At 46.3% G+C, this 121,711-nt stretch overlaps 3 protein-coding genes across 3 annotated transcripts; all 3 read left to right on the top strand.

Moving 5' to 3' along the window:
• Nucleotides 1-52,804: 52,804 nt before the first annotated feature.
• LOC142910759 (E3 ubiquitin-protein ligase Mdm2-like) lies at nt 52,805-71,492 on the top strand. The gene is made up of 6 exons (XM_076060157.1): nt 52,805-52,861; nt 56,406-56,482; nt 61,357-61,419; nt 68,893-69,002; nt 70,494-70,568; nt 71,355-71,492. Exons 4-6 carry the CDS (start codon nt 68,901-68,903, stop codon nt 71,490-71,492), a joined length of 315 nt encoding a protein of 104 aa, XP_075916272.1. The 5' UTR covers nt 52,805-52,861; nt 56,406-56,482; nt 61,357-61,419; nt 68,893-68,900.
• A 6,608-nt stretch (nt 71,493-78,100) lies between these two features.
• LOC116937234 (cyclin-J-like) lies at nt 78,101-84,380 on the top strand. The gene is made up of 6 exons (XM_076060156.1): nt 78,101-78,124; nt 78,442-78,652; nt 78,767-78,879; nt 79,891-80,062; nt 80,620-80,779; nt 82,530-84,380. Exons 1-6 carry the CDS (start codon nt 78,101-78,103, stop codon nt 82,774-82,776), a joined length of 927 nt encoding a protein of 308 aa, XP_075916271.1. The 3' UTR covers nt 82,777-84,380.
• Nucleotides 84,381-107,128: 22,748 nt separating this feature from the next.
• Nucleotides 107,129-109,841, top strand: LOC142910760 (uncharacterized; the record flags this gene model as incomplete). The annotated part of the gene is made up of 2 exons (XM_076060158.1): nt 107,129-107,219; nt 109,074-109,841. A coding segment is annotated over exon 2 (733 nt), but the record flags the coding sequence as incomplete, so codon positions are not given.
• Nucleotides 109,842-121,711: the final 11,870 nt, after the last annotated feature.

Here is a 121,711-nt window from a genome sequence, read left to right as displayed (position 1 = left end):
GGCAGTTGGAGGCAGTCGCCCTCCAACAACAACGGAGGGCGGAGGAGCGACGCTCACAACAGCGAGCGGAGCGCCGGGTGGCTAAAGCACAGCAGGTTGGCACAGTAGGGGGCACAGGTGGTGTATCAGCCAGTCATCTCAGTCAGTCGACCCGTGGCACCTGGGTCTGCCCCGTGACCTCCTGCCAGCGGGCGTTCGACACTTCACGTGGCCTCAGGGTGCACATAGCCTGGCACAAGCGTCGTGGTGACGTCACCGCCACTTAGTGGCGAATGGCGGTTGTTGTTGTTGTTGTTGGTTGTCAGTGTGTGTGTGTGAGGTTGTCAGTGTGTGTGAGTGTGAGGTTGTCAGTGTGTGAGTGTGAGGTTGTCAGTGTGTGAGTGTGAGGTTGTCAGTGTGTAAGTGTGAGGTTGTCAGTGTGTGTGAGTGTGAGGTTGTCAGTGTGTGTGAGAGTGTGAGGTTGTCAGTGTGTGTGTGTGAGGTTGTCAGTGTGAGTGTGAGGTTGTCAGTGTTTGTGTGAGTGTGAGGTTGTCAGTGTGTGTGTGAGTGTGAGGTTGTCAGTGTGTGTGTGAGTGTGAGGTTGTCAGTGTGAGTGTGAGGTTGTCAGTGTGTGTGTGAGTGTGAGGTTGTCAGTGTGTGTGTGAGGTTGTCAGTGTGTGTGTGTGAGGTTGTCACAGTGTGTGTGAGTGTGAGGTTGTCACAGTGTGTGTGAGTGTGAGGTTGTCACAGTGTGTGAGTGTGAGGTTGTCACAGTGTGAGTGTGAGGTTGTCACTGACCCTGGTGAATCTTCGTCGTTGTCAAGGCCGCAGGCTTCACCTCCCTCACGACTCTCAAAATGGCGGCGAGCGAGGAGGGGGAGGAGCCAGAAAACTCCGCGTCACGTGGGAGAGGAGAAACTGAAACCTGATTGGCTCCAAGGCGGAGAGATTTTTATTTTTTTTTACGGGAAAACTTTATTCTTTTTAACCGTACGACGGATTTACAAAACTCACCATCAACAATAAACACTCGCGTTGGCATTGGCGCGGTCTGAATAAAAAAAAACACAAATTTTTATTGGTTATGTAAATATTTTAAAAAACGCAGTAATATCAGAAATCTCATCTTGAGTAACAAAAAAAACGACCCAAATGATATTCCGTAATCTTAGCTCTTTCGGTAAAGTCACGTTGAAGGGAAACAATAAAATAATAAAATATATATAAAACAATAAAAATTCTCATGACGTTTTGACCATAACACAAACGGTCGTCATCAGGTGTGTCGGTTTGCATAAATGTATTTATTTTTAAACGGTGTATTTATTTATTTATTTTTAAAACGTTAGCGCCACGCGCAGCGATTTGGCAGTTTATTTAGAAGGACTAGTCCATCTATGTTCTGAAAAGAGAAGGGGGGAGACGAAAAATTAATGTATGCTGTCTGAAAGCCACTGTAAGCGTGAATAATCAATTAAGACCTGAAATGGTTTATCAAATCGTTCCAATGATTGCTAAGCCAGAATCCATCTTCTCGGTTGAAATTGTCTCTGTGCTTGTATATGTGGATAGCCTCATGAACGAATCTCTCATGGTAGCCAGATGGCTTACAAAGAACCTCTGTCTTGGAAAAGTCAATTTCATGTGAGCCTCGCTAGTGAATTCACGTCACCAAGGTATTCACCCCACCCCCGTCCACCGCGCTCTTGAGCGTGACGTCACCTCCGCTTGGGTCACTGCCGATATCGTTCCAGTTGCAATCCTTATTTGGGCAAAGCTACGCCCAGTGACTGGTAGCTCATTAACATAATGTGTCCGTTAAAGCCGTCGCGAGTTTATTGCGACGGGTTCAGCGCCCACGCCCCCATCCATCGACATTTGGGCCGGCTTCATTAACATAATTTAACCAAATTTTGATTTAAAGCTTGCGTGACTGCAGTAATTCATATTCTTATAATATAAATATAAAATATATATTATTATTATTTTGTTGTTTCTCTTCAACGTGACTTTACCGAAAAAACTAAGCATATAATTTATTCAGTTAGAGAGCCGCTCGTGGGGGGGAAGTGACGTCATACTACTTCCTGCTGTCGCGAGGTAACAGGAAGCTGCCGTGTGCGCGCTTGCACTGAAATCCGAGGTGAGAAATTCTCATCGTTGTGGTGGTCGTTGTGGTGGTGGTGGTGGTTGTTGTTGTTTACCAAGGTAGAGCCTCGCTCTCTCACGTAGGGATGTCAGTTGAGTAGCAGCGAGCATGGGAATCGATGTCCAGGTTGGAACTTTACAGCGCGGTACCTAGCCACGCGGGGCCTTGCCTCCTGCCCTCGCCTGATTGCATTCACTTTAATTATCTCGCTTAAGTTTAATTTGTCTTCACCCGGCTCGCCACTTTGTAACTTAGTTTTATTGTAAATATTCACGCAGTTTTTATTTTCGTTCTTTTGTTAGCAGGCCAAGCCCGCTTGAGCTGCTATACCGCTCTTGTTATCAGAAGCGACCTGCCCACAACAACACAAGGTGAGGCTTTGTCAACGGGTGTGAATGTTTTGACTTAAAACTTTGGTGACTGCAGGAATTAATATTCTTGGTTCTTTCGGTAAAGTCACGTAGATAGAAAATAAAATAAAATAACAGATTATAAATGAAATGAAAAATAAAAAATTGAAAATAAAGCAAAAAACCCACGACGTTTCGATTGCAACACAAGTGGTCTTTATCTTATTAAATTTAATCTGTTATTTTTATTTTCTATCTACGTGACTTTACTGAAAGAACCAACAATACGTGCGTCAATGTATCTATCGGTCAAAGACGCTAAGCGCGTGCCGCTGTTGACTCTGTTGAACACGGAGGTTATATCAAAACAATAGTTTATTTTTGTTTTCCTCTGGAACTCTTACTAAGAATGGAAACAGGAGGTGAACACAGCACACACATTCAGCTGATGTCGGAACTGTTCATCCCAGCATTCAAGGACATCTGAGCCTGGATTCACACCTCTAAGTTGCGATTGAACATTAATTTATGCATTAGTACATCACACAAATAGTATTGTTTTCAACACCCTTTGCTACGTCAGCTGAATTTAGCTTTCATAAATATTCCTTTTCTAGTCAGACAGCCGAAATTGTGTGCTTAGAGTTTTGAGTTAACATTCATCTTGAAGATACGAGGGCTTCCAGGCATATTAATGACATTTCCCCTCTCATTGTGTGCCATAGCAGCCCGTGGAGAGAAACCCTTCAGGTGCACTCTGTGCGTGAAGGCGTTTGCAGATTCATCAAATCTGATTAATTTGGGAAACTTTTTCATTACATCATGAATATATTCATAAGTATAGACGTGTAAGTCACGTGTGCATTCCTCTGTGCCTGACGTGTAGATGGTGTGGATATTCTTTTTTTCTGTCTGCAGCTGACGCTTCCTCTGCAAAATTGGTCTGATGGAGCAAAGGCACTCAGCGCAGCTCGGTACGACAAGTCAACAATGCGACCAGCGTGCATACAGCACGGATCGGACTGGAAATCTGACACGGCACCAGAGAACTCACACGGGAGAGAAACCCTTCAAATGTACTGTGTGTAACAAGGCATTTGCATGGCCATCGGTTTTTCAGAACCACCAGAGAACACACACGGGAGAGAAACCCTTCAGGTGCACGATGTGCGGGATTGCGTTTACACAGTCATGTAATCTTGTAACACACCAGAGAACACACACGGGAGAGAAACCCTACAAGTGCAGTGTGTGCGTGAAGGCATTTGCACAGTCATCTGATCTTGTAAAACACCAGAGAACACACACGGGAGAGAAACCCTTCAAGTGCAGTGTTTGTGGAAAGGCATTTTCACGGTCATCTGCTCTTAAAAAACACCAGAGAACACACACGGGAGAGAAACCTTTCAGGTGCACTCTGTGCGGGAAGGCGTTTGCACGTTCATCAACTCTTGAAGTACACCAGAGAACACACACGAGAGAGAAACCCTTCAAGTGCAGTGTGTGCGTGAAGGCGTTTGCACAGTCATATGCTCTTGTAAAACACCAGAGAACACACACGGGAGAGAAACCCTTCAAGTGCACTCTGTGCGGGAAAGCGTTTGCACAGTCACCACATCTTAAAGTACACCAGAGAACACACACGGGAGAGAAACCCTTCAAGTGCAGTGTGTGTGGGAAGGCATTTGCACATTCATCAAATCTTCAAGTACACCAGAGAACACAGAAGCATCAGAAGATCCACAAGGAGTGGAGTCTGAAATCAGCTTGTGAAAGTCAAAGTGCCACAATGAGCCCATCCCTCATGAAACACGAACCGGAAGAAAATCCCAGCTTGGACACTTTTAAAGGTATGAAGGTGAAATATGAAGAGGTGATGGTGAAATGTGAAGATGAAGATTCATTTCCAGAATGGGACCTTCACATTGATGAAGGCAATGTGAAGCAGGAGGAGAATTCTGACTGTGAGTCAGAGTGAGCCAACTCCCAGCAGTTTGTGGAAGTGGAGGTGTGGGTGGACTTGCTCCTAGACAACACAAAGTCAAGTGGAGACCCGGTAGATGTGTAAGCCAGAGACGATGTCGCTACAATAGATGCACCTTTGTCACAGGCCTTTAATGACTAGAATGTGAAGTTGAACACTGTGTGGGCCCGTGGGTTGGGTAGATCTCTAACCAGGAGCAAGAGCCAATAAGCTCCCAAGCATTCACTATGTTATAATAATTTATTTTACATGGAGCTTGGTTAATCGCCTCAGCAACTCGGAGTTTCGTATCTCATCTCAAACGCTCGAAGAGCATCCCCAAGTAGCAGCTGCCCCTGTGTGGCACAAGATGGTGGCCCTGCATCGGCCTGCGTGTGGACAAGAGCCTGTTAGTAGGGGGCGATGATTGATGCGTCATCTCAGTTGTGTAGTTTGTAGGTAATGTTTAGAATTTGCTACATTTTCACTCAGATGCCAGCATGCAATGGCCTACTCGTTTTGAATGACACAATAGTATGTTTTACATACACTGTGAAGCAGACTGCAACTTTTTTGTAAAAGCTTCTTGTTAATACGATGTAACGTGATGCAGTATATTTCACTGCATTAATCCAATTTTGTTAATATGCCTGTCAATAATTTAGAATGTATACTTGTCTGGTTTTGTGCATACTTGTAACATTTGATCTGTAAGGGTCAAACATTGAATAAGTGATGTTAGGACAAAGTGTGTGTGTGTTTGAAAGTAACCTGTACAGAGAACTCAGGTGAGACCCGTTGTTCTTGTGATACAGGTCAAACGGTGTTTTTGTGTTCCACGAAGCGTCTGCCTCTGGAGCAACTCATTGTCTTTGAAATAGGTAGCACACTCGGATCATTCATCAGTTACAAGGCATACCACTTGAAAGTTACACGTATAGGAGGAGGTACATTCTCTACAACACGAATTGTAGTTTTGTCTTACGTGTTGACGTAGATTTTGTCTAACTAGGACTAGAAATGCTCCTTGCTGATTGACGTCTGGATGTTCGTAACCATCGGTTGAAGTAAACCCCACTGCTGTTGTTGAGATGCTGGGCACCAATAAGGGTCCAACACATTGACGGCCTTCAGGCCAGGAAAGTCACAACATTTGCACACGAAGGACGCATTCACGCAAGTACCCCGTGCTCCGTTTTAAAATGAAACATTTTTGAATTGTGTTGTGTTTTGAATTAGATGATTTTATTTCTTCATTAAAAGCTTGTATCAATTTTCATCTGGAAGACTTCATTGAAAAGGACATTTCATGTGAATTTTCTCTCGTCATTAAGTAGATGGCCTTGCCTGGGGTTCGGTTCAATGCGGACACAAACTGTACACACACACTGTACACACAGTGTACACACAGTGTACACACACACACAGTGTACACTGTGTGCGTGTGTACACACACAGTGTGCACACAGTGTACAGTGTACACACACAGTATACACAGAGTGTACACACATAGTGTACACACACACAGTGTACACACACACACAGTGTACACACACAGTGTACACACAGTGTATACACACAGTGTACATACAGTGTACACACACAATGTACACATTGTACACACACAGTGTACACACACTATACATACAGTATACACACAGTGTACACACACAGGGAACACACAGTGACACACAGCGACACACAGTGTATACACATAGTGTACACACACACAGTGTACACACACACAGTGTATACACAATAATGTCCACGTTGTTGTTGCTGAGCTCACACACCCAAGGGAAGGAGCAATGGAAAATGAATCTAAATCAACTTAAACTCCAACTCTGTGACGTCACCACTCTACATTACCTCAGCGTGAAACGCTAGGGGGAGGTGTACCTCGCTAGTGACGTCATGTCCCCAAGGTATTCACCCCTCCCCCGTCCCCCGTGCTCTTGAGCGTGACGTCACCTCCGCTTGGGTCACTGCCGATATCGGTCCAGTGGCAATCCTTATTTGGGCAAACCTACGCCCAGTGACTGGTGGCTCATTAACATAATGTATCCGTTAAAGCCGTCGCGAGTTTATTTCGACGGGTTCAGCGCCCAATAATGTCCACATCGGATTGGGAACATGTAGACAATATGACTGCCTCTTCAGCTGCTACTATGTCGACCAAATGTAAGGAAAACCTGATTTCCAAATTTAACCTCCTCTTCAACAAAAGACCGGACCCACACACCAAAAAGTTAGACGTTAATAAAGTCGTAATTAATCGCAGTAACAGTTCTATTTCCGATGGTCTGAAATCCGTTTTAGCTAAAGGTCTAAACTTTGCAGTCACACCTAAACACATACCAGTTAATGATATAATTGCCCAAGTAGACGTTGCTCTCAGGGGCCTGGGTCACATCGCTGCAGACGTAGCAAGATCTGAAATCGCTGCAACCCTCAAAAACGCTAAGATGCCAGCTAGCAACCTCAGCAAAGATGAGCGTTTTGAATTATATAAATTAAAAAAGAGGAATGATATTGTAGTTCTCTCAGCTGACAAAGGCAATGCTACTGTCATCATGGATAAAATAGAATACAACAACAAAATTAAAGAATTACTCGACGATGGTAGTTATACAAAAATAAAAAGAGATCCCACCAACAGCCTCGTCACACAAACCAACAAAATAATTTCTGATTCAACCGCATTAATTGATCAATCTAAACAGTTTTCGTTGAAACCTTCTGCTGCCAGGCCACCAAGATTATACGGCTTACCAAAAATACATAAAGTTGATACACCTCTTCGTCCCATAGTCTCTACTATCAGCTCCCCCACCTACAAACTAGCTCGTTTTTTGTCTGAAATCCTGCGTCCTTTTACTGGAAAGACCACCTCTGCGGTACAAAATTCTACTCACCTGGTATCAACAATCAAGGGTATTTCCCTGTCCCCAGACGACCTGCTTGTCAGTTTTGATGTAGTTTCCTTATTCACCAAGGTTCCTGTACCTGACACCATTGCAATCATTGAAGACTTGGTTCATCAAGGACTAAACACTGAGGTACCCCCCCTGGTGAGACACTGTTTAACCAATACATACTTCACTTGGAATGGAACTTTCTACAAACAAACTGAGGGCACCCCAATGGGCTCCCCCCTTTCTCCAGTTATAGCTAACATTTTCATGGAGAAATTTGAGACTGACGCCATCCAGACTGCCACTCTGCGCCCAACCTTATGGAAGAGGTACGTGGATGACACTTTTGTCATCTGGCCACATGGCCGGCCTGCTCTAGACCAATTCTTCGACCACATCAATTCCATACACCCAGCCATCAGATTTACCATGGAAGTCGAAATAGATGGCAAGATACCTTTTTTGGATGTCCTAATTAAAAAGAGACCTGATGGTTCAATGAGCCACTCTGTCTGCAGGAAAGCTACCCATACGGATGCTTATCTGAAACCGGATTCCCACCACCATCCATCACAGAAGAATTCTCTCATCAAGACTCTGTATCATAGAGCCCAATGCATATCCGACCAGGAACACATAAGCAGTGAACTCAAGCACGTACACCAAGCTCTTAGGGCTAATGGTTACTCTGACTATACAATCCGCAAAGCTATCACTCAAACCATGAAGAAGAACCCTCTTGAGGAGCCTTTCAAAACCATCACTTTACCCTACATTGCTGGGATCACAAAAAAGATCTCCAAAATCTTGAATAAACACAAGATCCAGGTCCGTTTCAACACATTACATAAAATCCGTGATCTGGTTCCGTCTGTAAAAGATGTGATTCCGGACATACAATACCCTGGTGTCTACAAACTAAGTTGCCTCTGTGGTAGTAGTTACATTGGAGAAACCAAACGCCATATCTCGGACCGCATTCGTGAACATAAAGCAGACCTTAAACACGGTAGGACCAACACCTCGGCCGTAGCAGATCATTGTTCTAATTCAGTAGGCTCACATGCCATTGACTTTTCCAAGACGGAGGTTCTTTGTAAGCCATCTGGCTTCCATGAGAGATTCGTTCATGAGGCTATCCACATATACAAGCACAGAGACAATTTCAACCGAGAAGATGGATTCTATCTTAGCAATCATTGGAAAGATTTGATAAATCATTTCAGTTCTTGATTGATTGTTCACGCTTACAGTGGCTTTCAGACAGCATACATAAAAACAAATTTCGTCTCCCCCCTCCTCTTTTCAAAAAATAGATGGACTAGTCCTGGGCAAACTGCCAATCGTTGCGCGTGACGCAAACGTAATTTTTTATATAAATAAATAAATATGCCGTTTTCAGAATAAATTTATGCAAACCGACACACCTGATGATGACCGTTTGAGTTATGGTCGAAACGTCGTGAGAATTTTTTATTGTTTTATATATATTTTGTTATTTTGTTGTTTCTCTTCAACGTGACTTTACCGAAAAAACTAAGAATATAATATAATTTATTCAGTTGGAGAGCCGCTTGAGGGAGGGAAGTGACGTCATACTACTTCCTGCTGTCGCGAGGCAACAGGAAGCTGCCGTGTGCGCGCTTGCACTGAAATCCGAGGTGAGAAATTCTCATCGTTGTGGTGGTGGTTGTGGTGGTCGTGGTAGTTGTTGTTTACCAAGGTAGAACCTCTCTCTCTCGTAGGGATGTCAGTTGAGTAGCAGCGAGCACGGGAATCGATGTCCAGGTTGGAACTTTACAACGCAGGGCCTAGCCACGCAGGGCCTTGCCTCCTGCCCTCGTCTGATTGCGTTCACTTTAATTATCTCGCTTAAGTTTAATTTGTCTTCACCCGGCTCGCCACTTTGTAACTTTGTTTTATTGTAAATATTCACGCAGTTTTTATTTTCTTTTGTTAGCAGGCCAAGCCCGCTTGATCTGCTATACCGCTCTTGTTATCAGAAGCGACCTGCCCACAACAACACAAGGTGAGGCTTTGTCAACGTGTGTGAATGTTTTGACTTAAAATTTTGGTGACTGCAGGAATTAATATTCTTGGTTCTTTCGGTGAAGTCACGTAGATAGAAAATTAAATAAAAATAACTATTAAAAAAATTGTAAATAAAGCAAAAAAACTCAAGTCGTTTTGATCGCAACACAAGTGGTCTTTATATAATGTAATTGTATTATCTGTTATTGTTATTTTCTATCTACGTAACTTTACCGAAATCAACAAGAATACGTGTGTCAATGTCTATCGGTCAAAGACGCTCAGCGGCGAGACGCGCAAACTCCAAATATACAGCAGGTGTCAGGTTCGGGATCGAACCCACGACTTCCTGTATACCAGGTGAGGTAGTTAACATCTCACCACGGAGAGAGACACGCAAACTCCAGTTAGCCTCGGATATGTTCGTTGATCCTCAATTAATTACTTGGTGGAGTGAGGAAGCATTCATGCCAGGCAGATGAAGGTGGCCAGGCGTGATTCTAGACACGCCACCGCCTGTTTACTCAGTGACAGTGTACAGTTTGTGTTTGCAGTAACGTCTATTAACTCTGTTGAACACGGAGGTTATAGCGTAACAATAGTTTACTTTTGTTTTCCTCTGGAACTCTTTATAAGAATGGAAACAGGAAGTTAACACAGCACACACATTCAGCTGAAGTCGGAACTGTTCATCCCAGCATTCACGGACATCTGAGCCTGGATTCACACCCCTAAGTTGCGATTGAACGTTGATTTATGCATTTCTGCCTAACACAAATAGTATTGTTTTCAACACCCTTTGCTATGTCAGCTGAATTTAGCTCTCATAAATATTCCTTTTGTAGCCAGACAGCTGAAATTGTGTGCTCGGAGTTTTGGGTGAACATTCATTTTGAAGATACGAGGGCTTCTAGGCATGTTTATGACCATTTGCCCTCTCATTGTGTGCCATCACAGCCCTGTGATGAATTTGGGACACTTTTTCACTACATCATGATGCTGGATGTAATTACCAGCGAAACGTCGTACTCAAACTGTAAATGTTGTAGATTCACTCTTCAACACACCGGTGGGCTAAAGTAGTGAACTATTTGTCTTTTGTCAACGTGACACTTTATTTGCTGATTGGCCATGTCGGGTGGTGGAGGGTTAAGACACATTTATAAATAACGCATATAACCCAAAAACCTTTATTATGAATAATATTGGTCGCGAAAGCCTACATGTTAAACCAAGTATAGACGTGTAAGTCACATGTGACTATATATGTATTCCTCTGTGTCTCGATACTGACGTGTAGATGGTGTGGATATAATTTTTTTCTGTCTGCCGCTGACGCTTCCTCTGACGCTTCCTCCACAGAATTGGTCTGATGGAGCAAAGGCACTCAGCGCAGCTCGGTACTCCAAGTCAACAATGCGACCGGTGTGCATACAGCACGGATCGTACTGGAAATTTGACACGGCACCAGATAACTCACACAGCAGAGAAACCCTTCAAGTGCAGTGTGTGTGGGAAGGCATTTTCACAGTCATCACATCTTCAAGTACACCAGAGAACACACACCGGAGAGAAACCCTTCAGGTGCAGTGTGTGTAGGAAGGCGTTTACACAGTCATCTGCTCTTGTAATGCACCAGAGAACACACACGGGAGAGAAACCCTTCATGTGCAGTGTGTGTAGGAAGGCGTTTACACAATCATCTACTCTTGTAGCACACCAGAGAACACACACGGGAGAGAAACCCTTCAAGTGCACTCTGTGCGGGATAGCGTTTGCACAGCAACGACATCTTCAAGTACACCAGAGAACACAAAAGCATCAGAAGATCTGCAAGGAGTGGAGTCTGAAATCAGCTTGTGAAGGTCAAAGTGCCACAATGAGCCCATCCCTCATGAAACAAGAACCGGAAGAAAATCCCAGCTTGGACACTTTTAAAGTTATCGAGGTGAAATATGAAGAGGTGATGGTGAAGAGTGAAGAAGTGATGGTGAAGAGTGAAGAAGTGAAGGTGAAATGTGAAGATGAAGATTCAACTTCTAAATGGGACCTTCACATCGATGGAGGAAACGTGAAGCAGGAGGAGAATTCTGACTGTGAGGCAGAGCGAGGCAACTCCCAGCAGTTTGTGGAAGTGGAGGTGTTGGTGGACTTCCTCCTAGACAATACAAAGTCAAGTGGAGACCCGGTAGATGTGTAAGCCAGAGACGATGTCGCTACAATAGATGCACCTTTGTCACAGGCCTTTAATGACAATAATGTGAAGTTAAACACTCAATTCCTAGGTTCAACCTGCAGAGTTAGAGCGGCCAGTCTTTGTGGACCTGTGGGTTGGGTTGATCTCTAACCAGGAGCGAGAGCCAATAAGGTCCCAAGCATTCACTATTTTATCAATTGCATTTATATGGTGCCTGCTTAATCGCCTCTACGTGACTTTACCGAAAGAACCAAGGAGTATGGGTCCCTGCAGTCACAAACTTCAAATCAAGATTGTCTCAGCAACTCGAAGTTTTGTATCTCGTTTCAGACACTCGAAGAGCATCCCCAAGTAGCAGCTTCCCTTGTGTGGCACAAGGTGGTGGCCCTGCACCGGCCTGCATGTGAACAAGAGCCTGTCAGTAGGGGGCGTTGGTTGATGAGGCATCTTAGTTGTGGAGGTTGTAGGTAATTTTTCGATTTAAAGCTTTCGTGACTGCAGGGATTCATCTTCTTGGTTCTTTCGGTAAAGTCACGTAGAAGGGAAATAATAAGATAATAAAAATAAAACATAATAAAATAAAATTCTCACGACGTTTCGGCTGCTTGCGAACGTCGTGAGAATTTTATTTTATTGGTTTATTATTTCCCTTCTACGTTACTTTGTAGGTAATGTTTAGAATTTTATCAATTTTGACCGAGATGCCAGCATGCAAATGCAATAGTACGTTGTACATACACTGTTAAGTAGACGGTGCATATATATTTTTTTAAATAGCTTTTTGTTAATACGATGTAACCTGATGCGGTCTATTTCACTGCGGTAATTCAATTTTGTTAAAATGCCTGTCAATAATTTAGAATGAATACTTGTCTGATTGTGCGTGTGCATGTAACATTTTGTCTGAGGGTAAACATTGAATAAGTGATGTTAGAACAAAGTGTGTCTGTTTGGAAGTGACCTGTACAGAGAACTCGGGTGAGACCCATTGTTCTTGTGATCGGGGTCAAAGGGTACTTTTGTATTTCACGAAGCGTCGGCCTCTGAAGCAACTCATTGTCTTTGAAATAGGGAGCACGCTTGGATCATTCATCAGTTACAAGGCATACCACTTGAAATTTACACGTATAGGAGGAGGTACATTCTCTACAACACGAATTGTAGTTTTGTCTTACGTGTTGAGGTAGATTTTGTCTAGCTAGGACTAGAAATGCACCTTGCTGATTCACGTTTGGATGTTCGTACCTATCGCTTGAAGCAAACCCCACTGCTGTTGTTGAGACGCTGTGCACCAATAAGGGTGCAACACATTGACGGCCTTCGGCCAGGAAAGTCACAACATTTGCACACAAAGGACGCATTCACGCAAGCGCCCCGTGCTCCGTTTTGAAGTTTTAAAATGAAACATCTTTGAATCGTGTTGTGTTTTGAATTAGATGATTGTTATTTCTTCATTAAAAGCTTATTTCATTTTACATCCGGAAGGCTTCGTTGAGAAGGACATTTCGTGTGAATTTTCTCTCGTCGTTAAGTAGACGGCCTTGCCGGGGGTTCGGTTCAATGCGGACTTTCACCTGGTAGGGGATCGCGGGATCGAGATAAGGCGACACGGAGCTGCTGGCCGTCTGCAGATCGATTCCAACGTAATCGAGCGTCTGTCCCTGCGCCTCCGTCGTTGGTACAGGGGGTGCGTTTCTCCGTTGTGGAGTTTCTGTGTAATGTTTGGAATTGCCCCAATTTTGACCGTGACACCAACATGCAATGTCCTGTGCGTTGTGAATGACACAACGTTATATTTTACATCTGCCGTTTAGCAGACTGCGCATATTGTGGTGAATGATACTGGGGTAGCCAGGTGTGCCTGTCGGATTTTAACCTTGAACCTCTGCAATAAATAGAGAATGTGCTACAACATTCTTGGTTCTTTCGGTAAAGTCACATAAATAGAAAATAAAAATAAAGCGTTTATTTTTATTATTTAAATCGTCAATTTATTTTTTTCTTTAATGTAACATTTTAATTTACGTGACTTGACGAAAAAAAACAAGAACGTTAATTCCTGCGGTCGCGAACGTTTTGAGTCAAAATAGAATGTGCCACCACTCGGCTCGCCTCAATCTGCATGGAGGCGTGGGGGTGGGGGTCAGCCTGAGAGAGTTTCTCACCGGCGCAGAACTTCCACGCAGAGGCTCCACGCAGCTTCGTGCGGAGCGACAGGCCAGGCAGCTCCCACACAGCGTGGTGCAGCTCGTTAACATTTATGGTCTTGCTTCTTTCGGTAAAGTCACGTAGATAGAAAATAACAAAAACAAGAAAATTGGAGAAATAATACATTGATGAAAAGATGCCCATTGGTCGACTGAGATGACTGTACCCCCCACAGTGTATACACACACACAGTGTACACACACAGTGTACACACACATTGTACACACACACAGTGTACACACATTGTGTACACACACAGTGTACACACAAACAGTGTATACACAGAGTACACACACACACAGTGTACACACAGACACAGTGTGTACACACACACAGTGTACACACACATACACACAGTGTACACACACACAGTGTACACACACACAGTGTACACACACATACACACAGTGTACACACACACAGTATATACACACACAGTGTATACACAGTGTACACACACACACAGTGTACACATACACACACAGTGTACACACACAGTGTACACACACACAGTGTACATACACAGTATATACACACACACATAGTGTACACACAGTGTATACACACACAGTGTATACACACACAGTGTATACACACACACACTGTGTACACACAGTGTACACACACAGTGTATACATACAGTGTATACACAATAATGTCCACGTTGTTGTAGCTGAGCCCACGCACCCAAGAGATGGAGCAATGTAAAATTAATCTAAATCAACTTAAACTCCAATCCCGCTCTGTGACGTCACCACTCAACATTACTTCATCGGCGTGAAACGCCAAGGGGAGGTGTACCTCGCTAGTGACGTCATGTCACCAAGGTATTCCACCGCGCTCTTGAGTGTGACGTCACCTCCGCTTGGGTCACTGCCGATTGCGGTCCAGTGCCTCATTAACATAATGTCTTCGTTAAAGCCGTCGAGAGTTTATTGCGACGGGTTCATTGCCCACCACATATGGGAGGCACATTAACATAATTTATTCATTCTCTAATTTATTTATTTACGGAGCCGCTCATTGTGGGAGGAGCGTGTCTCGTTCCCCGGAAGTGACGTCACGTCACCTGTTGCCGCGTGACGTCACGAGGTAACAGGAAGCGATAGCTTCCTGCACCGGAATCCGAGGTGAGAAATTCTCATTGCGATTGTGGTTGTTGTGGTGGTGGTTCTGGTTGTTTACCAAGGTAGAGCCTCTCTCTCGTAGGGATGTCAGTTGAGTAGCAGCGAGCATGGGAATCGATGTCCAGGTTGGAACTTTACAACGCGGGGCCTAGCCACGCGGGGCCTTGCCTCCTGCCCTCGCCTGATTGCATTCACTTTAATTATCTCGCTTAAGTTTAATTTGTCTTCACCCGGCTCGCCACTTTGTAACTTTGTTTTATTGTCAATATTCACGCAGTTTTTATTTTCTTTTGTTAGCAGGCCAAGCCCGCTTGAGCTGCTATACCGCTCTTGTTATCAGAAGCGACCTGCCCACAACAACACAAGGTGAGGCTTTGTCAACGTGTGTGAATGTTTTGACTTAAAACTTTGGTGACTGCAGGAATTAATATTCTTGGTTCTTTCGGTAAAGTCACGTAGATAGAAAATAAAATAAAAATAACAATAAAATTAAATGAAAAATTGAAAATAAAGCAAAAAACCCACGAGGTTTCGATCGCAACACAAGTGGTCTTTATCTTATTAAATTTAGTCTGTTATTTTTATTTTCTATCTACGTGACTTTACTGAAAGAACCAACAATACGTGTGTCAATGTATCTATCGGTCAAAGACGCTAAGCGCGTGCCGCTGTTGACTCTGAATGTGTGGAGGGGAACACCTTCACCACGGGGAGAGAGAGACAGAGACACGGATAGCCTCGGCTATGTTGATTGATCCTCGATTCATTACTTGGTGGAGTGAGGAAGAATTAATGCTGAGCAGATGAAGGTGGCCAGGCATGGTGCTGGTCACACCACCACCTGTTTACTCATGGCAGTGTGTGACAGTGTCAAGTTTGTGTTTGCAGTAAAGTCTATTAACTCTATTGCACACGGAGGTTATATCAAAGCAATAGTTTATTTAGTTTTCCTCTGGAACTATTTATAAGAATGGAAACAGGAGGTGAACACAGCACACACATTCAGCTGAAGTCAGAACTGTTCAACCCAGCATTCAAGGACATCTGAGCCTGGATTCACACCTCTAAGTTGCGATTGAACATTAATTAATGCTTCTTTGGTTCTTTCGGTAAAGTCACGTAGAATGATAATAAAATAATAAATTGATAAAATAAAATAACACAATAATATTCTCACGACGTTTCGGCCACAACACAAGCGGCCTTCATCAGGTGAAGGGGGCGAGACTGTCTGGTAGGACAGCGCTGGAGTGAAAGAGCCACGTTCAGATACGGCCTTTAAGCTGTGTGAGAGGAACAAAGCGCCCTCAAATTTCAGCTTTGTTCCTCTCACACAGCTTAAAGGCCGTATCTGAACGTGGCTCTTTCACTCCAGCGCTGTCCTACCAGACAGTCTCGCCCCCTTCACCTGATGAAGGCCGCTTGTGTTGTGGCCGAAACGTCGTGAGAATATTATTGTGTTATTTTATTTTATCAATTTATTATTTTATTATCATTCTACGTGACTTTACCGAAAGAACCAAAGAAGATGAATCATTGCAGTCACGAAAGCTTTAAATCGAAAATTTATTAATGCATTTCTGCATAACAGAAATAGTATTAAATTTTGATTTAAAGCTTTCGTGACTGCAGTAATTCATATTCTTAGTTTTTTCGGTAAAGTCACGTTGAAGGGAAACAACAAAATAATAAAATATATATAAAACAAAAAAATCTCACGACGTTTCGACCATAACTCAAACGACCGTTTGAGACCATAACTCAAACGACCGTTTGAGTTATGGTTACCGAAAAAACTAAGAATAGAAATAGTATTGTTTTCAACACCCTTTGCTATGTCAGCTGAATTTAGCTTTCGTAAATATTCCTTTTATAGTCAGCCGAAATTGTGTGCTTAGAGTTTTGGGTTAATATTCATTTTGAAGATACGAGGGCTTCCAGGCATATTAATGACATTTGCCCTATCATTGTGTGCCATAGCAGCCCGTGGAGAGAAACCCTTCAGGTGCACTCTGTGCGGGAAGGCGTTTGCAGATTCATCAAATCTGATTAATTTGGGAAACTTTTTCACTACATCATGCATATATTAATAAGTATAGACGTGTAAGTCACGTGTGCATTCCTCTGTACCTGACGTGTAGATGGTGTGGATATTATTTTTTTCTGTCTGCAGCTGACGCTTCCTCTGCAGAATTGTTCTGATGGAGCAAAGGCAGTCAGTGCAGCTCGGTACGACAAGTCAGCAATGCGACCAGCGTGCATACAGCACGGACCGGACTGGAAATTTGACACGGCACCAGAGAACTCGCACAGGAGAGAAACCCTTCAAATGTACTGTGTGTAACAAGGCATTTGCATGGCCATCAGTTCTTCAGACCCACCAGAGAACACACACGGGAGAGAAACCCTTCCGGTGCACTCTGTGCGGGAAGGCGTTTGCACAGTCACCACATCTTAAAGTACACCAGAGAACACACACGGGAGAGAAACCCTTCAAGTGCAATGTGTGTGGGAGGACATTTTCAGATTCATCTGCTCTTAAAACACACCAGAGAACACACACGGGAGAGAAACCCTTCAGGTGCAGTGTGTGTGGGATGGCGTTTACACAGTCATATAATCTCGTATTACACCAGAGAACGCACACGGGAGAGAAACCCTTCCAGTGCAGTGTGTGTGGGAAGGCATTTTCACGGTCATCTCTTAAAAAACACCAGAGAACACACACGGGAGAGAAACCCTTCAAGTGCAGTGTGTGTGGGAAGACATTTTCAGATTCATGTAATCTTGTAATACACCAGAGAACACACACGGGAGAGAAACCCTTCAAGTGCACTCTGTGCGGGAAAGCGTTTGCACAGTCACCACATCTTAAAGTACACCAGAGAACACACACGGGAGAGAAACCCTTCAAGTGCAGTGTGTGCGGGAAGGCATTTGCACATTCATCAAATCTTCAAGTACACCAGAGAACACAGAAGCATCAGAAGATCCACAAGGAGTTGAGTCTGAAATCAGCTTGTGAAAGTCAAAGTGCCGCAATGAGCCCATCCCTCATGAAACAAGAACCGGACGAAAATCCCAGCTTAGACACTTTTAAGGTATAAAGGTGAAATATGAAGAGGTGAAGGTGAAATATGAAGAGGTGATGGTGAAATGTGAAGAAGTGATGAGCGAAGAAGTGAAGGTAAAATGTGAAGATGAAGATTCAACTCCAAAATGGGACCTTCACATCGTGAAGCAGGAGGAGAATTCTGACTGAGGCAGAGCGAGGCAACTCCCAGCAGTTTGTGGAAGTGGAGGTGTGGGTGGACTTGCTCCTAGACAATACAAAGTCAAGTGGAGACCCGGTAGATGTGTAAGCCAAAGACGATGTCGCTACAATAGATGCACCTTTGTCACAGGCCTTTAATGATTAGAACGTGAAGTTGAACACTCATTTCTTAGGTTCATCCTGCAGAGTAAGGGCGGCCAGTCTTTGTGGGCCCGTGGGTTGGGTAGATCTCTAACCAGGAGCAAGAGCCAATAAGCTCCCAAGCATTCATGGTGCTTGCTTAACCACCTCAGCAACTCGGAGTTTTGTGTTGTACCTCGTCTGAAACACTCGAAGAGCATCCCCAAGTAGCAGCTGCCCCTGTGTGGCACAGGGTGGTGGCCCTGCACCGGCCTGCATGTGGACAGGAGCCTGTCAGTAAGGGGTGATGATTGATGTGTCATCTCAGTTGTGTACTTTGTAGGTAATGTTTAGAATTTGCTACATTTTCACTCAGACGCCAGCATGCAATGGCCTACTCGTTTTGAATGACACAATAGTATGTTTTACATACACTGTGAAGCAGACTGTGAATTTTTTTAAAAGTTTGTTAATACGATGTAACGTGATGCAGTATATTTCACTGCAGTAATCCAATTTTGTTAATATGCCTGTCAATAATTTAGAATGTATACTTGTCTGGTTTTGTGCATACTTGTAACATTTGATCTGTAAGGGTCAAACATTGAATAAGTGATGTTAGGACAAAGTGTGTGTGTGTATTTGAAAGTAACCTGTACAGAGAACTCAGGTGGGACCCGTTGTTCTTGTGATACAGGTCAAACGGTGTTTTTGTGTTCCACGAAGCATCTGGAGCAACTCATTGTCTTTGAAATAGGTAGCACGCTCGGATCATTCATCAGTTACAAGGCATACCACTTGAAAGTTACACGTATAGGAGGAGGTACATTCTCTACAACACGAATTGTAGTTTTGTCTTACGTGTTGATGTAGATTTTGTCTAACTGGGACTATAAATGCACCCTGCTGATTGACGTCTGGATGTTCGTTACCTATCGGTTGAAGCAAACCCCACTGCTGTTGTTGAGACGCTGTGCACCAATAAGGGTCCAACACATTGACGGCCTTCATGCCAGGAAAGTCACAACATTTGCACACAAAGGACGAATTCACACAAGCACCCCTTGCTCCGTTTTGAAGTTTTAAAATGAAACATCTTTGAATTGTGTTGTGTTTTGAATTAGATGATTTTATTTCTTCATTAAAAGCTTGTATCAATTTTCATCTGGAAGACTTCATTGAAAAGGACATTTCGCGTGAATTTTCTCTTGTCATTAAGTAGATGGCCTTGCCGGGGGTTCGGTTCAATGCGGACACATACAGTGTACACACACAGTGTGCACACACAGTGTACACACACAATGTACACACACTGTACACACACAGTGTATACACACTGTACACACAGTGTACATACAGTGTACACACACAATGTACACATTGTACACACACAGTGTACACACACACTATACATACAGTATACACAGTGTACACACACAGGGAACACAGTGTATATATACAGTGTACACACACACAGTGACACACACAGTGACACACAGCGACACACAGTGACATAGTGTACATACACACAGTGTACACACACACAGTGTATACTCAATAATGTCCACGTTGTTGTAGCTGAGCTCACACACCCAAGGGAAGGAGCAATGGAAAATGAATCTAAATCAACTTAAACTCCAACTCTGTGACGTCACCACTCTGCATTACCTCATCGGCGTGAAACGCCAGGGGGAGGTGTACCTCGCTACTGACGTAATGTCACCAAGGTATTCACCCCTCCGCCGTCCCCCGCGCTCTTGAGCGTGACGTCACCTCCGCTTGGGTCTGCCGATATCGGTCCAGTGGCAATCCTTATTTGGGCAAAGCTACGCCCAGTGACTGGTGGCTCATTAACATAATGTGTCCGTTAAAGCCGTCGCGAGTTTATTTCGACGGGTTCAGCGCCCACGCCCCCATCCCTCGACATATGGGCCGGCGTCATTAACATAATTTATTCAGTTGGAGAGCCGTTGGTGGGAGGGAAGTGACGTCATACTACTTCCTGCTGTCGCTAGGTAACAGGAAGCTGCCGTGTGCGCGCTTGCACTGAAATCCGAGGTGAGAAATTCTCATCGTTGTGGTGGTGGTTGTGGTGGTGGTTGTTGTTGTTTACCAAGGTAGAGCCTCTCTCTCGTAGGGATGTCAGTTGAGTAGCAGCGAGCATTGGAATCGATGTCCAGGTTGGAACTTTACAACGCGGGGCCTAGCCACGCGGGGCCTTGCCTCCTGACCTCGCCTGATTGCATTCACTTTAATTATCTCGCTTAAGTTTAATTTGTCTTCACCCGGCTCGCCACTTTGTAACTTTGTTTTATTGTCAATATTCACGCAGTTTTTATTTTCTTTTTCACCAGGCCAAGCCCGCTTGAGCTGCTATACCGCTCTTATCAGAAGCGACCTGCCCACAACAACACAAGGTGAGGCTTTGTCAACGTGTGTGAATGTTTTGACTTAAAACTTTGGTGACTGCAGGAATTAATATTCTTGGTTCTATCGGTAAAGTCACGTAGATAGAAAATAAAAATAAAAAATAGTAAATAAACCAAAAAACCGCACGTTTTGATTGCAACACAAGTGGTCTTTATTTAATTTGATTGTATTATCTGTTATTGTTATTTCCTATCTACGTAACTTTACCGAAAGAACCAAGAATGCGTGTCAATAGAAATAGGTTTTACCCTTTTAACTGGCACAAAAACCGACACCTTTATTCAAGGCATCATGTTTGCAATAACCACAACACAAGCAGTCAAAATGCAAACAAAAGAGACAACTCTGATAATAATATGCACTGTCCTTGAATTTGATTGGTCCACACCCGAGACGGCTTTTCTTAGAGCCTAGTCTCCACTGGTGTTGAACCAGAAGACGCCAAAAGGCGTACAACTCAAAAACAGCGCACTATCAGAGTATTGAGGGCTCTGGGTGAGCATTTACATTATGAGACCTCCTTTACCAGTAACAAGATATAGAAATAGGTTTTACCCTTTTGTTTGCATTTTGACTGCTTGTGTTGTGGTTATTGCAAACATGATGCCTTGAATAAAGGTGTCAGTTTTTGTGCCAGTTAAAAGGGTAAAACCTATTACTATATTTTTTTACTGGCAAAGGAGGTCTCATCAAGTACGTGTATCAATGTCTATCGGTCAAAGACGATAAACGGAGAGACTCGCAAACTCCAAATATACAGCAGGCGTCTGGGTCGGGATCGAACCCATGACTTCCTGTGTACCAGGTGAGGTAGTTAACATCTCACCACGGAGAGAGACACGCAAACTCCAGTTAGCCTCGGCTATGTTCGTTGATCCTCAATTAATTACTTGGTGGAGTGAGGAAGCATTAATGCTGAGCAGATGAAGGTGGCCAGGCATGATTCTGGACATGCCACCGCCTCTTGACCCGTGCCAGTGTGTGAGAGTGTCAAGTTTGTGTTTGCAGTAAAGTCTATGCTAAATTATCCTGTTTGATATGTAAACCCCTTTGTCAAGGTGCCTCACTTCTCTCAACCAGCTTAAAAGACGCTGCGAATCTTAGCAGTGTTCATTGTAGCTCTGTCGTCTCGACAGGTCTGTTCAACATTAATGTTGAAGATGTGAGTGCTTACAGGAATATTTATGACATTTGCCCTCTCATTGCGTGCCATGACAGTGCTGTTTGCACAGTCACACAGTCACTGTAAGATGTTTTTCTTGGTCGTGTTTTTGTTTTTTTGCTTGCTGTGGTTGCACCCGATTCAAGAGCCGAATGGCTCACGGGACTATAACCAAAATAAATCAAACTGAAAATCAAAAAACTGAAACCGCGTGATGAATTTGGGAAAGTTTTTCACTGCATCTCCAAATATATATAAAAAAGGCAAAGTTGTGATTGTGTGTGTCTGTTCAAAATGTTTAGCATACTTCCCGACATGCAACAAACTGGAAACTTGCCATGTGGGTACTTTCCAGACTGTACACCGTGCAAACAATATACAAATACACTTTTGTGTTTTATTGGGGGGGGGAGGGGAGCTCAATAATGTATAGATTTTTTGCACGGCAAGTGAGCTGTGACGTCAAATCTGTCACGTGACCCTCGCATGTGGAAGAGTAATGCATTGTAGTGTAGTGGTTAGCGTTGTGTGTGTGTGTCTGTGTGTGTCTGTGTGTGTAAGCGTAACGCATTGTAGTGTAGCGGTTAGCGCTACGCTACGCTACAAACCCAGCGACCCGAGTTCGATTCCCGGTCACAGCCACCACCGGTGACGATTGTTTGAACCGCTTCTGGGCCTCCCTAGGTCGACTCAGCCTAAAACGAGTAACTGTTGTGGTGTGAACATCACCACTGGGGAGACAAAGGCGGCCGGACGTGGTGGATCAAAGTCCCGGGCGAAGCCGGGTAGTACAGGTAGTCATGAATACATGAATGAATATAGACGTGTAAGTCACGTGTGACTATATATTAATTCCTCCATGGCTCGATACTGACGTGTAGATGGTGTGGATATTCTTATTTTCTGTCTGCAGCTGATGCTGGTCTGATGGAGCAAAGGCCCTCAGCACACCAGCTCGGTACGACAAGTCAACAATGCGACCAGCGTGCATACAGCACGGATCGGACTGGAAATTTGACACAGCACCAGAGAACTCGCACAGGAGAGAAACCCTTCAAGTGCACTGTGTGTGACAAGGCATTTACATGGCCATCAGTTCTTGAGACCCACCAGACAACACACACAGGAGAGAAACCCTTCAAGTGCACTGTGTGTGGGAAGTCATTTTCACAGTCATCTGCTCTTAAAATTCACCAGAGAAAACACACGGGAGAGAAACCTTTCAAGTGCAGTGTGTGTGGGAAGACATTTTCAGATTCATTTGCTCTTAAAACACACCAGAGAACACACACGGAAGAGAAACCCTTCAAGTGCAGTGTGGGTGGGACGGCATTTTCATGGTCATCAGCTCTTAAAACACACCAGAGAACACATACGGGAGAGAAGCCCTTCAAGTGCAGTGTGTGTGTGAAGGCATTTTCACGGTCATCTGCTCTTAAAACACACCAGAGAACACACACGGGAGAGAAACCCTTCAGATGCAGTGTGTGTGTGAAGGCATTTTCACAGTCATCTGCTCTTAAAACACACCAGAGAACACACACGGGAGAGAAACCCTTCAAGTGCACTGTGTGTGGGAAGACATTTTCAGATTCATCTACTCTTAAAAAACACCAGAGAACACACACGGGAGAGAAACCCTTCAAGTGCAGTGTTTGTGGGAAGGCATTTTCATGGTCATGTCCTCTTAAAATACACCAGAGAACACACACGGGAGAGAAACCCTTCAGGTGCAGTGTGTGTGGGAAGACATTTTCATGGTCATCTGCTCTTAAAACACACCAGAGAACACATACGGGTGAGAAACCCTTCAGGTGCAGTGTGTGTGGGAAGACATTTTCAGATTTATCTACTCTTAAAAAACACCAGAGAACACACACGGGAGAGAAACCCTTCAAGTGCAGTGTGTGTGGGAAGACATTTTCAGGTTCATTTGCTCTTAAAACACACCAGAGAACACAGACGGGAGAGAAACCCTTCAAGTGCACTGTGTGTGGGAAGGCATTTTCACGGTCATCTGCTCTTAAAAAACACCAGAGAACACACACGGGAGAGAAACCCTTCAAGTGCAGTGTGTGTGGGAATGAATTTTCACGGTCATCTCGTCTTAAAACACACCAGAGAACACACACGGGAGAGAAACCCTTCAGGTGCAGTGTGTGTGGGAAGACGTTTTCAGATTCATCTGCTCTTAAACAACACCAGAGAACACACACTAGAGACAAACCCTTCAAGTGCACTGTGTGTGGGAAGGCATTTCCAGATTCATTCAATCTTCAAAGACACCAGAGAACACACACGGGAGAGAAACCCTTCAAGTGCAGTGTTTGTAGGAAGGCATTTTCACAGTCATCTGCTCTTAAAAAACACCAGAGAACACATACGGGAGAGAAACCCTTCAAGTGCAGTGTGTGTGGGAAGGCATTTTCACAGTCATCTGCTCTTAAAACACACCAGAGAACACACACGGGAGAGAAACCCTTCAAGTGCACTGTGTGTGGGAAGGCATTTTCACGGTCATCTGCTCTTAAAAAACACCAGAGAACACACACGGGAGAGAAACCCTTCAAGTGCAGTGTGTGTGGGAAGGCATTTTCAAAGTCATCTGCTCTTAAAACACACCAGAGAACACACATGGGAGAGAAACCCTTCAAGTGCAGTGTGTGCGGGAAGGCATTTGCAAATTCATCAAATCTTCAAGTACACCAGAGAACACACACGGGAGAGAAACCCTTCAGGTGCACTCCGTGCGGTAAGGCGTTTTCACAGCAACAACATCTTCAAGTACACCAGAGAACACAAAAGCATCAGAAGATCCACAAGGAGTGGAGTCTGAAATCAGCTTGTGAAAGTCAAAGTGCCGCAATAAGCCCATCCCTCATGAAACACGAACTGGAAGAAAATCCCAGCTTGGACACTTTTAAAGGTATCGAGGTGAAATGTGAAGAGGTGATGGTAAAGAGGGAAGAAGTGATGGTGAAGAACAAAGAAGTGAAGGTGAAATGTGAAGATGAAGATTCAACTCCAAAATGGGACCTTCACATTGATGGAGACAACGTGAAGCAGGAGGAGAATTCTGACTGTGAGGCAGAGCGAGGCAACTCCCAGCAGTTTGTGGAAGTGGAGGTGTGGGTGGACTTCCTCCGAGAGAATACAAAGTCAAGTGGAGACCCGGTAGATGTGTAAGCTTGAGACGATGTCGCTACAATAGATGCACCTTTGTCACAGGCCTTTAATGACAAGAATGTGAAGTTGGACACTCAATTCCTAGGTTCAACCTGCAGAGTAAGGGCGGCCAGTCTTTGTGGGCCCGTGGGTTGAGTAGATCTTTAACCAGGAGTGAGAGACAATAAGCCCCCAAGCATTCACTATGTTATAATAATTGCATTTACACGGTGCTTGCTTAACCGCCTCAGCAACTCGGAGTTTCGTGTCGTATCTCGCTTGAAACACTCGAAGAGCATCCCCAAGTAGCAGCTGCCCCTGTGTGGCACAGGGTGGTGGCCCTGCACCGGCCTGCATGTGGACAAGAGCCTGTCAGTAGGGGGCCATGATTGATGCGTCATCTCAATTGTGTAGTTTGTAGGCAATCTTGATTCGAAGCTTTCGTGACTGCAGGAATCCACACTCTTGAGTTCTTTCGGTAAAGTCACCACGTGGGTAGAAACATAACAGGTCACGGCGTTTAGATCACAACACAAGCAATCGTCATCAGGTGGGACAACCACAGCAAGAGGAACTGCTGAAGTAGTAGGCGCCTACTCCAGCAGTTTCCTCTTATTGCTGCTGTGCTTGTCCCACCTGATGACGATTGCTTGTGTTGCCATAGAAACGCCGTGATCTATTTGTAGCGTAATGGTTTAAATTTGCTACATTTTGACCCAGACGCCAGCATGCAACGGCCTACTCGTTTTGAATGACGCAACAATAGTACGTTGTACATACACTGTTAAGTAGACGGTGCGTATTTGTAAAATAACTTCTTGTTAATACGATGTAACGTGATGCAGTCAATTTCGCTGCAGTAATTCAATGTTGTTAATATGCCCGTCAATATGCCCGTCAATAATTTAGAATTAATACTTGTCTGATTGTGCGCGTACATGTAACATTTTATCTGAGGGTCACACATTGAATAAGTGATGTTAGGACAAAGTGTGTGTGTGTGTTTGGAAGTAACCTGTACAGAGAACTCAGGTGAGACCCGTTGTTCTTGTGATACAGGTCAAAGGGTACTTTTGTGTTTCACGAAGCGTCTGCCTCTGAAGCAACTCATCGTCTTTGAAATAGGGAGCACGCTCGGATCATTCATTCTCTACAACACGAATTGTAGTTTTGTCTTATCTGTTGATGTAGATTTTGTCTAACTGGGACTAGAAATGCTCCTTGCTGATTCACGTCTGGATGTTCGTACCTATCGGTTGAAGCAAACCCCACTGCTGTTGTTGAGACGCTGTGCACCAATAAGGGTCCAACACATTGACGGCCTTCAGGCCAGGAAAGTCACAACATTTGCACATGAAGGACGCATTCACGCAAGTACCCCATGCTCCGTTTTGAAGTCTTTAAAATGAAACATCTTTGAATTGTGTTGTGTTTTGAATTAGATGATTTTATTTCTTCATTAAAAGCATGTATCAATTTACATGTGGAAGACTTCATTGAAAAGGACATTTCGTGTGAATTTTCTCTCGTCATTAAGTAGATGGCCTTGCCGGGGGTTCGGTTCAATGCGGACACAAACAGTGTACACACACAGTGTACACACACACAGTGTACACACACACAGTGTACACACACAGTGTATACACAGTGTACACACACACAGTGTACACACAGTGTATAAACAGTGTGCACACAGTGTACATACAGTGTGCACACAATGTACACACACATTGTACACACACAGTGTACACACACATTGTACATACAGTATATACACAGTGTACACACACGGTACACACACAGTGTATATATACACACACAGTGTACACACACACAGTGACACACAGTGTAGACACACAGGGTATACACAGTGTACACACACACAGTGACACACAGCGACACACAGTGACACACACATTGTATACACATAGTGTACATACACACAGTGCACACACACACAGTGTATACACAATAATGTCCACGTTGTTGTAGCTGAGCTCACACACCCAAGGGAGGGAGCAATGGAAAATGAATCTAAATCAACTTAAACTCCAACTCTGTGACGTCACCACTCTGCATTACCTCATTGGCGTGAAACGCCAGGGGGAGGTTTCCCTCCGTAGTGACGTCATGTCACCAAGGTATTCATCAGTCCACCGCATTCTTGAGCGTGACGTCACCTCCGCCTGGGTCGCTGCCGATATCGTTCCAGTGGCAATCCTTATTTGGGCAAAACTACGCCCAGTGACTGGTGGCTCATTAACATAATGTTTTCGTTAAAGCCGTCGCGAGTTTATTGCGACCGGTTCAGCGCCCACGCCCCCATCGCTCGACATATGGGCCGGCGTCATTAACATAATTTATTCAGTTACAGAGCCGCTCGTGGGTGGGAAGGGACGTCATACTACTTCCTGCTGTCGCTAGGCAACAGGAAGCTGCCGTGTGCGCGCCTGCACTGAAATCCGAGGTGAGAAATTCTCATCGTTGTGGTGGTGGTGGTCGTTGTGGTGGTGGTTGTTGTTGTTTACCAAGGTAGAGCCTCTCTCTCTCTCCTAGGGATGTCAGTTGAGTAGCAGCGAGCATGGGAATCGATGTCCAGGTTGGAACTTTACAACGCGGGGCCTAGCCACGCGGGGCCTTGCCTCCTGCCCTCGCCTGATTGCGTTTACTTTCATGATCTCACTTAAGTTTAATTTGTCTTCACCCGGCTCGCCACTTTGTAACTTTGTTTTATTGTCAATATTCACGCAGTTTTTATTTTTTTCACCAGGCCAAGCCCGCTTGAGCTGCTATACCGCTCTTGTTATCAGAAGCGACCTTCCCACAACAACACAAGGTGGGGCTTTGTCAACGTGTGTGAATGTTTTGACTTAAAACTTTGGTGACTGCAGGAATTAATATTCTTGGTTCTTTCGGTAAAGTCACGTAGATAGAAAATTTAATGAAAATAACAGATTATAAATTAAATGAAAAATAAAAAATGGGAAATAAAGCAAAAAAACCACGACGTTTCGATCGCAACACAAGTGGTCTTTATCTTATTAAATTTAATCTGTTATTTTTATTTTCTATCTACGTGACTTTACTGAAAGAACCAACAATACGTGCGTCAATGTATCTATCGGTCAAAGACGCTAAGCGCGTGCCGCTGTTGACTCTGAATGTGTGGAGGGGAACACCTTCACCACGGGGAGAGAGAGACAGAGACACGGATAGCCTCGGCTATGTTGATTGATCCTCGATTCATTACTTGGTGGAGTGAGGAAGAATTAATGCTGAGCAGATGAAGGTGGCCAGGCATGGTGCTGGTCACACCACCACCTGTTTACTCATGGCAGTGTGTGACAGTGTCAAGTTTGTATTTGCTGTAAAGTCTATTAACTCTGTTGAACACAGAAGTTATATCAAGACAATAGTTTATTTTTGTTTTCCTCTGGAACGCTTTGTAAGAATGGAAACAGGAGGCGAACACAGCACACACATGCAGCTGAATTCGGAACTGTTCATCCCAGCATTCAAGGACATCTGAGCCTGGATTCACACCTCTAAGTTGCGATTGAACATTAATTTCTGCATAACACAAATAGTATTGTTTTCAACACCCTTTGCTATGTCAGCTGAATTTAGCTCTCATAAATATTCCTTTTGTAGTCAGACAGCCGAAATTGTGTGCTTAGAGTTTTGAGTTAACATTCATCTTGAAGATATGAAGGCTTCCAGGCATATTAATGACATTTGCCCTCTCATTGTGTGCCATAGCAGCCCGTGGAGAGAAACCCTTCAGGTGCACTCTGTACGTGAAGGCGTTTGCACAGTCACCACATCTTAAAGTACACCAGAGAACACACACGGGAGATAAACCCTTCAGGTGCACTCTGTGTGGAAGGCGTTTGCAAATTCATCAAATCTGATTAATTTGGGAAACTTTTTCATTACATCATGAATATATTAATAAGTATAGACGTGTAAGTCACGTGTGCATTCCTCTGTGCCTGACGTGTAGATGGTGTGGATATTCTTTTTTTCTGTCTGCAGCTGACGCTTCCTCTGCAGATTTGGTCTGATGGAGCAAAGGCACTCAGCGCAGCTCGGTACGACAAGTCAACAATGCGACCGGTGTGCATACAGCACGGATCGGACTGGAGATTTCAGACGGCACGAGAGAACTCACACAGGAGAGAAACCCTTCAAGTGCAGTGTGTGTGAGAAGGCGTTTGCACGTTCATCTGCTCTTGTAAAACACCAGAGAACACACACAGGAGAGAAACCCTTCAGGTGCACGATGTGCGGGATGGCGTTTACACAGTCATATAATCTCGTATTACACCAGAGAACACACACGGGAGAGAAACCCTTCAAGTGCAGTGTTTGTGGGAAGGCATTTTCACAGTCATCTGCTCTTAAAACACACCAGAGAACACAGAAGCATCAGAAGATCCACAAGGAGTGCAGTCTGAAATCAGCTTGTGAAAGTCAAAGTGCCGCAATTATCCCACCCCTCATGAAACACGAACCGGAAGAAAATCCCAGCTTGGACACTTTTAAAGGTATCGAGGTGAAATATGAAGAGGTGAAGGTGAAATGTGAAGAAGTGATGAGCGAAGAAGTGATGGTAAAATGTGAAGATGAAGATTCATCTCCAGAATGGGACCTTTACATTGATGAAGGCAACGTGAAGCAGGAGGAGAATTCTGACTGAGGCAGAGAGAGGCAACTCCCAGCAGTTTGTGGAAGTGTGGGTGGACTTCCTCCTAGACAATATAAAGTCAAGTGGAGACCCGGTAGATGTGTAAGCCAGATTCGATGTCGCTACAATAGATGCACCTTTGTCACAGGCCTTTAATGACAAGAATGTGAAGCTGAACACTTTGTCGGCCCGTGGGTTGGGTCGATCTCTAACCAGGAACAAGAGACAATAAGCTCCCATGCATTCACTATGTTATCATAATAATTGCTTTTACATGGTGCTTGCTTAATCGCCTCAGCAACTCGGAGTTTTGTGTCGTACCTCGTCTGAAACACTCGAAGAGCATCCCCAAGTAGCAGCTGCCCCTGTGTGGCACAAGGTGGTGGCCCTGCACCAGCTTGCATGTGGACAAGAGCCTGTCAGTAGGGGGCGATGATTGATGCGTCATCTCAGTTGTGTAGTTTGTAGGCAATCTTGATTCTAAGCTTTCGTGACTGCAGGAATCCACACTCTTTAGTTTTTTCGGTAAAGTCACCACGTGGGTAGAAACATAACAGATCACGGCGTTTAGATCACAACACAAGCAATCGTCATCAGGTGGGACAACCACAGCAAGAGAAACTGCTGAAGTAGTAGGTGCCTACTACTCCAGCAGTTTCTTCTTCTTGCTGCTGTGCTTGTCCCACCTGATGACGATTGCTTGTGTTGCCATCGAAGTGCCGTGAACTATTATTTGTAGCGTAATCTTTAGAATTTGCTACATTTTGACCCAGGCGCCAGCATGCAACGGCCTACTCGTTTTGAATGACGCAACAATAGTATGTTGTACATACACGGTTAAGCAGACGGTGCGTATTTGTAAAATAACTTCTTGTTAATACGATGTAACGTGATGCAGTCAATTTCGCTGCAGTAATCAATGTTAATATGCCCGTCAATGATTTAGAATGAATACCGTGTCTGATTGTGCGCGTACATGTAACATTTTGTATGAGGAACAAACATTGAATAAGTGATGTTAGGACAAAGTGTGTGTCTGTGTTTTGGAAGTAACCTGTACAGAGAACTCAGGTGAGACCCGTTGTTCTTGTGATACAGGTCAAAGGGTACTTTTGTGTTTCACGAAGCGTCTACCTCGGGAGCAACTCATCGTCTTTGAAATAGGGAGCACGCTCGGATCATTCATCAGTTACAAGGCATACCACTTGAAAGTTACACGTATAGGAGGAGGTACATTCTCTACAACACGAATTGTAGTTTTGTCTTACGTGTTGACATAGATTTTGTCTAACTAGGACTAGAAATGCTCCTTGCTGATTCACGTCTGGATGTTCGTACCTATCGGTTGAAGCAAACCCCACTGCTGTTGTTGAGACGCTGTGCACCAATAAGGGTCCAACACATTGACGGCCTTCAGGCCAGGAAAGTCACAATATTTGCACACGAAGGACGCATTCACGCAAGTACCCCATGCTCTGTTTTGAAGTTTTAAAATGAAGCATCTTTGAATTGTGTTTTGAATTAGATGATTTTATTTACTCATCAAAAGCTTGTATCAATTTACATCTGGAAGACTTCATTGAAAAGGACATTTCGTGTGAATTTTCTCTCGTCATTAAGTAGATGGTCTTGCCGGGGGTTCGGTTCAATACGGACACAAACAGTGTACACACACACAGTGTACACACACACAGTGTACACACACACAGTGTATACACACAGTGTATACACACACACAGTGTATACACACTGTACACACACTGTACACACAGTGTGCGTATACACACAGTGTGCGTATACACACTGTATATACAAAGTGTACACACACACTGTATACACACAGTGTATACACACAGTGTACATACACAGTGTGTGTATACACACTGTGTATACACACACAGTGTACATACAGTGCACACACAGTGTATACACACAGTGTACACACACACAGTGACACACACAGTGACACAGTGACACACATAGTGTGCACACAGTGACACACACACAGTGTATACACAGTGTACACACACGCAGTGACACAGTGTATACACAATGTACACACACACAGTGACACACACACAGTGTACACACATACAGTGTATACAGTGTACACACAGTGTACACACACAGTGTATACAGTGTACACAGTGTATACACAGTGTATACACACTGTGTACACACACAGGGTACACACAGTGTATATACACACAGTGTACACACACACAGTGTACACACACAGTGACACAGTGACACAACAACCGCCATTCGTGGCGATGACGTCACCACGACGCTTGTGCCAGGCACAGTGACACACACACAGTGACACAATGACACACAGCGACACACAGTGTACACACACAGTGTATGTACACATAGTGTACATACACAGTGTAAACACACAGTGCATACACAATAATGTCCACGTTGTTGTTGCTGAGCTCACGCACCCAAGGGAGGGAGCAATGGAAAATGAATCTAAATCAACTTAATCTCCAACTCTGTGACGTCACCACTCTACATTACCTCATCGGCGTGAAACGCCAGGGGGAGGTGTACCTCGCTAGTGACGTCATGTCGCCAAGGTATTCACCCATCCTCCGCGCTCTTGAGCGTGGCGTCACCTCCGCTGGGGTCACTGCCTATATCTGTTCCGGTACAATCCTTATTTGGGCAAAGCTACGCCCAGTGACTGGTGTATCATTAACATAATGTGTCCGTTAAAGCCGTCGCGAGTTTATTGCGACGGGTTCAGCGCCCACGCCCCCATCCCTCGACATATGGGCCGGCTTCATTAACATAATTTATTCAGTTAGAGAGCCGTTCTTGGGAGGGAAGTGACGTCATACTACTTCCTGCTGTCGCGAGGTAACAGGAAGTTGCCGTGTGCGCGCTTGCACTGAAATCCGAGGTGAGAAATTCTCATCCTTGTGGTGGTGGTTGTTGTTGTTGTTTACCAAGGTAGAGCCTCGCTCTCTCTCGTAGGGATGTCAGTTGAGTAGCAGCGAGCATGGGAATCGATGTCCAGGTTGGAACTTTACAACGCGGGGCCTAGCCACGCGGGGCCTTGCCTCCTGCCCTCGCCTGATTGCGTTAACTTTAATTATCTCGCTTAAATTTAATTTGTCTTCACCCGGCTCGCCACTTTGTAACTTTGTTTTATTGTCAATATTCACGCAGTTTTTATTTTTTTCACCAGGCCAAGCCCGCTTGAGCTGCTATACCGCTCTTGTTATCAGAAGCGACCTGCCCACAACAACACAAGGTGAGGCTTTGTCAACGTGTGTGAATGTTTTGACTTAAAACTTTGGTGACTGCAGGAATTAATATTCTTGGTTCTTTCGGTAAAGTCACGTAGATAGAAAATAAAATAAAAATAACAATAAAATTAAATGAAAAATTGAAAATAAAGCAAAAAACCCATGAGGTTTCGATCGCAACACAAGTGGTCTTTATCTTATTAAATTTAATCTGTTATTTTTATTTTCTATCTACGTGGCTTTACTGAAAGAACCAACAATACGTGCGTCAATGTATCTATCGGTCAAAGACGCTAAGCGCGTGCCGCTGTTGACTCTGAATGTGTGGAGGGGAACACCTTCACCACGGGGAGAGAGAGACAGAGACATGGATAGCCTCGGCTATGTTGATGATCCTAGATTCATTACTTGGTGAAGTGAGGAAGAATTAATGCTGAGCAGATGAAGGTGGCCAGGCATGGTTCTGGTCACACCGCCACCTGTTTACTCATGGCAGTGTGTGACAGTGTCAAGTTTGTGTTTGAAGTAAAGTCTGTTTACTCTGTTAAACACGGAGGTTATATCAATACAATAGTTGATTTTTGTTTTCCTCTGGAACTCTTACTAAGAATGGAAACAGGAGGTGAACACAGCACACACATGCAGCTGAAGTCGGATCTGTTCATCCCAGCGTTCAAGGACATCTGAGCCTGGATTCACACCTCTAAGTTGCGATTGAACATTAATTTATGCATTTCTGCATAACACAAATAGTATTGTTTTCAACACCCTTTGCTATGTCAGCTGAATTTAGCTTTCATAAATATTCCTTTTGTAGTCAGACAGCTGAAATTGTGTGCTTAGAGTTTTGGGTTAACATTCATCTTGGAAGATATGAAGGCTTCCAGGCATATTAATGACATTTTCCCTCTCATTGTGTGCCATAGCAGCCCGTGGAGAGAAACCCTTCAGGTGCACTCTGTACGTGAAGGCGTTTGCAGATTCATCAAATCTGATGAATTTGGGAAACTTTTTCACCACATCATGAATATATTAATAAGTATAGACGTGTAAGTCACGTGTGCATTCCTCTGTGCCTGACGTGTAGATGGTGTGGATATTCTTTTTTTCTGTCTGCAGCTGACGCTTCCTCTGCAGATTTGGTCTGATGGAGCAAAGGCACTCAGCGCAGCTCGGTACGACAAGTCAACAATGCGACCAGCGTGCATACAGCACGGACCGGACTGGAAATCTGACACGGCACCAGAGAAGTCACACAGGAGAGAAACCCTTCAAATGTACTGTGTGTAACAAGGCATTTGCATGGCCATCAGTTTTTCAGAACCACCAGAGAACACACACAGGAGAGAAACCATTCAGGTGCACGATGTGCGGGATGGCGTTTACACAGTCATGTAATCTTGTAACACACCAGAGAACACACACGGGAGAGAAACCCTTCAAGTGCACTGTGTGTGGGAAGGCATTTTCACAGTCATCAGCTCTTAAAAATCACCAGAGAACACACACGGGAGAGAAACCCTTCAAATGCACTGTGTGTGGGAAGACATTTTCAGATTCATCTACTCTTAAAACACACCAGAGAACACACACAGGAGAGAAACCCTTCAAGTGCAGTGTGTGTGGAAAGGCATTTTCAGATTCATCTACTCTTAAATCACACCAGAGAACACACACAGGAGAGAAACCATTCAAGTGCAGTGTGTGTGGAAAGGCATTTTCAGATTCATCTCATCTTAAAAGACACCAGAGAACACACACAGGAGAGAAACCCATCAAATGCACTGTGTGTGGGAAGACATTTTCAGATTCATTTGCTCTTAAAACACACCAGAGAACACACACGGGAGAGAAACCCTTCAAGTGCAGCGTGTGTGGGAAGGCATTTTCAGATTCATCTAATCTTAAAAAACACCAGAGAACACACACAGGAGAGAAACCCTTCAAGTGCAGTGTGTGTGGGAAGGCATTTCCAGATTCATATATGAAAAAACACCAGAGAACACACACGGGAGAGAAACCCTTCAAGTGCAGTGTTTGTGGGAAGACATTTTCAGATTCATCTACTCTTAAGTCACACCAGAGAACACACACGGGAGAGAAACCCTTCAGGTGCAGTGTTTGTGGGAAGACATTTTCAGATTCATCTACTCTTAAGTCACACCAGAGAACACACACGGGAGAGAAACCCTTCAGGTGCAGTGTTTGTGGGAAGACATTTTCAGATTCATCTACTCTTAAAACACACCAGAGAACACACACAGGAGAGAAACCCTTCAAGTGCAGTGTGTGTGGAAAGGCATTTTCAGATTCATCTTCTCTTAAAAAACACCAGAGAACACACACGGGAGAGAAACCCTTCAAGTGCAGTGTTTGTTCGAAGACATTTTCAGAGTCATTTGCTCTTAAAACACACCAGAGAACACACACAGGAGAGAAACCCTTCAAGTGCACTGTGTGTGGAAAGGCATTTTCAGATTCATCTACTCTTAAAAAACACCAGAGAACACACACGGGAGAGAAACCCTTCAAGTGCAGTGTGTGTGGGAAGGCATTTTCAGATTCATCTGCTCTTAAAACACACCAGAGAACACACACGGGAGAGAAACCCTTCAGGTGCAGTGTGTGTGGGAAGGCATTTTCACAGTCATCTGCTCTTAAAACACACCAGAGAACACACACGGGAGAGAAACCCTTCAAGTGCGGTGTGTGTGGGAAGACATTTTCAGATTCATCTGCTCTTAAAACACACCAGAGTACACACACGGGAGAGAAACCCTTCAAGTGCAGTGTGTGCGGGAAGGCATTTGCACATTCATCAAATCTTCAAGTACACCAGAGAACACAGAAGCATCAGAAGATCCACATGGAGTGCAGTCTGAAATCAGCTTGTGAAAGTCAAAGTGCCGCAATTAGCCCACCCCTCATGAAACACGAACCGGAAGAAAATCCCAGCTTGGACACTTTTAAAGGTATCGAGGTGAAATGTGAAGAGGTGATGGTGAAATGTGAAGAGGTGATGGTGAAGAGGGAAGAAGTGATGGTGAAGAGCGAAGAAGTGAAGGTAAAATGTGAAGATGATTCAACTCCAAAATCGGACCTTCACATCGATGGAGGCAACGTAAAGCAGGAGGAGAATTCTGACTGTGAGGCAGAGCGAGGCAACTCCCAGCAGTTTGTGGAAGTGGAGGTGTGGGTGGACTTCCTCCGAGACAATACAAAGTCAAGTGGAGACCCGGTAGGTGTGTAAGCTTGAGATGATGTCGCTCCAATAGATGCACCTTTGTCACAGGCCTTTAATGACAAGAACGTGAAGTTGGACACTCAGTTGCTAGGTGCAACCTGCAGAGTAAGAGCGGCCAGTCTTTGTGGACCTGTGGGTTGGGTAGAACTTTAACCAGGAGCGAGAGACAATACGCCCCCCAGCATTCACTATGTTATAATTGCATTTACACGGTGCTTGCTTTATCGCCTCGGCAACTCGGAATTTTGTGTCGTACCTCGTCTGAAACACTCGAAGAGCATCCCCAAGTAGCAGCTGCCCCTGTGTGGCACAGGGTGGTGGCCCTGCACCAGCCTGCATGTGGACAAGAGCCTGTCAGTAGGGGGCGATGATTGATGTGTCATCTCAGTTGTGTAGTTTGTAGGCAATCTTGATTTCGAAGCTTTCGTGACTGCAGGAATCCACACTCTTGAGTTATTTCGGTAAAGTCACCACATGGGTAGAAACATAACAGACCACGGCGTTTTGATCACAACACAAGCAATCGTCATCAGGTGGGACAACCACAGCAAGAGAAACTGCTGAAGTAGTAGGCGCCTACTCCAGCAGTTTCTTCTTCTTGCTGCTGTGCTTGTACCACCTGATGACGATTGCTTGTGTTGCCATGGAAACGCCGTGACTTATTATTCGTAGCGTAATGTTTTAAATTTGCTACATTTTGACCCAGACGCCAGCATGCAACGGCCTAGTCGTTTTGAATGATGCAACAATAGTACGTTGTACATACACTGTTAAGCAGACGGTGCGTATTTGTTAAGTAACTTTTTGTTAATATGATGTAACGTGATGCAGTCAATTTCGCTGCAGTAATCCAATGTTAATATGCCCGTCAATGATTTAGAATGAATACTTGTCTGATTGTGTGCGTACGTGTAACATTTTGTATGAGGAACAAACATTGAATAAGTGATGTTAGGACAAAGTGTGTGTGTGTGTTTTGGAAGTAACCTGTACAGAGAACTCGGGTGAGACCTGTTGTTCTTGTGATACAGGTCAAAGGGTACTTTTGTGTTTCACGAAGCGTCTGCCTCTGGAGCAACTCATTGTCTTTGAAATAGGGAGCACGCTCGGATCATTCATCAGTTACAAGGCATGCCACTTGAAAGTTACACGTATAGGAGGAGGTACATTCTCTACAACACGAATTGTAGTTTTGTCTTACGTGTTGACATTGATTTTGTCTAACTGGGACTAGAAATGCTCCTTGCTGATTCACGTCTGGATGTTCGTACCTATCGGTTGAAGCAAACCCCACTGCTGTTGTTGAGACGCTGTGCACCAATAAGGGTCCAACACATTGACGGCCTTCAGGCCAGGAAAGTCACAACATTTGCACACGAAGGACGCATTCACGCAATTGCCCCATGCTCCGTTTTTGAAGTTTTAAAATGAAACATCTTTGAATTGTGTTGTGTTTGAATTAGATGATTTTATTTCTTCATTAAAAGCTTGTATCAATTTACATCTGGAAGACTTCATTGAAAAGGACATTTCGTGTGAATTTTCTCTCGTCATTAAGTAGACGGTCTTGCCGGGGGTTCGGTTCGATGCGGACTTTCACCTGTTTGGGATTGCAGGATCGAGATAAGGCGACACGGAGCTGGCTGTGCGAGAAGACCGCCGTCTGCAGATCGATTCCAACGTAATCGAACGTCTGTCCCTGCGCCTCCGTCGTCCATGCAGGGGGTGCGTAGGTGTGCATCGCCCCCAGCATGAAAACAACGGAAAGTGCAGCGCTCATCACAGATAAAGTTGTGCGCTTATATTTAAAATGTTATTCTTTTATAAGGTGATGTTGAAATCGAAAAGTGTTTAGCCAGTTGATGATTTCAATCAGATTGATTAATTTATTATTAACCAATATCTGAGCTTTTGTGGTCCTGTTGAGCTAAAGTTGGAAAAAGTCCGTGACTATAACTTCGCTCAATATTGTAAACGTGTTTCTATTATTTAGTTATTGTTTAATACAAAGTACTTCAGATAATGGGTTTCAAGATGTACTTGAATGGCACGTTCGTTGTTCTGGTGTTTAATGGCTTGGACGTCATGGCAAATGGCTTCCATCGATGTGGAAGTCAATGGTTGATGATGATTTGACATTTAGGTGTTGATTTGGAGTAGATTGTTTAACTGTTGCATACCGGGTGGTGAAATGCTTTGCCGAGTACGTGAACTGTTTGACCAAGTGAATTCACGAAGAGTTCGATACGAGTTTGAGCGTTAATATTCTTGCGGAACAACAAAGGTCTGATATTTTAAAGATTCCTGATCGTACGTTTATTGCGACAATGTTCAAGGGGAACACGTGTGGAGGAGAGTTCCAGGTGAGGTCTCCCCTTACCTGGCAACCATGGTGGCTGTCCGCTGATCACTCTCGCTCCGTCACAGCTACGAGCTGTAGGGATCAGGATTCTCCACCCTGGCGCTGTTTTAATTCACAGCACCAAGAGCGGAGAGCCTCATCCCTGCAGTTCCCTCCTGTTGTGCCGCATCATTTACCGCGTAACGAGGCAACGTTTTCATGAGCAGTGCGTTCCACTACACACCCACACGAGCGAACCATGTGCAACAGTGCGTACATACAGACACGAACAAACACGCGGGTGCACATACACACACGAGCGCTTACTTGCAAACACGGACGAGTGGAGATGCACGCACGAGTGTGGTCACCACCTGACTAGCTACACTAGTCACGTGATAACTAGTATACTAAACTATACACTACACTATACACTACTATACACTACACTATACTAAACACTATTATACACTACACTATACACTACTATAGAATACACTATTATACACTACACTATACACTTATACACTACAATATACACTACTATACACTACACTATACACTACAATATACACTATTATACACTACACTATACACTACACTATACACTATTATACACTACACTACTATACAATACACTATTATACACTACACTATACACTTATACACAACAATATACACTACAATATGCACTTCTTTACACTACACTATACACTACACACTACTATACACTACACTATACACTACACTATACACTAAGCTATACACTACACCATACACTACTATACACTACACTATACACTATACTATACACTACACTACTATACACTACTATACACTACACTATACACTACACTATACACTACTATACACTACACTATACACTACACTATACACTACTATACACTACACCATACACTACTATACACTACACTATACACTACACTATACACTACTACACACTACACTATACACTACTATACACTACACTATACACTACTATACACTACACTACTATACACTACACTACTATACACTACACTATACACTACTACACACTAGTGCTGCACTAGTCCCCAAACTGCAAAGACAAAGGCTCCCCAATGTAGACTGACGCATCCACAGACCCACACGTGGACCCACGGACTCGCACAGAAACCCACGGACTCATCGACTCCCACTGGGCGTGCGCTGTTAGCGAGCACCGGTGAGGGTCGCAATGGAACACCACCAGGGGCTGGTGTGGACAGAACCACGGCTGGCCGCTCATCTCTCCAATTCTGATGTTAGCACCCCCACCCACATCACCACCTCCTTAATTATGGCTGAGTCCACCTAAGTGACGCTCAGGACTGCTTCAGGTAAGGGGCCGACCTTAAATGACGTCACGTGATTTTAGAGGATTTTTGACCCCCTCCAATCGTCACACAACGTCACAAAAAGTCAGACCCCTCCCCCTCAAATATGACGCCACAAAGCTCTGCCCCCCCCCCCCCCCAAAAAAATATATAAAACATGCTTCAAATCGCTTTAAACTATTGTTGTCATTGTAGTGCGTAGTTAATGTGGCGCTGCACTCTGATGTTGTAGGAGAAAACATTTATTAAAATGTCTAATTATGCAAACCGACACACCTGAAGACGACCGTTTGTGTTATGGTCGAAACGTCGTGAGAATTTTTATTGTTTTATATATATTTTATTATTTTGTTGTTTCCCTTCAACGTGACTTTACCGAAAGAACTAAGAATATAAGTAGAACGTGTTGTCGATTTAAAGTTGCGCAATTTGATGTGACGTCACTTTTCTCAAACCCCCCACCCCTTGTCACACATCGTCACAAACGTCTGACCCCGCCCCCCCCCCTCTAGGTGCGTGACGTCATTCACGGACGGCCCCTAATTGTCGCTGGCATTGGCCGTGAGCGAGAATGGCGCAGCGCCGCTAACCGCTACGCCGTGATGGTGCCCTTACCTGCCTGAACGGAGACGCGGTCAGACGATGCGTGAGCCGTTGGTGCGGGCAGGACGAATGATCTCGGGCGTACCTCCTGACGTGGAAGGCGAGGGAGGTCGGAGTGCGCGTGTGAAGAGAGACGGCAAGGGGCGGGAGGAGAGGGGGGCGATCGGACGGAGCGGAAGCAGGAGGACGAGGGCAGGAGAGGCAGCGGAGCCGTGGAGGAGTCTGGGCGCGCTTGATGGTGAAAGTTGACGTGGACGCACACTGCGGAAGAGAAGAAAATCTTCACGCTCGGCGCCACACACAGCCAGACGTAGCTCACCTCATCCGTCTTGCTGACGATGTGTAGGACGACTAGACTCTGATTGTCTTGTAGCTCTGTGGAAAGAAGGAGAGGTGTCTTGGGTCAAACAAGGCCCTCTGCCACCGGTGTGGGCGGGGGGGGGGTACCCTAGTGGAGGGCTGAGCGTGGGAGTGAGTCGAGGGGAGGGTGAGTGGTGGTTGACATGAATTTGAATTCTTATACATGCTATGTATTGTAACATTTATTGTCGTATGGGTTTACATATGGTAGAACATATAGGCTATTAGACGAGGACCAATTCAGTACTAACATCGTTAACACGGACCCAGATCGTCATCAGGGACCCACATCGTCAACAGGGATGCTCGCCGCGTCAATAGAGACTCACATCAAAAGGGACGCTCACCTCTTTAATCCGGACCCATATCTTCAATCGGGACCCACATCGTCAACAGCGACCCACAACATGAATATGGACACTCACCTCGTCAGTAGGGACCTACATCGTCAACAGTGACCCACAACATGAATATGTTCACTCACCTCGTCAGTAGGGACCCACATCATCAACAGTGACCCACAACATGAATATGTTCACGTTTTTGTTTGTTGCAGTTGCACCCGAGTCAAGAGCCGCACGGCTCACAGGGCTCTACACCTGACACGTGAAACTTAAATTAAACTGAAGACAACGTCTCGCCAGCATGCGTCTATCCTCCACGTGTGGTTTCTGTCACACGACTTCCACGATTTCGCCTGAGAGTCTCCCGCCACGTGCCCCCATAGGTCTTCTCCATCGGTCGCTCGACTCGCGTAGACCGTTCATCCGCGTGGTCCATGTGGTCAAAGAAGAAGTTGGTACCAGCCAAGGCAGCACAACGCCAGTAACACAGACTTATGTTAATGGTCGCTAAGAGTGAAGTACAGTACGTCATAACCCACTCATTTCAAATGTTTTGCCTCATAATTCGTCGCTATTGGTCACAAAGAACTTGGAATTGCTAATGCTGTGCCACCTCAGGTTCTAAGGCAAAGTGAAATGTCTGCTCTGGGCCGATCAAGGACACCATTTCTGGGATGAAACTATCACATTTACGACACGTGATAAAGCATATAAGCAGTATGCACTGCTGTCACCTTAGAAGGTACCCACCACAGTCAGTATGCACTGCTGTAGTGAAAGCAGGTACCACCACAGTATGCACTGATGTAATCATAGCAGGTACCACTAGTCAGTATACCTGCTGTAATCATAGCAGGTACCACCACAGCAGTATGCACTGCTGTAGTGAAAGTAGGTAACCACCACAATATGTACTGCTGTAATCATAGCAGGTACCACCACAGCCAGTATGTACTGCTGTTATAGCATAAAAAAATATAACGATACTATCATAGAATGTTAACTAAACGAGCATAAATTTTTAACTAATTTAGGATAAACATTAAGCTTAATGAGTATGGATAAATGTACTGCATTAGCATACATATTACAATTAATTAGCATACCAAAATTAGCATAGGACAACCGTTGACCAATCACTGCGCACCATCGCCGGAGACGCGGCCAGGTTTGCCTCTCGACCAATCGGATCGCTGGCCCTCCCCCCCCTTCCTACTTTGGCACGTGGCGACCAATCAGATCGCGGGAGGACGCTACCATTTTTAATGCCCTACACGCTGAACGCCGCGCGCCATGTGCGTGTGGGTGTTTAGTTTTGTTTTAATTATTTTAATCTTTAAAGTTCGCGACTGTCAAGGTAAGCTACGTTGACTTTTTTAAAAAGCATTTTCTCAAGAGAACCGTTGTTGCTGCTGCTGTTGTGAAAGGCCCGGTACACCCTGAGGCCTTGCCTAGACTAGGACAGCCTTGATGTCACGTGGGTCCACACTCTTTGCGTCTTTCGGTGAAGTCACGGAGGTAGAAAATAAAATTTATTTATTATTGAATTTAATGCATTTTATTTTATACCTACGTTAAATTTAATTTCAAATTTTAATTAATTTAATTAAAATGTATTTTATACCTACGTATTTTTTTAAATAAATGAATGAGTTTTTATAATTTAATTTAAATTTATTTTATACCTACGTTAAATTTAATTTAAATTGTAATAAATAAAATTTTATTTAAATTTATTTTATTTCATACCTACGTTAAATTAAATTGAAATTTTTAATAAATTAAATATATTTTATTTAAATTACATTTTATTTAATACGTACGTTTAATTTAATTTTTAAAATATATTACATTACTTTATTTAAATTAATTTTATTTTATACCTACGTTAAATTAAATGTTTTAATAACTAAAATTTATTTTATTTTAATTACATTTATTTTATTTCATACCTACACATGTACAGTCATTTTAACTGCTCTGATTGCTACAAGCTAAGTGCGGCCTGGAAGCGTATTATTAAGTAATACATTTTACAATTACAATTCCTTATAGAGGAACCCCCTACTAATGAACTGACTACGTATCTATATAATTAAAAGACCGCACGCAGATACCGCAAAAGCGGACCCCGTTGTCACTGATATAATTTGATGTACGTACAGCAGTTGCTGTACGTACATCATTAAAATTACACCGATTGCAATATGTCACCAAAGACACAATTTTAATTTGACCCCCGGGTCTGATCGCGTTAACTGTGCAGGTGGCGGGGGTCGAGAGGTTACTTGCACGTGTGTGCAGCTTGTTGAATATTGACGTGCGATGACTTGTGGAGAGGAAGAATTATGATGATGGTGGCGATGCAAGTCTTGAAGTCTGACGTTCTCCGAGTCGTGTAGCCTACCGCGTGCGACTTTGGGGATTGCGTAATGTCATTTTAGTTTCCTCTGTGGAACTTTTTATTTTGTTGATTCTCACGATGTAACTGACGTAGGGCGGGCTTGGGAGCGGCGTTGACGATGTGTTTTGGCGTCGCACCAACCAGCACCTTTGCATTCAGAAGTTGGAGGTGCTTTGATTGTTACAGCGAGAGGTGGAATCATCACCGCCATCGTCATGGGTTTAAGTGGGCACGGAGCCCGTCAAGGGAATGGGTAGGTAGAGGAATGGGGTTGGAGAGTATACACAACTTGCATTTCTAGTCATTTCAACAATTTATGGGCATGCGCATCATTAACAGTGTCCTGATTGATGAGCAAAACAAAATCGCAATTTAATCATGAATCTATTGTCATAAATGAGTCCGAAATATCAATCAATAGTCATGCTCAAAACCGCATTCCTATTGTTATAAAAAATAATTGTACCCCCCATTCATGATGACAATTCCAATGTGGTCATTATGATGCTCAGAATTACACTTATATTCTCAGAATCATGAACATTTATTAAAACAGCAGTGTGCTCAAAATGCTCATTTAACAATTGCAACATGTACACAATCGATTCGAAGATTCCAATCAAAGTAAGTCCTATGTATCGTGGTGTTTTCATGCTTATCCATTATTGCGCGCCCCCCCAAAAAAATATACAAAAGTCTATTTTTATAATGTTTGCATGGTGTACAGTCTGGAAATTACCCCAAGGGCAAATTTCAAGCTTGGTGCGTGTCGGGAAGTACGCTAAACATTTTGAACAGACACACACATTCACAACTTTGCCTTTGATGTATATGCAGATTAGTAATAAATTGTTAATTTAATTACTTTCATGTTGACGGATTGGAAATAGGAATAGCACTGTCTCACCACGGGGCTTATCGCGTGGTATCTGGGCACTTTATTTGAAACGTAAACCCCACAGTGTGTGAGTACAATTCCTCGCAAGTTGCGTCCACAGAGACAGACAGACAATGACGTTTCTAGGTAAGAAATGAATCTACGTGTCGAGGAGAGACGAGAGAGCCAAGAGGTCACCTCGGGAGACGGGGCGGCTTGGCAACCTTAGTCACGTGACTGAAGGAGTGTGGGCGTGCCGTGCGTGTGTGTGTACCGTGTGTGTGTACTGTGCGTGTGTGTGTGTACTGCGCGTGTGTACTGTGCCTGTGTGTGTACCGTGTGTGTACCGTGTGTGTGTGTGTGTACCGTGCGTGTGTGTGTGGGGGAGCGGTAGTGTAGCGGTTAGCGCGCTGCGCTATGAACCTGGCGAACCGGGTTCGATTCCCGCTCACGGCCAACACCAGTGACGATTATCTGAACCGGTCCCAGGCCTTCCCTAGGTCGACTCAGCCTCAAATGAGTACCTGGTGCGGTGGATAAAAACATTGCCACTGGGGAGACAAATGCGGTCGGGCGTGGTTGCTGGCCACCCATCCCCTCGTGTACCGTTCCGGCCTTCTCGCTAACAGCACTTGCCCCTACAGTCTGTCAAGGCTATATGGGGGATCTTTGTCTTTGTGTGCGTGTGTACTGTGTGTGTGTACTGTGCATGTGTGTGTATTGTGTGTGTGTGTACCGTGTGTGTGTACACTGTGTGTGTGTACCGTGTGTGTGTGTAGTCTAGCGGTTAGTGCGCTGCTCTACAAACATGACGACCCGAGTTTGATTCCCGCTCACAGCCAACACCCAGTGACGATTCTTTAGGATATGTTCAAACGAATGGTTGTTTGGGTTGCGTTGTGTTCATTAAAGTTACTTGCAATTCAAATACAGGTGTGTTGTTGGTGGTTGTGATGCCAGACGATAACATTGCGAGGAGCAATGCCTGAATCCTTACCCTTGGGGTTCCTCTAGAAATGGCAAAAAGCCACTGAAAGTGGCCACGTGGAGGAGAGGCTGCTACTCTGTACAGAGCTGGACCGGTACCGCCTGGATCTCTGTGGCATGCAGGAGATCCAGTGGACTGGCTCTAGCTCCAATCATCATGAGGGGTGCAGAGTCCTCCACTCGGGGCAGGAGACTGCCAAACAACAAGGAGTGGCTCTTATTCTGAAATAAGAATGAAGGCGGCGTGGGAAGCTGGCGGCGAGGTGTGGGAAGCTGTAAGCCCCAGGCTACTTTGGGCTCGCCTCCCCATCAACAGGAGGCAGAGAATGGTGGTGGTGGTGGCTGCTTACGCCCCCACCGAAGATGAACATCAGTGGAGGAATGCAGGCATGCCCGTGGATTCAGATTCCTTCTATGACCTCCTGTCACAGGTGTTAGCTAAAAGTGGCCCCTCGGGATAGAGTCATCCTGTTGGGTGACTTCAATGCCCGAGTTGGTCATGATGCTGGCACCTGGTCTGGAGCGATTGGAACAACTCAATAACAACGATAGGAGGCTGTTAGACTTCTGTGCAGCCTGTGGGCTTGTCATTGCCAACACGCTGTTCTGGCATCTGTGCATCCAGACAACATCATGGATTCACGCCGGGTCCAAGCAAGAACATCCGCTGGACTATATAGCAGTGGACCAGCGAATGCACGCCCATGTCCTTGACACCAGAACCTACAGTGCTGCTGACCTCACTGACCATTAGCTTTTCATATGTAAGATCTGTGGGCTGGGTAAATCTGTGAGCAGGAGCGAGAGATAATTAAACTCCCAAGCATTCACTACGTTATAAACAACATTTTCACTCATAAGTCGCTTGCCTAATTGCCTCAGCAACTCGGTGTTTCGTATCGAATCTCATCTCAAACAATCGAAGGGCGCCCCTAAGTGGCAGCTGCCCCTGTGTGGCACAAGGTGGCCCTCCACCGGCCAGCACCTGGTATAATTCTCTCGGTAGGGAGCGATCATTGACGCGTCATCTACGTTGTGGAGTTTCCGGATAATGTTTTGGAATTACCACAATTTTGACCGTGACACCAACATGCAATGACCTGTGCGTTGTGAGTGACACAATACTCTGTTTGACATCCGCCGTGAAGAAGAACAGCGCATATTGTAGTGAATGTTACTGGGGTGGCCAGGTGTGCCTGTCGGATTTGAACTTTGAATCTCTGCAACAAATAGAGAATGCGCTACCATATTCCTGGTTCTTTCGGTAAAGTCACGTAGATAGAAAACAAAAAATAAATAAAATAAAAGATTTAAAAATGATAAAATGTAATACAAATAACAAATAAAAAAATAAATTTAAAAATAATAATTAAAAGATGCCATGGGTCGACTGACTCAGATGACTGGCCAATGCACCGCCTTTGCGCTCCACTACACACTGTGTGTGTGTATGTACGTACACTGTGTGTACGTACATACACATACACTGTGTACACACACACAGTGTGTACACACACACAAGGTATTCACACTCCCCCAACCCCGTCCACCGCGCTCTTGAGCGTGACGTCACCTCCGCTTGGGTCACTTCCGATATCAATCCAGTGGCAATCCTTATTTGGGCAAAGGTACGCCCAGTAACTGGCGGTTCATTAACATAATGTATTTGTTGAAGCCGTCGAGTGTTTATTGCGACGGGTTCAGCAGCCACGCCCCCATCCCTCGACATATGGCCCGGACTCATTAACATAATTTATTCAATTTTTGATTTAAAGCTTTCGTGACTGCAGTAATTCATATTCTTAGTTTTTTCGGTAAAGTCACGTTGAAGAGAAACAACAAAATAACAAAATATATATAAAATATATATAAAACAATAATATATATTTTGTTATTTTGTTGTTTCTCTTCAACGTGACTTTACCGAAAAAACTAAGAATATAATTTATTCAGTTACAGAGCTGCTCATTGTGGGAGGGGCGTGTTTCTTACCCCAGAAGTGACGTCATGTTACCTGCTTACCCGCGTGACGTCGCAAAGTAACAGGAGGCTGCCGATCCACGCTTGCACTGAAGTCCGAGGTGAGAAATTCTCAAGGTGGTCGTGGTTGTTGTTGTTTACCAAGGTAGAGCCTCTCTCTCGTAGGGATGTCAGTTGAGTACCAGCGAGCATGGGAATCGATGTCCAGGTTGGAACTTTACAACGCGGGGCCTAGCCACGCGGGGCCTTGCCTCCTGCCCTCGCCTGATTGCATTCACTTTAATTATCTCGCTTAAGTTTAATTTGTCTTCACCCGGCTCGCCACTTTGTAACTTTGTTTTATTGTAAATATTCACGCAGTTTTTATTTTCTTTTGTTAGCAGGCCAAGCCCGCTTGAGCTGCTATACCGCTCTTATCAGAAGCGACCTGCCCACAACAACACAAGGTGAGGCTTTGTCAACGTGTGTGAATGTTTTGACATAAAACTTTGGTGACTGTAGGAATTAATATTCTTGGTTCTTTCGGTAAAGTCACGTAGATAGAAAATAAAATTAAAATAACAAAAATAAATTGTAAATAAAGCAAAAAAAACACGTCGTTTTGATCGCAACACAAGTGGTCTTTATTTAATGTAATTGTATTATCTGTTATTGTTATTTTCTATCTACGTAACTTTACCGAAAGAAACAAGAATACGTGTGTCAATGTCTATCGGTCAAAGACGCTAAACGGAGTGACGCGCAAACTCCAAATATACAGCAGGCGTCAGGGTCGGGATCGAACCCACGACTTCCTGTATACCAGGTGAGGTAGTTAACATCTCACCACGGAGAGAGACACGCAAACTCCAGTTAGCCTCGGCTGTGTTCGTTGATCCTCAATTAATTACTTGGTGGAGTGAGGAAGCATTCATGCCAAGCAGATGAAGGTGGCCAGGCATGATTCTAGACACGCCGCCGCCTGTTTACCCAGTGACAGTGTACAGTTTGTGTTTGCAGTAACGTCTATTAACTCTGTTGAACACGGACGTTATAGCACAACAATATTTTACTTTTGTTTTCCTCTGGAACTCTTTATAAGAATGGAAACTGGAGGTGAACACAGCACACACATTCAGCTGAAGTCGGAATTGTTCATCCCAGCATTTAAGGACATCTGAGCCTGGATTCACACCTCTAAGTTGCGATTGAACATTAATTTATGCATAACACAAATGGTATTGTTTTCAACACCCTTTGCTATGTCAGCTGAATTTAGCTCTCATAAATATTCCTTTAGTAGCCAGACAGCCGAAATTGTGTGCTCGGAGTTTTGGGTGAACATTCATTTTGAAGATACGAGGGCTTCCAGGCATGTTTATGACCATTTGCCCTCTCATTGTGGGACATAACAGCCCTGTGATGAATTCGGGAAACTTTTTCACTGCATCATGAATATATGAATAAGTATAGACGTGTAAGTCACATGTGACTATATATGCATTCCTCTGTGCCTCGATACTGACGTGTAGATGGTGTGGATATTATTTTTTTCTGTCTGCAGCTGACGCTTCCTCTGACGCTTCCTCCGCAGAATTGGTCTGATGGAGCAAATGCACTCAGCGCAGCTCGGTATGACAAGTCAACAATGCGACCAGCGTGCATACAGCACGGATCGGACTGGAAATTTGACACAGCACCAGAGAACTCGCACAGAAGAGAAACCCTTCAAGTGCAGTGTGTGTGACAAGGCATTTGCACAGTCATCTGTTCTTAAAATACACCAGAGAACACACACGGGATAGAAACCCTTCAAGTGCAGTGTGTGTGGGAAGGCATTTGTGCAGTCATCTGCTCTTGTAGCACACCAGAGAACTCACACGGGAGAGAAACCCTTCAAGTGCAGTGTGTGTGGGAAGGCATTTGTGCAGTCATCTGCTCTTGTAGCACACCAGAGAACTCACACGGGAGAGAAACCCTTCAAGTGCAGTGTGTGTGGGAAGGCATTTGTGCAGTCATCTGCTCTTGTAGCACACCAGAGAACTCACACGGGAGAGAAACCCTTCAAGTGCAGTGTGTGTGGGATGGCATTTGCACAGTCAGCTGCTCTTAAAATACACCAGAGAACACACACGGGAGAGAAACCCTTCAAGTGCAGTGTGTGTGGGAAGGCATTTGCGCAGTCATCTGCTCTTGTAGCACACCAGAGAACTCACATGGGAGAGAAACCCTTCAAGTGCAGTGTGTGTGGGAAGGCATTTGCACAGTCAGCTGCTCTTATAGTACACCAGAGAACACACACGGGAGAGAAACCCTTCAAGTGTACTCTGTGCAGGCAAATGTTTGCACATTCATCAAACCTTCAAGTACACCAGAGAACACAGAAGCATCAGAAGATCCACAAGGAGTGGAGTCTTAAATCAGCTTGTGAAAGTCAAAGTGCCGCAATGAGCCCATCCCTCATGAAACAAGAACCGGAGGAAAATCCCAGCTTTGACACTTAAAGGTATCGAGGTGAAATGTGAAGAGGTGATGGTGAAGAGGTGATGGTGAAGAGCGAAGAAGTGAAGGTAAAATGTGAAGATGAAGATTCACCAAAATGAGACCTTCACATCGATGGAGGCAACGTGAAGCAGGAGGAGAATTCTGACTGAGACAGAGCGAGGCAACTCCCAGCAGTTTGTGGAGGTGTGGGTGGACTTCCTAGACAATACAAAGTTAAATGGAGACCCGGTAGATGTGTAAGCCAGAGACGATGTCGTTACAATAGATGCACCTTTGTCACAGGCCTTTAACGAAAAGAATGCGACGTTGAACACTCAGGTCCTAGGTTCATCCTGCAGAGTAAGAGCGAGCGGATAGTCTTTGTGGACCTGTGGGTTGGGGAGATCTCTGACCAGGAGCGAGAGCCAATAAGCTCCAAAGCATTCACTATGTTATAATAATTGCTTTTACACGGTGCTTGCTTAATCGCCTCGGCAACTCGGAGTTTTGTATCTCGTCTGAAACACTCGAAGAGCATCCCCAAGTAGCAGCTGCCCCTGTGTGGCACAGGGTGGGGCCCTGCACCGGCCTGCATTTATTATTTTTTTCCGCCTGAGGACGACCGCTTGTGTTACGATCGAAACGTTCTGATCTATTATTATTTTGTCTACCTATGTGACTTTACTGAAAGAACCAAAGAGTATGTGAACAAGAGGCTGTCAGTAGGGGGCGATGATTGATGTTTCATCTCAGTTATGTAATTTGTTGCTAATGTTTAGAATTCGCCAGCATGCAATGGCCTACTCGTTTTGAATGACACAACAGTATGTTTTACATCCACTGTTAAGCAGACGCTGCATATTTTTTGTTTAAATAGCTTCTTAATCAGATGTTATCTGATGCAGGACATTTCACTGCAGTAATTAAATTTTGTTAAAATGCCTGTCAATTATTCAGAATGAACGCTTGTCTTATTTTGTGTGTACATGCATCATTTCATTTATAAGGGTCAAACATTGAATAAGTTACGTTAGGACAAAGTGTGTGTGTGTGTTTTGGAAGTAACCTGTACAGAGAACTCAGGTGAGACCCGTTCTTGTGATACAGGTCATGAAGCATCTGGAGCAACTCATTGTCTTTGACATAGGAAGCACACTCGGATCATTCATCAGTTACAAGGCATACCGCTTAAAAGTTACACGTATAGGAGGAGGTACATTCTCTACAACACGAATTATAATTTTGTTTTACGTGTTGACGTAGATTTTGTCGAACTAGGACTAGAAATGCTCCTTGCTGATTCACGTCTGGATGTTCACAACCAATGGTTGAAGCAAGCCTGACCGCCTGCCCCGCCCCTCACAACCATTTGCGGCCTTGGGCCAGGAAAGTCATGAAAAAAATTGCACACGAACAACGCCTCCACGCAAGCTCCCGATGCTCCGTCTTGAAGTCTGAAAATGAAACAACTTTTAATTGTATTATGTCTTGAATTGTATAATTGTATTTCTTCATTAAAAGCTTATTCATTGAAAACGATATTTCGTGTGAAATTTCTCTCGTCATTAAGTAGACGATGGCCTTGCCGGGGGTTCGGTTCGATGCGGACTTTCACCTGGTTGGGATCGCCGGATCGAGACAAGGCGACACGGAGCGGCTGACCGTCTGCAGATCGATTCCAACGTAATCGAACGTCTGACCCTGCGCCTCCGTCGTTGGTAACAGGGGGTGCGTGTCTCCCTTGTGGAGTTTCTGGATAATGTTTGGAATTGCCACAATTTTGACCGTGACACCAACATGCAATGACCTGTGCGTTGTGAATGATGCAACGTTATGTTTTACATCTGCCGTTTAGCAGACTGCGCATATTGTGGTGAATGTTACTGGGGTAGCCAGGTGTGCCTGTCGGATTTTAACCTTGAACGTCTGCAATAAATAGAGAATGTGCTACCACATTCTTGGTTCTTTCGATAAAGTCACGTAAATAGAAAATAACAAAAACAAGAAAATTGGAAAATAATAAATTGATGAAAAGATGCCCATTGGTCGACTGAGATGACTGTGCCCCCCACAGTGTACACACAGTGTACACACACACAGTATACACACATACAGTGTACACACACACAGTGTACGTACACACAGTGTGTACACAATAATTTCAGTTTATATATTTTGGTATACCCCTGTGAGCCATTCGGCTCTTGAATCAAGTCCAACCACAACAAACACGAACAAGAAACATCTTAAAGTGACTACTTTGTGTGACTCTGCAAACAGAAAATCCATGAAAAAACAGCAAAATATTCCTGACAAAAGCACCGTACACCAACGCTGTGTGCTAAAAATCCCAGTGGGATGCAATGTCCACGTTGTTGTTGTTGCTGAGTTCAAGGGAGGGAGCAATGGAAAATTAATCTAAATCAACTTAAACTCCAATCCCGCTCTGTGACGTCACTACTCAGCATCACCTCATCGGCGTGAAACGCCAGGGGGAGGTGTCCCTCGCTAGTGACGTCATGTCACCAAGGTATTCACCCCACCCCGTCTACCGCGCCCTTGAGCGTGACGTCACCTCTGCCTGGGTCACTTCCGTTATCTGTTCAAGTACAATCCTTATTTGGGCAAAGCTACGCCCGGTGACTGGCGGCTCATTAACATAATGTGTTCGTGTCGACCGTCGCGAGTTTATTGCGACGGGTTCAGCACCCACGCCACATCCCTCCACGTATGGGCCGGCTCATTAACATAATTTATTTAAATTAAGACCCGCTCATTGCGGGAGGGGAGTGTTCTTGTACCACGCAAGTGACGTCACCTCCTGCTGCTGCGTGACGTCACGAGGTAACAGAAATCTGCCGCTCCGCGCATGAACTGAAATCCGAGGTGAGAAATTCTCATCGCGGTTGTGGTGGTGGTCGTGGTGGTTGTGGTGGTGGTTGTTGTTTACCAAGGTAGAGCCTCGCTCTCTCTCGTAGGGATGTCAGTTGAGTAGCAGCGAGCATGGGAATCGATGTCCAGGTTGGAACTTTACAACGCGGGGCCTAGCCACGCGGGGCCTTGCCTCCTGCCCTCGCCTGATCGCGTTTGCTTCAATTATCTCGCTTAGTTGAGCAATCTTTGTAAGAAAGTAATCTACCAGGCTATGCGTTTATTGTGTGTTGACCGACTCTCTGTGTTGCATTGCATTACATTTCCAAGTTTTACTCAGTTTGTTTGATTAAGTGTGCTTTTGATTTAAAGCTTTCGTGACTGCAGGGATTCATATTCTTGGTTCTTTCGGTAAAGTCACCACGTAGAAGGGAAACAATAAAATAATAAAAATATAAAATAATAAAAATATGAAACAATAAAATTGTCACGACGTTTCGACTGCAAGAAAATGTTCTTGCTGTGGTTTTTCTTGCTGTGGTTTTCACACCTGATGATGATTGTGTTGCAGTCGAAATGTCGTGATAATTTTATTGTTTTATATATTTTTTATTTTATTGTTTCCCTTCTACATGGTGGTGACTTTACCGAAATAATCAAGAATATAAGTGTGCTTTCTCTCTCTCTGCGTGTCCTCGTGTTATTATTATTTACTGCAGTCACCAAAGTTCCAAATCTCTTATTGACACAAGGCCGTAATTATAATATATTATAATAATTATAATATGTTATAATAATTATAATATATATTGGTGGGGGACATATCCCCCCACAATAATCAAATATGGTCAAAATGCCCCCCCAATATATTGCTATAAAAATATATATTTTTTAAATAATAATTGCTATGCTATGTTAATAAAAACAATTTGCTAAACCTTGGCCACAAAATGTGGACTTGTCTTCATATAACAATGCGTAGATTTGTGTTTATATGATTGTGTTGTACTTTATGAATCCCTAATCTCTGCCATTATATACTATGAAACAAGAAAAGTTAAAAAGTAAAAACAGAGCAATGTAATACAATACAATATTATACATGATTGTATCAAATAACAAAAACATTCCATCCCATGTGTTAGTGAAATTTTTCAATATTTTAGGAAATGTCAGGAAATTAGTTTTCAAATTTAGATTTTTTTCTGGGGGGGGGGGACCCCAGACCCCCTGGTAGATTTGTTCCCCCCCAATGTTGACTCCATGGCTACGGCCTTGCATTGACTCGCGGATTTCTCTACACCCCTCCCCTCTCTCTCTCTGCCTCTCTCTCTCTATTTAAGGCCTCAACACAGAGGCGTTGTTTCTCTGTGCGTACAGTGAGGGAAAAAGGTATTTGATCCCCTGCTGATTTTGTACGTTTGCCCACTGACAAGGAAATGATCAGTCTATAATTTTAATGTTAGGTTTATTTGAACAGTGAGAGACAGAATAACAACAAGAAAATCCAGAAAAACGCATGTCAAAAATGTTATAAATTGATTCGCATTTTAATGAGGGAAATAAGTATTTGACCCCCTCTCAATCAGAAAGATTTCTGGCTCCCAGGTGTCTTTTATACAGGTAACGAGCTGAGATTAGGAGCACACTCTTAAAGGGAGTGCTCCTAATCTCAGCTTGTTACCTGTCTAAAAGACACCTGTCCACAGAAGCAATCAATCAATCAGATTCCAAACTCTCCACCATGGCCAAGACCAAAGAGCTCTCCAAGGATGTCAGGGACAAGATTGTAGACCGACACAAGGCTGGAATGGGCTACAAGACCATTGCCAAGCAGCTTGGTGAGAAGGTGACAACAGTTGGTGCGATCATTCGCAAATGGAAGAAACACAAAAAAACTGTCAATCTCCTTCGGCCTGGGGTTCCATGCAAGATCTCACCTCGTGAAGTTGCAATGATCATGAGAACGGTGAAGAATCAGCCCAGAACTACACGGGAGGATCTTGTCAAAGATCTCAAGGCAGCTGGGACCATAGTCACCAAGAAAACAATTGATAACACGCTTCACCGTGAAGGACTGAAATCCTGCAGCACCCGCAAGGTCCCCCTGCTCAAGAAAGCACATATACATGCCCGTCTGAAGTTTGCCAATGAACATCTGAATGATTCAGAGGACAACTGGGTGAAAGTGTTTTGGTCGGATGAGACCAAAATGGAGCTCTTTGGCATCAACTCAACTCGCTGTGTTTGGAGGAGGAGGAATGCTGCCTATGACCCCAAGAACACCATCCCCACCGTCAAACATGGAGGTGGAAACATTATGCTTTGAGGGTGTTTTTCTGCTGAGGGGACAGGACAACTTCACCGCATCAAAGGGACGATGGACGGGGCCATGTACCGTCAAATTTTGGGTGAGAAACTCCTTCCCTCAGCCAGGGCATTGAAAATGGGTCGTGGATGGGTATTCCAGCATGACAATGACCCAAAACACAGGGCCAAGGCAACAAAGGAGTGGCTCGAGAAGAAGTACATTAAGGTCCTGGAGTGGCCTAGCCAGTCTCCAGACCTTAATCCCATAGAAAATCTGTGGAGGGAGCTGAAGGTTCGAGTTTCCAAACGTCAGCCTCGAAACCTTAATGACTTGGAGAAGATCTGCACAGAGGAGTGGGACAAAATCCCTCCTGCGATGTGTGCAAACCTGGTGGCCAACTACAAGAAACGTCTGACCTCTGTTATTGCCAACAAGGGTTTTGCCACCAAGTACTAAATCATGTTTTGCAGAGGGGTCAAATACTTTTTTCCCTCATTAAAATGCAAATCAATTTATAACGTTTTTGACATGCGTTTATCTGGATTTTTTTTGTTATTCTGTCTCTCACTGTTCAAATAAACCTACCATTAAAATTAGACTGATCATTTCTTTGTCAGTGGGCAAATGTACAAAATCAGCAGGGGATCAAATACTTTTTTCCCTCACTGTATGTGTGTATCTCTCTGTGTTTCTCTGTGTTATATCTCTCTCTGTGTGTCTCCGTGTCTGTCTTTTGTCTCTCTTTCAAATTGAGCAACCTTTGGAAGAACGTTATCAACCAGGTGGGGTGTTGACTGTTATGTTGGCCGACTCTGTGTTGTATTGCATTACATTTCTAAGTTTACTAGGTTTGTTTTCTCTTGCATTTGTACCTGATGATGATTGCTTGTGTTGCAATTGAAACGTCGCATGCTATGTGCACACAGCGTTGGTGTACGGTGCTTTTTGTGGAATATTTTGCTGTTTTTCCCTGGATTTTATGTTTGCACAGTCACACATAGTCACTTCAAGATGTTTTCTTGTTCATGTTTTTTGTTTGTTGTGGTTGCACCCAATTCAAGAGCCGAATGGCTCACAGGTCTATACCAAATAAATGAAACTGAAACTATTAATTAATTAAATTTCCCTACGTGACTTTACCGAAAGAACCAAAGAGCATCTTAAGTTTTCATTTCTCTTCACCTGGCTCGCTACTTTGTAACTTTGTTTTGTTTTAAATATTCACAGTTTTTTTTTATTTTGTACCAGGCCACGCCCACGTTGAGCTGCTGTACCGCCCTTGTTTACAGAAGCAACCTGCCCACAACAACAACAATATCAACAAGGTGGGGCTTGTCAACAGCGTGGTGGTGTTCACTCTAGACACGTGGCGGTGTTCACTCTAGACACGTGGTGGTGTTCACTCTAGACACGTGGCGGTGTTCACTCTAGATGCGTGGCGGTGTTCACTCTAGACGCGTAGTGGTGTTCACTCTAGACGCGTGGCGGTGTTCACTCTAGACGCGTGGCGGTGTTCATTCTCTAGATGCGTGGCGGTGTTCACTCTAGACACGTGGTGGTGTTCACTCTAGACACGTAGTGGTGTTCACTCTAGACGCTTAGTGGTGTTCACTCTAGACACGTGGTGGTGTTCACTCTAGACCAGTGGTTCTTAACCTTGTTGGAGGTACCGAACCCCACCAGTTTCATATGCGCATTCACCGAACCCCTCTTTAGTGAAAAATAAAATGTGATTTTTTTCAAATTCAAGACGTAGATATGTTTTTTACTGGTACACAAAATGAGCCGTGCATGAACATTACCTTGTTCAAAGAATAAAACCAACACAATGCATAAACTCACAACAAATTACATACCTGGAAATCAATGTGACTTCTGCTGTTGCCTTTGAGAGATCAGTTCAGATATGCGTGGCTTCACCTTGGCAAGTGCCACTCTCATGTCATTTTCACAGCAAAGTCTGTTCCTTTTCTTCGTTTTTATGTCCAGCATCCTCGAAAAGGATTGCTCACAAAGATATGTTGTAACAAATGGTGTAAAAAAATCCAGGGCTTTCTTAGCAATAACTGGATACTTGTTCATTTGTCGACACCAAAACGTTGAGAGCGTTGTTGTTCTGAAGAGTTGCTGTTGAACCTGGCTCTGCTGAATTTCAATGATTTCGTCGAGGAATTCATCATTGACATCTGCTGTTTCAACAGCAAACGTGAACGGCTGTCTCACCCATGCTGGATATGACTCTCTTGTAGGGAAATATCCGTCGAGAGACTTTGCAAGCTCATCTAAGTGCGTGGCAATTGTTTGCTTCAGTTCCGTGGATACAGAAATATCTCCGATTCCAGACACATCTTCGATCTTACTTGCACAGTCGTCCAGAAGCGGGAAGTTTGCGAAGTTATTGTTCTCTGTTCGTCGTTTCCATAACGGTAGCTTTTTTTAAAAAGCCTTCAGGTGTTCTTCCGCTTCCATGATATTGACTCCACCACCCTGCATCTGCTGATTGAGATGATTGAGAGCTGCGAATATATCAGCCATGTACGCTAAAATGAGAATGAACTCAGGATTTTTGAAGCAATCTGCATGGCAGTGTTGGTGCTCTTGCAAAAACAGGGCTAATTCCACACGCATGGCAAAAACACGATTCAGCACCTGTCCCCGGGATAACCACCGAATATTAGAATGGAGCAGAAGTACCTCAAATTCAGAGCCCATTTCTTTACACAGCTCACTGAAGATGCGGTGCCTCAGAGCACTTTTTCGCACATAGTTCACACATTCCACCACAGTTTTTAATACTTCTGCCATTTTTGGAGGTAAGGTTTTTGTTGCCAACGCATGCCTGTGCAGAATACAATGCGTCACAATGATGTGTGGTGCATCGGCCTTTACTAGCGCACCAAAACCAGACTTTCTTCCCAGCATGACTGGAGCTCCGTCCGTACAAACTGCAGAAACCATATCCCATGAAAGATTGTTGTCTCTGAAGAAGTCATCCACAAGCTTCTTCACATCGGCTGCCTTCGTTGTTGTTGTTGTAAGAGGCTTACAAAATAAAAACTCTTCTTTTATCATGTCGTCTTTCACATAGCGTACAAAAACAGCAAGCTGGCTTAGATCAGAAACGTCTGTGGTTTCGTCGAGTTGAAGGCTGAATTTTGCCGGGCTTGAAATCAGATCCGCGACTACTTGAGCCAAGATGTCTTTACTCATGTCTTCTATTCTGTCACTGACGGTGTCATTTGAAAGGGGAATTTGGGATAATTTACCTTCGGCCGCTGTTCCGAGTATCAGATTCGCCATCTTTAATGCAGCTGGTTTCACAAGTGTTTCACCAATGGTGTGTGGCTTGCCCTGCTTTGCGATCAGGTAAGCAACTTCGTACGATGCTGTCAGGATCGGTTTGTTAACAGGTACAAATCCAAGAGCAGGCAGAGTGGCCCTTTCATCGAATCTGGCTCTCTTCACCCTGAATTCAGCAAGTGTTGTGTTCTTGTATTCCCCGTCTCCATGCAGCTTCAAGAAGTGTTCCTTTAGTTTTGCCGGTGCAAGACTAGAGTTGCTCAACTTGGCGTTGCAAATCATGCAGATAGGACGCTCACTCCCATCACGTTCCGTGATACATGAGAATCCATGTTGTACATATTCGTCCGACCACTTTCTTCTTTTGCCCAACATAGTATGGATAAAATATTAAAGAAATCACACGACGTACGACAACAACAGTCACACGTTGACTACTGAGTACGCACTAAATTCCCCGCAGCGCTGATTGGCCAAGCAGTGTAGCATGATCATCTGCAGCCAGTGATGGCCAAGCGGGCCGTGTGTGTCATCACAAATTTACACAATAATTCAAGTGTGTCCGGACCTCCGTGGCGGGGGCTCTGCCGAACCCCTGAGATCGACTCACCGAACCCCTGGGGTTCGATCGAACCCAGGTTAAGAACCACTGCTCTAGACGCTTGGTGGTGTTCACTCTAGACACTTGGTGGTGTTCACTCTAGACGTTTGGTGGTGTTCACTCTAGACGCGTGGCGGTGTTCACTCTAGACGCGTGGCGGTGTTCACTCTAGACGCTTGGCGGTGTTCATTCTCTACATGTAGAGGGGAAACCGGGGGATCGGGAAGGAAATCCACACGACCACGGGGAGAGAGACACGCAGCCTCGGCTGTGTTGATTGATCCTCAACTACTTGGTGGAGTGAGGAAGCATTACTACTGAGCAGGTGAAGGTGGCCAGGCGTGGGTCTGGACACACCACCACCTGTGAACCATGCCAGTGTGTGACAGTGGTGGAGCCAGTGGGGGGTAGGGTGGCACGTGCTTCCCCAACGATCCGATAGAAATCCCTCATTTTGATAGGATCATTGAGGTTTATTAGTAACGAGCTTCACTACCCAGCTTCGCCCGGGACTTGGATTCTTGTCTTGGATTAACTTCACATTCCCTTCTATTTCACTGAAAAACCCTGGAAAAAATTGATGCTTGCAAGAAAGAAAAAAGCCGAAACAAATAAATTTACCTAAATCGGATGTTTTCACTCAAGGAAATTCAACCCTAACGCACTTCTACGTAAGGTCGATTTTGGCCACTCGGGGAAGGGAATAATGACGTGGCGAGCTGAAAATAGTCACGTTCACTTAGAAATTACAGACAGCGTCAGCCGTGCAAATTTTCACGACGCCAGAGCTCAGCGTTGGAGAGGTTTTTGCTGCTTCGCACAAACAAACAGATGGAATGTTCTGCTTCATATTTTAGATAGCAGTTCTACCCGTTCTTCGCACGGAGGATGTGTGTTGAACTCCGAGAAGCCAATGGCTTCATCGGCCAGGAGCGAAGCGCCAACTAAAATCTCCCGGCACGCTGTTAACAGCTCTAAGCATTGCAGAGCGCTTGACTCAGAGGTGTTGCGGGTTGACGGCAGACACTTCATGGTCATTTCCCCCCCCCCCCCCAAAAAAAAAATACAAAATACTTTTTACATTTTTTACATTGTGTACAGTATGGAACATACCCACATGCCAAATTTCAAGTGTGTGGCACGTTGGGAAGTATGCTAAACATTTCGAACAGACACATGTATCCACACATTTCCCTTTCATATATATAGATAAATCAGCATTTTGCGACCCCCACTGCCACCGTGTGGCATATTATTACGTGCCAGGGACTCTATGAGAGTACAACAGTCCGAGTCCATAATTGGCAATAAGTAACGGCAAAGCAGTTATAAGTGGCTCACAGAATTTTGCGCAGTTGCGTATACAGTACACGACTTCCCTGAAGGCAAACACCTTCAGCGAGTGCAATGCCGATCACACGCGTCGAATAAAAAGTAAGGGACAAGTCATTACTTACTAACAACTCCTTACTAACAACTCCTTACTTACTAACAACTCCTTACTAACAACTCCTTACTGACAACTCCTTACTAACAACTCCTCACTAACAACTCCTTACTAACAACTCCTTACTTACTAACAACTCCTTACCAACAACTCCTTACTTACTAACAACTCCTATCATTTTTCATTGCTGGAGGGGTTTCCCCCCTTACCTGAAAATCCTGGCTCCGCCTCTGAGTGTGTGACAGTGTCAAGTTTGTGTTTGCAGTAAAGTCTATTAACTCTATTGAGCACGGAGGTTATATCAAAACAATAGTTTCTTTTTGTTTTCCTCTGCAACTCTTTATAAGAATGGAGTCAGGAAGTTAACACAGCACACACGTGCAGCTGAAGTCGGATCTGTTCATCCCAGCATTCAAGGACATCTGTGCCTGGCTTCACACCTCTAAGTTGCGATTGAACATTAATTTATGCATTTCTTCATAACACAAACAGTATTATTTAAACACCCTTTGCTATGTCAGCTGAATTTAGCTTTCATAAATATTCCTTTTGTTGCCAGACAGCTGAAATTGTGTGCTCGGAGTTTTTGGTGAACATTCATTTTGAAGATACGAGGGCTTCCAGGCATGTTTATAACCATTTGCCCTCTCATTGTGTGCCATAACAGCCCGTGTGATGAATTTGGGACACTTTTCCACTATATCATGATTATATGAATAAGTATAGACGTGTAAGTCACGTGTTACTGTGTATATATGCTTTCCTCTGTGCCTCGATACTGACGTGTAGATGGTGTGGATATTATTTTTTTCTGTCTGCAGCTGACGCTTCTTCTGACGCTTCCTCTGCAGAATTGGTCTGATGGAGCAAATGCACTCAGCGCAGCTCGGTAGGACAAGGCAACAATGCGACCGGTGTGCATACAGCACGGATCGTACTGGAAATTTCACACGGCACAAGAGAACTCACACAGGAGAGAAACCCTTCAAGTGCAGTGTGTGTGGGATGGCGTTTGCACATTCATCTACTCTAGTAGAACACCAGAGAACACACGGGAGAGAAACCCTTCAGGTGCAGTCTGTGTGGGAAGGCGTTTCCACGTTCATCTGCTCTTGTAATACACCAGAGAACACACACGGGAGAGAAACCCTTCAAGTGCAGTGTGTGTGGGAAGGCGTTTGCACAGTCATCTAATCTTGTAGAACACCAGAGAACACACACGGGAGAGAAACCCTTCAAGTGCAGTGTGTGTGGGTATCCGTTTGCACATTCATCTACTCTTGTAATACACCAGAGAACACACACGGGAGAGAAACCCTTCAAGTGCAGTGTGTGTGGGAAGGCGTTTGCACATTCATCTGCTCTTGTAATACACCAGAGAACACACACGGGAGACAAACCCTTCAAGTGCACTGTGTGTGGGACGGCGTTTGCACAGTCTAATCTTGTAGAACACCAGAGAACTCACACAGGAGAGAAACCCTTCAAGTGCAGTGTGTGTGGTGTTGTATACGGCCCTTTTTCCACAATTAATATCCATAAGAATATTTACGGATGCATACACCTAGATTTCTTTTTCCTTTCTTTCGTGACAAACAATATATAATATTTTTTTTAATGAATCAAACCAGTAAGCCAGAAACACGAAAAACCAGATGTCGGTCATAAACAGACCATTAAAGAATAAAGAAATAATAAAACTCTCAAGGCGAGGATGTAACAGCTATCGGCGAAAATCTCCAGATGAACAAGAGTTTGATGGGCCCCTTAGGAAAGGTCCCTCCGAGGTCAGAACACCAAGAGAGCAGACACCAGACGCCAACAGGGTAAATCGTATACATATTCTTTTCCTTATTTTCCAGTAAAACAACAACAAAAAAAATTAAAAGGCAACAACAAGAATAAGATAAAAGTAGCGAGCCTAACGCTCACTCCAATTAAGAACAGGCCACCAGACACATCAGTGAATTATTATCCAATAATTAATTCGCTATCAAATGATTTTCACCTTTAATACTTTTACTGTTAAAGCAAAGCTTGGAGACAAAATACCGAGTCACATCAAAGGTTATCGAGAAGGAATGAGGCGAACGGGCAAACTTACGAAAGAGTTTAAACAATATCCCAAGCAACCACGACCATCTTTGTCTCTCTCACAGCGCGGAGAAGCAGGAATTACACCTTATCACAAGGGGCCATCTGGAAAAGCCAGCCGGGTTTGATGAGGAGACACACCCCACCCCACACACGGCAACCAGACAAACAAGTTTTAAAGAAATTGCAAAATAACATTAATAATAATGTGTTAACCTTAAACGATATTCCATTATAGAACCTTACAGAACCAAGGGATATGGATTCCAACAATCTGGAAACAGACCTCTTAAACTCAGGATGAAAATTATTTTTCTTTTTAATAATTCCATCATAACAATTCGAACCTCGGTAAACCGAGAGGTGTCGGGAGGACGTAGTTACAAACACGAGTCGTGGCGAACATGGAGTCGAAATGATATTTGCAAAGTATAGAGAGATGGGAAGATCCCGGCCACCTTTGTCTTTCCCTGCAGCACGTGATAAAATGCATACGCTCGGAAGAGCATCTTCACTTGGAAATAAATCAAATACTATCAATCACAAGCAGGATCATAACTGTGTATGATAAGATACCAACTGTGATGTGAAATGTTAAACTTAAAAAAAATCTTAACCATTTCTTTGTGCGTCGGAACGTGAACGGAAAAGCGGGGGGGGAACCCGCCCCTCTCTCTGGGTGGAGGGATCAGACAACCAGACGCCACCGAGATGAATCGAGGTGTCTGTTGTCTTGATGTATATGGCTTGAGGAAAGACCCGAACAGGACCGTGTCATAAATGACACACACACAAACATACACACTGACACACGAACCCCCCCCACCACCGACACACGAACCCCCCCCACCGACATACGATCAGATCAAAGATAGCTCCACCTCGTGAGGGGGAGCCGAGAAGGGGAGAGATTTTTGGCATAAAAAGGAGCCGTTTCAGCATTGAAACCAGCTCATCAGCCCTCGGGGCCAACTCATCAGCCCTCGGGGGCAGCTCAACAGAAGAAGACTCATCTCAACTCAGCTCAACAGAAGAAGACTCATCTCAACTCAGCTCAACAGAAGAAGACTCATCTCAACTCAACTCAGCAGAAGAAAAACTTGACCTGTCGCTCGCGAGCGCAGCGTCAGCTACTACAGCAGTGGAAAGAGCGCGCGCCGGCGTAGCTCATCCAGCAGTGGAGGAAACTGCTGTCAGCGAATCAGCACGGGCGCGTTCGCGCATCTTCAAGGAGAAAGAGCGCGGCCAGCAACGCCAAGCAAGAGCGTGCAGCAGCTCAGCCAGCAGTGGAGAGAAACTGCTATCAGCGAACCAGCACGGGCGCGTTCGCGCGTCTTCAAGGAGAGGAAGCGCGCGCCACCAGCGTGCCATCAGCACCAGCCATCAGCACCAGCGCGCCGCTGCGGGCGTGCTTCTAACGCCGTCTACCAGACGGTCATCTCAGCTACAACAACGCATCTACTCGTTCACCAACGTCCGTCGAGTCCGAACCAACTACTGAAAGAAGAATCAACTGATACGTATGATACACTGCCCCCCACTACACACAAACCAGACGTCTGCTTGACGCAAAGAATCGATTCCGAACATTGGCCTACTCTTTCACCACTCACACCATTCAACACACACACACACGGGTCATTAACAAAGCCTAAAAACCTCAAGCCATTGAACCATCCGTGATTGTGGAAACATCGCAACGACCGAGTGAATAATCCATCGTTTTTAAGAGTGTTCATAATTTTTCTCTGTAATATTGTGCTGGGGCTGTACTTCTAACCGCATAAATTACCAACTGACCCATTAACAAGGATTAATTCTTGGCTCCTCACCACGGAGCGCCGCTCGCGGGGTTGAAGAGCGGGTTCAACCGGTTCCCTGTCAGGGGTCTGGCCACAATCAATTAAAAGATTGGCCCGAGATAAGGATCTCAAAAGGAAACATCGCCACCCATTGAGTCGCGTTGAGAAGTTGATTAGGAATACTTGAGTCGTTCGTTAATATTTGTCTGTCTGCATAATCTTGCCGGTATCCACGAATGAAATAACGAATTCAAACGCATATTTGTGCCTCCAAGAATAATACTGGTTGGAGTGCCCTGTCAACGAGTAGCGTTGCATAATAATCAGTCATCCTATTGTTAACAACGTGACAATAATTGCATTAAGGGCCGCGCATGATCAGTGACCGAATGCTGTTTTGTGTGACAATTCAAGTAACGAAGCATTGTGGCCATCGAGTGGTGTTGATAAGGCAATTAGAAGTATTACAGTCGAACGCTTTAAATTCATAATCGTTATGAATCAATGAACGAACATCAACGTGGTACTGTGCTGACGATTTCAAGCATAATAACTTCGCATATCAGAATGTATTAAGGATTGGATACGAATCAAAGACCAAGTGCCGTGTTGTGTAACAATTCAAGCATACGAGTTTGCATATTATAAAGTTAAGGTTTGATAGAATAGTTCGCATGTTTTTAATCTCTCTCTCAACAACCGATCGATTGCGTTACGCGTCGGGAATTAACCACAGGTGCCGCTATCGAGGTGAAACAACGCAATCGTGATGGTATCGTGTTAACGCTGTGTTGAAATTCCAAATCCCGAGATTGAGTTTTTCATATATAAGTTAGCTAGAAATAAAATTGATTAAAGCAGAAGGTTTGTGTGTGATTCTTCCTGAAATTCTGCATAATATTGTTCTGCGTATGAGATCTGAATCCTGGGGACCTATCATAAGCACACTATCACCACATGATCCATAACACACATAATCCGTAATGTTCAATCGAGAGTAATCGTATCCTTATCGATAATACGGAATTGAAGAGCAGAGTCGAATCGTCTCTCTCTCATTCACGCTCACAACGCCTGCGTCACTGCATACGATTAATTGCGTTATTCCAATTCATAACACAATCCTCGTCACCGAGGCTCGACCTGATAATCCATAACGACCTGCATTATCATAACCACGCCCACTCGCATAAATTAATACGATTATCTCTCGAATCAGCATAATTTATGCACATAATTACACTAATTAACATAATTTCGGATAAATTATGCAAATCTCAAATTTCATTTAATTTTCATTATTTTCATCAATTTTCATAACACCTATATATACAACAGTGGGAAGGCATTTGCAGATTCATCAAATCTTCAAGTACACCAGAGAACACACACGGGAGAGAAACCCTTCAGGTGCACTCCGTGCGGGATAACGTTTGCACAGCAACCACATCTTCAAGTACACCAGAGAACACAGAAGCATCAGAAGATCCACAAGGAGTGGAGTCTGAAATCGGCTTGTGAAAGTCAAAGTGCCACCATGAGCCCATCCCTCATGAAACATGAACCGGAAGAAAATCCCAGCTTGGACACTTTTAAAGTTATCGAGGTGAAATATGAAGAGGTAATGGTGAAGAGGGAAGAAGTGATGGTGAAGAGGGAAGAAGTGATGGTGAAATGTGAAGATGAAGATTCAACTCCAAAATGGGACCTTCACATTGATGGAGGTAACGTGAAGCAAGAGGAGAATTCTGACTGTGAGGCAGAGCGAGGCAACTCCCAGCAGTTTGTGGAAGTGGAGGTGTGGGTGGACTTCCTCCGAGACAATACAAAGTCAAGTGGAGACCCGGTAGATGTGTAAGCCAGAGACGATGTCGCTACAATAGATGCACCTTTGTCACAGGCCTTTAATGACAAGAATATGAAGTTGAACACTCATTTCCTAGGTTCAACCTGCAGAGTAAGAGCGGCCAGTCTTTGTGGACCTGTGGGTTGGGTCAATCTCTCACCAGGAGCGAGAGACAATAAGCTCCCAAGCATTCACGATGTTCTCATGATAATTGCGTTTACGCTTTGCTCGCTTAATCGCCTCGGCAACTCGGAGTTTTGTATCTCGTCTGAGACGCTCGAAGAGCATCCCCAAGTAGCAGCTGCCCCTGTGTGGCACGGAGTGGTGGCCCTGCACCGGCCTGCATGTGGGCAAGAGACTGTCAGTAGGGGGCGATGATTGATGCGTCATCTCAGTTGTGTAGTTTGTAGGCAATCTTGATTTCGAAGCTTTCGTGACTGCAGGAATCCACACTCTTGAGTTATTTCGGTAAAGTCACCACGTGGGTAGAAACATAACAGATCACGGCGTTTAGATCACAACACAAGCAATCGTCATCAGGTGGGACAACCACAGCAAGAGAAATTGCTGAAGTAGTAGGCGCCTACTCCAGCAGTTTCTTCTTCTTGCTGCTGTGCTTGTCCCACCTGATGACGATTGCTTGTGTTGCCATCGAAGTGCCGTGATCTATTATTTGTAGCGTAATGTTTAGAATTTGCTACATTTTGACCCAGACCCCAGCATGCAACGGCCTACTCGTTTTGAATGATGCAACAATAGTACGTTGTACATACACTGTTAAGCAGACGGTGCGTATTTGTAAAATAACTTCTTGTTAATACGATGTAACGTGATGCAGTCAATATCGCTGCAGTAATCAATGTTAATATGCCCGTCAATAATTTAGAATGAATACTTGTCTGATTGTGCGCGTACATGTAACATTTTGTCTGAGGGTCACACATTGATTAAGTGATGTTAGGACAAAGTGTGTGTGTGTTTTGGAAGTAACCTGTACAGAGAACTCAGGTGAGACCCGTTGTTCTTGTGATACAGGTCAAAGGGTACTTTTGTGTTTCACGAAGCGTCTGCCTCTGGAGCAACTCATTGTCTTTGAAATAGGGAGCACACTCGGATCATTCATCAGTTACAAGGCATACCACTTGAAAGTTAAACGTATAGGAGGAGATACATTCTCTACAACACGAATTGTAGTTTTGTCTTACGTGTTGACGTAGATTTTGTCTAACTAGGACTAGAAATGCTCCTTGCTGATTCACGTCTGGATGTTCGTAACCATCGGTTGAAGCAAACCCCACTGCTGCTGTTGAGACGCTGTGCACCAATAATGGCCCAACACATTGACGGCCTTCAGGCCAGGAAAGTCACAACATTTGCACACGAAGGACGCATTCACGCAAGTACCCCATGCTCCGTTTTGAAGTTTTAAAATGAAACATCTTTGAATTGTGTTGTGTTTTGAGTTAGATGATTTTATTTCTTCATTAAAAGCTTGTATCAATTTACATCTGGAAGACTTCATTGAAAAGGACATTTCGTGTGAATTTTCTCTCGTCATTAAGTAGATGGCCTTGCCGGGGGTTCGGTTTAATGCGGACACAAACAGTGTACACACACACAGTGTACACACACACAGTGTACATACACAGTGTTAACACACTACACACACACACACAGTGTATACACAGTGTACACACACACACAATGTACACACACACAGTTTACACATACAGTGTACACACACAGTGTACACACACAATGTACACATACAGTGTACACACAGTGTACACACACACAGTGTACACACTGTACATACACAGTGTTCACACACTACACACACACAGTGTATACAGTGTACACACACAATGTACACACACACAGTGTACACATACACAGTGTAGACACACACAGTGTACACACAGTTTACACACACAATGTACACACATAGTGTACACACACAGTGACGAGTGTCGCTGTCTTCCTGCTGTCTCCACAGCTGCCGTGACGAGTGTCGCTGTCTTCCTGCTGTCTCACAGCTGCCGTGACGAGTGTCGCTGTCTTTCTGCTGTCTCACAGCTGCCGTGACGAGTGTCGCTGTCTTCCTGCTGTCTCACAGCTGCGGTGACGAGTGTCGCTGTCTTCCTGCTGTCTCCACAGCTACCGTGACGAGTGTCACTGTCTTCCTGCTGTCTCACAGCTGCCGTGACGAGTGTCGCTGTCTTCATGCTGTCTCTACAGCTGCCGTGACGAGTGTCGCTGCCTTCCTGCTGTCTCTACAGCTGCGGTGACGAGTGTCGCTGTCTTCCTGCTGTCTCTACAGCTGCCGTGACGAGTGTCGCTGTCTTCCTGCTGTCTCTACAGCTGCCGTGACGAGTGTCGCTGTCTTCCTGCTGTTTCCGCAGCTGCCGTGACGAGTGTCGCAGTCTTCCTGCCGTCTCACAGCTGCCGTGACGAGTGTCGCTGTCTTCCTGCTGTCTCACAGCTGCCGTGACGAGTGTCGCTGTCTTCCTGCTGTCTCTACAGCTGCCGTGACGAGTGTCGCTGTCTTCCTGCTGTCTCCACAGCTGCCGTGACGAGTGTCGCTGTTTTCCTGCTGTCTCCACAGCTGCCGTGACGAGTGTCGCTGTCTTCCTGCTGTCTCACAGCTGCCGTGATGAGTGCCGGTGACTCCAGGTTGTCTCTGGCCGCTGCCGTGATGAGTGCCGGTGACTCCAGGTTGTCTCTGGCCGCTGCTGGAGCTCACAGGAACATTCTGGTGAGTCGCTTTTAGGGGGGCTCACCGGTGCTCTGTGTACTACTATACACTGTACACTACTATACACTGTACGCTATACTATACACTGTACAGTTTAACACGTAGGCTTTCGCGACCAATATTATTCATAATAAAGTTTTTTGGGTTAGATCACGTTTATTTATAAATTTGTCGTAACCCTCCACCACCCGACACGGCCAATCAGCAAAAAAAGTGTCACGTTGACAAAAGACAAATAATTCACTACTTCAGCCCACCGGTGTGTTGAAGAGTTAATCCACATTTACAGTTTGAGTACGACGTTTCGCTGGTAAATACATCCAGCATCATCAAGCAATTCGCCAGAATGGTAAAGCCCTCGCTTGCTCCCGGTTTTTTATATAGTGTGGCCTGGAAGCGTATTATTAAATAATACACATTACATTTAAATAATTACTAATCTACAACTCATTACTAATCATAAACAATGACTGATTACTAATCGATTATATAATTACAATACCCCCCCCTCCGCCTCTAATCGCTGCACCTGATATGAGTTAAGTGATGACGTCACCCTGCTGCTCTATATAAAAACCGGGAGCAAGCGAGGGCTTTACCATTCTGGCGAATTGCTTGATGATGCTGGATGTATTTACCAGCGAAACGTCGTACTCAAACTGTAAATGTGGATTAACTCTTCAACACACCGGTGGGCTGAAGTAGTGAATTATTTGTCTTTTGTCAACGTGACACTTTTTTTGCTGATTGGCCGTGTCGGGTGGTGGAGGGTTACGACACATTTATAAATAAATGCGATCTAACCCAAAAACCTTTATTATGAATACACTGTACACTATACACTGCACACTATACACTGTACACTATACTATACACTGTACACTATACTATACACTGTACGCTATACTATACACTACTATACACTGTACACTATACACTGTACACTATACTATACACAACTATACACTACATTACTATACACTTCACAACTATACACTGTACACTATACACAACTATACACTACATTACTATACACTACACAACTATACACTGTACACTATACACAACTATACACTACAATTACTATACACTACACTACTATGCACTACATTACTATACACTACACTATACCCTACACTACTATAAACTACAGTACTATACGCTACTATACACAATGCACTACTATACACTACAATGTAATATACACTACTATACACTACAATCGGTCCTGGGCCTCCCCTAGGTTGACTCAAAAGAGTAGCTGGTGTAGCGGTGTGTCGTAGTAAACAAAGCCACTGGGGAGACAAAGGCGGTTCGGCGTGGTGCTGGCCACCCACCCCCTCATGTGCCACAGTGCCGGCAGCCTTGATAGGTGCTTCTCTTCGCTAACAGCACTTGCCCCTATAGCCTGCCGAGGCTACACGGGGGACCTTTGTGTCTGTGTGAGTGATGACATGTGGCTCCGTGATGCCTCTGTCCGCTGGGACGCAGCTGAAGCCGGTGCCTGCAATGCTTCGTCTGCTGCAGTCGGTCGGTGTCGAGGGCGACACATTCACGTGGGAGCAGGTGGGTCCCATCACGGCCACCAACACCATCATCATCTGCGTGGCTAGGAGATGTTGACTACCTCGCCTGGTGTACAGGAGGTCGTGGGACCCACCATCATCATTATCAGGGTGGCTAGGAGATGTTGACTACCTCGTCTGGTGTACAGGAGGTCGTGGATTCTATCGCGACCCAGACACCTGCTGTATAATTTGGATTTGCAGGATTATCACAGATGGCTACGTGCGGTGCGAAAGAAGTTCAACATAGTACAGACGTTACACTCACCCACCCACTCACCCAACCACTCGTCCACCCACTCATTCATTGACCTACTCAGCCACCCACTCACCCAACCACTCACCCACTCCATTTACCCACACACTAACACTCACTCATCCAACCACTCACTCATCCACTCACTCACCCAACCACTCACTCTACTCACCCTCTAACCCATCCACTCACCCTCTAACCCATCCACTCACTGACTAGTCCATCTCTTCCGCCCATGCCACTAAATCACTGATCCACCCACTCACTCACTGATTCTCTCACTGATCCACACACCCACTCACTCACCTACTCACTCACCTACCCACCCACTCACCCACTCAATCACTCAACCACCCACTCACTCACCTACCCACCCACTCACCCACTCAATCACTCAACCACCCACTCACTAACTCATCCACTCACTCACCCACTCACTCACCCACCCACCTACTCACCCACTCAGTCACCCACTCGTGTGTGTGCATGCATGCGTGTGTGTGTGCATGTGTGTGTGTACGTCCCACGTAGGCGTACCACTACGTGGGACAATACATCAAGCGGAGACAACTTTACGATGTAGAGAGGCCGTACCTGGTGAGGTGTGGCGGGGACCCCCTGGGGGAGGTGTTTGGTGTGGAGGGATTCTCACTCAGAGATCCCAGGTGAGGGAGATAGAAAGAGGGTGGAGAGAGATTTGGTGGGTGGGTGAGTGAGTGTGGGTGAGCGGATGAGTTATTTAGTGAGTGAGTGGGAGGGAGGGCGAGTGGGGGAGTGAATTATTGAGTGGGTGGGTGAGCTGTTTAGTGAGTGGGTGAGTGATTGAGTGGGTGAATATTCTTTGGTTCTTTCACTAAAGTCACGTAGATAGAAAAATTATAATTTAAAAAGTGAAATAAAAAGAAACAAACGAGAGAGAGGGGTGGAGAGAGAGAGAGAGGGGCGGTAGATAGAGCCTGCATCCAAACCCAGCCTGGATCTCCCTGTCTCTCTCTTCCAGACACTCGGTGGTAGCGCTGTTCGTGAAGTCATTCTCCATAGTGACGGCCGACAGCAGGCGAGGTGAAGTTCCCCTCCCTCCTCCTCCTCACTCCCTCCTTCTCACTCCCTCCCCGGGTTCATAGCGCGATGTAGCGCTAACTACAATACCGCTACCCATATACAGTCATACACTCACTCACACACTCACACACACTCACACATTCACTCACATACACACACTCACACATTCACTCACTCACACTCACATATTCACTCACTCACACACTCACACACACTCACACACACTCACACACTCACTCACACACACACTCACTCACACACTCACACACACTCACACACTCACACACACTCACACATTCATTCACTCACACACTCACACACACACACACTCACACACTCACACACACTCACACATTCACTCACTCACATAATCTCTTCTTTTTCTTCCCCTTCAGCCGGTGTCAACGTCACCACCACCTCCACCACTTCCTCTCCATCTTGCGCTCCAGCCGGTGGTGTTGGTGTGGGTGGTGGTGGTGGTGTGGGTGGTGGTGGTGGTGGTGGTGATGGTGGTGGTGTGGGTGGTGGTGTTGGTGTGGGTGGTGGTGTGGCTGGTGGTGGTTGTGATGGTGGTGGTGTAGGTGGTGGTGTGGGTGGTGGTGGTGATAGTGGTGGTGTAGGTGGTGGTGTTGGTGTGGGTGGTGGTGGTGTTGGTGTGGGTGGTGCTGGTGGTGTGGGTGGTGGTGGTGTGGTTGGTGGTGTTGGTGTGGGTGGTGGTGCTGGTGGTGTGGGTGATGGTGGTGTTGGTGTGGGTGGTGTTGGTGGTGTGGGTGGTGCTGATGGTGTTGTCGTAGGTGAGTGCGTGGTGTGCCGGAGTGAGCCGCATAGCTGCACGTTAGTTCACGGCGACAGCGGCCACCTTGCCACGTGCCGCCGCTGCGCCTTGGGAGCTGCAGCAGCGTGGCATGGCCTGCCCACTCTGCCGCAGGGAGATCCACTCTGTGGTGCACACGTTCCTGTCCTGACACGACACACACACACAGACAGACACACAACAACAACAACCGCCATTCGCCACTAAGTGGCGGTGACGTCACCACGACGCTTGTGCCAAGCTATGTGCACCCTGAGGCCACGTGAAGTGTCGAACGCCCGCTGGCAGGAGGTCACGGGGCAGACCCAGGTGCCAGGGGTCGACTGACTGAGATCACTGGCTGATGCACCACCTGTGCCCCCTACTGTGCCAACCTGCTGTGCTTTAGCCACCCGGCGCTCCGCTCGTTGTTCTGAGCGTCGCTCCTCCGCCCTCCGTTGTTGTTGGAGGGCAACTACCTCCAACTGCCCAGTAGCATCCTTCACGAGCCTCCACAGAAGCCGATCTTGACACCGCTGTTACCAGTCATCGGCAAGTCCACTCAGCTCCACGTCCTCCTGTACCACATCACTCCATCTCTTCTCTAGCCCGTGCCGCGCCCGCTTAGCCCCCTCGATCCGGCCGAACAAAAGCTGTTTCGGCATGCGGTGGCTGGGCATGCGGGCTACATGACCCAGCCATCGCAGCCTTGCCCGCCGGAGGAGCTCACCGACGGGACCTTGCCCAGATCTTTCAAGGATTTGTGAGCTCCTCACACAATCCAGTCTGGTTAAACCCAGGATGGATTGTAGGCAGGCCAGCCTAAATGTTTCTAACCGGCGAAGATGTTCCATTAGGGGGGGTCCACGTTTCGCAAGCGTAGAGAAGGGAGGGAATGACCGTGGCCGAGAAGACCTGAAGCTTAGTGCGGAGCGACAGACCAGGTAGCTTCCACACAGTGTTACGCAACCGATGAAAAGATATTGCCGTGATGCTGAATAATCCTTGCCAGGACCTTTCCTGGCACACTGAGGAGTGAGATGCCCCTGTAGTTGTTACAGTCTGTGCGGTCCCCCTTCTTAAAAAGGGGGACCACCAGGGCATCCTTCCAATCCTGCGGAACCCGTCCAGTGGTCCAGACCGTTATGATGTCATATAGGGCAGTCTGTGCACAAACGCCACCCTCAGCATTTCGCTTGGGAGATCATCTCTGCCCGCTGCCTTTCCTGGTCTCAGACTCCGGATCGCCTTCAGTACTTCCTCAACAGATGGCACCTCAGCCAGCCACTCACAGGGGGTGACTTCTTCCAATATTTGAGGCACCGCAGCCACAGCAGGGTCATCCTCACTTTGTGCCACGATGTTTTCCTGGCTGAGGGATTTTCCCTCCCCCAGGACCTCACAGAAATGCTCAGCAAATCTGCAAACCTGTTCCTGGGGGTCGGAGATTGGATCACCGTTTTTTCCCCTAATGATGGTAATAGTAAACAGACACAGACACACACACAGACACACACACACACAGACACACAGACACGCACAACAATAACAACAACAACCGCCATTCACCACTCAGTGGCAGTAATGTCACCACGACGCTTGTGCCAGGCTATGTGCACCTTGAGGCCACGTGAAGTGTTGACCGACCGCTGGCAGGAGGTCACGGGGCAGACCCAGGTGCCACGGGTCGACTGACTGAGATGATATACACACACAGAGACACACAGACAGATACACACAGACACAGATACACACAGACACACACAGACACACACAGACACAGATACACACACAGAGAGACAGATACAGACAGAGAGAGACACACAGAGACACAGAGAGACAGATAGATACACAGAGAGCGTTTGTTAATGTATGTCTCATTAAGGACAATTTAATGTTCATATCTTTACCTCAGAATGTAAAAAAAATGTTCCTCAAGGTTCAAAATATTTTTTGTTTACCTCAGAATATTTATAAAAAATACTGTTATTTTTTTTACCTCAGAATGTAAAAAAGATTTGTTTTTACCTCACAATATAAAAAAATTGTTTACCTCAATGTAGAAATTCTATTCTTTTACCTCACTCACACTCTTGAATGCGTTTATTGCCGTTTAATATATTAAACTTTTGCACATTTAACCTCATCGTTTCCTGTTATCACTTTACGAGTTCACCGTGTGTGCGTGTGTGTGGGGAGCGTTGGTGCGGCAAAGCAAACCCCTCCAGTGAAGGCCCCCCGTGTGGCATCTAACAGACTGTAGGGGCAAGTGTCTCTTAGCAGCTCGCAGCAGCTGCGACCACCGTCACGACAAAATTATCTTACATCCACGTCCACCCTCTGTGAATATTCACACGCACGTGGGAGACGCGCTAACCCATCCCTAGCGATCCGAGCGGTGCGTCTTAAGAGTGCGAGGATTATTCTCCTGGCCGCTCTAACGCCGTTCCCACGTGACGAGCGACCTGACGGAGCTGCTTTCACTTGGTGCAGGGCAGGCCGCTCGCGTGGACCAAGATTGGCACAGCAGCTCAGTGGGGGGCCCCCTTACACCCTGGTGGCAATACACTTAGTTTAGTTTTACTTAGGGTCTCTGTTAGTGTGGGTCTCTGTGGGTATCTGTGTGGGTCTCTATGGGTCTCTGTGGGTCTCTATGAGTATGGGTCTCTGTGGGTCTCTGTGGGTATGGGTCTCTGTGGGTCTGTGTGGGTCTCTATGAGTATGGGTCTCTGTGGGCCTGTGTGGGTCTCTATGAGTGTGGGTCTCTGTGAGTCTATGTGGGTCTCTGTGAGTCTGTGTGGGTCTCTATGAGTATGGGTCTCTGTGAGTGTGTGTGGGTCTCTATGGGTCTCTGTGGGTCTATGTGGGTCTCTATGAGTATGGGTCTCTGTGGGTGTCTGTGTGGGTCTCTATGAGTATGGGTCTCTGTGGGTGTCTCTGTGGGTCTGTGTGGGTCTCTATGAGTATGGGTCTGTGGGTCTATGTGAGTGTGGGTGTCTGTGGGTCTCTGTGAGTCTATGTGGGTCTCTATGAGTCTCTTTGGGTGTCTGTGCGTCTCTATGAGTCTCTGTGGGTGTCTCTGTGGGTCTCTATGAGTCTCTGTGGGTGTCTCTGTGGGTCTCTATGAGTCTCTGTGGGTGTCTCTGTTGGTCTGTGTGGGTCTCTGTGAGTCTGTGTGGGTCTCTATGAGTATGGGTCTCTATGAGTATGGGTCTCTATGAGTCTCTGTGGGTCTCTGTGAGTATGGGTCTCTATGAGTCTGTGTGGGTCTCTGTGGGTCTCTGTGGGTCTCTATGAGTCTCTATGGGTCTGTGTGGGTCTCTATGAGTATGGGTCTCTGTGAGTATGGGTCTCTGTGGGTCTCTATGGGTCTGTGTGGGTCTTTCCCTCCCCCCCTTTATCCCCTGGCCGTCGCCTCCCCCTCGGGTGCGGCCACGCCCACACCTCATCCAATCAGGAGTCTCTGGCTCACGGATGACGCGTCACCTCCGGCTTCCGGCGCTCAGCAGCACTTCCGGGGGCGTGGAGAGTCCTGGGAGTCGGCGGCTGCGTCACGTGACGACTCCCACGTGGCTGCGTGCTGCCCGCTCCGTCCGTAGTTACCGTGAAAGACTTGAGACTTGCTGTATTTAGACTATATCGTGACATATTGAGGCGTTTAAACAATCACGGTTTGTTACTTGAACGATTTCCCTTCCCGCCGTGTAATAATGGACAGTGTTTGGTAAGACTTTGTTTTATTTTTCATCATAACGGGACACATTTTTTACATTATTCCACATGCATAGCGGGGGGTAGGGTGTGAGCTTGAGACGTTTGGAAGCCGGTTTAGCATGAGCACTTTTAAGATTTCGTCAATAATGTAATCGGTGTTGCTCAAGCAAATGCATTATGAAGTTTGCACACGTGTCAATAACAAATTGCATTTATTTTTTACACATGGGAAAATGTGTTCATTTTTTTTTGCAGAAAATTGCAAATGTAGTTTCTTTTCCAAGTGTTGTGAAAATTCTGCCTTTATTCTTAATGCTCTGTTGAGCACGAAGTGCCCGTGGCGTAACCTGTGGTAATCTCCATATATATGAAAGGCAAAGTTGTGATTGTGTGTGTTGTCTGTACTTCTCCACATGCAACAAACTGGAAATTTGCCATGTGGGTACTTTCCAGACTGTACACCATGCACAAATTATGAAAATACACTTTTGTATATTTTTTTAGGGGGGGGGCTCAATAATGTATTTATTTTTTGCACGGCAAGTGAGCTGTGACGTCAAATCTGTCACGTGACCACTTGTGTGCACCCAGCACGTGCCTGTCCGAGTAATAAACTCCACTTGTGAACACTTGTGTGTACCCAGCACGTGCCTGCCCAAGTAATAAACTCCACTTGTGTGTACCCAGCACGTGCCTGTCCGAGTAATAAACTCCACTCGTGAACACTTGTGTGAACCCAGCACGTGCCTGTCCGAGTAATAAACTCCACTCGTGAACACTTGTGTGAACCCAGCACGTGCCTGTCCGAGTAATAAACTCCACTCGTTAACACTTGTGTGTGTACCCAGCACGTGCCTGTCCAAGTAATAAACTCCACTCGTTAACACTTGTGTGTACCCAGCACGTGCCTGTCCAAGTAATAAACTCCACTCGTTAACACTTGTGTGCGCCCAGCACGTGCCTGTCCAAGTAATAAACTCCACTCGTGAACACTTGTGTGAACCCAGCACGTGCCTGTCCGAGTAATAAACTCCACTCGTTAACACTTGTGTGTACCCAGCACGTGCCTGTCCGAGTAATAAACTCCACTCGTGAACACTTGTGTGAACCCAGCACGTGCCTGTCTGAGTAATAAACTCCACTCGTGAACACTTGTGTGTACCCAGCACGTGCCTGTCCGAGTAATAAACTCCACTCGTGAACACTTGTGTGTACCCAGCACGTGCCTGTCCGAGTAATAAACTCCACTTGTGTGTACCCAGCACGTGCCTGTCCAAGTAATACACTCCACTCGTGAACACTTGTGTGTACCCAGCACGTGCCTGTCCGAGTAATAAACTCCACTTGTGTGTACCCAGCACGTGCCTGTCCAAGTAATAAACTCCACACGTGAACACTTGTGTGTACCCAGCACGTGCCTGCCCAAGTAATAAACTCCTGAGCACGAGGCGCGAGCGACTAACCAAGACATGGACAGAAGCGAGTGGTGGCAAGGCGAGTTGGCAGACGACGTCTACCGCGTCCTTCGAGAGAAGGTATCCGCCTCTCTCATTAATAGGCCTCCTACACGCAGACGCAAATCCCACGAACTGATTTACACGGCACGTACGTTTGAGTGCTCGACTCGCAGTGGGAAAGTTGCAAGTTTAATCCTGGCCAGCGGGTCGACCCGGCCCCCTATCTCTCCGGGGACTATAACACGAGCGATATGGTACCTTGTGGAAGAATAAAAGTGGCTGTGCTTTGGAGGTACGGATCTCCACACCTTATGGTTTTTTTTCATCATAGGCTGAGGACTACCGAATGAGTTCTTCGCCATCTTTCACTCGCTTGAACAGGGAGACAATTTGGCCCGTGGCTTTTGTCACTCTTGGTTTGCGTGACGGCGAAAATTAACTGCTGTGGCCCACCGTAACCGGGCACGTCGCCTCCTTAGACCCCCAGAATAATCTATTATCGTTTAAAAACACCTCTTGACCTCTTGACCCAACTCTACAGCGTCCCAACTGCTCTCCCAACCCCGTGTCCTCTGTTTTTTCCCCCTCGCAGGAGCTGTCACTGCCTCGGTTTTGCGCACGCTCGCCCCAGCTGCACCTCCGTCGCCACTTCGTCGACCTCCTGGCAACTCTGAGCGAGCAGCTGCAGCTGGGTGTGGCCACGCACCACCTGGCCATCCCGATGTTAGACGTGTTCATGGACCGCCACAACATCACCGTCCGCTGCCTCTACACCTGCTCAATCTGCTACCTCATTATAGCAGGTCGGTCAATCGCTCACGTGACCCACCCACCCACCCGATCACTCGCTCATCTCTCGCTCGCACGCTTGGTCGCTTGTTCACCGTCGGCATGCGTGTCCCTGACACCCTGCGCAGCCAAGTTCGAGGAGATGGGTGAGCAGGTGCCGCGACTGGACTGGGTGAACCGGCTGGAGGTGATGACCAAGCAAGGGCTGAGTCTGTCCAAGGAGGAATTGCAGCAGACGGAGGTAGCTGCATGCCCATATTAATTTGGCATGCAATGTTTCACCCCAGAACCGTTCCGTGCATTGTCATGATTCAAGGTCGCGATTTGATTCAAGAAACCAATTGTTTTGTCTTGTTACTTTACAATCTTACTCTTTGGGTCTGTCGGTAAAGTAACGTAGATAGAAAAATAATTTTAAAAATCTCGACGTTTCGATGGCAACACAAGCAGTCGTCCTCAGGTGATTGCTTTTGTTGTGATCGAAACGTCAAAGACCCAAAGAATATGAACACATCATCTCTGTTTCATGCCAACTAATTATTCTGTAGACAATTTGAATGTACAGCCCGAATTTGAATATAGAAGCGTGTCTTTTTACTAGATAACAGGAAGGCAAAAGCTGCAGAATAACATTACCACAGCAGACCTGACGAATGAACGTGGAGTGGTGCTCATTTATTTGTATGGCACTGGAACAAGTGCAGGAAATTCTCCCATCCTATGGTGGGGCTCAGTCTCTCCATAAAACAATCACCCCGTGACGATTTGCTTGCGATGCGATGGAAACGTCGTGATATTTTTTATTAATTTTTCAAATCTACGTGGCTTTACCGACAGACCCAAAAGAATATGATGGTCTTCTTTGGTTCTTTCGGTAAAGTCACGTAGAATGAGAATAAAATAATAACTTGATAAAATAAAATAACACAATAATGAGAATATTATTGTGTTATTTTATCAATTTATTATTTTATTCTCATTCTACGTGACTTTACCAAAAGAACCAAAGAAGATGAATCCTTGCAAGTCACGAAAGCTTCAAATCGAAATTTAATATGATGGTCATTGCATTTACCCGTGCAGACGAAGGGCCGAGTTGACTCCTTGACCAGACATTTGAACTGTTTTGCGAGCCATGCACCAAATAAACCCTCCAGGCAACACGCAGCAGCGTGGCGGACTGAATGCTTCACGGAGTGGTGGCAGCTGTGCCGTGCCAGCCCACTCTCCCATCTGCCTCCCCCCTGCACAGTTCCTGCTGCTGCGTACACTCGACTGGAACCTGTGCACGCCCACAGCGGCGCACTTCGTGGACCACTTCCTGTGGCTGTCGCGGCGTGAGGACGCCCCGGCTGGAGGCTCGTCCTACCGGCACGCGTACACCATCAAGTACACGGCCCACTTCCTTCAGCTCGCCCTGCAAGGTGCTCGCAGAGCTGTAGAGGAGCGCTTCGTAGGCACCGGCCTTGCAGCGCTAAGGTGACCGGCGACAGAAGGGGCAGTGCCTGAAACGTCACCGAATATATATATTTTTGTCCAACGTCGGAATGTTTGTTCAAATGTTCAGGGTGCCGTTGGCCCAACGTTCCTCATTCACTGGGTGCTTGTGCGTTTAAGCGTCTGTGTGCCTGCCTGTCATTCCTGTGTGCAGGGTAGAGGTGGCGTAGCGGTTAGCGCTACGCTGCAGCTACGACCCTGGACACCCTGGTCCAACGCCCGCTCACGGCTATCACCGGTGACGATTATCTGAACCGGTCCTGGGCCTCCCCTAGGTCGACTCGGCCTCAAATGAGTAACTCAATGCGGTGTGTAAACATCACCAGCACTGGGGAGACAAAGGCGGCCGGGCGTGGTGCTGACCGCCCACCCCCTCGTGTGTCGTGCCGACCTTCATAGGTGCTGCTACTCGCTAGCAGCACTTGCCCCCAACAGTCTGTTAAGGCTAAACGGAGGGTTATTGTCTTTGTTTGTGTGTATGCAGACCACGTATTCCTGAGTTTCCGTCCATCCGTGGTGGCGGCTGCAAGCATAGCATTGGCCCGTATAGAAGTGAAGCTGCCCTCTGCGTGGACTCTGTACATGCAACACTTCACTGGCCTTGCCTGGGAGATGATCCTGCCATGCGCGGAGCAGCTGATTTGGTGATTTGCACGACAAACAACACAAAGCTCTCCTAAGTGACCGTTTAAGAGACCTATTAAGGCTGAGTTGTGGCTCACGAGGCAGCAACGTGCTCTTTTCTCTCCACAATTTATGTTTACAAACCATACCGGTTACCCGTTAAAGCCGAATTTACCCAAGGGAAATTGAATACAGGTTATGCATCGCTGCCCAAACCATCACTGCTGCCCAAACCATCACTGCTTTAAGATTAACTGTTAGTCACAGGAAGGTGAAAGTGTCTCCCAGATCAACTGAGCAATGTCGGTGGGACCAAGGTAGTCATGTCGATTCAACATTCACACGGTGGAGGCCAGTATCTCCAGAGGACAAATACTGTTGTCAAGTTGGCATGACGAGAGACTACTAAAAAAACCAACGAGTATGCCATTGTGCAACAGATGGCAAATATTTTAAACAATATCCATGACGACTAAATGAAGCTGATATGTGGATTCCTGTGCGTGCGAATTTCACGTCCTAGTCCATCACGGATGCCCTGAGACTCGGTGAGGGGCCCCAGCATTACCCATGGTGCCTTGTGACTCATTGGTAGATGGGCCCTTATGGTTGAGGTTTCTCATCACCTTGCTGAATTAAATAAGCAGATGAACGCTAAACGAGTAGACATTCTTACGGTGCTGTTGCTGGCTTCTTAGCATTTTGGGCCTGTGCTTAGCAACCGTTATTTAAACTTAACAACATTAAGTTGCACACTCTTAATTTTTAGAGATTGGGAAGTATGCTTTTCAGATTTTGCCCCAGGGTTTTTTCCACTTATGCTATATTGAGGACAAACTACTACAAACGACAGTACTATGCAGTGGTGTTAATTACTGCAGTACATCCCATGTGTTTTTATTGATGTCAAATTATTATATTGCTGTCAAGGGTACGGTGTGATATTGGGTTCAAGGATTACAAGATGGCTTGAACCTAACATGATTAGACACACAGGCATGGACCTGTGTGTGTCAAGATGGGCTTGAACCTAATATGATTAGACACACAGGCATGGACCTGTGTGTGTCAAGATGGGCTTGAACCTAACATGATTAGACCCACAGGCATGGACCTGTGTGCGTCAAGATGGGCTTGAACCTAACATGATTAGACACACAGGCATGGACCTGTGTGTGTCAAGATGGGCTTGAACCTAACATGATTAGACACACAGGCATGGACCTGTGTGTGTCAAGATGGGCTTGAACCTAACATGATTAGACCCACAGGCATGGACCTGTGTGTGTCAAGATGGGCTTGAACCTAACATGATTAGACACACAGGCATGGACCTGTGTGTGTCAAGATGGGCTTGAACCTAACATGATTAGACCCACAGGCATGGACCTGTGTGTGTCAAGATGGGCTTGAACCTAACATGATTAGACACACAGGCATGGACCTGTGTGTGTCAAGATGGGCTTGAACCTAACATGATTAGACCCACAGGCATGGACCTGTGTGTGTCAAGATGGGCTTGAACCTAACATGATTAGACCCACAGGCATGGACCTGTGTGTGTCAAGATGGGCTTAAACCTAACATGATTAGACACACAGGCATGGACCTGTGTGTGTCAAGATGGGCTTGAACCTAACATGATTAGACACACAGGCATGGACCTGTGTGTGTCAAGATGGGCTTGAACCTAACATGATGAGACCCACAGGCATGGACCTGTGTGTCTGTTCTAACTCTACGTCCTCCCCCTGTGTTCGAACTCTTCAGTAAATACAACTTCAACAGGAAGCAGGTCATGGAGCTTCAGGAAAATCCTGCTGTCCACTCTGAGCAGCCCTCCCACTCAGCCTCAGCCATACCACGTGTGCCTCGTCACCAGTCAACTCAACAGCAGCAGCAGCACCCACAGCCACTACAGCAGCCACAGCAACAGCAGCAACAGCAGCAGCAACAGCAGCAGCCACAGCAGCAGCAACAGCAGCAACAGCAGCAACAGCAGCAGCAGCAACAGTAGCAACAACAGCAACAACAGCAACAGCAACAACAGCAACAGCAACAACAGCAATAGCAGCAGCAGCCACAGCAGCAGCAGCAGTCACAGCAGCAGCAACAGCAGCAACAAATGATGCAGCAGCAGCAGCCACAGCAGCAGCAGGAGGAGCAGAAGCACTGAGTGCCCACGCCATGCCCCCCACGCCGTGCCCCCCACGCCGTGCCCCCCACGCCGTGCCCCCCCCCCCCACGCTGCCTCGTGCCGGCCAAGCATCTGGTGCCCAAGTCGGTGCAGACGCCACCTGTGGAGGTGGGTCAGGAGATGGAGTCGTCGTCGCCGCCGCTGCCGCCGCCGTTCAGCAAAGAGACCCTTGGCAACATTTGGGATGACCACGATTTGGCCGCGCAAGCCGCGTGTCAGCAGGAACCTGGCCATCGAGCCGCACAACAGATATATCGGCGGGCTGTGCGGCGCTTGATGTTGCGTTTTCGGCAGGGCACTGATTTCAGGAATGCAGAACGCGGAGCGAGTTGTCGGTCAAAGCTCAGCTCGTCAGAGCTTTGGTCGGCAAGCTGGGGGGGTGGGGGGTGTTCAAGGGGGCTGTAGATTACCGGCAACGAAAGCGTCGCAGAATCTTCGTGACGGTTGCAAATTTCAATTAATGAGGTGTCGTGCTGCACGCAATCCCACGAATATCGCAAACCGACTTCCGCTGGTCAAGAGGCCAGCCGAACGCCGACAAATAGTGGGTCGGCCTGCAGTTAAAAGCCACGCTGTTGGGGCCCGGCTCCGCTCTGGCCATTTTATGTTTGGCCATGAATTCAAATGGCCAAAGAGACATAGTAAGAATTGTCTTCAAGCCTAAGTGAGCATTGGTTGATGCTTATTTTCACGGGAGTTTCTCAGCCAATGAAGGTATTTTTTAAGGACATGTCTGTGAAGCGATCGTTGCCGTTCCACAAAGCGGTACTTACTGCGTCAATCCCGGAGGAATAATTGGTCGCGAAAGCCTACGTGTTAAACTGGAATAATTGTAGAATCCACCTCTGTGTGCGAATTGAACTGGCGACTATCTGGTTATAGGTTGGACACTTTTATCACTGCGCTACACTGAACAACATTACCAAATACACTGAACATAATGTGCCATCTGTTTAGCCGTTAAAAGAATTGAGGAGAAAAAAATAACCATGCGTGGAATTTGTACCAATCTCATGTCTCTGTTGCGGGGCATAGTGTTAGCCCAAAGCCACCCAGACACTTCCATTAAACAGTGCGAACTCTCTGCTACTTGTTTTTATATATTGCGACCTTGTCACTTATGCATCTCTCAGAAAGAATGTGTATTAATTAAATTACGTGAAATTGTAGGGATGGCAAAGTCAGGTTCGCAGTTTTCTACATCGACATGTGAAAGATGCTGCTACGGACAGGTGTAATGCTGTAATTTCATTGTGGATAATTATGTACACTTTAAATGGGCACATTTAATCCTGTGTGTGACTGGGTGACAGCATTTAGATTCAGAATTATCTCTTGCATGTGAGACAAGGGAATCATTCATTGTTTTAGACTATTAATCTAGAGAAAATTGTGTTACTGATAAAACTGTCTTCCTGCTCAAACGATCATGGCATGATATTCGTATTTGTGGTCCTGATCCAGTGTTGGTAATTCCTTTAATATCACCATCAAAGACTAGTTAAACCTGCAATTGACGAAAAAATCCGATCATAACAGCGCAGGTTGTAAAATCATGTTTTACTTGCGAATAAACACCAACGGTTTCTTCTTAAGCAGTGCATTGTGGTTCTCTTACCTTTGGTCACTGTCAAAATAAATCTGAGCAAATCTGACCGACTGTCAGGTAGCACCAATACAGAGATGGGTAACTCTAGGCCCATTTAGTCATTGATCAGACTCATCAGTGTGGTATCATCACCAATACAGAGATGGGTAACTCTAGGCCCATGTAGTCATTGATCAGACTCATCAGTGTGGTATTATCACCAATACAGAGATGGGTAACTCTAAGCCCATTAAGTGATTGATCAGACTCATCAGTGTGGTATCATCACCAATACAGAGATGGGTAACTAGGCCCATGTAGTCATTGATCAGACTCATCAGTGTGGTATCATCACCAATACAGAGATGGGTAACTCTAGGCCCATGTAGTCATTGATCAGACTCATCAGTGTGGTATCATCACCAATACAGAGATGGGTAACTCTAGGCCCATTTAGTCATTGATCAGACTCATCAGTGTGGTATCATCACCAATACAGAGATGGGTAACTCTAGGCCCATGTAGTCATTGATCAGACTCGTCAGTGTGGTATTATCACCAATACAGAGATGGTTAACTCTAAGCCCATTTAGTGATTGATCAGACTCATCAGTGTGGTATCATCACCAATACAGAGATGGGTAACTAGGCCCATGTAGTCATTGATCAGACTCATCAGTGTGGTATCATCACCAATACAGAGATGGGTAACTCTAGGCCCATGTAGTCATTGATCAGACTCATCAGTATGGTATCATCACCAATACAGAGATGGGTAACTCTAAGCCCATTTAGTGATTGATCAGATTCATCAGTGTGGTATCATCACCAATACAGAGATGGGTAACTCTAGGCCCATGTAGTCATTGATCAGACTCATCAGTGTGGTATTATCACCAATACAGAGATGGGTAACTCTAAGCCCATTTAGTGATTGATCAGACTCATCAGTGTGGTATCATCACCAATACAGAGATGGGTAACTAGGCCCATTTAGTCATTGATCAGACTCATCAGTGTGGTATCATCACCAATACAGAGATGGGTAACTCTAGGCCCATGTAGTCATTGATCAGACTCATCAGTGTGGTATCATCACCAATACAGAGATGGGTAACTCTAGGTCCATTTAGTCATTGATCAGACTCATCAGTGTGGTATCATCACCAATACAGAGATGGGTAACTCTAGGCCCATTTAGTCATTGATCAGACTCATCAGTGTGGTATCATCACCAATACAGAGATGGGTAACTCTAGGCCCATGTAGTCATTGATCAGACTCATCAGTGTGGTATTATCACCAATACAGAGATGGTTAACTCTAAGCCCATTTAGTGATTGATCAGACTCATCAGTGTGGTATCATCACCAATACAGAGATGGGTAACTAGGCCCATGTAGTCATTGATCAGACTCATCAGTGTGGTATCATCACCAATACAGAGATGGGTAACTCTAGGCCCATTTAGTCATTGATCAGACTCATCAGTGTGGTATCATCACCAATACAGAGATGGGTAACTCTAGGCCCATGTAGTCATTGATCAGACTCATCAGTGTGGTATTATCACCAATACAGAGATGGTTAACTCTAAGCCCATTTAGTGATTGATCAGACTCATCAGTGTGGTATCATCACCAATACAGAGATGGGTAACTAGGCCCATGTAGTCATTGATCAGACTCATCAGTGTGGTATCATCACCAATACAGAGATGGGTAACTCTAGGCCCATTTAGTCATTGATCAGACTCATCAGTGTGGTATCATCACCAATGCTCACTGCAGTGAAGACTGCCTCTGGCAAGCCACACATGTAGAGTTACCACTTTCACACCGCGGGGTCAATTAGCTGGGCTAAATCAAAGCTGCTTGAGAAAAATACAATACAAACTCAGCGTCTGATGTCACGCTACTGCTAAGGCAAGATGAGCCTATCATAATAGTAACACTGTGTGTCTGTGTACACCTATGTTAATCACACTGTTGTTGTATATATAGGTGTTATGAAAATTGATGAAAATAATGAAAATTAAATGAAATTTGAGATTTGCATAATTTATCCGAAATTATGTTAATTGGTGTAATTATGCGCATAAATTATGCTGATTCGAGAGATAATCGTATTAATTTATGCGAGTGGGCGTGGTTAGGATAATGCCGGTCGTTATGGATTATCAGGTCGAGCCTCGGTGACGAGGATTGTGTTATGAATTGGAATGACGCAATTAATCGTATGCAGTGACGCAGGCGTTGTGAGCGTGAATGAGAGAGAGTCGATTCGACTCTGCTCTTTAATTCCGTATTATCGATAAGGATACGATTACTCTCGATTGAACATTACGAATTATGTGTGTTATGGATTATGTGTGGTGATTGTGTGCTTATGATAGGTCCCCAGGATTCAGATCTCATACGCAGAACAATATTATGCAGAATTTCAGGAAGAATCACACACAAACCTTCTGCTTTAATCAATTTTATTTCTAGCTAACTTTAATTTTTGGATAATATGAAAAACTCAATCTCGGGATTTTGGAATTTCAACACAGCGTTAACACGATACCATCACGATTGCGTTGTTTCACCTCGATAGCGGCACCTGTGGTTAATTCCCGACGCGTAACGCAATCGATCGGTTGTTGAGAGAGAGAGATTAAAAACATGCGAACTATTCTATCAAACCTTAACTTTATAATATGCAAACTCGTATGCTTGAATTGTTACACAACACGGCACTTGGTCTTTGATTCGTATCCAATCCTTAATACATTCTGATATGCGAAGTTATTATGCTTGAAATCGTCAGCACAGTACCACGTTGATGTTCGTTCATTGATTCATAACGATTATGAATTTAAAGCGTTCGACTGGAATACTTCTAATTGCCTTATCGACACCACTCGATGGCCGCAATGCTTCGTTACTTGAATTGTCACACAAAACAGCATTCGGTCACTGATCATGCGCGGCCCTTAATGCAATTATTGTCACGTTGTTAACAATAGGATGACTGATTATTATGCAATGCTACTCGTTGACAGGGCACTCCAACCAGTATTATTCTTGGAGGCACAAATATGCGTCTGAATTCGTTATTTCATTCGTGGATACCGGCAAGATTATGCAGAAAGACAAATATTAACGAACGACTCAAGTATTCCTAATCAACTTCTCAACGCGACTCAATGGGTGGCGATGTTTCCTTTTGAGATCCTTATCTCGGGCCAATCTTTTAATTGATTGTGGCCAGACCCCTGACAGGGAACCGGTTGAACCCGCTCTTCAACCCCGCGAGCGGCGCTCCGTGGTGAGGTACCAAGAATGAATCCTTGTTAATGGGTCAGTTGGTAATTTATGCGGTTAGAAGTACAGCCCCAGCACAACATTACAGAGAAAATTATGAACACTCTTAAAAACGATAGATTATTCACTCGGTCGTTGCGATGTTTCCACAATCACGGATGGTTCAATGGCTTGAGGTTTTTAGGCTTTGTTAATGACCCGTGTGTGTGTGTGTTGAATGGTGTGAGTGGTGAAAGAGTAGGCCAATGTTCGGAATCGATTCTTTGCGTCAAGCAGACGTCTGGTTTGTGTGTAGTGGGGGGCAGTGTATCATACGTATCAGTTGATTCTTCTTTCAGTAGTTGGTTCGGACTCGATGGACGTTGGTGAACGAGTAGATGCGTTGTTGTAGCTGAGATGACCGTCTGGTAGACGGCGTTAGAAGCACGCCCGCAGCGGCGCGCTGGTGCTGATGGCTGGTGCTGATGGCACGCTGGTGGCGCGCGCTTCCTCTCCTTGAAGACGCGCGAACGCGCCCGTGCTGGTTCGCTGATAGCAGTTTCTCTCCACTGCTGGCTGAGCTGCTGCACGCTCTTGCTTGGCGTTGCTGGCCGCGCTCTTTCTCCTTGAAGATGCGCGAACGCGCCCGTGCTGATTCGCTGACAGCAGTTTCCTCCACTGCTGGATGAGCTACGCCGGCGCGCGCTCTTTCCACTGCTGTAGTAGCTGACGCTGCGCTCGCGAGCGACAGGTCAAGTTTTTCTTCTGCTGAGTTGAGTTGAGATGAGTCTTCTTCTGTTGAGCTGAGTTGAGATGAGTCTTCTTCTGTTGAGCTGAGTTGAGATGAGTCTTCTTCTGTTGAGCTGCCCCCGAGGGCTGATGAGTTGGCCCCGAGGGCTGACGAGCTGGTTTCAATGCTGAAACGGCTCCTTTTTATGCCAAAAATCTCTCCCCTTCTCGGCTACCCCTCACGAGGTGGAGCTATCTTTGATCTGATCGTATGTCGGTGGGGGGGTTCGTGTGTCGGTGGTGGGGGGGGTTCGTGTGTCAGTGTGTATGTTTGTGTGTGTGTCATTTATGACACGGTCCTGTTCGGGTCTTTCCTCAAGCCATAAACATCAAGACAACAGACACCTCGATTCATCTTGGTGGCGTCTGGTTGTCTGATCCCTCCACCCAGAGAGAGGGGCGGGTTCCCCCCCCCTTTTCCGTACGCGTTCCGACGCACAAAGAAATGGTTAAGATTTTTTTTAAGTTTAACATTTCACATCACAGTTGGTATCTTATCATACACAGTTATGATCCTGCTTGTGATTCATAGTATTTGATTTATTTCCAAGTGAAGATGCTCTTCCGAGCGTATGCATTTTATCACGTTCTGCAGGGAAAGACAAAGGTGGCCGGGAGCACCTCTTTATACTTTTGACTTATATTGCTCAAATACCATTTGGTCCCATGTTCGCCAAGACTCGTGTTTGTAACTGCGTCCTCCCGACACCTCTCGGTTTTACCGAGGTTCGAATTGTTATGATGGAATTATTAAAAAGAAAAATAATTATCATCCTGAGTTTAAGAGGTCCGTTTCTTGATTGTTGGAATCCATATCCCTTGGTTCTGTAAGGTTCTATAATGGAATATCGTGTAAGGTTAACACGTTGTTATTATTAATATTATTTTGCAATTTTCTTTAAAACTTTCTTTGCCTGGTTGCCGTGTGTGGGGTGGGTGTGTCTCCTCATCAAACCCGGCTGGCTTTTCCAGATGGCCCCTTGTGATAAGGTGCAATTCCTGCTTCTCCCCGCTGTGAGAGAGACAAATGTGGTCGGGGTTGCTTGGAATATTGTTTAAACTCTTTCGCAAGTTTGCCCGTTGTCTCATTCCTTCTCGATAACCTTTGATGTGACTCGGTATTCTTGCTCCAAGCTTTGTTTTAACAGTAAAAGTATTAAAGGTGAAAATCATTTGATAGCGAATTAATCATTGGATAATAATTCACTGTTGTGTCTGGTGGCCTGTTCTTAATTGGAGTGAGCGTTAGGATCGCTAATTTTATCTTATTCTTGTTGTTGCCTTTTAATTTTTTTGTTGTTTTACTGGAAAATAAGGAAAAGAATATGTATACGATTTACCCTGTTGGCGTCTGGTGTCTGCTCTCTTGGTGTTCTGACCTCGGAGGGACCTTTCCTAAGGGGCCCATCAAACTCTTGTTCATCTGGAGATTTTCGCCGATAGCTGTTACATCCTCGCCTTGAGAGTTTTATTATTTCTTTATTCTTTAATGGTCTGTTTATGACCGACATCTGGTTTTTCGTGTTTCTGGCTTACTGGTTTGATTCATTAAAAAAAAATATATATTGTTTGTCACGAAAGAAAGGAAAAAGAAATTTAGGTGTATGCATCCGTAAATATTCTTATGGATATTAATTGTGGAAAAAGGGCCGTATACAACATTCCGCCCTTTTAAAAATGATCGGTGGTCTGCCACCGGTTATTTTTAATATTAAAGAAAAATGCCTTTTTCCACCATGAACTATCGATTGTCTTCAAGTTTGTGATTTTTCCTTACAACGCGCGCGTACGTGTCACAACTTAGCATGATTACATTTGAAATAAGAAAATAAAAGAACAGGAAAAAGAGAAAAATTAAGGCAACATGTTACATCGGGTCTTATCAATTATTGCTTTGATTTTTGTTTCAGTTCCTGGGAAACACTGGATAGCGGTTTCGAGCCCGGTGGTACACCGTTTCCCTCCTGGCATCTCTTTGTTTAATGTTTACCAAGTTATTGGCAACCTTACTGCCACGTTTGGTCAAAAGTACAGAATAATTTTTCTCATGACCAGGTATTTTCGAGTAACCTGTGACCTTTCCATGCAACATCATCACATCGTCGTTTTGGTTCATCGTCGGTATGGCTTTAGCCAAATGAGCACGGTTCCTTGGTTCGTATCGGTAATTTTTTTTATCCCTCGCCTTCCCTGTGGGTTTATGTGGCGTGAAGCCATGTCGAGCGCCACCAGGATTAGTACACAACACGAGTTTCCGTGCTCGACTGTTGGGGTCATTTGCCTTCTCCGCAGCCATCTGCAGATTTGCTGACTCCGTACCACGATTCGATTCCATGCCTCGATTCGATTCCATGTTTTTGCGTGTGCTGGATTTCCACACATTCCCCGATCCGTCATGGATTTTTGTCTCCGTAACGCGTTTCCCTGGCACTTTTACAGTATTCTCACGCAATTTTGCGACACAATTGATCGCGTTTCCATTTACCAAACAAGCATGTTTCTCCTCCCGATCCTGTTGGTTATCATTTCCTGTTAGATCACGCTTCATGGTTAATTTTCCTTGTTCAATAGGTGTGTTCACCACGGGAGCGACTCTCGCGTTCCCCACCACATCAAAGCGTGTGCATGGCGCATTTAGTTTTCCACAATCATGGTTCCCCTCTTGGTTCTGTTTGTAACCTCCAGCCTGCTTGATTTTTTCCAAGGGCTGTGATTTTTTTTTCAGATCAGCGGACACCTCTTTCCCTGTCATTTTCCTCTCAACCAGTGTGAGCGATTTGTCACGTGCCCATGTCACCCTCTTTGTTACAGCCAAGCCATGTGTGCCCCTTGTGTATCGTGGAATGGGGAATCGGCGTGATTCTGCTCTTGGCCTATACACGCCGTGATTCTCGCGATTATGTGTCTTTGTGTGTCGTGGCCGCCCATTCTCTATGTGCCACTGTCGACCGTAATTGTTATCTCGCCATCTGTGTGGGTAATTTTGGCCGGCTGTGTGCCGCTGCATTGGGTGAAGATATGGTCCTGCTCTTTGCTTCCACCCGTGGCGATTGTCGCAAATACGCGTCTCTGCACGCTGCGAACGCTCTCGGTCTGTGTGCCGTGGAATTGAGCACTGGTCTGACTTTGCTCGTGGTCTCCACACGTTGCAATTCTCGCAAATACGCGTCCCTGCATGCTGCGATCGCTCCTGGTCTGCGTGCCATTGTCTCGTGTAATTGTTATTTGACCACCCGTGTATGTAATTATGTTGGTAATCCGTGGGTGCTTTTTGTTTTCTGCACTGTGGGCCTGCGTGCATCAAATGCCTCACATGTTTTTTATTTTCGTCTGATAGGCTGGTTGCCTTGTCCCGTTCACTGTGTGCTGTGAAATCATTGTTTTTAGCCCGGTACAGCCAAGCCATGTGTGCCCGATCCACTATGTGGTCTAAGGAGGCTGTCTCTGGATTCAAGACCATTCCCACAATTTCTGTAATCTCCGGACTCAAAGATCCAAAAAACATAATTTTGAACCTTTTGTCACCTTCGTGATACTGATCCACATCGCCCGCATAGTACGCTCTTTTAAATCGCATGAGGTAATCCCGAGGATCCTCGTCTGCACACTGGGTCATAGATTTTGCAGAGTTAAATCCCTCAGACAGTGTTAAATATTCTCCAAACTTCCGAATCACTGCCAGGCTCAGCTTTTTAAAATCGTTCCGAACCTCGTATGGTAGCGACTTTACCCATGATATGGACTGTCCATGCAAGCTGCGTTTCAGCAAACTCGCTTTTTCATCCGTTTTCCTCAGACCCCTGATCATTGCTTCTGCTTCTACCGTTGCGATGTGAGTGTGAATGTCCCTGTTCTTATTGTGTGGATCAAAATAGGGAATTCTGACGAGAGCTTTGTCCATCAAGTTCAGAGTGTTACTACTGAACGAGTATTCGGAAAGTTGATCATCGTCATCCGAGTCAGATTCGGATGAGTCATTAACATCACGGTGGCGTTGCTTAACATGATTTTTGTAGTGTATTTTGCGCCTGTAACGTGGGTCAACTTTGCTCGGTGACTCCTGTTTTCCCCATGGCTCATACTTAGGTGGTTTTTGTGGGGTGTTTGATTTATATTTGTCTGGTGCGTCGTGCCTGTCGCGATGTTTGTGTCGGCCGTCTGTGCGTGGTGTGCGTTTTCCTGGAGAGTTGCCTCGGAGCTTCGGCTCCGCCCTTTCTCGCGTTATTAGTACATAATCTCCTGGTGATTTAGTTTTGATATTCTGTCTCACTCTGACTTCGGGGTTATCAGTCCCACCTGTTTCTTTTCCGAAATTTTCCTCATCCCATAATCTCTGTTTGTCTGTCTGTGCGAGAGGGTCTGAGTTCAGCGTAGCTATTCCTGATGTTTTTACATCGTGTTCGCTTTTCTCCCATTTTATCCAGTTCATAAGCAGTGTCCCAATGTCATCAATACAGCTCCCCTTCCATGTGTCTCCCTGATTTGTTTGCTCTGTAGCAGATCGGCCTGACCGTTTTGGTACAAGTTCCCAATATCCCGCAATCCACTCAAAAATTACTCTTAATACGAGCATCTCTGGAATTTCACTTCAGAGTGCATATCAAAACAGTTGTATCCAGAATGCATCAGTTCGACTCCTGTGACTCTGGTATTCCCTTCAGAGTACGTATAAACAATTGTATCACAGGATATGGTCAGTTTGACTCGAGCAAATAATCTTACTTCAATTGTCTTTGTTATACCCTGCTACTCTGGAATTTCCCTTCAGAGTGCGTTTTTTTGTTTGCTTTACACCCGTTACAGTCACAGGGCAACGTTAGATCATAAAACCTTGGTTAATACAACAGTGATTTGTTCCTTAATTCAAGCATAAACTGTCTGCGAGAGATCCCGGACGACGCCCCCAATATGTTGTATATATAGGTGTTATGAAAATTGATGAAAATAATGAAAATTAAATGAAATTTGAGATTTGCATAATTTATCCGAAATTATGTTAATTGGTGTAATTATGCGCATAAATTATGCTGATTCGAGAGATAATCGTATTAATTTATGCGAGTGGGCGTGGTTAGGATAATGCCGGTCGTTATGGATTATCAGGTCGAGCCTCGGTGACGAGGATTGTGTTATGAATTGGAATGACGCAATTAATCGTATGCAGTGACGCAGGCGTTGTGAGCGTGAATGAGAGAGAGTCGATTCGACTCTGCTCTTTAATTCCGTATTATCGATAAGGATACGATTGCTCTCGATTGAACATTACGAATTATGTGTGTTATGGATTATGTGTGGTGATTGTGTGCTTATGATAGGTCCCCAGGATTCAGATCTCATACGCAGAACAATATTATGCAGAATTTCAGGAAGAATCACACACAAACCTTCTGCTTTAATCAATTTTATTTCTAGCTAACTTTAATTTTTGGATAATATGAAAAACTCAATCTCGGGATTTTGGAATTTCAACACAGCGTTAACACGATACCATCACGATTGCGTTGTTTCACCTCGATAGCGGCACCTGTGGTTAATTCCCGACGCGTAACGCAATCGATCGGTTGTTGAGAGAGAGAGATTAAAAACATGCGAACTATTCTATCAAACCTTAACTTTATAATATGCAAACTCGTATGCTTGAATTGTTACACAACACAGCACTTGGTCTTTGATTCGTACCCAATCCTTAATACATTCTGATATGCGAAGTTATTATGCTTGAAATCGTCAGCACAGTACCACGTTGATGTTCGTTCATTGATTCATAACGATTATGAATTTAAAGCGTTCGACTGGAATACTTCTAATTGCCTTATCGACACCACTCGATGGCCGCAATGCTTCGTTACTTGAATTGTCACACAAAACAGCATTCGGTCACTGATCATGCGCGGCCCTTAATGCAATTATTGTCACGTTGTTAACAATAGGATGACTGATTATTATGCAATGCTACTCGTTGACAGGGCACTCCAACCAGTATTATTCTTGGAGGCACAAATATGCGTCTGAATTCGTTATTTCATTCGTGGATACCGGCAAGATTATGCAGAAAGACAAATATTAACGAACGACTCAAGTATTCCTAATCAACTTCTCAACGCGACTCAATGGGTGGCGATGTTTCCTTTTGAGATCCTTATCTCGGGCCAATCTTTTAATTGATTGTGGCCAGACCCCTGACAGGGAACCGGTTGAACCCGCTCTTCAACCCCGCGAGCGGCGCTCCGTGGTGAGGTACCAAGAATGAATCCTTGTTAATGGGTCAGTTGGTAATTTATGCGGTTAGAAGTACAGCCCCAGCACAACATTACAGAGAAAATTATGAACACTCTTAAAAACGATAGATTATTCACTCGGTCGTTGCGATGTTTCCACAATCACGGATGGTTCAATGGCTTGAGGTTTTTAGGCTTTGTTAATGACCCGTGTGTGTGTGTGTTGAATGGTGTGAGTGGTGAAAGAGTAGGCCAATGTTCGGAATCGATTCTTTGCGTCAAGCAGACGTCTGGTTTGTGTGTAGTGGGGGGCAGTGTATCATACGTATCAGTTGATTCTTCTTTCAGTAGTTGGTTCGGACTCGACGGACGTTGGTGAACGAGTAGATGCGTTGTTGTAGCTGAGATGACCGTCTGGTAGACGGCGTTAGAAGCACGCCCGCAGCGGCGCGCTGGTGCTGATGGCTGGTGCTGATGGCACGCTGGTGGCGCGCGCTTCCTCTCCTTGAAGACGCGCGAACGCGCCCGTGCTGGTTCGCTGATAGCAGTTTCTCTCCACTGCTGGCTGAGCTGCTGCACGCTCTTGCTTGGCGTTGCTGGCCGCGCTCTTTCTCCTTGAAGATGCGCGAACGCGCCCGTGCTGATTCGCTGACAGCAGTTTCCTCCACTGCTGGATGAGCTACGCCGGCGCGCGCTCTTTCCGCTGCTGTAGTAGCTGACGCTGCGCTCGCGAGCGACAGGTCAAGTTTTTCTTCTGCTGAGTTGAGTTGAGATGAGTCTTCTTCTGTTGAGCTGAGTTGAGATGAGTCTTCTTCTGTTGAGCTGAGTTGAGATGAGTCTTCTTCTGTTGAGCTGCCCCCGAGGGCTGATGAGTTGGCCCCGAGGGCTGACGAGCTGGTTTCAATGCTGAAACGGCTCCTTTTTATGCCAAAAATCTCTCCCCTTCTCGGCTCCCCCTCACGAGGTGGAGCTATCTTTGATCTGATCGTATGTCGGTGGGGGGGTTCGTGTGTCGGTGGTGGGGGGGGTTCGTGTGTCAGTGTGTATGTTTGTGTGTGTGTCATTTATGACACGGTCCTGTTCGGGTCTTTCCTCAAGCCATAAACATCAAGACAACAGACACCTCGATTCATCTTGGTGGCGTCTGGTTGTCTGATCCCTCCACCCAGAGAGAGGGGCGGGTTCCCCCCCCCTTTTCCGTACGCGTTCCGACGCACAAAGAAATGGTTAAGATTTTTTTTAAGTTTAACATTTCACATCACAGTTGGTATCTTATCATACACAGTTATGATCCTGCTTGTGATTCATAGTATTTGATTTATTTCCAAGTGAAGATGCTCTTCCGAGCGTATGCATTTTATCACGTTCTGCAGGGAAAGACAAAGGTGGCCGGGAGCACCTCTTTATACTTTTGACTTATATTGCTCAAATACCATTTGGTCCCATGTTCGCCAAGACTCGTGTTTGTAACTGCGTCCTCCCGACACCTCTCGGTTTTACCGAGGTTCGAATTGTTATGATGGAATTATTAAAAAGAAAAATAATTATCATCCTGAGTTTAAGAGGTCCGTTTCTTGATTGTTGGAATCCATATCCCTTGGTTCTGTAAGGTTCTATAATGGAATATCGTGTAAGGTTAACACGTTGTTATTATTAATATTATTTTGCAATTTTCTTTAAAACTTTCTTTGCCTGGTTGCCGTGTGTGGGGTGGGTGTGTCTCCTCATCAAACCCGGCTGGCTTTTCCAGATGGCCCCTTGTGATAAGGTGCAATTCCTGCTTCTCCCCGCTGTGAGAGAGACAAATGTGGTCGGGGTTGCTTGGAATATTGTTTAAACTCTTTCGCAAGTTTGCCCGTTGTCTCATTCCTTCTCGATAACCTTTGATGTGACTCGGTATTCTTGCTCCAAGCTTTGTTTTAACAGTAAAAGTATTAAAGGTGAAAATCATTTGATAGCGAATTAATCATTGGATAATAATTCACTGTTGTGTCTGGTGGCCTGTTCTTAATTGGAGTGAGCGTTAGGATCGCTAATTTTATCTTATTCTTGTTGTTGCCTTTTAATTTTTTTGTTGTTTTACTGGAAAATAAGGAAAAGAATATGTATACGATTTACCCTGTTGGCGTCTGGTGTCTGCTCTCTTGGTGTTCTGACCTCGGAGGGACCTTTCCTAAGGGGCCCATCAAACTCTTGTTCATCTGGAGATTTTCGCCGATAGCTGTTACATCCTCGCCTTGAGAGTTTTATTATTTCTTTATTCTTTAATGGTCTGTTTATGACCGACATCTGGTTTTTCGTGTTTCTGGCTTACTGGTTTGATTCATTAAAAAAATATATATATTGTTTGTCACGAAAGAAAGGAAAAAGAAATTTAGGTGTATGCATCCGTAAATATTCTTATGGATATTAATTGTGGAAAAAGGGCCGTATACAACATTCCGCCCTTTTAAAAATGATCGGTGGTCTGCCACCGGTTATTTTTAATATTAAAGAAAAATGCCTTTTTCCACCATGAACTATCGATTGTCTTCAAGTTTGTGATTTTTCCTTACAACGCGCGCGTACGTGTCACAACTTAGCATGATTACATTTGAAATAAGAAAATAAAAGAACAGGAAAAAGAGAAAAATTAAGGCAACATGTTACATCGGGTCTTATCAATTATTGCTTTGATTTTTGTTTCAGTTCCTGGGAAACACTGGATAGCGGTTTCGAGCCCGGTGGTACACCGTTTCCCTCCTGGCATCTCTTTGTTTAATGTTTACCAAGTTATTGGCAACCTTACTGCCACGTTTGGTCAAAAGTACAGAATAATTTTTCTCATGACCAGGTATTTTCGAGTAACCTGTGACCTTTCCATGCAACATCATCACATCGTCGTTTTGGTTCATCGTCGGTATGGCTTTAGCCAAATGAGCACGGTTCCTTGGTTCGTATCGGTAATTTTTTTTATCCCTCGCCTTCCCTGTGGGTTTATGTGGCGTGAAGCCATGTCGAGCGCCACCAGGATTAGTACACAACACGAGTTTCCGTGCTCGACTGTTGGGGTCATTTGCCTTCTCCGCAGCCATGTGCAGATTTGCTGACTCCGTACCACGATTCGATTCCATGCCTCGATTCGATTCCATGTTTTTGCGTGTGCTGGATTTCCACACATTCCCCGATCCGTCATGGATTTTTGTCTCCGTAACGCGTTTCCCTGGCACTTTTACAGTATTCTCACGCAATTTTGCGACACAATTGATCGCGTTTCCATTTACCAAACAAGCATGTTTCTCCTCCCGATCCTGTTGGTTATCATTTCCTGTTAGATCACGCTTCATGGTTAATTTTCCTTGTTCAATAGGTGTGTTCACCACGGGAGCGACTCTCGCGTTCCCCACCACATCAAAGCGTGTGCATGGCGCATTTAGTTTTCCACAATCATGGTTCCCCTCTTGGTTCTGTTTGTAACCTCCAGCCTGCTTGATTTTTTCCAAGGGCTGTGATTTTTTTTTCAGATCAGCGGACACCTCTTTCCCTGTCATTTTCCTCTCAACCAGTGTGAGCGATTTGTCACGTGCCCATGTCACCCTCTTTGTTACAGCCAAGCCATGTGTGCCCCTTGTGTATCGTGGAATGGGGAATCGGCGTGATTCTGCTCTTGGCCTATACACGCCGTGATTCTCGCGATTATGTGTCTTTGTGTGTCGTGGCCGCCCATTCTCTATGTGCCACTGTCGACCGTAATTGTTATCTCGCCATCTGTGTGGGTAATTTTGGCCGGCTGTGTGCCGCTGCATTGGGTGAAGATATGGTCCTGCTCTTTGCTTCCACCCGTGGCGATTGTCGCAAATACGCGTCTCTGCACGCTGCGAACGCTCTCGGTCTGTGTGCCGTGGAATTGAGCACTGGTCTGACTTTGCTCGTGGTCTCCACACGTTGCGATTCTCGCAAATACGCGTCCCTGCATGCTGCGATCGCTCCTGGTCTGCGTGCCATTGTCTCGTGTAATTGTTATTTGACCACCCGTGTATGTAATTATGTTGGTAATCCGTGGGTGCTTTTTGTTTTCTGCACTGTGGGCCTGCGTGCATCAAATGCCTCACATGTTTTTTATTTTCGTCTGATAGGCTGGTTGCCTTGTCCCGTTCACTGTGTGCTGTGAAATCATTGTTTTTAGCCCGGTACAGCCAAGCCATGTGTGCCCGATCCACTATGTGGTCTAAGGAGGCTGTCTCTGGATTCAAGACCATTCCCACAATTTCTGTAATCTCCGGACTCAAAGATCCAAAAAACATAATTTTGAACCTTTTGTCACCTTCGTGATACTGATCCACATCGCCCGCATAGTACGCTCTTTTAAATCGCATGAGGTAATCCCGAGGATCCTCGTCTGCACACTGGGTCATAGATTTTGCAGAGTTAAATCCCTCAGACAGTGTTAAATATTCTCCAAACTTCCGAATCACTGCCAGGCTCAGCTTTTTAAAATCGTTCCGAACCTCGTATGGTAGCGACTTTACCCATGATATGGACTGTCCATGCAAGCTGCGTTTCAGCAAACTCGCTTTTTCATCCGTTTTCCTCAGACCCCTGATCATTGCTTCTGCTTCTACCGTTGCGATGTGAGTGTGAATGTCCCTGTTCTTATTGTGTGGATCAAAATAGGGAATTCTGACGAGAGCTTTGTCCATCAAGTTCAGAGTGTTACTACTGAACGAGTATTCGGAAAGTTGATCATCGTCATCCGAGTCAGATTCGGATGAGTCATTAACATCACGGTGGCGTTGCTTAACATGATTTTTGTAGTGTATTTTGCGCCTGTAACGTGGGTCAACTTTGCTCGGTGACTCCTGTTTTCCCCATGGCTCATACTTAGGTGGTTTTTGTGGGGTGTTTGATTTATATTTGTCTGGTGCGTCGTGCCTGTCGCGATGTTTGTGTCGGCCGTCTGTGCGTGGTGTGCGTTTTCCTGGAGAGTTGCCTCGGAGCTTCGGCTCCGCCCTTTCTCGCGTTATTAGTACATAATCTCCTGGTGATTTAGTTTTGATATTCTGTCTCACTCTGACTTCGGGGTTATCAGTCCCACCTGTTTCTTTTCCGAAATTTTCCTCATCCCATAATCTCTGTTTGTCTGTCTGTGCGAGAGGGTCTGAGTTCAGCGTAGCTATTCCTGATGTTTTTACATCGTGTTCGCTTTTCTCCCATTTTATCCAGTTCATAAGCAGTGTCCCAATGTCATCAATACAGCTCCCCTTCCATGTGTCTCCCTGATTTGTTTGCTCTGTAGCAGATCGGCCTGACCGTTTTGGTACAAGTTCCCAATATCCTGCAATCCACTCAAAAATTACTCTTAATACGAGCATCTCTGGAATTTCACTTCAGAGTGCATATCAAAACAGTTGTATCCAGAATGCATCAGTTCGACTCCTGTGACTCTGGTATTCCCTTCAGAGTACGTATAAACAATTGTATCACAGGATATGGTCAGTTTGACTCGAGCAAATAATCTTACTTCAATTGTCTTTGTTATACCCTGCTACTCTGGAATTTCCCTTCAGAGTGCGTTTTTTTGTTTGCTTTACACCCGTTACAGTCACAGGGCAACGTTAGATCATAAAACCTTGGTTAATACAACAGTGATTTGTTCCTTAATTCAAGCATAAACTGTCTGCGAGAGATCCCGGACGACGCCCCCAATATGTTGTATATATAGGTGTTATGAAAATTGATGAAAATAATGAAAATTAAATGAAATTTGAGATTTGCATAATTTATCCGAAATTATGTTAATTGGTGTAATTATGCGCATAAATTATGCTGATTCGAGAGATAATCGTATTAATTTATGCGAGTGGGCGTGGTTAGGATAATGCCGGTCGTTATGGATTATCAGGTCGAGCCTCGGTGACGAGGATTGTGTTATGAATTGGAATGACGCAATTAATCGTATGCAGTGACGCAGGCGTTGTGAGCGTGAATGAGAGAGAGTCGATTCGACTCTGCTCTTTAATTCCGTATTATCGATAAGGATACGATTACTCTCGATTGAACATTACGAGTTATGTGTGTTATGGATTATGTGTGGTGATTGTGTGCTTATGATAGGTCCCCAGGATTCAGATCTCATACGCAGAACAATATTATGCAGAATTTCAGGAAGAATCACACACAAACCTTCTGCTTTAATCAATTTTATTTCTAGCTAACTTTAATTTTTGGATAATATGAAAAACTCAATCTCGGGATTTTGGAATTTCAACACAGCGTTAACACGATACCATCACGATTGCGTTGTTTCACCTCGATAGCGGCACCTGTGGTTAATTCCCGACGCGTAACGCAATCGATCGGTTGTTGAGAGAGAGAGATTAAAAACATGCGAACTATTCTATCAAACCTTAACTTTATAATATGCAAACTCGTATGCTTGAATTGTTACACAACACGGCACTTGGTCTTTGATTCGTATCCAATCCTTAATACATTCTGATATGCGAAGTTATTATGCTTGAAATCGTCAGCACAGTACCACGTTGATGTTCGTTCATTGATTCATAACGATTATGAATTTAAAGCGTTCGACTGGAATACTTCTAATTGCCTTATCGACACCACTCGATGGCCGCAATGCTTCGTTACTTGAATTGTCACACAAAACAGCATTCGGTCACTGATCATGCGCGGCCCTTAATGCAATTATTGTCACGTTGTTAACAATAGGATGACTGATTATTATGCAATGCTACTGGTTGACAGGGCACTCCAACCAGTATTATTCTTGGAGGCACAAATATGCGTCTGAATTCGTTATTTCATTCGTGGATACCGGCAAGATTATGCAGAAAGACAAATATTAACGAACGACTCAAGTATTCCTAATCAACTTCTCAACGCGACTCAATGGGTGGCGATGTTTCCTTTTGAGATCCTTATCTCGGGCCAATCTTTTAATTGATTGTGGCCAGACCCCTGACAGGGAACCGGTTGAACCCGCTCTTCAACCCCGCGAGCGGCGCTCCGTGGTGAGGTACCAAGAATGAATCCTTGTTAATGGGTCAGTTGGTAATTTATGCGGTTAGAAGTACAGCCCCAGCACAACATTACAGAGAAAATTATGAACACTCTTAAAAACGATAGATTATTCACTCGGTCGTTGCGATGTTTCCACAATCACGGATGGTTCAATGGCTTGAGGTTTTTAGGCTTTGTTAATGACCCGTGTGTGTGTGTGTTGAATGGTGTGAGTGGTGAAAGAGTAGGCCAATGTTCGGAATCGATTATTTGCGTCAAGCAGACGTCTGGTTTGTGTGTAGTGGGGGGCAGCGTATCATACGTATCAGTTGATTCTTCTTTCAGTAGTTGGTTCGGACTCGACGGACGTTGGTGAACGAGTAGATGCGTTGTTGTAGCTGAGATGACCGTCTGGTAGACGGCGTTAGAAGCACGCCCGCAGCGGCGCGCTGGTGCTGATGGCTGGTGCTGATGGCACGCTGGTGGCGCGCGCTTCCTCTCCTTGAAGACGCGCGAACGCGCCCGTGCTGGTTCGCTGATAGCAGTTTCTCTCCACTGCTGGCTGAGCTGCTGCACGCTCTTGCTTGGCGTTGCTGGCCGCGCTCTTTCTCCTTGAAGATGCGCGAACGCGCCCGTGCTGATTCGCTGACAGCAGTTTCCTCCACTGCTGGATGAGCTACGCCGGCGCGCGCTCTTTCCGCTGCTGTAGTAGCTGACGCTGCGCTCGCGAGCGACAGGTCAAGTTTTTCTTCTGCTGAGTTGAGTTGAGATGAGTCTTCTTCTGTTGAGCTGAGTTGAGATGAGTCTTCTTCTGTTGAGCTGAGTTGAGATGAGTCTTCTTCTGTTGAGCTGCCCCCGAGGGCTGATGAGTTGGCCCCGAGGGCTGACGAGCTGGTTTCAATGCTGAAACGGCTCCTTTTTATGCCAAAAATCTCTCCCCTTCTCGGCTCCCCCTCACGAGGTGGAGCTATCTTTGATCTGATCGTATGTCGGTGGGGGGGTTCGTGTGTCGGTGGTGGGGGGGGTTCGTGTGTCAGTGTGTATGTTTGTGTGTGTGTCATTTATGACACGGTCCTGTTCGGGTCTTTCCTCAAGCCATAAACATCAAGACAACAGACACCTCGATTCATCTTGGTGGCGTCTGGTTGTCTGATCCCTCCACCCAGAGAGAGGGGCGGGTTCCCCCCCCCTTTTCCGTACGCGTTCCGACGCACAAAGAAATGGTTAAGATTTTTTTTAAGTTTAACATTTCACATCACAGTTGGTATCTTATCATACACAGTTATGATCCTGCTTGTGATTCATAGTATTTGATTTATTTCCAAGTGAAGATGCTCTTCCGAGCGTATGCATTTTATCACGTTCTGCAGGGAAAGACAAAGGTGGCCGGGAGCACCTCTTTATACTTTTGACTTATATTGCTCAAATACCATTTGGTCCCATGTTCGCCAAGACTCGTGTTTGTAACTGCGTCCTCCCGACACCTCTCGGTTTTACCGAGGTTCGAATTGTTATGATGGAATTATTAAAAAGAAAAATAATTATCATCCTGAGTTTAAGAGGTCCGTTTCTTGATTGTTGGAATCCATATCCCTTGGTTCTGTAAGGTTCTATAATGGAATATCGTGTAAGGTTAACACGTTGTTATTATTAATATTATTTTGCAATTTTCTTTAAAACTTTCTTTGCCTGGTTGCCGTGTGTGGGGTGGGTGTGTCTCCTCATCAAACCCGGCTGGCTTTTCCAGATGGCCCCTTGTGATAAGGTGCAATTCCTGCTTCTCCCCGCTGTGAGAGAGACAAATGTGGTCGGGGTTGCTTGGAATATTGTTTAAACTCTTTCGCAAGTTTGCCCGTTGTCTCATTCCTTCTCGATAACCTTTGATGTGACTCGGTATTCTTGCTCCAAGCTTTGTTTTAACAGTAAAAGTATTAAAGGTGAAAATCATTTGATAGCGAATTAATCATTGGATAATAATTCACTGTTGTGTCTGGTGGCCTGTTCTTAATTGGAGTGAGCGTTAGGATCGCTAATTTTATCTTATTCTTGTTGTTGCCTTTTAATTTTTTTGTTGTTTTACTGGAAAATAAGGAAAAGAATATGTATACGATTTACCCTGTTGGCGTCTGGTGTCTGCTCTCTTGGTGTTCTGACCTCGGAGGGACCTTTCCTAAGGGGCCCATCAAACTCTTGTTCATCTGGAGATTTTCGCCGATAGCTGTTACATCCTCGCCTTGAGAGTTTTATTATTTCTTTATTCTTTAATGGTCTGTTTATGACCGACATCTGGTTTTTCGTGTTTCTGGCTTACTGGTTTGATTCATTAAAAAAATATATATATTGTTTGTCACGAAAGAAAGGAAAAAGAAATCTAGGTGTATGCATCCGTAAATATTCTTATGGATATTAATTGTGGAAAAAGGGCCGTATACAACACTGTGTGTGTACACCTATGTTAATCACACTGTGTGTATACACTATGTTAATCACACTGTGTGTGTACCCCTATGTTAATCACACTGTGTGTGTGTACACCTATGTTAATCACACTGTGTGTACACCATGTTAATCACACTGTGTGTGTACACCTATGTTAATCACACTGTGTGTGTACACCATGTTAATCACACTGTGTGTGTACACCATGTTAATCACACTGTTTGTGTACACCACGTAGAAGGGAAACAATAAAATAATAAAAATATAAAACAATAAAATTCTCACGACGTTTCGACTGCAACACAAGAAGCAATCATCATCAGGTGTGGACCAATCAGTTTGAAGGACAATGCCACGTAAATATTATCATAGTGTTTGTGTTTTGTTCACATTTTGACTGCAGGTATTGTGGTTAATGTAGCGACATGAATCCTTGTAAAAAGGTTTCAGTTTTGTTGCCAGAAAAAAAAGGGAACCCCCCCACCCCTATTATTGTTATTATTATTGTTATTATTATTGTTGTAATTATGATGATGATGATGCAGTGATCACCTTTGTGTTGGGTGGTTTTGACTGTAGCCGCGGCGAGGATGACCCAGAGTCTGCGTGAGGGGTTTATGGTCCTCCTGCATAGACCCAGATGTTGATGAGGCCTGTCAACCCCCTTGCCAGCACCACCATCACCACCATCACCACCACCACCATCATCATCACCATCATCATCACCACCATCACCATCATCATCACCACCACCATCATCACCACCACCATCACCCTCACCACCATCACCACCACCACCATCATCATCACCATCACCACCATCACCACCACCCTCACCACCACCACCACCATCATCATCACCATCACCACCACCCTCACCACCACCACCATCACCACCATCCTCACCACCCTCACCACCATCACCACCACCACCCTCACCACCACCATCACCACCACCATCACCACCACCACCATCATCACTACTACCACCCTCACCACCACCATCACCACCACCACCACCACCATCACCACCACCCTCACCACCACCATCACCACCACCACCATCACCACCACCATCACCACCATCACCCTCACCATCACCCTCACCACCACCATCACCACCATCACCATCACCACCACCCTCACCACCATCACCACCATCACTACCACCACCCTCACCACCACCACCATCACCACCACCATCACCACCACCCTCACCACCACCATCACCACCACCCTCACCACCATCACCACCACCCTCACCACCACCACCATCACCACCACCATCACCCTCACCACCATCACCACCATCACCACCACCACCCTCACCACCACCACCCTCACCACCCTCACCACCATCACCACCACCATCACCACCACCCTCACCATCACCCTCACCACCATCACCACCACCACCACCCTCACCACCACCACCCTCACCACCACCACCCTCACCACCATCACCACCACCCTCACCACCACCACCACCCTCACCACCATCATCATCACCACCACCATCATCACCTACACCACCATCACCACCACCACCCTCACCACCCTCACCACCACCACCCTCACCACCATCACCACCACCAAGTCTTTGACAGGCTATGATGTACACATTCAGACTGTTACACAACGCTGTTGCACAAACTCCTTCCTGTGTGCCCAGCCCTGGCATCATTAGCAGGCGCTAAATATCAACGTGCGTTATTAAAGTTACACAACTGTATTTGTGTTGAGTGGACTATTTGATGTTTCTCTCAACAAGCTGGGAAGTTCTGTTAATGAAGGAAGCTTCCAATGAAGATGACACTATGAACACGGTGAAAATTCGCACGGTTTCATTCTAAATCCCAGCCTTGAGGAACAACGCACACACACAAGACACACAATCTTTAAGAATTGTACTCAATACGTGTTGTGGCACAGCCTTGTTGACACGACGGCTTAGTATAAATCATTAACTCTTAAACAGCCGTGAGTGGGGGGCACTGACGTCACACCCCACCCGCTCGCGGGGAGGGGGAGATCAGCCCCCCCCCCACACGTAGTGGGGAGGGGGAGATCAGCCCCCCCCCTCCTCGTAGTGGGGAGGGGGGAGATCAGCCCCCCCCCCACACGTAGTGGGGAGGGGGAGATCAGCCCCCCCTCAAGTAATGGGGAGGGGAGAGGGGGAGATCAGCCCCCCCCACGTAGTGGGGAGGGGGGCATTAGCCCCCCACAGATGCCTCTTTGCCAGAGGCTGCATACAAATGTGAATCTCTTAACACTCATCAAAACTCTGGTTAGCTGAAAGATAACGCTTTATCATGTTACTTGTACAAAATTGTAAAAAATAATTACACTACAATTAACTACCAACTCTGCCTTGCACTAACGACATTGCCACTCTACAAAAGTGAAATGTGTAACAGCCATAATACAAACACCCAGCTCTGTCGTTACTGCTGCTAACGCTGCACGGATTGGTTGAAGTGCGTCACGTGACCGGGACCAAGCAGCCAACCCAGAGCGTGCGCCCCTCACCAAACGTGTACGTTGCACGGATTGGTTAAAGCGCGTCACGTGACCGGGACAGCCAACCAGAGGGTGCGCCCCTCACAAAAAATGTAAGTTGCACGGATTGGTTAACGTGCGTCACGTGACCGGGACAGCCAACCAGAGGTGCGCACCCCACAAATGTACGTTGCACGGATTGGTTAAAGTGCGTCACGTGATCGGGACAGCCAACCAGACGGTGCGCCCCTCCCCAAATATGTACGTTGCACGGATTGGTTAAAGTGCGTCACGTGACCGGGACAGCCAACCAGAGGTGCGCCCCTCCCCCAACACGCGCAGTCGTTGAGCGCGCGAGCCGAGTTCGATTCCCGCTCACGGCCACCACCACCAGCAGCAGCAGCACTCCTGGGCCCTCCCCTAGGTCGACTCAGCCTCAAGCGGGTAAGTTGGTGCTGTGACGTCAAATCTGTCACGTGATCTTCGCACGTGGAAGCGTAACGCATTGCAGTGTAGCGGTTAGCGTTGTCTGTGTGTGTCTGTGTGTGTGTCTGTGAGTGTGTGTCTGTGTGTGTGTCTTTGTGTGTGTGTGTGCCGGGAAAGGTCCTGGCAAGGATTATTCAGCATCGCCTTGCCAGGCACGCTGAGGAGAGGCTTGCGGAGCCCCAATGCGGTTTCAGGATAGGGCGGTCCTGCACAGATGCCATATTTTCTGTCCGTCTGCTACAGCAGAGGTGTAGAGAATTCCAACAAGACCGACATCTCTGCTTTATTGACCTGGTCAAGGCCTATGATACCATCAGTAGGCCTGGGCTCTGGGTTGTGCTTCGTGCTTTTGGAGTACCTGACCCTCTGCTCACGATCATTAAGGACCTTCATGATGGTGAGCGGGCCCGGGTAAAACTACGTGGCCGGGAGTCAGAGCCATTCTTTGTACACCTTGGGGTGCGACAGGGGTGTCCTCTGGCTCCCACATTATTTAACATCTATTTTGACCACGTAGTTCGTGAAGCCTTCAATAGCTGTACCGGGGGAATCTCCATATGGTACAGATATAATGGAAGGCTGATCGATGCCCGGGTGCGGTCAAGGGATGGCTCCCTATTGCTCAACCACGTTATGTATGCTGATGATTTGGTAATAGCTGCTCAGTCAGAGGAGGAGTTGGAGACGCTGCTGCTGGGACTGGAGCGTGCCACTAAGAGGTGGGGCCTTACCATCAGCCCCACCAAAACTAAGCACCTGCCTGGGTATTTTGTACCATCGGACACTATCACCCCCACAACTCCCAATCGGTGATGGGGCAGTTGTGGAGAGAGTGGAGAGTTTCCCATACCTGGGCAGTGTGCTTATGACTGGCTCCAGTTTAACAGCAGAGGTCTCACTCCGAATCAGTCGAGCGGCAATATCTTTTCATCGGTTGCGTAACACTGTGTGGAAGCTACCTGGTCTGTCGCTCCGCACTAAGCTTCAGGTCTTCTCGGCCACGGTCATTCCCTCCCTTCTCTACGCTTGCGAAACGTGGACCCCCCTAATGGAACACCTTCGCCGGTTAGAAACATTTAGGCTGGCCTGCCTGCGATCCATCCTGGGTTTAACCAGACTGGATTGTGTGAGGAGCTCACAAATCCTTGAAAGATCTGGGCAAGGTCCCATCGGTGAGCTCCTCCGGCGGGCAAGGCTGCGATGGCTGGGTCATGTAGCCCGCATGCCCAGCCACTGCATGCCGAAACAGCTTCTGTTCGGCCGGATTGAGGGGGCTAAGCGGGCGCGGCACGGGCTAGAGAAGAGATGGAGTGATGTGGTACAGCTGAGTGGACTTGCCGATGACCGGTACCAGCGGTGTCAAGATCGGCCTCTGTGGAGGAGGCTCGTGAAGGACGCTACTGGGCAGTTGGAGGCAGTCGCCCTCCAACAACAACGGAGGGCGGAGGAGCGACGCTCACAACAACGAGCTGAGCGCCGGGTGGCTAAAGCACAGCGGGTTGACACAGTAGGGGGCACAGGTGGTGCATCAGCCAGTCATCTCAGTCAGTCGACCCGTGGCACCTGGGTCTGCCCCGTGACCTCCTGCCAGCGGGCGTTCGACACTTCACGTGGCCTCAGGGTGCACATTGCCTGGCACAAGCGTCGTGGTGACATCACCGCCACTTAGTGGTGAATGGCGGTTATTGTTATATGTGTTTGTCTGCGTGTGTATCTGTGTGTGTCTGTGTGTGTGTGTATGTATCTGCGTGTGTATCTGTGTGTGTACGTGTGTTTTGACGATGATGGCGATGTTTGTGACGGTACGGGAAGCGTGTGTGGGCCGAAGCGGCATCCAGAGGAGCGCCATGGAGAGGGGAGGGGGAGCGAGGAGAGGACGCGGCAGGGAGGAGGAAGCGAGGCGAAGGGGAGAGAGGGGGGTCGAGAGGGAGCCGAGGAGAGAGCCGGCTGCTGCGGGCGTGCGGGCCCGACAGGGGCTCATCGCAGACAGGGACCAGTGGCGGAGAGAGATGCCCGTGAGGAGGCTGGTGAACCGGTCGGTGCCCCGCGGGGAGGACGTGGAGATGGCGATGCCCAACGCGGAGAGAGCCAGGCTGCTGACGGCGTGGGTGAGACGAGCCATTGGCGAAGAGAGGACGCTCAACAGGGAGGAGGCGGGGAGAGAGAGGCTGGAGGCGGAGAGGGCTGCGTGGGACAGACAGGCAGACGCGAGGAGGCGAGTGGATCAGAGGGTCGGCGACTCGCGGCCAAGGACCGAGGCGCAGCAAGCTCGGTTTGATATTGCCGCGAGGGAGAACGAGAGGACGGTCGACAGACTGGTGGAGAGGGCGGTGGAGGCGACGAGGCGAGAGGTGGGGAGAGCGAGAGAGGGAGGCCGCCGGGACGTGGAGGGGGGGCGGCCGCAGACGGGGGCGGCGGCGGAGCAGAGACGGACGCTGCGGCAGATCGCCGCGGCCGTGGGCGCCGTGGGGCTGCCGGGAAGGGTCGTGCCGATTAGGAACCGACAGGGAGAGAGCGGGAGGGAGGGCGGGAGAGGAGGTGGAGAGAGGGAGGGCGGGAGAGGAGGTGGAGAGAGGGAGGGTGGGAGAGGAGGTGGAGAGAGGGAGGGCGGGAGAGGAGGTGGAGAGAGGGAGGGTGGGAGAGGAGGTGGAGAGAGGGAGGGCGGGAGAGGAGGTGGAGAGGGAGAGAGGCAGAGGGGTCTGTTGAGATTGTTGGGGAGATTCGTTCCGATTAGGAGCCCTGAGGGAGGCCAGGAGAGGGAGGGAGGGAGAGAGTGAGAGGGACACGGGGTGCTGTAAGGAGAGGGTGAGCGGGGGGGAGGGAGGGAGAGGTGTGGGGTAGAAATGAAGGAGAGAGTGAGAAGGCTGGATGTGCGAGAGGAAAGGAGCGCGGTAGCTGTGGCACACTGCAGGTTCACTTCCCTGCAGAGTGGTGCTCACTTTAGTTGTGATGATGATGGGCTGCGTCAACCAGGGATTGAATCTGGCCCCCTTTTCCACTGAGCCACTTTGCCGGTGTTCATTGTTAACTGCTCGTTCACCGTTGGTTCTTCACGGGCGATCATATTTTAATATTTTGACTTGAAGAGGATTTGTCATTCCTTTGCCGAACACGACGATTGTGCGTATATCCGCCGTGTGATGATGCGTAGCGAGAATTGTAATTTGAGAGTTAATTTTACAAACTGCAACTCGATGCCGGGATGTTTAATTGTATTTACTTAATGTTCATTGTAAAAAAAAAAATGTTTTATCATTTCCACCGCCCTCTGCGGGACATCGACCGCTCAAACCGAAAGCGAGATAGACACAGACAGGGAGACAGAGAGAGACATGGAGAGACAGAGAGAGAGAGTTGGAGACGGAGAGACATGGGGAAAGAGATGGGGAGAAATAGAGAGAGAGACACAGAGACAGCGGAGACACAGAGAGACAGAGAGATACATGGCCACACAGAGAGACGGATAGGGAGAGGCATGGGGAAAGAGACGGGGAGAAATACAGAGACACAGAGACAGCGGAGACACAGAGAGACAGAGAGATACATGGCCACACAGAGAGATGGATAGGGAGAGGCATGGGGAAAGAGACGGGGAGATATGCACAGAGAGACACAAAGAGACAGAGAGAGAGAGAGACGATGTTGATGATGTTGAAGATGGTGTTAATGATTTTGATGTTGATGATGTTTTGAATGTTGTTAGTGATGTTGAGGATGGTGTTGATGCAAGGTAAATCAACACCCGTTCATAATAAAAATTCATCCATCCACCACTACCACTGCTGCTTGTTGCCTGCTCCTGGTGGTGCGATTCCAACCTTCTGCAGTCCGAACCAGAAATTGCCATTGGCCTGCGAGAGTGCCGAGGCGAGTGGGGGGAGTTGAACACCCGGTCAGCCTATCCCTTGGACAATAAGTTAATGCGCACTTGTTATCGGTGTGCGACTCAAGTCTCCATTTGTCACGAGTCTTAACTTTATCACAAACTCTTAGCTTAGTGCAGTACACCTTCTTGAGGTCCTTGACTCTGCAAGTGACTCGAAATATTAAGAAAAAAAATAAAATAAAACTTTCAGTGATACTTCATCTGCTTGAGCAATAACTGAACTCTTAATTGATCAGAGCTTTTGCTTCTGCAAATCTCAACTTAAGGCTGATTGCGAGTACTACTCGGAATCTGTGCAGGACTGACGAATGTGAAGTTTGTACACGGTACCTGTTATGTAGGAATTTCTACCTTGCTTCATTAATTCTCTTAGACGCATCAAAAGCTCAAAGCTCCTGCCACTTTCACGCCTCCTGAGGATTCATGGGGCCAGCCTTGGGTCATCTTTGCTTCTGGCTCCACGGACCTCCTGGCGTTTAATGTCATCACCCCCCCCCCCCCCGCTAGTATTCTCCCTCCGGAGGTCGTCCCAAAAAACTTGTGTAGATACAGGGCCACTGAATTGCCCCTTGGAATGTTTTTCAACTCATTAGAGCGAGCCCCCGGATGTGGTGTGTTTGTGTATGATGTCACAAAGCAGTCCTTATAAGGGCCTCAGTGCACGTTGGTGTATGACGTCACAAAGCAGTCCTTACAAGGGCCTCAATGCACGTTGGTGTATGACGTCACAAAGCAGTCCTTACAAGGGCCTCAATGCACATTGGTGTATGACGTCACAAAGCAGTCCTTACAAGGGCCTCAATGCACGTTGGTGTATGACGTCACAAAGCAGTCCTTACAAGGGCCTCAATGCACGTTGGTGTATGACGTCACAAAGCAGTCCTTACAAGGGCCTCAATGCACGTTGGTGTATGACGTCACAAAGCAGTCCTTACAAGGGCCTCAATGCACGTTGGTGTATGACGTCACAAAGCAGTCCTTACAAGGGCCTCAATGCACGTTGGTGTATGACGTATCAAAGCAGTCCTTACAAGCGCCTCAATGCACGTTGGTGTATGACATCACAAAGCAGTCACGAGGCCGTCCCCCGGCGCGACAAACGAGGTTTCCTCCTCCTCCTCCACCCCCCCCCCCCCCCACCGAAATCTTTGGCCTTTTCGCGGTGAGAGCGTGGAGCGGTTTGCAATTTTTGCAAAATTTGGGCACAAAGCGGCGGTAATACGACAAATCTGCAAACGTCACCCACCGACGTGGGGGTTGGCCATGTTGCGCACGCACGCAGTTTTGTTGGGGTCCGTGGCTATCCCCGGACTCGCTGACGACGCGCCCCAAGTAGCGAACCGATGTCTGCAGGAGGTGACACTTGACTGTGGTTTAAACGTAAGATTGGCCGCCCGAACTTTGAACAAACACCGATCGCGGCCGCTGCAGCTGCTCCTGGAACGTGCGTCCGAAGACGATCACGTCGTCCAAATAAACGAGGCGCGAGTCCCATTGGAGGCCTGCTAGGTCCAGCTGCGTGAGTCGCTGGAACGTGACAGGAGCCGAGTGGAGTCCCATCGGGAGACAATTAAACTGGAACAGAGCCCGAGGTGTTCTTAGCTCTTTCGGTAAAGTCACCACGTTGAAGGGAAACAATAAAATAATAAAATATATAAAACAATAAAAATTCTCACGACGTTTCGACCATAACACAAACTGATGATGACCGTTTGCGTTATGGTCGAAACGTCGTGAGAATTTTTATTTTTATATATATTTTATTATTTTATTGTTTCCCTTCAACGTGACTTTACCGAAAGAGCTAAGAATATGAATCACTGCAGTCACGAAAGCTTTAAATCAAAATTTAGAGCCCGAGGTGTTCAGAACACAGGATTTGGTTTAGAGCTCTCATCAAGAGGCAACTGCCAACACCCCGACGACAAGTCAAGTGTGGTAGAAAACCCACACAGCCGACAGGGCATCCAATGAATCGTCCAACCGTGGGAGCGGGTGTGCATCTGCCACGGAGACCTTGTTCAATTGGCAGAAATCCGCGCGAAGCCGCAGACTCCCATCGTGTTTCTTAACGGGAACAACGTGAGCTCCCCTCGTCGACCGCAGTGGCGAACGTGGTCCTCCTCCTGACGACTGAGCCCGTGTGAATTCTGGCGTACGGAAGCGGCGTTGCCCGTGTCAATGCGGTGCTGCCATCAGGGACGTGCGGCCAAAGTGTCATATTTACCCTGACTGAAAATGTTTTGAAAATTCGCCCCGCCGCTCGCCGGATAAAATCGGAATTCTTGCAACGCAGCGCGTCCATCCATGATTCGCCCGGCTCGCTCCTCCGCTTCACCGTGGCCACGAGACATCTGTGGTCGCCTCGCCGGCCTTCCCGCGACACACGGCCACTGCGTGGGCCAGAACGGTGCCCGCCTGGACGACCGCAGCACCCAGGCCGACGTTGAACACTCTGAACGACTACGTATGCATAGTCACACCGTTAGTGTCAGTAGCATAACTCTCAACCACTTATCAGTGCCCTACCTTATTACAGACCAACTCAGACCTTACTGATCACCCCGTGGCCCTTATAAATCTCAACGTTCATCCTATACATGGGCCAGAACGGTGCCCGCCTGGACGACCGCAGCACCCAGGCCGACGTTGAACACTCTGAACGACTACGTATGCATAGTCACACCGTTAGTGTCAGTAGCATAACTCTCAACCACTTATCAGTGCCCTACCTTATTACAGACCAACTCAGACCTTACTGATCACCCCGTGGCCCTTATAAATCTCAACGTTCATCCTATACATTATACTACACTATACACTACACAGCTGTCAACCCCTTATCGGCGCTCTGCCTTATTACAGACCAATTCAGACCTTACTGATCACCCCGTGCCCCTTATAAATCTCAACGTTAATCCTACAAAGTCCCATCACAAGGAAGAAACACAAACAAATCGACACGGATTTGTATTGTTGTTTGCCCGTATTGAAACGGCTGTACGCCCGTACGGGCCTGAGAACTCACTTTGCCTGCGCAAAGACCACGACGGGGTAAAAGCGTGATGGGCTTCTACAGCTCCGCAATAGTCGAGTGTGAATAGTCGCCTAATAGTCGCTATTGGCTATCAGAGGTTCTCCCCAACAACCAGTCAAACAACGTTTGGGCGGTCATCTTGGGTAGGGGGGTGTGTGGTGGCTTCTCCCTTACCAAGATGGCAACCCCCCTCCCACCACGAGTCACGTGGTGTTGATATTTTGTGGGTGTTTTTTTTAATTGGTCAGCTCCATTGCACGTGACATTGAACTTTATTTCATAGCCCGATTAAGGCCCATGGTAAATAGCATAGACTAGATAAGGCGCTGCTGCGTTTCAGACTATACAAAGCATAGCCCGGAAGAGGGGGAGGGGGATGAAAAGCATAAAAACTCAAGACGCGCTGAATAAATGTAGCGAATTTGTTTGATGTTTAATTATTTCATCCATAGCGACAAGAAGCAAGAGGGGCTCGCTAGCGTTAGTGAAAGGTGGAGTTTGCTGTGTACCCCCCTAAATTAAAACAATTTAAGTTCGCCGGTTACATTCACCCCTCCCTCGCCCGCTGCCCGTGTTGGTTTTGCCCACACGACCCTCTCCCTCCACCACCAAAGTGTCGCGTTTTGGCGGGAGAAGGCGGCTGTGTGTTCTGAGGAGACCAGCAACCACCACCACAACATCTATAATCATAAGTATAACTACTACTAAAATAACAACATCTACAATCGTAACTATAACACTAATAATAACATCAACAACTTACAACAACAATAATATAAACAATAATAACATCAACGACTTACAACAGCAATAATATAAACAATTACACTAGTAATAAAAACATGAACTGCTATAATAACTAATACTGTAACAACAACAACTACTACGACTATAATAAAACAAAAACGTGAACGAGAGCGGGCGACACAACATCGAGGGCGGTGAGTGAGAGAGTGGAGCCGACCTCTCGCTCACAGCCTGAGGCCCACAAAGACGCGCGGGCTCTGTCAGCCTCACGCAGCCCGTCAGGGAGACAACACGGGGAGACATTTGTGTTGTCTCTGTGTGTGTGTGTCTGTGTGTGTGTGTCTGTGTGTGTCTCTGTGTGTGTATCTGTGTGTGTATCTGTGTGTGTATCTGTGTGAGTCTCTGTGTGAGTCTCTGTGTGTGTGTGTCTCTGTGTGTGTGTGTCTCTGTGTGTGTGTGTCTCTGTGTGTGTCTCTGTGTGTGTGTCTCTGTGTGTGTCTCTCTGTGTGTCTCTGTAAGCCTCACGCAGCCCGTCAGGGAGACTACACGGGGAGACATTTGTGTTGTGTCTGTGTGTGTGTGTCTGTGTGTGTGTCTGTGTGTGTGTCTCTGTGTGTGTCTGTGTGTGTGTCTCTGTGTGTGTGTCTGTGTATCTGTGTGAGTCTCTGTGTGTGTGTCTCTGTGTGTGTGTGTCTGTGTGTGTAAGCCTCACGCAGCCCGTCAGGGAGACTACACGGGGAGACATTTGTGTTGTGTTTGTGTGTCTGTGTGTGTCTCTTGTGCCGGAGGCCCCGGGGGGCCAGGCGTCTATGACGTCTCCTGGCCAAACCCCAATTGGCGGAGCCAGGAGATTGAATACCTACCCTCGGGGCTACTCCAGAAACAACGAAAAGCCACTACGGGTGGCCACGTGGAATGTTCGAACGCTCACTGCAGAGGAGAGGCTGCCACTCCTCTGTCGGGAGCTGGACCGGTACCGCCTGGATCTATGCGGCATTCAGGAGGTCCGGTGGACCGGCTCTGGCTCCTGCCACCATGAGGGGTGGACAGTCCTCTACTCGGGGCAGCAGACTGCCAAACAACAGGGTGTGGGTCTTCTTTTGAACAAAAGAATGAAGGGGGCGTGGGAGCGTGGCGGTGAGGTGTGGGAAGCTGTAAGCCCCAGGCTACTTTGGGCTCGCCTTCCCATCAACCGGAGGCGAGGAATGGTGGTCGTGGTTACTTATGCCCCCACCGAAGATGAACATCCGTGGAGGGATGCAGGCAAAGCCGATGAGTCAGATGCCTTCTATGACCTCCTGTCATAGGTGCTGGCTAAAGTGGCCCCTCGGGATAGAGTCATCATGTTGGGTGACTTCAATGCCCGAGTTGGTCATGATACTGGCACCTGGTCTGGAGTGATTGGAGGGCATGGGCCAGATCAGCTCAATAACAACGGTAGGAGGCTGCTAGATTTTTGTGCAGCCCATGGGCTTGTAATTACCAACACGCTGTTCCGGCATCGGCGCATCCACACAACATCATGGATGCATGCCGGGTCCAAGCAAGAACATCTGCTGGACTACATAGTGACGGACCAGCGAATGCGAGCCCATGTCCTTGACACCAGGACCTACCGTGGAGCTGATCTGCCCTCTGACCATCGACTAGTCATCTGTAAGATGCGCCTGCCATTCTTCCACTCCGGTGGTGGGTGTACACCCAGGACCCCATTCCAACCTAAAGTGGCCTGGTCTCAGTTATCTGATGAAAGTTGCAAGCGAGAATTTCATCATCGCTTGCGGCTGGGATTGGCATCGTCCCCGACTCCTCCTGATGTCGAGGGTAAATGGGCGAGGTTTAGGACTGTGACTCATGCAGCTGCAATGGCTGCTTTGAGTACGCGGTCCAGACCTCCCCAGACACCCTGGATGACAGAGGAGTTGTTCAGGATGGTTGAGAAAAAGCGACAGGCCCACTGTCATCGGCTACAGAATCCCACGTCAGAGAATGAGGAGGCTTACCGCAGCCTTCGCTCGGAGGTTCGGAGAGCCGTGAGGCGCTGCAAGGATGGGTGGTGGTCGCGGGTTGCTGATGAGATGGAGTCTGCCTCAGTGGCCCGTGATCACAAATCTCTATTTAACTCCATCAAAAAAGTAACCTGCAGTGCCACACCTATTACCATCATTAGGGGAAAAAACGGTGATCCAATTTCCGACCCCCAGGAACAGGTTCGCAGATTTGCTGAGCATTTCTGTGAGGTCCTGGGGGAGGGAAAATCCCTCAGCCAGGAAAACATCGTGGCACAAAGTGAGGATGACCCTGCTGAGGCTGCGGTGCCTCAAATATTGGATGAAGTCACCCCCTGTGAGTGGCTGGCTGAGGTGCCATCTGCTGAGGAAGTATTGAAGGCGATCTGGAGTCTGAGACCAGGAAAGGCAGCGGGCAGAGATGATCTCTCAAGCGAAATGCTGAGGGAGGGTGGCGTTTGTGCACAGACTGCCCTATATGACATCATAACAACAGTCTGGACCACTGGACGGGTTCCGCAGGATTGGAAGGATGCCCTGGTGGTCCCCCTTTTTAAGAAGGGGGACCGCACAGACTGTAACAACTACAGGGGCATCTCACTCCTCAGTGTGCCGGGAAAGGTCCTGGCAAGGATTATTCAGCATCGCCTTGCCAGGCACGCTGAGGAGAGGCTTTCGGAGCCCCAATGCGGTTTCAGGAAAGGGCGGTCCTGCACAGATGCCATATTTTCTGTCCGTCTGCTACAGCAGAGGTGTAGGGAATTCCAACAAGACCTACATCTCTGCTTTATTGACCTGGTCAAGGCCTATGATACCATCAGTAGGCCTGGGCTCTGGGTCGTTCTTCGTGCTTTTGGAGTACCTGACCCTCTGCTCACGATCATTAAGGACCTTCATGATGGTGAGCGGGCCCGGGTAAAACTACGTGGCCGGGAGTCAGAGCCATTCCCTGTACACCTTGGGGTGCGACAGGGATGTCCTCTGGCTCCCACATTATTTAACACCTATTTTGACCACGTAGTTCGTGAAGCCTTCAATAGCTGTACCGGGGGAATCTCCATATGGTACAGATATAATGGGAGGCTAATCGATGCCCGGGTGCGGTCAAGGGATGGCTCCCTATTGCTCAACCACGTTATGTATGCTGATGACTTGATAATAGCTGCTCAGTCAGAGGAGGAGTTGGAGACGCTGCTGCTGAGACTGGAGCGTGCCACTAAGAGGTGGGGCCTTACCATCAGCCCCACCAAAACTAAGCACCTGCCTGGGTATTTTGTACCATCGGACACTCCACCCCCACAACTCCCAATCGGTGATGGGGCAGTTGTGGAGAGAGTGGAGAGTTTCCCATACCTGGGCAGTGTGCTTATGACTGGCTCCAGTTTAAAAGCAGAGGTCTCACTCCGAATCAGTCGAGCGGCAATATCTTTTCATCGGTTGCGTAACGCTGTGTGGAAGCTACCTGGTCTGTCGCTCCGCACTAAGCTTCAGGTCTTCTCGGCCACGGTCATTCCCTCCCTTCTCTACGCTTGCGAAACGTGGACCCCCCTAATGGAACATCTTCGCCGGTTAGAAACATTTAGGCTGGCCTGCCTACGATCCATCCTGGGTTTAACCAGACTGGATTGTGTGAGGAGCTCACAAATCCTTGAAAGATCTGGGCAGGGTCCCATCGGTGAGCTCCTCCGGCAGGCAAGGCTGCGATGGCTGGGTCATGTAGCCCGCATGCCCAGCCACCGCATGCCGAAACAGCTTTTGTTTGGCCGGATTGAGGGGGCTAAGCCGGCGCGGCACGGGCTAGAGAAGAGATGGAGTGATGTGGTACAGGAGGACGTGGAGCTGAGTGGACTTGCCGATGACTGGTACCAGCGGTGTCAAGATCGGCCTCTGTGGAGGAGGCTCGTGAAGGATGCTACTGGGCAGTTGGAGGCAGTCGCCCTCCAACAACAACGGAGGGCGGAGGAGCGACGCTCACAACAGCGAGCGGAGCGCCGGGTGGCTAAAGCACAGCAGGTTGGCACAGTAGGGGGCACAGGTGGTGCATCAGCCAGTCATCTCAGTCAGTCGACCCGTGGCACCTGGGTCTGCCCCGTGACCTCCTGCCAGCGGGCGTTCGACACTTCACGTGGCCTCAGGGTGCACATAGCTTGGCACAAGCGTCGTGGTGACGTCACCGCCACTTAGTGGCGAATGGCGGTTGTTGTTGTTGTTGTCTCTGTGTATGTCTCTGTGTGTGTGTCTCTGTGTGTGTGTCTCTGTGTGTGTGTCTCTGTGTGTGTAAGCCTCACGCAGCCCGTCAGGGAGACTACACGGGGAGACATTTGTGTTGTGTTTGTGTGTCTGTGTGTGTCTCTGTTTGTGTATGTCTGTGTGTGTGTGTCTGTGTGTGTGTGTGTCTCTGTGTGTGTCTGTGTCTCTGTGTGTGTCTGTGTCTCTGTGTGTGTCTGTGTGTAAGCCTCACGCAGCCCGTCAGGGAGACTACACGGGGAGACATTTGTGTTGTGTCTGTGTGTGTGTCTGTGTGTGTGTCTCTGTGTGTGTCTGTGTGTGTGTCTCTGTGTCTGTGTGTGTGTCTGTGTGTATCTGTGTGAGTCTCTGTGTGTGTGTCTCTGTGTGTGTAAGCCTCACGCAGCCCGTCAGGGAGACTACACGGGGAGACATTTGTGTTGTGTTTGTGTGTCTGTGTGTGTCTCTGTTTGTGTATGTCTGTGTGTGTGTGTCTGTGTGTGTGTGTGTCTTTGTGTGTGTCTGTGTCTCTGTGTGTGTCTGTGTCTCTGTGTGTGTCTGTGTGTAAGCCTCACGCAGCCCGTCAGGGAGACTACACGGGGAGACATTTGTGTTGTGTCTGTGTGTGTGTGTCTGTGTGTGTGTGTCTGTGTGTGTCTCTGTGTGTGTATCTGTGTGTGTATCTGTGTGTGTATCTGTGTGAGTCTCTGTGTGTGTGTGTCTCTGTGTGTGTGTGTGTCTCTGTGTGTGTCTCTGTGTGTGTCTCTGTGTGTGTGTGTCTCTGTGTGTGTCTCTCTGTGTGTCTCTGTAAGCCTCACGCAGCCCGTCAGGGAGACTACACGGGGAGACATTTGTGTTGTGTCTGTGTGTGCGTGTCTCTGTGTGTCTGTGTGTGTGTCTGTGTGTGTCTCTGTGTGTGTGTCTGTGTGTGTGTCTCTGTGTGTGTGTGTCTGTGTGTGTGTCTGTGTGTGTGTCTGTGTCTCTGTGTGTGTGTGTGTCTCTGTGTGTGTGTGTCTCTGTGTGTGTTGTGTCTGTTGTGTCTGTGACTTCAATGCCCGAGTTGGTCACGATACTGGCACCTGGTCTGGAGTGATTGGAGGGCATGGGCCAGATCAGCTCAATAACAATGGTAGGAGGCTGCTAGATTTTTGTGCAGCCCATGGGCTTGTAATTACCAACATGCTGTTCCGGCATCGGCGCATCCACACAACATCATGGATGCATGCCGGGTCCAAGCAAGAACATCTGCTGGACTACATAGTGACGGACCAGCGGATGCGAGCCCATGTCCTTGACACCAGGACCTACCGTGGAGCTGATCTGCCCTCTGACCATCGACTAGTCATCTGTAAGATGCGCCTGCCATTCTTCCACTCCGGTGGTGGGTGTACACCCAGGACCCCATTCCGACCTAATTTGGCCTGGTCTCAGTTATCTGATGAAAGTTGCAAGCGAGAATTTCATCATCGCTTGCGGCTGGGATTGGCATCGTCCTCGACTCCTCCTGATGTCGAGGGTAAATGGGCGCGGTTTAGGACTGTGACTCATGCAGCTGCAATGGCTGCTTTGGGTACGCGGTCCAGACCTCCCCAGAGACCCTGGCTGACAGAGGAGGTGTTCAGGATGGTTGAGAAAAAGCAATAGGCCCACTGCCATCGGCTACAGAATGCCACGTCAGAGAATGAGGAGGCTTACCGCAGCCTTTGCTCGGAGGTTCGGAGAGCCGTGAGGCGCTGCAAGGATGGGTGGTGGTCGCGGGTTGCTGAGGAGATGGAGTCTGCCTCAGTGGCCCGTGATCACAAATCTCTATTTAACTCCATCAAAAAAGTAACCTGCAGCGCCACACCTATTACCATCATTAGGAGAAAAAACGGTGATCCAATCTCAGGAACAGGTTTGCAGATTTGCTGAGCATTTCTGTGAGGTCCTGGGGGAGGGAAAATCCCTCAGCCAGGAAAACATCTTGGCACAAAGTGAGGATGACCCTGCTGAGGCTGCGGTGCCTCAAATATTGGAAGAAGTCACCCCCTGTGAGTGGCTGGCTGAGGTGCCATCTGTTGAGGAAGTACTGAAGGCGATCTGGAGTCTGAGACCAGGAAAGGCAGCTGGCAGAGATGATCTCCCAAGCGAAATGCTGAGGGAGGGTGGCGTTTGTGCACAGACTGCCCTATATAACATCATAACAACAGTCTGGACCACTGGACGGGTTCCGCAGGATTGGAAGGATGCCCTGGTGGTCCCCCTTTTTAAGAAGGGGGACCGCACAGACTGTAACAACTACAGGGGCATCTCACTCCTCAACGAGTAGAGTTGCATAATAATCAGTCACCCTATTGTTAACAACGTGACAATAAGGGCCGCGCATGATCAATGACCGAATGCTGTGTTGTGTGACAATTCAAGTAACGAAACATTGCGGCCATTGAGTGGTATTGATAAGGCAATTAGAAGTATTTCAGTCGAACACTTTAATTTCATAATCGTTATGAATCAATGAACGAACATCGACGTGGTACTGTGCTGACGATTTCAAGCATAATAACTT

The sequence above is a fragment of the Petromyzon marinus genome, unplaced genomic scaffold (assembly GCF_048934315.1).
Source record: "Petromyzon marinus isolate PM22_M1 ecotype Great Lakes invasive population unplaced genomic scaffold, UKy_Petmar_22M1.pri1.0 PM_G_Scaffold_153, whole genome shotgun sequence".
In the NCBI taxonomy this organism is placed as follows: domain Eukaryota; kingdom Metazoa; phylum Chordata; class Hyperoartia; order Petromyzontiformes; family Petromyzontidae; genus Petromyzon; species Petromyzon marinus.
Note: the sequence above shows the minus strand (reverse complement) of the source record. Positions and strands in the feature narration are given on the sequence as shown.

What these genes read in the sequence shown, in the direction of transcription:
- LOC142910759 (XM_076060157.1), top strand. Translation starts at nt 68,901, where the DNA reads ATGAGTGCCGGTGACTCCAGGTTGTCTCTGGCCGCTGCCGTGATGAGT. An exon ending in GAGCTCACAGGAACATTCTG is followed by an intron (nt 69,003 to 70,493) that starts GTGAGTCGCTTT and finishes GCTGGGACGCAG; the next exon opens with CTGAAGCCGGTGCCTGCAAT. An exon ending in ACACATTCACGTGGGAGCAG is followed by an intron (nt 70,569 to 71,354) that starts GTGGGTCCCATC and finishes CGTCCCACGTAG; the next exon opens with GCGTACCACTACGTGGGACA.
- LOC116937234 (XM_076060156.1), top strand. Translation starts at nt 78,101, where the DNA reads ATGGTACCTTGTGGAAGAATAAAA. An exon ending in AGGAATTGCAGCAGACGGAG is followed by an intron (nt 78,880 to 79,890) that starts GTAGCTGCATGC and finishes CCCCCTGCACAG; the next exon opens with TTCCTGCTGCTGCGTACACT. An exon ending in TGCGCGGAGCAGCTGATTTG is followed by an intron (nt 80,780 to 82,529) that starts GTGATTTGCACG and finishes CGAACTCTTCAG; the next exon opens with TAAATACAACTTCAACAGGA.